This window comes from Oncorhynchus masou, chromosome 8, assembly GCF_036934945.1.
Source record: "Oncorhynchus masou masou isolate Uvic2021 chromosome 8, UVic_Omas_1.1, whole genome shotgun sequence".
Lineage (NCBI taxonomy): Eukaryota > Metazoa > Chordata > Actinopteri > Salmoniformes > Salmonidae > Oncorhynchus > Oncorhynchus masou.
In genome coordinates, this window is record NC_088219.1 from 12,401,824 (window position 1) to 12,546,002 (window position 144,179).

General features: G+C 43.9%; 6 protein-coding genes and 1 pseudogene across 7 annotated transcripts in view; 3 read left to right on the forward strand and 4 right to left on the reverse strand.

The window, feature by feature from the left end:
- LOC135544101 (amyloid-beta A4 precursor protein-binding family B member 3-like) overlaps window positions 1-5,272 on the forward strand; it is a 26,187-nt gene extending 20,915 nt beyond the window's left edge. The window contains exons 6-12 of the mRNA XM_064971482.1: window positions 187-314; window positions 2,965-3,079; window positions 3,196-3,283; window positions 3,420-3,503; window positions 4,252-4,367; window positions 4,573-4,752; window positions 5,017-5,272. Of these exons, the coding sequence (XP_064827554.1) occupies window positions 187-314; window positions 2,965-3,079; window positions 3,196-3,283; window positions 3,420-3,503; window positions 4,252-4,367; window positions 4,573-4,752; window positions 5,017-5,244 (939 nt within the window). The 3' untranslated portion in view covers window positions 5,245-5,272. The remainder of the gene's footprint in view (window positions 1-186; window positions 315-2,964; window positions 3,080-3,195; window positions 3,284-3,419; window positions 3,504-4,251; window positions 4,368-4,572; window positions 4,753-5,016) is intronic.
- Window positions 5,273-10,711: 5,439 nt separating this feature from the next.
- LOC135544102 (steroid receptor RNA activator 1-like) lies at window positions 10,712-14,757 on the forward strand. Of its 2 annotated transcripts, none has more exons than XM_064971484.1 (5): window positions 10,712-10,933; window positions 11,380-11,508; window positions 13,683-13,948; window positions 14,123-14,231; window positions 14,382-14,757. In XM_064971484.1, exons 1-5 carry the CDS (start codon window positions 10,903-10,905, stop codon window positions 14,576-14,578), a joined length of 732 nt encoding a protein of 243 aa, XP_064827556.1. In that variant the 5' UTR covers window positions 10,712-10,902; the 3' UTR covers window positions 14,579-14,757. The 2 variants fall into 2 exon arrangements, with proteins under 2 accessions (XP_064827556.1, XP_064827555.1); XM_064971483.1 differs by having other exon boundaries at window positions 10,714-10,933; window positions 13,671-13,948.
- A 17,669-nt stretch (window positions 14,758-32,426) lies between these two features.
- On the reverse strand, window positions 32,427-65,357 carry LOC135544103 (vascular endothelial growth factor C-like). Its single transcript, XM_064971485.1, has 7 exons — window positions 64,791-65,357; window positions 56,511-56,727; window positions 40,764-40,954; window positions 40,409-40,539; window positions 39,541-39,644; window positions 39,011-39,347; window positions 32,427-34,189 (listed from the first exon to the last, which is right to left on the reverse strand). The coding sequence occupies exons 1-7, from the start codon at window positions 64,887-64,889 to the stop codon at window positions 34,075-34,077; spliced, it is 1,194 nt and encodes a 397-aa protein (XP_064827557.1). The 5' UTR covers window positions 64,890-65,357; the 3' UTR covers window positions 32,427-34,074.
- An 8,643-nt stretch (window positions 65,358-74,000) lies between these two features.
- Window positions 74,001-86,204, reverse strand: LOC135544104 (macrophage colony-stimulating factor 1 receptor 1-like). Its single transcript, XM_064971486.1, has 21 exons — window positions 86,045-86,204; window positions 82,885-83,145; window positions 82,423-82,701; window positions 82,181-82,317; window positions 81,892-82,051; window positions 81,124-81,334; window positions 80,889-81,004; window positions 80,632-80,743; window positions 80,259-80,446; window positions 79,928-80,055; window positions 79,710-79,836; window positions 79,528-79,635; window positions 79,222-79,332; window positions 78,936-79,107; window positions 77,999-78,078; window positions 77,725-77,834; window positions 77,516-77,638; window positions 77,311-77,422; window positions 77,008-77,107; window positions 76,816-76,921; window positions 74,001-76,598 (listed from the first exon to the last, which is right to left on the reverse strand). The coding sequence occupies exons 1-21, from the start codon at window positions 86,091-86,093 to the stop codon at window positions 76,446-76,448; spliced, it is 2,943 nt and encodes a 980-aa protein (XP_064827558.1). The 5' UTR covers window positions 86,094-86,204; the 3' UTR covers window positions 74,001-76,445.
- Window positions 86,205-89,524: 3,320 nt separating this feature from the next.
- Window positions 89,525-109,783, reverse strand: LOC135543749 (platelet-derived growth factor receptor beta-like; annotated as a pseudogene).
- Window positions 109,784-124,986: 15,203 nt separating this feature from the next.
- LOC135544106 (homeobox protein CDX-1-like) lies at window positions 124,987-131,474 on the forward strand. The gene is made up of 3 exons (XM_064971487.1): window positions 124,987-125,525; window positions 130,336-130,484; window positions 130,733-131,474. Exons 1-3 carry the CDS (start codon window positions 125,108-125,110, stop codon window positions 130,913-130,915), a joined length of 750 nt encoding a protein of 249 aa, XP_064827559.1. The 5' UTR covers window positions 124,987-125,107; the 3' UTR covers window positions 130,916-131,474.
- Window positions 131,475-133,260: 1,786 nt separating this feature from the next.
- Window positions 133,261-142,583, reverse strand: LOC135543750 (formin-2-like). The gene is made up of 3 exons (XM_064971105.1): window positions 142,531-142,583; window positions 134,734-135,429; window positions 133,261-134,650 (listed from the first exon to the last, which is right to left on the reverse strand). The coding sequence occupies exons 1-3, from the start codon at window positions 142,581-142,583 to the stop codon at window positions 133,261-133,263; spliced, it is 2,139 nt and encodes a 712-aa protein (XP_064827177.1).
- Window positions 142,584-144,179: the final 1,596 nt, after the last annotated feature.

Genomic DNA, 144,179 nt, shown 5'->3' on the forward strand with positions numbered 1-144,179 from the left:
CCCTGTCCTCCCTGTCTTCTATGTCCTCTCTGTCTTCTATGCCCTCTCTGTTCTCCCTGTCTTCCCTGTCCTCTCTGTTCTCCCTGTCTTCTCTCATCTCTCCCTGTCTTCCCTGTCCTTTCTGTTCTCCCTGTCTTCTCTCATCTCTCCCTGTCCCCTCTGCCCTCTCTCCCTGTCCTCTCCCAGGGCCAGGACATGATGATGGTTCTGAAGAAGGATACCCTCAGCCTGATGGACCCAGTGGACCGCAGCCTTCTCCACTGCCAGCCTATCACTGACATCCGCGTGTGGGGCGTGGGCTGCAACAATGGCAGGTGGGCCAACCTGGGAAACGTATTGGGAGATACTCCCCAGTCCTCTCACCTTCTCTTTTTGTTATGGTCAGTGTTGATACCTGAAGTTACATGTTGAAATACGGTACAATATGGTGAACCAACTAAGCACAATGATCTTGGGTTGATGGTCAGGGAAGACTGTTTAAAGTTTTTGTTATTGTTTATACTTGATGACATGGAAATATTCCATTGAAGAAAGTAAATCATTTATAAATGAGTGTTTTTATATGGGCTACACAGCCTTGGGTTTGGTTGGTAATTCAGCGTAGCAGACATGTCAGGTCTATTGTAGTACACTGGGAGTTGAGTGCATCTGAGGGCAGTTCTATTTGGCTCTGTTCTTGCTGGAGAACATTCATGCATTGACGTATTGTCAGTGTCAGTGGTACTCTATGTCTCAGACACCGACTAGTGGAATAGACGAGCCCTGAGGAAGAGACATGCAAGGGCAGAGAATTAGAATTACTTATTCTTTTCTATTTTTTAATTGACCTTTATTTAACTAAGCAAGTCAGTTAAGAACAAATTCATATTTACAATGGACGGCCTACCCCGGCCAAGCCCAGACCACGCTGGGCCAATTGTGCGCCGCCCTATGGGACTCCCGATCACGGCCGGATGTGATACAGCCTGGACACAGAAGGACTGAAACTAGTGAAAATAAGTCAGGACAGCAGTGCCCAATTGTTACTGACAGTAGGCTATATTGTATGAGGATCATAGTTGTGAAGCAATACAACCGTTTTGTCTCCTAGTTAAGGTAGTTGTAATAATGAACTTTCTTTCTTTTTTAAATGCCACTCATGAAAACAGAGACAGGTAATCACTCTTTTCTTGGTCAACTAATTTTCTGTTGACATCCCATGTGTGACTTTGCCAGCTTGCATCAGGGTCTCAAGAAGAAAAGCCCAGTGCTCCAGTAAGGTCCGGCGTACTTTCTATAGTCATGCTCTGTATTATTGCCTCATCAATAATGTAACATGCGTCTGCCGACATGTTTCTCATGCACGTTCAAAGAAACACGTCTATTTCTTTCTCCATTTCTATCGACCGTTATGTCTTATGCAGTATATGTACCAAGCAGTTCTGTCCTTGTCTCAGAACAAATGCCCACCCAGCCTTATTTCAGACTGTTGTCTTGCACTTTTCCCAATTGAATACAGCTGATGATTGAGCTATAATGTGAGAATCATAATAGACCATCTTCCTGGGGTCAATTCTGCTCAAACTCCATAATGATTCCTCTGAGAGCTGAATGGAGGATGCATCAATGTGTAAATTCATGTAACAGACTTTTCTACAACAGTTGGATGGGCCTTTGTGAAGATAAATGGACAAGGAGAGCTTGCTGGGTCATGTCCAAATGATCAGCTCCCCCCCCCCCCCGTGCCTTAGCCAAGTCTCCTTCCTTTCTGCTGTGCCAACCAGGGACGAGCTGCAAGGTCGCATCTGCCACTGTGACAAATGATCTCCATTTACACCTGGCTTCACTGTATCACACCCCAACAAAAGACATGGATTATTGTCATAAAACACTCCCGTTCCACTGTGGATGGAATACAGAATATTGCACGCACACACTCACGCACACACGCACACACGCACACACGCACGCACGCACGCACACACACACACACACACACACACACACACACACACACACACACACACACACACACACACACACACACACACACACACAAACATCTTACCGTTAGTTGACACACAGCTGATGCCAAAGGGAAGCTCATCTGTTATTCCCTCTGACTCCAGTGTTTTCCCTCAATATTTGAGTTCCTTTCCCAGGCATCAGCACATTCTGTTGTGCCAGAGCCGTGGCCTACATAACAGCACTGTTGCTCCTGATCCCTTTAAGTGGGGAAACCCACTGAGGATGTTACAGGGACAATGAGAGAGAATTACACCTCGGCAACACTCACCGAGCCATTTCCCATTTCGCAGCTGCACATTGAACACAGAACAGTTCTTCATTTACTAACTATGTGCCAGAGAGTTTACAGTACAATGTCAGTTGGGTGCTTTTGCTCTGATATGTGATTACAGGACCATGTCCCTTTCTGATATGAGAACTTTGTGACAGAGCAATACATTCCCTGTCCATGGTGCTTAACGTGCTGAGAATAATGTCTGTCCATATGGATCCCTGGTATTTATAGACCTCTGATATCTGACACTGCCTGGCCCTGTCAGCTCCTGAGGGACGATGCATGAGGTCACCCCCTCCCATCTCTTCTAAAATATGAGCCAGAGTAACTGATAGTATCAATGTTAAAAATAGTCTGTGTTGTCTGTCTTCAGTGCTCAGTTGCTTAGTAGTCGTTTGATGATTGTGCGCTTGATCAAACAAACTGATGATACTGGCTGGTGCACCGTTGGCTTTAGTTCAGTGTGCTAACGCAGTGATGTAGGACTAGTGCAGAAGATGTGTATTCAATATGGCTTTCAATTCCTTTCCATTCTCAGTCATACTAATGGAATTATATTGTATACATACAGTACCAGTTCGCCAGGTGAAGCAGGAAGTCAGCAATGCCCTCCACAATCCAGACCTATAGATAGTGCCTCTACTCTGTGTTAATCTATGCTGTTGTGTTCTGTTCCTTTCCAGAGACTTTGCCTTCGTGGCCAGTGACAAAGACACCTGTATGCTGAAGTGCCACGTGTTTCGCTGTAAAGCCCCAGCAAAAACCATTGCCACGGCTTTGCACAAAATGTGCTCAAAGGTAACCACAAAGTGAAGCATAGGAGGTGGTTTAACACCCCTTTAGTCCACCGTAGTAGTTTAGGTTCATTCTAGAGTGAGCCAGTGTGAATGCTGTGTCTGTGTGTATGTGTCCAGATCATGGCAGAGAAGACCACAAGAAGCCCATCTATGGCCCGCTCCCTCACCATGGCGACCATCTCCCCTGAGGACCTGCCACACCAAGGTACAGTAGGTCACAGAGACCTTCAGTTACAGTCTGTAGGCGTTTTCTCAATGGAGCAATGTCCAGTTTATACAAGTTATCAACTCCATCATATGGTAAATCATATGACTCTTTGATTCTTATGTTTTTACTGCAGTGGACTTCCTGGATGCAATGAGGCAGAGGGTGCAGAAGTTTGAGGTGCAGTACATCGGAAACCTGCCCGTCTCCAGGGCAATGGGTACTGTATTCTAATCTAGTCTATTATTAAACTGGCAAAATACCATTCACATTTTTCATCTGTTTATTTATTAAACTAGCTCAAAGAAGAAAGACAATCTTCTCCTTCTTATATCAACCTTGAGACTCAACAGGGGAACACAAGATCTGTGATATCTCATCAACAGATATGGAGGATTAGACAGCAGCCAAGACTCACAGGCATGTTTGAAATTGGGTTTGGATCATTTAAGAGACAGAGGACATCGTCTCATTATTATCAGCAAATGCGTCGAGTCACGTTGTGATTGTGAAGCTAGCGCTCAGGGTCACTCTGTCACTTGGCAGTCCCTAGGCGAGGCGCTGTATTCACTACAGGCTCCAAAACGGTAGCATCCATCAAGGTGCCCTGCCTGCCTGCTGTTAGCTGGACCTGCTGACTGACCAACATAGAGCTTGTCCCAGATGCTTTATGTCTGGGGTATTATAGTCCACTGAGGTGTTCTTAATAGTGATAACAAGCCATTTGTCCTCATTTGAGATCACACACCTTTGCTATATTTTAACAATCACTGGAAGTTAGGCAAGGAAATCAGTTTGGTACAACACAAAAGTCCTTGAAACTCTGAGCATGTTCTCTCACAACAGAAAAGAGCAGAGAATACCACTAGAAGCACATCTATGGTTTTACCTCACTTTTGGAGGTCACTGTGGCTGTGTTGTTGCTGAAGCAGCTGTATTAAGGTCCTCTATGTGGGATCCTCTGGCAGGTATGGAGGTGCTGAACCGGGCCATAGAGAGCATCATGAACACCTCAGACAGTGACGATTGGGAGCCCATTGTCATCCACATCTCTGACAGTGTCATGTCACTCTGGAAAGGAGAGGTGAGGAGGAGAAATCAGGAAACCTGTAAACACTGGTGGTCAGACCAACCAATGAAATTACTACATTTCTCTGGCTACCTGTTGTTTCTCTCTCTCACTTTAAAAAAAACGTTTGTCTCTCTCTCTATTTCCCTCTCTCTCTCACTTTCTCTTTCTCTCTCCCTCTCTCTTTCTTTCTTTACCTTCTCTATGATTTCTCTTTCAGGATGGAGATGATCCATTTTGGGAATGTCAAGTGCGTTTGTTGACTTTTCTGGGTGTGGGGCATGATACACACACCTTTGCAGTGATAGTGGACGGCGGGACACAGCGGTTTGAGTGTCATGTTTTCTGGTGTGAGCCAGACGCAGGGATCATCTCTGAGGCTGTGCAGGCTGCGTGCATGGTGAGTCACTTAGTTAAGGGTCCCCCTGAAGGATGAAACACAGTAATGGAGAACCAGTGGACAAAATGGCTTCTGTAGACAAGCTGGCATGATAAATACTTGAATTTATACATGCTATCATGGCTGAATGATTAATATTTGAAAGGGAATTGGCAGAGAATGGTAGAGAATGTCATGGAGTCATGACTCATTTACGGTATCTTTCTAACATGAAGAGGGACATTATGGTCACTGCTTAACATGACTCCATTGTGTCCCCTGCAGGTCCAGTACCAGAAGTGCTTGGTAGCCCAGACTCCACCTCCCAGGTCCAAAATGTGGCGGGCGGGTTCCAAGGTGAAGCGGGCCAACTCCATGGACGGCTTCAGTTTTCCAGCTCCCCGTCACCAAGGACTGTCCCCTCCCAAGGCTGGCTCCTCCACCACCAAAAAGGGCATGCTGGCATTTTTTGAGACTTTCAGAAATAAACAGTCAGCCGTTTCCACACCATAGCAACCAGAGAGGGTGAGACGGGATGGATGGATGGAGGGAGGGAGGGAGGAATGAGGGGAGGGAGCACGCAATGGGGGGAGCGAGCGAGGGAGGGAGGGAGGGAGTAAGAGACAGAAGGGGAGTCGAGTTGAGTAAAGGGGGTGGGGAGGGAGGGAAGGAAGGAAGGAAGGAAGGAAGGAAGGAAGGAAGGAAGGAAGGAAGGAAGGGGAGTTGAGTAAAGGGAGGGAGCGAAGTGGTTGAGCGAAGGGGGTAGGGATGGAGTTAGTTGAGTAAAGGGTTTCATATCAGATTTAGGGGAATAGTAGAATGAGTAGTTAGAGGGAGGACCATACAGATGTAACCAGTCATTTGAATGTGAAGTTTGAAGGCTAGCTGAGTTTCTATTTTACCAGGCAGGGATGGCCATTATCTTAAACAAAACAAACTGGCAGCATTTCTGCTTCTACTGTGTTTTTGTGAGTATACAACATATCTTATTTAGGCTGGTTTGTGGTACAGTAACATGGCGGTGCTGTACTCTCACATTCCATACCTTGTTTAAGTCACTAGGATCTAAACTTGTACTTTTATGACAAACTACAACCAAATACACAACAACAACCCCTTGCTTCTAAGTGAAACATACAGTATCAAAAAAATATGGTGCAATAATGGACAACTCTTTAATATAGTTTTCTGGTATTGAACATCAACTAAATGTAACAGTGACTTGATTATTGTACAATTAATGTAGTTAGATAGGTTATAATAACTACATATACTGTTCTTTCTAGTAAATGTAAAGTGATCTTTAACTTCAAATATATACATCACAGTGTGTCAACCTTATAGCTTTATAGTCCTTCTGGCAGTTGACAAAAAAAGTCCTCTAATGTGAAATTAGTCGTCATAAAGATGGGACATAAGATATCACACTATATATTCCTCCATTATTGTAATTAGACATCATGACAAAATTGAGAATTAGACCGTTGAACATCCTAGGCACCAGTATGTCAACAGAAAATGAAGACCAACCGGATCTGGGCTATGGTCCAACTCTCTATTTTGATGCAACATACTCAGACAGAATCCCTTTAGCTAAAAGTGGTGCCAGTCCTACAGTGGCCTTCCCATTAAAGAGAAAGAGTTTCAGTTCTGAAAAAAAGTTTGTGTTACGACATACAACACAAAAAGCTTTGAAAGTGTTAAACAAAGGCTTAGATTTTTTTATAAATGGGGAGAGTGTTATTTCAATCCAACAGTTTGCTTGAAATCCCTTAAAGCTTTACTGCATGCTTTCGGACATGCTTGGGAATGAAATGCTTTGCTCAGGTACTTTCCATGCTATTGGCGATAAAACAAAAATATATATATTGGCTCTCACAATTAAAAGTGAAAACACTTAGAAATCAGGTCAATGACTAAACTCTAAATGCAGCCAGTCACCACCACTGAAAGCTTGTTCCTAATGGAGGACATACTAAACAGCATTTTCACGAGAGGAAACACCAACAACAAAAAACACAGAATTTATATCACTGTTCACCCCAAAATAAAAACTTATTTGCACTTCATTGAATGAAATATGTTAGGGGTTATCAACAGTTTGTGGGGTGAAAGGCACTTGGCTTAATGCATGCTGATTTTCTAAGTAATTTGCAATAGTTGGCCCACATTATGCTGTGAAACACTTGGACACAAAGAGAATGGCACTTCAGAGAGGTCATGCTATATGTTACTGATATGCAACTGCACCTTGCTCATTCTAAATATATATTATATAACAAAACAACTCAGGTCTCCTTATTAAGGATCATGTCAAAGTTGGGGAAATTAAAAGGCAGAGCTTTGGCATATAAGAACATGAATGGAGAAGTGATATCCTTATTATCCAGGAGAATTAGTTGGTTAGAGGTAGTGTCATAGGTCATGTAGCATTAGTTAGAGGTAGTGTCATAGGTCATGCAGCATTGGTTAGAGGTAATGTCATAGGTCATGTAGCATTGGTTAGAGGTAATGTCATAGGTCATGTAGCATTGGTTAGAGGTAATGTCATAGGTCATGTAGCATTGGTTAGAGGTAATGTCATAGGTCATGTAGCATTGGTTAGAGTTAATGTCATAGGTCATGTAGCACCTTGAGAAAATGTTGTTTTGTAAATAAACTAGTAAATAAATATGTCTCTCTCTATATAGTTGCAGTACTTTAGCACAGAAGAAAATAGGATGTCATGTAAATGCTATTTTTTTTAATTGTGATTATTTCGCACAGTTGTATCTAACTAGGTCCACATTGTGGTGGTCTATGCTGGAATAATAAATTGCTCGTAAATCCTGTTCTTTTCTGTTTCCTGTGTGTGGCATTAATCAAAGTTTAACTTCAACTCCTCTTACATGATTCCATATGTGTTATTTCATAGTTTTGATGTCTTCAATATTAGTCTACAATGTAGAAAATAGTACAAATAAAGAAAAACCCTTGAATGAGTAGGGGTGTCCAAACTTTTGACTGGTACTGTATATTTTTAGACTGCAAATTGACCGCAAGAAGCCCAAACAGCTATAATATTTGACTAAAACCTTGATTACATTTGGGTACATTGCACTGTGTAGGGTGCTGCTTTTTTGGACGTTAAAACGGGTGCTCATTCAAAATCCCATGACACTTATTGTAAGAGTAGGGGTGTTCATCCCAGTGTCATGGCTAAATTCACAACCTGGCCACATTCCATCATGGCCACCTAATAATCCTCCTCATTCCTATTTGGCATACAGTGCATTCAGAAGGTATTCAGACCCCTTGACTTTTTGTCCGTAGAGCTCCGAGACAGGATTGTGTCGAGGCTCAAATCTGGGGAAGGGTACCAAAAAATTGCCAAACTGAGCAATTGGTGAGAAGGGCCTTGGTCAGGGATGTGACCAAGAACCTGATGGTCACTCTGAAAGATGTCCAGAGTTCCTCTGTGGAGATGGGAGAGGCTTCCAGAAGGACAACCATCTCTGCAGCACTCCACCAATCAGGCCTTCATGGTAGAGTGGCCAGACGGAAGCCATTCCTCAGTAAAAGGCACATGACAGCCCACTTGGAGTTTGCCAAAAGGCACCTAAAGGACTCTCAGACCATGAGAAACAAGATTTCTCTGGCCTGAATGCCAAGTGTCACATCTGGTGGAAACCTGGCACCATCCTTTTGGTAAAGCATGGTGGTGGCAGCATCATGCTATGGGGATGTGTTTCAGCAGCAGGGACTGGGAGACAAGTCAGAAATGAGGGAAAGATGAATGGAGCATAGTACAGAGAGATCCTTGATGAAAACCTGCTCCAGAGCTCTCAGGACCTCAGACTGGGCGAAGGTTCACCTTCCAACAGGACAACGACCCTAAGCACACAGCCAAGACAGTGCAGGAGTGGCTTCGGGACAAGTCTCTGAATGTCCTTGAGTGGCCCAGCCAGAGCCTGGACTCGAACCCGATTGAACATCTCTGGAGAGGCGCTCCCCATCCATCCTGACAGAGCTTGAGAGGATCTGCAGAGAGGAATGGGAGAAACTCCCCACATACAGGTGTGCCCAGCTTGTAGCGCCATATATGTATTTTTTTATATAAATGTGCATAAAAAACTTTTTTTGCTTTGTCATTATGGGGTATTGTGTGTAGATTGAGGGGATTTAAAAAAAAAAAAAAAAACACTTTAGAATAAGGCTGTAACATAACACAATGTGGGAAAAGTCATGGGGTGTGAATACTTTCCGAATGCACTCTATCACTCTTCACCTCTCCACCTGACGGCTGTGTGTGGTGAGCGTTCTGACACAAAAAGGGTTGCCGTGCATCACTGAGGTGGATGCTACATATTGATGGCGAATGAGGTGAATTTCTCTCTCCTATATAAAGCATTTTGAGTACCTCAGTTGGTAGAAAGGAGCAAAATAAATCCAATCAATATATCATTTGTATACGATCACATACACTGCCATTCAAAAGTTTGGGGTCACTTAGAAATGTCCTTGTTTTTGAAAGAAAATCATTTCTTTTATCCATTAAAATAACATCAAATTGATCATAAATACAGTCTAGACAAAAATGACTATTGTAGCTGGAAACAGCTGATTTTTAATAGAATATCTACAAAGGCGTACAGAGGCCCATTATCAGCAACCATCACTCGTGTCTTCCAATGGCACGTTGTGTTAGCTAATCCAAGTTTATAATTTTAAAAGGCTAATTGATCATTAGAAAACCATTTTGCAATTATGTTAGCACAGCTGAAAACTGTTGTTCAGATTTAAAGCAATAAAACTGTCCTTCGTTAGACTAGTTGAGTATCTGGAGCATCAGCATTTGTGGGTTTGATTACAGGCTCAAAATGGCCAGAAACAATGTCCTTTCTTCTGAAACTCATCAGTCTATTCTTATTCTGAGAAATGAAGACGAGAAATTGCCAAGAAACTGAAACTCTCGTACACCAAATACATTAGTGTCTAGTTTGAGAAACCAACGCCTCACAAGTCCTCAACTGGCAGCTTTATTAAATAGTACCAGAAAAACACCAGTCTCGTGAAGAGGCGTCTCCGGGATGCTGGCCTTCTAGGCAGAGCTACTCTCCAGTGTCTATGTTCTTCTGCCCATCTTAATCTTTTATTTTTATTGGCAAGTCTGAGATATGGCTTTTTCTTTGCAACTCTGCCTAGAAGGCCAGCATTCCGGAGTCGCTTCTTCCATGTTGATGTTGAGACTAGTGATTTGCGGGTAGTATTTAATGAAGCTGCCATTTGAGGACTTGTGAGGTGTCTATTTCTCAAACTAGACACTAATGTACTTGTCCTCTTGCTCAGTTGTGCACCGGTGTGTCCCACTCCTATTTCTATTCTGTTTAGAGACAGTTTGCGCTGTTCTGTGAAAGGAGTAGTACACAGAGTTGTACGAGATCTTCAGTTTCTTGGCAATTTCTCGTATTTTCTTTAAAAAACAAGGACATTTAAAATCTTCCCCAAACTTTGGAACGGTAGTGTGTCTTTCTATTATGCGTGCGAATACTTGGGAACAGATTTCTGAAATTAAAACATCTTGGAGCTGATTTCCTGGTGTTTTTACAGTCTTATGTCAACAATGAAAATATCTCCCCCACTCAAATCTCTGAAAACTTGGACAAAATTCAAACCGCTGACCACTAGTTGCTGAAAGTTTTCCCACCATCTAATATTGTAGCGTGAGGAAATCTAATTATGGGTTGGGCAGAATTATGCTAATTTTCTCAATAAATGTTTCTGTTCCCAAAACTAGAATATGTTACAAACACAGTGCATTGCGTTTTATAGACTTGACGTTTTGCCAAAATTGTAAAAAAAAAAATGGCGTTGTTTAGATGGAATGCAAGGTGGAATTGAGTTTGTGTACACGCGCACTTCACATAAGAGGCGTTCCCTAACGGAAATATGCAAATAAATGATACAACGCACCAATAGCCGTTGCCAAAATCATTGCTTGTTCTGCTCACTATGCTTAATTTGCTCCCACTGTAACACACACAGACACAGATTAACTACCTTGGGTTAGTTCTAAATATATTGTATTATGTTCGACTCACCAACCGGACATGAGTTATGTCAATGTTTAACATCCTGTCCACGTGTCCGGGAAAACGAGTGGAGAGTTTATTTTATTTTGTGAAATAAGCAATGGAGGCTGAGGACCTTTACATCAAACCAGGTATTTTCTGTCAAATTGAATGCTTCTACTGTGTTAATTTATCTAGAATATGTAATTACATACATGTTGGTGGTATTAGTTTACTGCAACTCTACTATGGTGAGAACTTAGTTTTAAGACATACTAGCAGAAGCAAGCTAGTTTGATAGTTAGTTAGCTAGCTAGCTAACAAAGTTCTAAACTTTTTGAATATGCTTTTGCCTTTATTTAATGTACTTAATGCTCTTCACCTTAGTTGTCTCCCCAGTGCTTTATGGCATCTAGTTTAGTATCTAGTATGACTACTGGTACATCACATTATGTTGGTAACGATTATAAGCAGTTTTGATCACGTGTATGACTGAATGTGTACTACAAGCTAACTGGTTAATGGTTGTTTCATCCATCTGTTCTCATATTCTGATAGGTCTTTTGAAATAAAACTCTCACTGGCTTTATTACCCAAGGTAACCAGGAGCGGGGCTGGAATGACCCTCCACAGTTTTCCTACTGTTTGCAGACAGCAGCACAAGGTGCACCCAAGAGGACCCCTCTCAACAAGAGAGTGCCCCCACCTCAACTCACTGGATCCCCCAGTACGTTCTCTAGACTGTCAGAAAGAAAAGTATACATTCACACCTTGAACATGTTTAGAAATCCATTAATCTTTGGGAGTATCATGGTACTTTGATGTCTACTCAGGGGCTGTGTGATTGTCTTTCTGATGTCTGGACTTTCCCTAGAATGTCAGAGGAGATGATGAATCATCCTGGTTTTATTTATCCACAGTAGTGGTGCGGGGTCTGCTGTTTGTTCACCTGCCCTCAATTGCCAACAACCCATCCGCAACCGCCTGACTATATGTGATAAAGTGAAAATCCCAACCTTAACTCTAGAATGGGCGCTATAGGCTACAGTCAGACTGCAGAACAATTTTTTGACATGGGGTGCAGTTTTGTTTTGCCTGATTTTAGATAACGTTTCTGGTTATAATTTCAGACATTTTGGTAGCTATTTGTTAGTCAATTTTTCTATGATTAGATGCATGTAGCTCCTCTTTTGTCATAATATGTTGCCCAAGAAGAGTAAATAAAGCCTTGCTCAACAGAATGTCATAGATCGATAGAATGAATGCTTCAATATAGTTGACATTGGTTCAATTCTGTCATCTTTCACGGAGCAAAGATGTTTAGGGACTGGGTAGAAAATACAATAAAGCAAAAACAAACATGATTTTCTGTGCAAAATGTCCAAATGACATCAGTTTGACTGGTTGCAAGGAAAAAGAAAGCTGAAAACCACCCAACGTGTTTCTGATAAGATTTCAGAATATTGCATGTTTTATGTGGTTGAAATGCTATCAGCTATTACTATGCTTTGATGATGAAGACAGCACCTCTACAGTTCGTATCTCTGAGAATTGCATTCTCTCAAGATGCAGAAATAAATATTTCTCCACTCTTGTTCCCAGGTCCCAATTTTGCCTACATTTGGTGTATTATTTTACACCAATTAATGCATAATTCTGCAGGAGTTATCATTAAGGCTGTAGCCCTACTCACATGGGACTAGTATTACTACAGAATGTTGGTTATGTATTTATTTCCCAGAATGTCTGTTATTTCAGAGGATGATTTGGATGGGATATGTTTTTTTTTTTTTTTCAAACTGCCCTCTAAATATACTTTTTTTTTTTTTTTTTTTTTAAATGACAGTTGACGGAAGACAGTTTTTAAAATATTTTTTTATAGTTGTGATGCTATTTGAACAAGTCCAGGCAATAACAGGCTACACTGATAACTCAAGCTTTGTTTCTAAACCATACCAAACCATCATTGGTATAGTGCCGCAATAATATTTGAATCGAGGAAGTGTGATCGTAGTCATGATATTTTAGGCTATGGAGGAGAAAGTGAACTTGTTCCAAACGTTTAGCTCAGTTGTATGCTGCTTTGCCATCTATTAACAGCAAGGGTAGCATCGTTGTTTTACGATGCATTTGGCAATGTTCAATTCATTCGAACAAAACACATAGGGGTGGCAGGGTAGCCTTGTAGTTAGAGTGTTGGACTAGTAACTGGAAGGTTGGAAGTTCAAATCCCCGAGCTGACAAGGTACAAATCTGTCATTTTTCCCCTGAACAGGCAGTTAACCCACTGTTCCTAGTCCGTCATTGAAAATAAGAATTTGTTCTTAACTGACTTGCCTAGTTAAATAAAGGTGAAAGAAAAATAATTCCCTCTGAAAGTTGATACATGTAGGCCCTTCATATGGCTATGCGCAGCACTTCGTTCAATTTATCCAATCAGTTATTGTTTTCTTGCTTAAACTGTGAGCAACACCTGTAAAACCCAGACATTTCTCTTAAAACACAGGGATGTCGATTCGCACAGGACTAGTATTATCAGAGGTCTTTGGAGTTTGCCAAAAAACAGACGGTTATTCTGGTTAGTCAATGTACAAATGTCCATTTAACCCATCTAAACAGTAGGCGACAGTTTCCTTGACATGCCATATGCCTATTTGAAGTCCTGTCTTGTAACTGTCGAATTTGTATAGTGCCTCACAATCATCACACATAACAGCCGTCACTACTATCATCCGCTTTCCTCCCTTCACCAAATCTTTCCCAAACATTACTTTTCTGTCCCTCCCTTCTCTTTATTTTCAACTCTCCTTTCGCAACTTTTGTCTTATTGAATTAAACCGCAGATATAACTGTGGCTTATGAGTCATACCACGCATCACTAATCCACAGGTCCGGTTCCAGGAACTTCTCCAACCTCAACAGTTCCAATGACTCCTCCTACCAACCCACTGGCCCCTCCTCCATGTAGTATGAACACGCCCCCTCGGCCATGTCAGGTTGCAGCCCCTCCTGTTGGTGGGGTGATGATGATGGCCACATCTCCACCACCTTGCCATGTGGTAGCGCGCACAGTGTCTGCCAGTGACCAATCAGAAAGTGAGCCAGATGTCGACGACATAGTTACTCTTCTCAACTGGGCCCTGACAGCTTGTCGACACACAGTCAAAGTAAGAAGGATTTCTCTAGCTCTAGAATTCCCAGCCACAGTTGACACACCATTTACAAATAGCATTGTGTATGTAGTTCTGTCAATTTGTAGCTCTGTTATTGTGTACAGGGTGAAATGACACTCACTGCTTTACCAACCAAAATGCTGAATGTTTGACATGTGCCCCTTGCAGAAACAGGTGTGTGATGATGTGGCAAAGCGCTTGAAGCTCTTTGAGGATATGTGGAGGTCTGGGAAGTTGTCACTTCCTGTTAGACGAAGAATGAATGGACTGGTGCAAGGTAGGAGAACTTGTTCACTTTGATAGATGTCATATTTCTGCTGAGGAAAAATACATGGGTCAATAAGCGGCTCACCCATTTAAATTAAAGAAATTCTTTGAAATGAGCCAAAACGCATCTGTGCTGCTCCTGTATTTATGCTCCTGTCAGAGTTGAAGAGCTGGAACTGGGACGGTGCTGATGAAGTCCATCGGGCTCTGATGGTTGACCACGTTAACGAGGTCAGTCAGTGGATGGTGGGGGTCAAACGTCTCATCGCTGAAACGCGCAACTTGAACTCAGATCTTCTGCACAGACTGGAGGTAGACCGGAGTCTAGACACGAGCAGCACCGTTAACTCCAACTAGATCAATAATTACACTTGTGGAACTTTTTTATTAGGTTGTGGCATCCTGAAGCCTCTCGGTCGTCCTTGTGAAAGCCGTTGAAATTCTTAACTTTTAGTCTAACTCTGTCTTTTGATTTTGCAAATATTTTGACATGGGTTTCCTGTAGTTATGCAATACACATATATATATATATATATATATATATATATATATATATATATATATATATATATATATATATATATATATATAACATTCTATGAATTGCATTTGATCGCAGTGTCAATTGCTATCACCGAGATCCACCAATTCAGACAATACAAAGAGAGCTTTTATCTAAAAGTCTTTCCTTGTCTTGTTTGATTTAAGGTGCTTATTTCAAAGATGGCAGTAAAAAGTATTTTTCTGGAGCTGGGACAAAGATCTCTTTATTCATTCAATTGTACACGGTACTATGTATTATTCCTGATGCATGAGAAAGCTTGACAGTTTTCAATGACCTGTCATCCCCCTGTGTGCTGTACATAATCATAAGAGCAATAACTACAATAACAATGTAAAAGCCATCATCTGCTTATGTTGGCAGTGGCATTGCACTTTAAGATGGACCATACATGAGAATACAAAATAAATCACATTTGTGGTGAAAGCAATCCTTGTTTTGTTTTTATACATTTAGTTATGTATCAGGTAAGTTAATGAATTTGATCGCAGACTGTTATTTCTGTCTGTTCTGTAGTTAGACAATGAGGATGTTCCAGCTTTTCATACTGGTTGGTCTTCCTCCATAGAGACAGATGCCAGGAGAAGCCATAAACTCTCACCAATAGGTGGCGTTTTAGGCCTATTTATCACTGGTGACCGTGTTGAATGGAGCTAGGATTTCTAGAGAAACTTGGGCACTTTATGAGATGGGTGGAAACAAGATTTTCAGTTTTCATTTTATAGGCATGAGGTGTGGTTTCGTTTTGACCATGTGATAACTGTGACGACAACAACAACGTTGTTTATTGTTACTATGTGAGACTGTTTTGTTGCTAAGTGAGAGTAATTCATGTGAACTCATTACAAATAATGTCATACATCTGAAAATTGCCCCAGTCGACATATGAAAGATTGGCGCATGTTTGTGAAAAGAATATGTTGGAGTAAGGTCTGAATGTTTTAATCAAGTGGTAATTGAGCTTAAAGGAGGAGAGATTGCTGATTCAGATCTCCTGTGCTTTATCCGAGAGAGTGCGATTGCATGTTGGCAGGGTTGAGGTTTTGTTCAGTACAATCTGTGTTTACTGATTCCCAATACTGTATATATGTGGTCTTGAAGAACCTGATGTCTGGGTTGGGGTTAATACAGTATATCTCTGTGGTCTTGAAGAACCTGATGTCTGGGTTGGGGTTAATACAGTATCTCTCTGTGGTCTTGAAGAACCTGATGTCTGGGTTGGGACTAATACTGTATCTCTCTGTGGTCTTGAAGAACCTGATGTCTGGGTTGGGGTTAATACAGTATCTCTCTGTGGTACTGAATAAATAACCTGTTGTCTGGGTTGGGACTAATAATGTATCTCTCTGTGGTCCTGAATAACCTGATGCCTGGGTTGGGGTTAATACAGTATCTTTGTGCTATTGAAGCAGGGATCGTGTTAACGCATGATTCTGCTAAAATAAAGAAACTATCTGCGTTTTGTAAATGCAGATACTAAAAATAAAACATCTTATTGTAAATTCTGCTGGGCTACAAATTATGAATGTAATAGGGCTAATGTTGTGCTTCAGTTGCACTTCTCCACTCGGATCCACTCGGATCTTTGCTCTCCTCATTGGATCACTAGTGATGGGCATTCTGAGTCTTTTCAGTGAACCAGCTCATTCGGGTACGTTCACTTAAAAAAAAAAATGGCTTATTTGTTTCAGAATCCTTACAAAATTACTGAGAACCATGTTTTGCAGAACCACCTAGAACCCATCTCCAATACAAAGCCCCAGAAGTAGGCTCCCATTGTGTCCAATGAAATCCATTTTTACCTGGGCAAATTATTAGATCACCTGCTTTTTGTTATACCTTTGAGCGTGAACCCACATTGTTGTTCCTGCAGTGCGGATTCACCCTCTTAGAGAATCATTTTGTAACGTGCCTGCAGATAGTCGTTGTTTTGATCTTTAAAAAGCAGTAGTAGCAATATGCAAATCAGGGAGCCAAATGAACGGATCTTTCACTGATGCGTTTCGGTTCCCGACGTTCACCAAAAAGATCTGTCCAAAAAGAGCCATTCGTTCGCGAACGCCCCATCAGCCAGCATTTTGACTGATGTGTAGGCTACTTTTCTACGTTCTGCGTTCCTCCTGGGTAGCTTTTCTTCTGTAGCAAATTAAAATGTAGGATTATCTTCAACCAAAACATTATGAAATTTAGCTAGCTACATTCTTTTTATTTTTATGGTAAACATTTGAAATATGATAGCCAAGCATCGTTTTAGAAAAACACATCTTGCTTTTAACATTGTAAGCTAATTTACTTGTGGTTGCCAGCCAAATAGCGTTGCACTTCTGTTGTCATTGATGAAAACATTTTCTGCCAAATATGTTGCACTAATGTATTTATTTTGTGTGAAGAAAAGGTATAGTTGCACTCCCCTACCTGCTCCCCCTCTTCCCCTCCTGCTCCCACCCCCCAATGGACATTTATCATTGTTACAGGTGTAAATATATACACCTCAACACAGTCGTGAAGAGGGTACGACAACTCCTCTTCCCCCTCAGGAGACTGAAGAGATTTGGCATGCACCCTAAGATCCCGAAAAAGCACCATCAAGAGTAGCTGCATCACTGCTTGGTATGGCAACTGCTCGGCATCTGACCACAAGGTGATACAGAGGGTAGTGCGCACGGCGCAACACTGGGGCCGAACTCCCTGCCATCTAGGACCTCTATATCAGGCAGTGTTAGAGGAAGGCCCTAAAAATTGTCAAAGTCTCCAGCCACCCAAGTCAAAGACTGTTCTCAATTTCAATTCAATTTAAGGGGCTTTATTGGCATGGGAAACATGTGTTAACATTGCCAAAGCAAATAAGGTAAACAATAAAAATTAACAGTAGACATCACACATACAGAAGTTTCAAAACAATAAAGACATTACAAATGTCATATATTATTTATATATATATATATATATATATATATATATATACACACAGTGTTTTTACAATGTTCAATGTACAATGTTTTACAATGTTCTCTCTGCTACCACACGGCAAGTGGTACGGAGTCAGGGACCAAAAGGCACCTGAAAAGTTTTTGACCTCAAGACTGCTGAACAGTTGATCAAATGGCCACCCGGACAATTTACATTGACCCCCTTGATTATTTATTAAATAATCTTAATTGTTTGTTGTGTTTTTTGTGTGTTTGTTTTTTTAATTTAGTAAATATTTGTCTTTTTAACTTTGCGTTGTTGGGAATGGACTCGTAAGCATTTCACTGTACAGTCTACACCTGTTGTGTTCAATGCATGTGACCAATGCATTTTATTTTATTTTGATCTATTATAATTCATATTGTATTTTTTATTATTGCTTCAATCACTTCGCTTTTTGACCTGCACTGTTGGAGCTCGGAGTTTAAGAATTTCACTGTATCCTGCTATTAAATCTGCGTCCCTGTTCGTGTGATGACTAAACTCATCTAGTCTAATAAACATTGGTTTCTGGTGTACTGTAGTAAACTCTGTTGTAGGCTAATCATGGAAGGTTGGACATACAACAGCTCTGCCAGCCACTGTCGTCACAAGGCCTTGTGTCAAAACCACTCCCCTGTCATTATTTCTTTGGTGAGAACATTGACATAAAGTATTGGGAAGCAAACGTAAATTTAATGAAAGGACTGTGCATTTATAGTGTTGATTTCAACACCTACTGCATAGTCTACAGTGCAAGCAGGACACGCTGTGTGGAGGTTGAGAAATGATCTTGTGTTATTACACACATCACACCATGCTAGGGCATCAGCACTCCTTAAATCCTGGTGGCTGGCTGTTGTATCGGATGTTTTCTCATCCAAGCAATGGTGTATTGAATTGTGAAATGCCTTTCATGGATTAGTTCTTACATTTCCTGATTCATCTCCAGATTACTGGTAGGTGGTTGTTTTCATGCCACAAAGTCAACATTCCAAAATCCTGGTCAAAGTGAAAGCATTAACATTATCTGACGCAGTTACACCTATAAAAACAGTTTCATGCTAGAGTTAACTGATGCTATTTCTTTGTATCTTGCTCAGATCTTAGTTTGGTCTCCATGGTTTGTGTGTGGAGGAGTCTAGTTTACCTCCACATACAGTACACAATCAACTGTTGTAAGGTATCCCCGTTAGCTCCTGAGAAAAGGCTCATCTTTTTTTTGTTAAATTTGTTTATCAACCATTTTGTTTGCACCGTTACTTGTAGAGGAAGGTCCAGTAGGTCATACAGTGCATTCTGAAAGTATTCAGACCCCTTGAATTTCCCCACATTTGTTATGTTACAGCCTTATTCGCAAAAAATCCTGAGCAATCTACACACACTACCCCATAATGACAACACAATACCCCATAATGACATTACAATACCCCATAATGACAAAGCGAAAACACCCCTTCTTAGAAAGTTTTTCTAATTTATTAGAAATGTAAAACAGTATTCAGACCCTTTTGCTATGAGACTCAAAATTGAGCTCCGGTGCATCCTGTTTCCATTGATGTTTCTACAACTTGATTGGAGTCCACCTGTGATAAATTCAATTGATTGGACATGATTTGGAAAGGTACACACCTGTATATATAAGGTCCCACTTGACAGTGTATGTCAGAGCAAAAACCAAGCCATGAGATTGAAGGAATTGTCTGTAGAGTGCCGAGACAAGATTCTGATCTGGGGAAGGGTACCAAAACATTTGAAGGTCTTCAAGAACACAGTCATTCTTAAATGGAAGAAGTTTGGAACCACCAAAATTCTTCCTAGAGCTGGTCGCCCTGCCAAACTGAGAAATCGGGAGAAGGGTCTTGGTAAGGGAGGTGACCAAGAACCCAATGGGCACACTAACAGAGCTCCTGAGTTCCTCTGTGAAGAAACTTCCAGATGGACAACTATCTCTGCAGCACTCCACCAATCAGGCCTTAATGGTAGAGTGGCCAGACGGAGGCTACTCCTCAGTAAAAGGCACATGACAGCTTGCTTGGAGTTTGCCAAAAGGCACCTAAAGACTCTCAGGCCATGAGAAGCAAGATTCTCTGGTCTGATGAAACCAAGACCGAACTCTTTTGCCTGAATGCCAAGCGTCACATCTGGAGAAAACCTGGCACCATCCCTATGGTGAAGTATGGTGGTGGCAGCATCATGCTGTGGGGATGATTTTTAGCGGCAGGGACTGGGAGACTAGTCAGGATCGAGGGAAAGATGAACGGAGCAAAGTACAGAAGTCCTTAATGAAACATGCTCAGGACCTCAGACTAGGGCAAAGGTTCACCTTCCAACAGGACAATGACCCTAAGCACGCAGCCAAGCCAATGCAGGAGTGGCTCCGGGACAAGTCTCTGAATGTCCTTGAGTGGCCCAGCCAGAGCCTGGACTTGAACCCGATCAAACATCTCTGGAGAGACCTGAAAATACCTGTGCTGCAACGCTACCCATGCGACCTGACAGAGCTTGAGAGGTTCTGCAGAGAGGAATGGGAGAAACTCCCCAAATACAGATGTGCCAAGCTTGTAGCGTCATACCCAAGAAGACTCAAGGCTGTAATCGCTGCCAAATGTGCTTCAACAAAGTACTGAGGAAAGGGTCTGAATACTTACACTACCATTCAAAAGTTTGGGGTCGCTTAGAAATGTCCTTGTTTTTGACAGAAAAGCATTAATGTCCATTAAAATAACATCAAATTGATCAGAAATACAGTCAACGTCAACAGTGAAGAGGCGACTCTGGGATGCTGGCCTTCTAGGCGACGTTAATCTGTCCGCTGTCTGTGTTCTTTTGCCCATCTTTAATCTTTTATTTTTATTGGTCAGTCTAAATATAGCTTTTTCTTTGCAACTCTTTTTCTTTGCAACTCTACCTAGAAGGCCAGCATCCCGGAGTCTCCTCTTTACTGTTGACGTTGAGACTGGTGTTTTGCGGGTAATATTTAAGGAAGCTGCCAGTTAAGGACTTGTGAAGCGTCTGTTTCTCAAACTAGACACTTTAATGTACTTGTCCTCTTACTTTTCACCGGGGCCTCCCACTCCTTTCTATTCTGGTTAGAGACAGTTTGGTCTGTTCTGTGAAGGGAGTAGTACACAGCGGTGTACGAGATCTTCAGTTTCTTGACAATTTCTTGCATGGAATAGCCTTCATTTTTCAGAACAAGAATAGACTGATGCGTTTCAGAAGAAAGTACTTTGTTTCTGGACATTTTGAGCCTGTAATCAAACCTACAAATGCTGATGGTCCAGATACTCAACTAGTCTAAAGAAGGCCAGTTTTATTGCTTCTTTAATCAGACAACAGTTTTCAGCTGTGCTAACATAATTGCAAAAGGGTTTTCTAATGATCAATTAGACTTTTTAAAATGATCAAGTTGAATTAGCTAACACAACGTGCCATTGGAACACAGGAGTGATGGTTGCTGATAATGGGCCTCTGTACGCCTTTGTAGATATTCCATTAACAATCAGCCGTTTCCATCTACAATAGTCATTTACAACATTAACAATGTCTAGACTGTAATTCTGATCAATTTGATGTTATTTTAATGGACAGAAAATGTGGTTTTCTTTGAAAAAGAAGGACATTTCTAAGTGACCCCAAACTTTTGAACGGCAGTGTATGTAAATGTGATATTTTAGTTAAATGTTTTCGTCATTATGGGGTAATGACAAAAGTTTAAAATAAGGCTATAACCTAACAAAATGTAGAAAAAATCAAAGGGTCTGAATACTTTCCGAAGGCACGTCATTCATAACACAGCCTCACAGTCGCAGCCAGTATATGGTCTTCTTCTCTGACAAATAGCTTTAAGCAGAAGGGATGGGAACTAAACACTTCCTTTAGACCAGGCCTGGGCAGTTCCAGCCCTCGGGGGGCTGATTGGTGTCACTGTTTTCCCCCATCCATAAACACTACCTTTAGACAGAGCTCCAGAGGCTAGTTTGACAGAAATCTGTTATTTCTTAAAATGTAGCCCACTGGGCAAAAACTAGTTAAATCAACATTGTTTCCACGTCATTTCAACAAAATAATTCAATGTGATGACTTTAAATCAATGTGGAAAACTGATTGGATTTGCAAAAAGTAATTCATATTTTTTTCCACCCAACTTTTAACCTAAATCAAATGACATGGTGCCATTTAAAAAAATGATTTCACATTGAATTCATGTCAGTTGACAACTCAACCAAATGTAAATCAAAACGAGATGTTGATGTCTGTGGGGAGTGTCTGTCTCAGGAGACCTCTATGTTTGAACAGGTGATGCAGGAAAGGAAATTGACAGGATATCCATACTTATATTTGGTTGTATATGTGAAGATACTGTGAGACTGAGTTGTCCATGCTGTTGCCGCTGTAAAGAACTAACACCCAATTACAGTATTCCTGCTGGGTTGTTAACCTCCCTCTCTCCAGATGAGGGGCAAAGCAAGTCAATCATTTTCTCCTGCTGTACTGGTGATTGCTGAGACCATAGGCACTCATACACCCCTAGCAATAGGCACTCATACACCCCTAGCAATAGGCACTCATACATCCCTAGCAGCATTCATACACCCCGAGCAACACTCATACACCCCTAGCAGCATCATACACCCCTAGCAGCACTCATACACCCCTAGCAGCATCATACACCCCTAGCAGCACTCATACATCCCTGGCAGCACTCATACATCCCTAGCAGCATTCATACACCCCTAGCAACACTCATACACCCCTAGCAGCACTCATACCTCCCTAGCAGCACTCATACATCCCTAGCAGCACTCATACATCCCTAGCAGCATTCATACACCCCTAGCAGCATTCATACACCCCTAGCAGTATTCATACATCCATAGCAACACTCATACATCCCTAGCAGCACTCATACACCCCTAGCAGCACTAATACACCCCTAGCAGCATCATACACCCCTAGCAGCACTCATACACCCCTAGCAGCACTCATACACCCCTAGCAGCATTCATACACCCCTAGCAGCACGAATACACCCCTAGCAGCATTCATACACCCCTAGCAGCACTCATACACCCCTAGCAGCACTCATACACCCCTAGCAGCACTCATACACCCCTAGCAGCACTCATACACCCCTAGCAGCACTCATACACCCCTAGCAGCATTCATACATCCATAGCAGCACTCATACACCCCTAGCAGCACTCATACACCCCCAGCAGCACTCATACGCCCCTAACGATAGGCACTCATACGCTCCTAGCAGCAGGCACTCATACGCCCCTAGCAGCAGGCACTCATACACCCCTAGCAGCACTCATACACCCCTAGCAGCACTCATACACCCCTAGCAGCAGGCACTCACACGCCCCTAGCAATAGGCACTCATACACCCCTAGCAGCAGGCACTCATACGCCCCTAGCGATAGGCACTCATACGCCCCTAGTGATAGGCACTCATACGCCCCTAGCAGCAGGCACTCACACGCCCCTAGCAATAGGCACTCATACACCCCTAGCAGCAGGCACTCATACGCCCCTAGCGATAGGCACTCATACTCCCCTAGTGATAGGCACTCATACGCCCCTAGCAGCACTCATACACCCCGAGCAGCAGGCACTCACACGCCCCTAGCAATAGGCACTCATACGCCCCTAGCGATAGGCACTCATATTCCCCTAGCGATAGGCACTCATACGCCCCTAGCAGCACTCATACACCCCTAGCAGCAGGCATTCACATGCCCCTAGCAATAGGCACTCATACGCCCCTAGCAGCAGGCACTCATACGCACCTAGCAGCAGGCACTCATACGCCCCTAGCGATAGGCACTCATACACCCCTAGCAGCATTCATACACCCCTAGCAGTATTCATACATCCATAGCAGCACTCATACATCCCTAGCAGCACTCATACACCCCTAGCAGCATTCATACACCCCTAGCAGCACTAATACACCCCTAGCAGCACTCATACACCCCTAGCAGCACTCATACATCCATAGCAGCACTCATACATCCATAGCAGCACTCATACACCCCTAGCAGCACTCATACACCCCTAGCAGCACTCATACGCCCCTAACGATAGGCACTCATACGCCCCTAGGGATAGGCACTCATACGCCCCTAACGATAGGCACTCATACACCCCTAGCAGCACTCATACACCCCTAGCAGCAGGCATTCACACGCCCCTAGCAATAGGCACTCATACGCCCCTAGCAGCAGGCACTCATACGCCCCTAGCGATAGGCACTCATACACCCCTAGCAGCATTCATACACCCCTAGCAGTATTCATACATCCATAGCAGCACTCATACATCCCTAGCAGCACTCATACACCCCTAGCAGCACTCATACACCCCTAGCAGCACTCATACACCCCTAGCAGCACTCATACACCCCTAGCAGCATTCATACACCCCTAGCAGTATTCATACATCCATAGCAGCACTCATACATCCCTAGCAGCACTCATACACCCCTAGCAACACTCATACATCCCTAGCAGCACTCATACACCCCTAGCAGCACTAATACACCGCTAGCAGCATCATACACCCCTAGCAGCACTCATACATCCCTAGCAGCACTCATACACCCCTAGCAGCATTTATACATCCATAGCAGCACTCATACACCCCTAGCAGCACTCATACACCCCTAGCAGCACTCATACACCCCTAGCAGCATTCATACATCCATAACAGCACTCATACACCCCTAGCAGCACTCATACACCCCCAGCAGCACTCATACGCCCTTAACGATAGGCACTCATACACCCCTAGCAGCAGGCACTCATACACCCCTAGCAGCACTCTTACACCCCTAGCAGCACTAGTACAACCCTAGCAGCAGGCACTCACACGCCCCTAGCAATAGGCACTCATACACCCCTAGCAGCAGGCACTCATACGCCCCTAGCGATAGGCACTCATACGCCCCTAGTGATAGGCACTCATACGCCCCTAGCAGCAGGCACTCACACGCCCCTAGCAATAGGCACTCATACACCCCTAGCAGCAGGCACTCATACGCCCCTAGCGATAGGCACTCATACGCCCCTAGTGATAGGCACTCATACGCCCCTAGCAGCACTCATACACCCCGAGCAGCAGGCACTCACACGCCCCTAGCAATAGGCACTCATACGCCCCTAGCGATAGGCACTAATATGCCCCTAGCGATAGGCACTCATACGCCCCTAGCAGCACTCATACACCCCTAGCAGCAGGCATTCACACGCCCCTAGCAATAGGCACTCATACGCCCCTAGCAGCAGGCACTCATACGCACCTAGCAGCAGGCACTCATACGCCCCTAGCGATAGGCACTCATACACCCCTAGCAGCATTCATACACCCCTAGCAGTATTCATACATCCATATCAGCACTCATACATCCCTAGCAGCACTCATACACCCCTAGCAGCATTCATACACCCCTAGCAGCACTAATACACCCCTAGCAGCACTAATACACCCCTAGCAGCACTCATACACCCCTAGCAGCACTCATACATCCATAGCAGCACTCATACATCCATAGCAGCACTCATACACCCCTAGCAGCACTCATACACCCCTAGCAGCACTCATACGCCCCTAACGATAGGCACTCATACGCCCCTAGGGATAGGCACTCATACGCCCCTAGCAGCAGGCACTCATACGCCCCTAGCGATAGGCACTCATACACCCCTAGCAGCATTCATACACCCCTAGCAGTATTCATACATCCATAGCAGCACTCATACATCCCTAGCAGCACTCATACACCCCTAGCAGCACTCATACACCCCTAGCAGCACTCATACACCCCTAGCAGCACTCATACACCCCTAGCAGCACTCATACATCCCTAGCAGCACTCATACACCCCTAGCAGCACTCATACACCCCTAGCAGCACTCATACACCCCTAGCAGCACTCATACACCCCTAGCAGCACTCATACACCCCTAGCAGCACTCATACACCCCTAGCAGCACTCATACACCCCTAGCAGCACTCATACACCCCTAGCAGTATTCATACATCCATAGCAGCACTCATACATCCCTAGCAGCACTCATACACCCCTAGCAGCATTCATACACCCCTAGCAGCACTAATACACCCCTATCAGCACTAATACACCCCTAGCAGCACTCATACACCCCTAGCCGCACTCATACATCCATAGCAGCACTCATACATCCATAGCAGCACTCATACACCCCTAGCAGCACTCATACACCCCTAGCAGCACTCATACGCCCCTAACGATAGGCACTCATACTCCCCTAGGGATAGGCACTCATACGCCCCTAGCAGCAGGCACTCATACGCCCCTAACGATAGGCACTCATACACCCCTAGCAGCACTCATACACCCCTAGCAGCAGGCATTCACACGCCCCTAGCAATAGGCACTCATACGCCCCTAGCAGCAGGCACTCATACGCCCCTAGCGATAGGCACTCATACACCCCTAGCAGCATTCATACACCCCTAGCAGTATTCATACATCCATAGCAGCACTCATACATCCCTAGCAGCACTCATACACCCCTAGCAGCACTCATACACCCCTAGCAGCACTCATACACCCCTAGCAGCACTCATACACCCCTAGCAGCATTCATACACCCCTAGCAGTATTCATACATCCATAGCAGCACTCATACATCCCTAGCAGCACTCATACACCCCTAGCAGCACTAATACACCCCTAGCAGCATCATACACCCCTAGCAGCACTCATACATCCCTAGCAGCACTCATACACCCCTAGCAGCACTCATACATCCATAGCAGCACTCATACACCCCTAGCAGCACTCATACACCCCTAGCAGCACTCATACACCCCTAGCAGCACTCATACACCCCTAGCAGCATTCATACATCCATAGCAGCACTCATACACCCCTAGCAGCACTCATACACCCCCAGCAGCACTCATACGCCCCTAACGATAGGCACTCATACACCCCTAGTGATAGGCACTCATACGCCCCTAGCAGCACTCATACACCCCGAGCAGCAGGCACTCACACGCCCCTAGCAATAGGCACTCATACGCCCCTAGCGATAGGCACTAATACGCCCCTAGCGATAGGCACTCATACGCCCCTAGCAGCACTCATACACCCCTAGCAGCACTCATACACCCCTAGCAGCACTCATACGCCCCTAGCGATAGGCACTAATATGCCCCTAGCGATAGGCACTCATACACCCCTAGCAGCACTCATACACCCCTAGCAGCACTCATACACCCCTAGCAGCACTCATACGCCCCTAGCAGCACTCATACACCCCTAGCAGCACTCATACGCCCCTAGCAGCACTCATACGCCCCTAGCAGCACTCATACACCCCTAGCAGCACTCATACACCCCTAGCAGCACTCATACACCCCTAGCAGCACTCATACACCCCTAGCAGCACTCATACGCCCCTAGCAGCACTCATACGCCCCTAGCAGCACTCATACGCCCCTAGCAGCACTCATACGCCCCTAGCAGCACTCATACACCCCTAGCTGCACTCATACACCCCTAGCAGCACTCATACACCCCTAGCAGCACTCATACACCCCTAGCAGCACTCATACGCCCCTAGCAGCACTCATACGCCCCTAGCAGCACTCATACGCCCCTAGCAGCACTCATACGCCCCTAGCAGCACTCATACACCCCTAGCAGCACTCATACACCCCTAGCAGCACTCATACACCCCTAGCAGCACTCATACACCCCTAGCAGCACTCATACACCCCTAGCAGCACTCATACACCCCTAGCAGCACTCATACACCCCTAGCAGCACTCATACACCCCTAGCAGCACTCATACACCCCTAGCAGCACTCATACACCCCTAGCAGCACTCATACACCCCTAGCAGCACTCATACACCCCTAGCAGCACTCATACACCCCTAGCAGCACTCATACACCCCTAGCAGCACTCATACACCCCTAGCAGCACTCATACGCCCCTAGCATATCAGTGGCAGACATATCAGTGTGGATGACGGATCACCACCTCAAGCTGAACCTCGGCAAGACGGAGCTGCTCTTCCTCCCGGGGAAGGACTGCCCGTTCCATGATCTCGCCATCACGGTTGACAACTCTATTGTGTCCTCCTCCCAGAGCGCTAAGAACCTTGGCGTGATCCTGGACAACACCCTGTCGTTCTCAACCAACATCATGGCGGTGGCCCGTTCCTGTAGGTTCATGCTCTACAACATCCGCAGAGTACGACCCTGCCTCACACAGGAAGCGGCGCAGGTCCTAATCCAGGCACTTGTCATCTCCCGTCTGGATTACTGCAACTCGCTGTTGGCTGGGCTCCCTGCCTGTGCCATTAAACCCCTACAACTCATCCAGAACGCCGCAGCCCGTCTGGTGTTCAACCTTCCCAAGTTCTCTCACGTCACCCCGCTCCTCCGCTCTCTCCACTGGCTTCCAGTTGAAGCTCGCATCCGCTACAAGACCATGGTGCTTGCCTACGGAGCTGTGAGGGGAACGGCACCGCAGTACCTCCAGGCTCTGATCAGGCCCTACACCCAAGCAAGGGCACTGCGTTCATCCACCTCTGGCCTGCTCGCCTCCCTACCATTGAGGAAGTACAGTTCCCGCTCAGCCCAGTCAAAACTGTTCGCTGCTCTGGCCCCCCAATGGTGGAACAAACTCCCTCACGACGCCAGGACAGCGGAGTCAATCACCACCTTCCGGAGACACCTGAAACCCCACCTCTTCAAGGAATACCTAGGATAGGGTAAGTAATCCTTCTCACCCCCCCTTAATGATTTAGATGCACTATTGTAAAGTGGCTGTTCCACTGGATGTCAGAAGGTGAATTCACCAATTTGTAAGTCGCTCTGGATAAGAGCGTCTGCTAAATGACTTAAATGTAAATGTAAATGTAACGATAGGCACTCATACGCCCCTAACGATAGGCACTCATACGCCCCTAGGGATAGGCACTCATACGCCCCTAGCAGCAGGCACTCATACGCCCCTAACGATAGGCACTCATACACCCCTAGCAGCACTCATACACCCCTAGCAGCAGGCACTCATACACCCCTAGCAGCACTCATACACCCCTAGCAGCAGGCACTCATACACCCATAGCAGCACTCATACACCCCTAGCAGCAGGCACTCATACACCTCTAGCAATAGGCACTCATACGCCCCTAGCAGCACTCATACACCCCAAGCAGCACTCATACACCCCTAGCAATAGGCACTCACACGCCCCTAGCAATAGGCACTCATACACCCCAAGCAGCGATAGCCACTCATACGCCCCTAGCGATAGGCACTCACACGCCCCTAGCAATAGGCACTCATATGCCCCAAGCAGCAGGCACTCATACGCCCCTAGCAGCAGGCACTCATACGCCCCTAGCGATAGGCACTCATACGCCCCTAGCAGCACTCATACACCCCTAGCAGCAGGCACTCACACGCCCCTAGCAGCAGGCACTCACACGCCCCTAGCAATAGGCACTCATACGCTCCTAGCGATAGGCACTCATACGCCCCAAGCGATAGGCACTCATACGCCCCTAGAGATAGGCACTCATACGCCCCTAGCAGCACTCATACGCCCCTAGCAGCACTCATACGCCCCTAGCAGCACTCATACACCCCTAGCAGCACTCATACACCCCTAGCAGCAGGCACTCACACGCCCCTAGCAGCACTCATACGCCCCTAGCAGCAGACACTCATACGCCCCTAGCAGCAGACACTCATACGCCCCTAGCAGCAGGCACTCATACGCCCCTAGCGATATGCACTCATACGCCCCTAGCAGCACTCATACACCCCTAGCAGCAGGCACTCACACGCCCCTAGCAATAGGCACTCATACGCCCCTAGCGATAGGCACTCATACGCCACTAGCAATAGGCACTCATACGCACCAAGCGATAGGCACTCATACGCCCCTAGCAGCACTCATACACCCCTAGCAGCACTCATACACCCCTAGCAGCAGGCACTCACACGCCCCTAGCAATAGGCACTCATAACACCCCTAGCAGCAGGCACTCATACGCCCCTAGCGATAGGCACTCATACGCCCCTAGCAGCACTCATACACCCCGAGCAGCAGGCACTCACACGCCCCTAGCAATAGGCACTCATACGCCCCTAGCGATAGGCACTCATACGCCCCTAGCGATAGGCACTCGTACGCCCCTAGCAGCACTCATACACCCCTAGCAGCAGGCACTCACACGCCCCTAGCAATGGGCACTCATACGCCCCTAGCGATAGGCACTCATACACCCCTAGCGATAGGCACTCATACCTCCCAAGCAACAGGCACTCATACACCCCTAGCAGCAGGCACTCATACACCCCTAGCAGCAGGCACTCATACGCCCCTAGCAGCAGGCACTCATACGCCCCTAGCAGCAGGCACTCATACGCCCCTAGCGATAGGCACTCATACGCCCCTAGCAGCACTCATACACCCCTAGCAGCAGGCACTTACACGCCCCTAGCAATAGGCACTCATACGCCCCTAGCAGCAGGCACTCATACGCCCCTAGCAGCAGTCACTCATACGCCCCTAGTGATAGGCACTCATACACCCCTAGCGATAGGCACTCATACGCCCCAAGCAACAGGCACTCATACACCCCTAGCGATAGGCACTCATACGCCCCTAGCAGCACTCATAAACCCCAATCAGCACTCATACACCCCTAGCAATAGGCACTCATACGCCCCTAGCAATAGGCACTCATACACCCCAAGCAGCGATAGCCACTTATACGCCCCTAGCGATAGGCACTCACACGCCCCTAGCAATAGGCACTCATATGCCCCTAGCAGCAGGCACTCATACGCCCCTAGCAATAGGCACTCATACACCCCTAGCAGCAGGCACTCATACACCCCTAGCAGCAGGCACTCATACGCCCCTAGCAGCAGGCACTCATACGCCCCTAGCAGCAGGCACTCATACGCCCCTAGCAGCACTCATACGCCCCTAGCGATAGGCACTCATACGCCCCTAGCAGCACTCATACGCCCCTAGCGATAGGCACTCATACACCCCTAGCAGCAGGCACTCATTCGCCCCAAGCAACAGGCACTCATACACCCCTAGCAATAGGCACTCATACACCCCTAGCAGCACTCATACACCCCTAGCAATAGGCACTCATACACCCCTAGCAGCACTCATACACCCCTAGCAATAGGCACTCATACACCCCTAGCAGCACTCATACACCCCTAGCAATAGGCACTCATACACCTCAAGCAGCACTCAAAAAACCCCAGCAATAGGCACTCATACACCCCTAGCAGCACTCATACACCCCTAGCAGCACTCATACACCCCTAGCAATAGGCACTCATACACCCCTAGCAGCACTCATACACCCCTAGCAGCACTCATACACCCCTAGCAATAGGCACTCATACACCCCTAGCAGCACTCATACACCCCTAGCAATAGGCACTCATACACCCCTAGCAGCACTCATACACCCCTAGCAGCACCAATACACTTACAACAGTTTTATTGCTACCTCTCCATTTGGATGTAGACAGCTGGTTTCAATCTTATTCTGCCACTCTGTACTTCTCTCTGTCAGTTGTTTTTTTTCAGAGGTGAGAACTAGTAAATGAACTTGTCCAGCGTCTCATAATGTGTGCCAAATCTACAGGTTGCTGCAATGAGTTGTTTATTCAGAATAATTCATGATGGTTATTAAGACTTCACAGGGCAGATTCAGACTTGACTGTCCTGGCCACAGGCATAACATAGTATGTTTTCCATCATTTATACCAGGAAGATTTAGGAAGAGCATCAATGAGAACTGTGTGTCTTCCCATTCCTTCCTCTCAATCATAGTAACTGTTGATTGAAAGTAAGAGTTGTTGCTCCAGGTTTAGGAACAACACAAAGCTGTAAGAGACTCTTCACAGGGCAGATTCAGACTTGACTATTCTGGCCATAGACATAACATAGTATCTTTTCCACAATTTATACTAACAGGATTTAGGAAGAGCATCAAAGAGAACTGTGTGTCTTCCCATTCCTCCCCTTCAATCATAGTAACTGAGAAAAATACATTTCATGAGATGAATTGACACTTTAATTGACACTTTGAGACGGTGGTGTAGCCTTGAAATTGAGATTCACAATATTGAACTTTGTAAAAACAAAACAAGTGACCTTTCCGCTAACAAAACATATATCACCCTTGACAAAAAGTCAACCGTCTAAAAGTACTGTCTCGACTCTGTAGGCCTACTTATAAACCAAACTATTTGGATTATCACAAACAAAAGCTACTATCACTGAGTTTAGCTTTGCAGTCCTGTTTCTGTACAGAGGGCTGCGCTAGTTTAGAGTACCAACTGTGGATGGCAGTTTCTAAAGACACAAGCCAGACGGGAATTAGATCCCTCTGCAATTGACCTCGAGATAGTGTTTATTGTTCCAAACACATACGGCTGGTATGAGGAATTTGAGACAAAGGTCTTGGATCCATTTTCACTGCAGGAGTGTGTGTTTTTCAATGCCTTTGTTTTGTGATTGGAGACATCACATCACACTCTCCATGGTGCCAGTCTGGTCTGGTTCCCATAGTCTGTTGCTAAACTTCTTGTCACAAAACTCTTATCAAACACACACTGTACACATTTACCAAAGCCAATCAAGTTTGTATTTTATTTTATCAATAGCGTGTATTTTAAATACAATACAAATAGGATATGACATTAAAAACACACTTTTCATTCACAGCCACCACTGACTACAGTCACACGTTTTGTACAATACAGTATATGCATGGGCTTTACATTTCAGTCTTTTGTCTTCCTTCTCATGTCAGGGCGTTTCTTCCCAGTTACGTCATCGTCATCTCGGAGAGCTGCAGGGTCACTTGCAATAAATATCAATGTCAGATAATCTAAAAATTATTTCATTTTATGGAATGAATATTTTTTTTTCATTTTAACAGCCACACATAATGAATCTGAGGCAATGTCAATAATGTCCATGATTCAGACCATGACCTGCAGTATCTAGACGACTGCATCGTTGTGTGCTTCATTGTATGTTCCCTGGTCTGACGATGGAGAGCCTCGCGGCCTATCAGGAGAATTCATTGAAAAATATTCCCCTATTCTAGCATTCCATCTACCGGCTCTACATATTCCCCTATTCTAGCATTCCATCTACCGGCTCTACATATTCCCCTATTCTAGCATTCCATCTACCGGCTCTACATATTCCCCTATTCTAGCATTCCATCTACCGGCTCTACATATTCCCCTATTCTAGCATTCCATCTACCGGCTCTACATATTCCCCTATTCTAGCATTCCATCTACCGGCTCTACATATTCCCCTATTCTAGCATTCCATCTACCGGCTCTACATATTCCCCTATTCTAGCATTCCATCTACCGGCTCTACATATTCCCCTATTCTAGCATTCCATCTACCGGCTCTACATATTCCCCCATTCTAGCATTCCATCTACCGGCTCTACATATTCCCCTATTCTAGCATTCCATCTACCGGCTCTACATATTCCCCTATTCTAGCATTCCATCTACCGGCTCTACATATTCCCCTATTCTAGCATTCCATCTACCGGCTCTACATATTCCCCTATTCTAGCATTCCATCTACCGGCTCTACATATTCCCCTATTCTAGCATTCCATCTACCGGCTCTACATATTCCCCTATTCTAGCATTCCATCTACCGGCTCTACATATTCCCCTATTCTAGCATTCCATCTACCGGCTCTACATATTCCCCTATTCTAGCATTCCATCTACCGGCTCTACATATTCCCCTATTCTAGCATTCCATCTACCGGCTCTACATATTCCCCTATTCTAGCATTCCATCTACCGGCTCTACATATTCCCCTATTCTAGCATTCCATCTACCGGCTCTACATATTCCCCTATTCTAGCATTCCATCTACCGGCTCTACATATTCCCCTATTCTAGCATTCCATCTACCGGCTCTACATATTCCCCTATTCTAGCATTCCATCTACCGGCTCTACATATTCCCCTATTCTAGCATTCCATCTACCGGCTCTACATATTCCCCTATTCTAGCATTCCATCTACCGGCTCTACATATTCCCCTATTCTAGCATTCCATCTACCGGCTCTACATTGCAAACACACCGCCTCGTTTCCACCATACAGTTACAGTACATTGACCCTAGAGTTTGTCACCAGTGCTGGTAACGCCAGTGCCGGTAACACCAGTGCTGGTAACGCCAGTGCCGGTAACACCAGTGCCGGTAACACCAGTGCTGGTAACGCCAGCTTTGTCAGTTCCACTTCCCTGACCTCATGTGGTTGGGTATGCACTGGCAGACGTAGTGGCTGTAGTAGAAGCCCGTTGGACAGCTGCTGTGTGGCTTTCTGCAGGGCAGCCGGTAACAGCTTGGTGTAGGGGAAGAGAAACAGACAGAACTGTTGGTTTTACACAATGTAACGTAGTTTCAATATAACTGTGGGCTGCGTGCATGACCCTGCGTGTGTAGGCTACTTATGCGTGTGTGTGTAATCTGGGACCAATCCCCATAGCCTTAATGATTCTTTCCAGTGTTCAAAAAAAATCTCTTGCTGGAGAGGGGAATTCTGTGTTTACTGGAAAATCTTGTTTCTCCATTCCAAAGAAATGGGTCAGGTGCCTTGCCTCAGCTTCATGTTAAGGGAAGTAAGCAGGATATGAATTCTCACGCTAAAGTTGGACTTCTTATGTAAGTCTTGTTACTATCGGGAAGTGTTTTGTAATATTTCTGTAGTTATCGTTACGTTTAACAGATGTGTAGAACTGTGAACTATGTGGATTTGACGTTCCACTGAAATGTGTATTGCTCATTATACCCATTCAGTATTTAACATTAAACCCATACAGTTTTAACATTATACCATACAGTATTTAACATTATAGCATACAGTAGTTAACATTATAGCATACAGTATTTAACATTATAGCATACAGTATTTAACATTATAATAGCATACAGAGTATTTAACATGATAACATTCACTATTTAAGATTATAACAGGGATGGTTCGAGCCCTCACTGCTGATTGGCTGAAAGACGTGGTATATCAGACCGCATACTGTGGGTGTGACAAAAAAATACTTTTTACTGTTCTAATTACATTGGTAACCAGTTTATAATAGCGTTGCGTCGTGCCTAAGAACAGCCCTTAGCCGTGGTATATTGGCCATATACCACACCACCTCAGGTCTTATTGCTTAATTATACCATACATTATAAACAATTATACCATACAGTATTTAACATCATACCATACAGCATTTAACATCATACCATTCAGTATTTAACATCATACCATTCAATATTTAAAGCTGCAATATGTAACTTTCTGGGCAACCTGACCAAATTTACATAGAAATGTGAGTTATAGATCTGTAATTCTTATTGAAAGCAAGTCTAAGAAGCAGTAGATATGTTCTATGTGCTCTATTGCTATGCACCCCATTATTAAGTTGAGTTTTTGTGTCTTTTACTTTCGGTTTTGTACACCAGCTTCAAATAGCTAAAAATACTATATTTTTGGTTATTCAAAATACACTGTCCTCGGTTGCAACACTCACTACGAGTTCCAAACTGCCTTTGGAAGCAACGTCAGCACAATAACTGTCCGTCGGGAGCTTCATGAAATGGGTTTCCATGGCCGAGCAGCTGCAGACAAGCCTAAGATCACCATGTGCAATGCTAAGTGTTGGCTGGAATGGTGTAAAGCTCGCCGCCATTGGACTCTGGAGCAATTGGAAGCGCGTTCTCTGGAGTGATGAATCACGCTGCACCATCTGGCAGATGCCAGGAGAACGCTATCTGCCCGAATGCATAGTGTCAACTGTAAAGTTTGGCGGAAGAGGAATAATGGTCTGTGGCTGTTTTTCATGGTTCAGGCCCCTTAATTCCAGTGAAGGGATATCTTAACGCTACAGCATAAAAGGACATTCTTGACGATTCTGTCCTTCCAACTTTGTGACAACAGTTTGGGGAAGACCCTTTCCTGTTTCAGCATTACAATGCAATGTGAACGAGGTGAGGTCCATACAGAAATTATTTGTTTAGATCGGTGTGGAAGAACTTGACTGGCCTGCACAGAGCCCTGACCTCAACACCATCGAACACCTTTGGAATGAATTAGAATGCCAACCTCGAGCCAGGCCTAATCACTCAACATCAGAGCCCTGACCTCAACACCATCGAACACCTTTGGAATGTATTAGAATACCAAACTCGAGCCAGGCCTAATCACTCAACATCAGAGCCCTGACCTCACTAATTTTCTTGTGGCTGAATGGAAGTCCCCGCAGCAATGTTCCAACATCTAGTGGAAAGCCTTCCCAGAAGAGTGGAGGCTGTTATAGCAGCAATGTTCCAACATCTAGTGGAAAGCCTTCCCAGAAGAGTGGAGGCTGTTATAGCAGCAATTTTCCAACATCTAGTGGAAAGCCTTCCCAGAAGAGTGGAGGCTGTAATAGCAGCAAACCAACCCCATATTAATGCCCATGATTTTGGAATGAGATATTCGACGAGCAGGTGTCCATATACTATTAGCCCAGGTCGCAATTGTAAATGAGAACTTGTTCTCAACTGGCCTACCTGGTTAAATAAAGGTTAAATAAATAAAAAAAATGTGGTGTATATTTCACAGCGGTTTAGATGTTGTGTTTTGCTCTTTTCAAATAAAAATAACTGTACCTATAACAGTAATAGCTTTTTATTCCCAAGCTGTCCGATCCAACTTAGGTCAAACAACACGTATTATTATCTTGGCCACCGTGACAGCATCATAGTTCTGGGAATAGTACTCTGGGGGGTTCTATAAAGGTCTATGGGGACATCCAGCATCATAGTTCTGGGAATAGTACTCTGGGGGGTTCTATAAAGGTCTATGGGGACATCCAGCATCATAGTTCTGGAAATAGTACTCTGGGGGGTTCTATAAAGGTCTATGGGGACATCCAGCATCATAGTTCTGGGAATAGTACTCTGGGGGGTTCTATAAAGGTCTATGGGGACATCCAGCATCATAGTTCTGGGAATAGTACTCTGGGGGGGTTCTATAAAGGTCTATGGGGACATCCAGCATCATTGTTCTGGGAATAGTACTCTGGGTGGTTCTATAAAGGTCTTTGGGGACATCCAGCATCATAGTTCTGGGAATAGTACTCTGGGGGTTCTATAAAGGTCTATGGGGACATCCAGCATCATAGTTCTGGGAATAGTACTCTGGGGGGCTTCTATAAAGGTCTATGGGGACATCCAGCATCATTGTTCTGGGAATAGTACTCTGGGGGGTTCTATAAAGGTCTATGGGGACATCCAGCATCATTGTTCTGGGAATAGTACTCTGGGGGTTCTATAAAGGTCTATGGGGACATCCAGCATCATAGTTCTGGGAATAGTACTCTGGGGGTTCTATAAAGGTCTATGGGGACATCCAGCATCATAGTTCTGGGAATAGTACTCTGGGGGTTCTATAAAGGTCTATGGGGACATCCAGCATCATAGTTCTGGAAATAGTACTCTGGGGGTTCTATAAAGGTCTATGGGGACATCCAGCATCATAGTTCTGGGAATAGTACTCTGGGGGGTTCTATAAAGGTCTATGGGGACATCCAGCATCATAGTTCTGGGAATAGTACTCTGGGGGTTCTATAAAGGTCTATGGGGACATCCAGCATCATAGTTCTGGGAATAGTACTCTGGGGGTTCTATAAAGGTCTATGGGGACATCCAGCATCATAGTTCTGGGAATAGTACTCTGGGGGTTCTATAAAGGTCTATGGGGACATCCAGCATCATAGTTCTGGGAATAGTACTCTGGGGGGTTCTATAAAGGTCTATGGGGACATCCAGCATCATAGTTCTGGGAATAGTACTCTGGGGGGTTCTATAAAGGTCTATGGGGACATCCAGCATCATAGTTCTGGGAATAGTACTCTGGGGGGTTCTATAAAGGTCTATGGGGACATCCAGCATCATTGTTCTGGGAATAGTACTCTGGGGGGTTCTATAAAGGTCTATGGGGACATCCAGCATCATAGTTCTGGGAATAGTACTCTGGGGGTTCTATAAAGGTCTATGGGGACATCCAGCATCATAGTTCTGGGAATAGTACTCTGGGGGGTTCTATAAAGGTCTATGGGGACATCCAGCATCATTGTTCTGGGAATAGTACTCTGGGGGGTTCTATAAAGGTCTATGGGGACATCCAGCATCATTGTTCTGGGAATAGTACTCTGGGGGGTTCTATAAAGGTCTATGGGGACATCCAGCATCATAGTTCTGGGAATAGTACTCTGGGGGTTCTATAAAGGTCTATGGGGACATCCAGCATCATAGTTCTGGGAATAGTACTCTGGGGGTTCTATAAAGGTCTATGGGGACATCCAGCATCATAGTTCTGGAAATAGTACTCTGGGGGTTCTATAAAGGTCTATGGGGACATCCAGCATCATAGTTCTGGGAATAGTACTCTGGGGGTTCTATAAAGGTCTATGGGGACATCCAGCATCATAGTTCTGGGAATAGTACTCTGGGGGTTCTATAAAGGTCTATGGGGACATCCAGCATCATAGTTCTGGGAATAGTACTCTGGGGGGTTCTATAAAGGTCTATGGGGACATCCAGCATCATAGTTCTGGGAATAGTACTCTGGGGGTTCTATAAAGGTCTATGGGGACATCCAGCATCATAGTTCTGGGAATAGTACTCTGGGGGTTCTATAAAGGTCTATGGGGACATCCAGCATCATAGTTCTGGGAATAGTACTCTGGGGGTTCTATAAAGGTCTATGGGGACATCCAGCATCATAGTTCTGGGAATAGTACTCTGGGGGTTTTATAAAGGTCTATGGGGACATCCAGCATCATAGTTCTGGGAATAGTACTCTGGGGGGTTCTATAAAGGTCTATGGGGACATCCAGCATCATAGTTCTGGGAATAGTACTCTGGGGGGTTCTATAAAGGTCTATGGGGACATCCAGCATCATAGTTCTGGGAATAGTACTCTGGGGGTTCTATAAAGGTCTATGGGGACATCCAGCATCATAGTTCTGGGAATAGTACTCTGGGGGTTCTATAAAGGTCTATGGGGACATCCAGCATCATAGTTCTGGGAATAGTACTCGGGGGGGTTCTATAAAGGTCTATGGGGACATCCAGCATCATATGAAATGCCTCTGTGTTAGATTCTATTTCTTACCTGCAGTTGTGTGCGTTGAACCTCTTGCCCTCTAGCAGGCAGGTCTGAGGACTCTCCCTGCACTGGCACAGGCACGTCTCTGGGTTGAGAGGCTGGCTACGGGGGCACTCTGCCCGGCACACACAGCCACACAGCTCTGGGTCCCAGCGTTGGTTGGGAGGGCAGGTCCCCGGGGCTGGCTGGTCCTCACAGAGACACTCACAGGACGCCTGGTCTAGACGCCAGCCCGGCCCACAGCTGGCCTCTGTCAGACCGTTCTCACACACACACTCACAGCTGTCCTCGTCCAGGACTTTGTTGGGGCCACACAGCGCCAGCAAGGCCGACTCCAGGGGTTCTGCACCAGATGGTGGAGAGGAGAGATGCTATTGAGTGTCCCTTATTGACAGACCTCATGTGGTTTAGTACATGTCACTTCAATGTATATCGTCCTAATTTGCCAACTCTCTGACCTATGAGGTATCTCTGGGTGTTGGCGAACAGAAACGACTGTACTGGGGTTGTATGGGTATGGAGTTAGTTTAACTTACCCAGCTCTCTCTCGGAGAAGAAGCTTGTGTCCATGGGAACACACAAGCAGCTGGTGGGGTCCCAGACCAATCCTGTACTGCAGGGAACATCTGGCGGAGAACACCTGCAGAGGGAAGCAGGGACACACAGGCCAGGATCAGATCGGAGGTCTTTTCTTGGCTTAGGGGGACTGCTTGGCTACTCTCTCAAAGCATTCCTGTGAAGGGGCTGGACACCATGGGCGGCATGTGGCTCCTCCCTGTGAGAGGGAACTGAATCTGGCTCTCCTCCCTGCTGGCCTTGGCCTGGCAGATAGCCTACACACAGCAGTCGAGAGCAGTTAGGCTGGACACAGGGAGAGGAGAGCAGGGGGAAACATGGCCTCTTCCACATGGCTTCAGTTCAAAGGCAAATGCACACTCAAAGCACTTTTGACCAAATATCTGATGATCTAGCTCATTCCCTTGCATCGTCACACCCTTGTTGTTGTCCACATCAGATAGGATCAGATGGAATGTTTCAGTATCCTTGTCTAAAGTCAGACAGCTAAATTGTTACATTGTACCTTCTCACATTTTTAATTTTTTTTTTTGTAATTTAGCGGACGCTCTTATTCAGAGCATAGAGAGTTAAGTGCCTTGCTCAAGGGCATATGGACAGAATTTTCACCTAGATTGCTTGGGGATTCTAACCAGCGACCTTTTGGTTACTGGCCCAAAGCACTTAGCCACTAGGTTACCTACCTAAAAGATGTTGTTCAACATGAACCAAACGGTATTGCTATTGAAAATGGTATTGCTTAATAATAATTGTGTGTCCACATTGTATCTCGATCTGCAGGGGCAGATGTTGCGTCTCGAAGGTGACTACTCCTCACTACTCACTCACACGGTGAGGTGGGCTGCAGCAGCCCTCCTGATGACGGAGTGCTGGGGCCTCTTGGACAGACACTCACAGGATGTGTGGTTGACGAACGCCACCATCACCACAGAGTGTTCACGGTGAGTCATCTCCAGCAGCTGAGTCCATAGGAGAAACAACACCGTGTCAATGACTGGCGTTCAGATTACCTTATATCCTTTCTTACTGTATACTATGAAACGACAACTCACTTAAATAGATATGTTGAAACGTGTTACTAGAATGTCCTTACTAATGTTATTACAGTTTAAGAGCAACTTTACTTGAGTGTCAGCATTGTTGAACATTTTGAATGATATCTAGTTTGTCCTCTGTTGCTCACCGTCTTGTTGCTGTAAGTATGGCTGGTGTTGGTGCAGTACAGACCCTCGTGGGTACAGCAGCCCCCACAGCGGTGCACAGACACACAGCGAGGCATGTAGAAGTGACGGGTGCTCTCTGGGTACTCTTTAGACACCTCCAGACACACCTCCCGAGGACTGCACATGGTACGCTGGATCTCTTCCAGAATAACTGAATGGAGGAACAGCAACAGACAGGTTATCAGGGATGAATGGAGGAACAGCAACAGACAGGTTATCAGGGATGAATGGAGGAACAGCAACAGACAGGTTATCAGGGATGAATGGAGGAACATCAACAGACAGGTTATCAGGGATGAATGGAGGAACAGCAACAGACAGGTTATAAGGGATGAATGGAGGAACAGCAACAGACAGGTTATCAGGAATGAATGGAGGAACAGCAACAGACAGGTTATCAGGGATGAATGGAGGAACATCAACAGACAGGACAGGTAATCAGGGATGAATGGAGGAACAGCAACAGACAGGTAATCAGGGATGAATGGAGGAACAACAACAGAGGTTATCAGGGATGAATGGAGGAACAGCAACAGACAGGTTATCAGGGATGAATGGAGGAACATCAACAGAGGTTATCAGGGATGAATGGAGGAACAGCAACAGACAGGTTATCAGGGATGAATGGAGGAACAGCAACAGACAGGTTATCAGGGATGAATGGAGGAACAGCAACAGACAGGTTATCAGGGATGAATGGAGGAACATCAACAGACAGGACAGGTAATCAGGGATGAATGGAGGAACAGCAACAGACAGGTAATCAGGGATGAATGGAGGAACAGCAACAGACAGGTTATCAGGGATGAATGGAGGAACAGCAACAGACAGGTTATCAGGGATGAATGGAGGAACATCAACAGAGGTTATCAGGGATGAATGGAGGAACAGCAACAGACAGGACAGGTAATCAGGGATGAATGGAGGAACAGCAACAGACAGGTTATCAGGGATGAATGGAGGAACATCAACAGAGGTGATCAGGGATGAATGGAGGAACAGCAACAGACAGGTTATCAGGGATGAATGGAGGAACAGCAACAGACAGGTTATCAGGGATGAATGGAGGAACATCAACAGACAGGTTATCAGGGATGAATGGAGGAACAGCAACAGACAGGTTATAAGGGATGAATGGAGGAACAGCAACAGACAGGTTATCAGGAATGAATGGAGGAACAGCAACAGACAGGTTATCAGGGATGAATGGAGGAACAGCAACAGACAGGTTATCAGGGATGAATGGAGGAACAACAACAGACAGGTTATCAGGGATGAATGGAGGAACAGCAACAGACAGGTTATCAGGGATGAATGGAGGAACATCAACAGACAGGACAGGTAATCAGGGATGAATGGAGGAACAGCAACAGACAGGTAATCAGGGATGAATGGAGGAACAACAACAGACAGGTTATCAGGGATGAATGGAGGAACAACAACAGACAGGTTATCAGGGATGAATGGAGGAACAGCAACAGACAGGTTATCAGGGATGAATGGAGGAACATCAACAGAGGTTATCAGGGATGAATGGAGGAACAGCAACAGACAGGTTATCAGGGATGAATGGAGGAACAGCAACAGACAGGTTATCAGGGATGAATGGAGGAACAGCAACAGACAGGTTATCAGGGATGAATGGAGGAACATCAACAGACAGGACAGGTAATCAGGGATGAATGGAGGAACAGCAACAGACAGGTAATCAGGGATGAATGGAGGAACAGCAACAGACAGGTTATCAGGGATGAATGGAGGAACAGCAACAGACAGGTTATCAGGGATGAATGGAGGAACATCAACAGAGGTTATCAGGGATGAATGGAGGAACAGCAACAGACAGGACAGGTAATCAGGGATGAATGGAGGAACAGCAACAGACAGGTTATCAGGGATGAATGGAGGAACATCAACAGAGGTGATCAGGGATGAATGGAGGAACAGCAACAGACAGGTTATCAGGGATGAATGGAGGAACATCAACAGACAGGTTATCAGGGATGAATGGAGGAACAGCAACAGACAGGTTATCAGGGATGAATGGAGGAACATCAACAGACAGGACAGGTAATCAGGGATGAATGGAGGAACAGCAACAGACAGGTAATCAGGGATGAATGGAGGAACAACAACAGAGGTTATCAGGGATGAATGGAGGAACAGCAACAGACAGGTTATCAGGGATGAATGGAGGAACATCAACAGAGGTTATCAGGGATGAATGGAGGAACAGCAACAGACAGGTTATCAGGGATGAATGGAGGAACAGCAACAGACAGGTTATCAGGGATGAATGGAGGAACAGCAACAGACAGGTTATCAGGGATGAATGGAGGAACATCAACAGACAGGACAGGTAATCAGGGATGAATGGAGGAACAGCAACAGACAGGTAATCAGGGATGAATGGAGGAACAGCAACAGACAGGTTATCAGGGATGAATGGAGGAACAGCAACAGACAGGTTATCAGGGATGAATGGAGGAACATCAACAGAGGTTATCAGGGATGAATGGAGGAACAGCAACAGACAGGACAGGTAATCAGGGATGAATGGAGGAACATCAACAGACAGGTTATCAGGGATGAATGGAGGAACAGCAACAGACAGGTTATAAGGGATGAATGGAGGAACAGCAACAGACAGGTTATCAGGAATGAATGGAGGAACAGCAACAGACAGGTTATCAGGGATGAATGGAGGAACAGCAACAGACAGGTTATCAGGGATGAATGGAGGAACAACAACAGACAGGTTATCAGGGATGAATGGAGGAACAGCAACAGACAGGTTATCAGGGATGAATGGAGGAACATCAACAGACAGGACAGGTAATCAGGGATGAATGGAGGAACAGCAACAGACAGGTAATCAGGGATGAATGGAGGAACAACAACAGACAGGTTATCAGGGATGAATGGAGGAACAACAACAGACAGGTTATCAGGGATGAATGGAGGAACAGCAACAGACAGGTTATCAGGGATGAATGGAGGAACATCAACAGAGGTTATCAGGGATGAATGGAGGAACAGCAACAGACAGGTTATCAGGGATGAATGGAGGAACAGCAACAGACAGGTTATCAGGGATGAATGGAGGAACAGCAACAGACAGGTTATCAGGGATGAATGGAGGAACATCAACAGACAGGACAGGTAATCAGGGATGAATGGAGGAACAGCAACAGACAGGTAATCAGGGATGAATGGAGGAACAGCAACAGACAGGTTATCAGGGATGAATGGAGGAACAGCAACAGACAGGTTATCAGGGATGAATGGAGGAACATCAACAGAGGTTATCAGGGATGAATGGAGGAACAGCAACAGACAGGACAGGTAATCAGGGATGAATGGAGGAACAGCAACAGACAGGTTATCAGGGATGAATGGAGGAACATCAACAGAGGTGATCAGGGATGAATGGAGGAACAGCAACAGACAGGTTATCAGGGATGAATGGAGGAACATCAACAGACAGGTTATCAGGAATGAATGGAGGAACAGCAACAGACAGGTTATCAGGGATGAATGGAGGAACATCAACAGACAGGACAGGTAATCAGGGATGAATGGAGGAACAGCAACAGACAGGTAATCAGGGATGAATGGAGGAACAACAACAGAGGTTATCAGGGATGAATGGAGGAACAGCAACAGACAGGTTATCAGGGATGAATGGAGGAACATCAACAGAGGTTATCAGGGATGAATGGAGGAACAGCAACAGACAGGTTATCAGGGATGAATGGAGGAACAGCAACAGACAGGTTATCAGGGATGAATGGAGGAACAGCAACAGACAGGTTATCAGGGATGAATGGAGGAACATCAACAGACAGGACAGGTAATCAGGGATGAATGGAGGAACAGCAACAGACAGGTAATCAGGGATGAATGGAGGAACAGCAACAGACAGGTTATCAGGGATGAATGGAGGAACAGCAACAGACAGGTTATCAGGGATGAATGGAGGAACATCAACAGAGGTTATCAGGGATGAATGGAGGAACAGCAACAGACAGGACAGGTAATCAGGGATGAATGGAGGAACAGCAACAGACAGGTTATCAGGGATGAATGGAGGAACATCAACAGAGGTGATCAGGGATGAATGGAGGAACAGCAACAGACAGGTTATCAGGGATGAATGGAGGAACATCAACAGACAGGTTATCAGGGATGAATGGAGGAACATCAACAGACAGGTTATCAGGGATGAATGGAGGAACAGCAACAGACAGGTTATCAGGGATGAATGGAGGAACATCAACAGAGGTTATCAGGGATGAATGGAGGAACAGCAACAGACAGGACAGGTAATCAGGGATGAATGGAGGAACAGCAACAGACAGGTTATCAGGGATGAATGGAGGAACATCAACAGAGGTTATCAGGGATGAATGGAGGAACAGCAACAGACAGGTTATCGGGGATGAATGGAGGAACATCAACAGACAGGTTATAAGGGATGAATGGAGGAACAGCAACAGACAGGTTATCAGGGATGAATGGAGGAACATCAACAGAGGTTATCAGGGATGAATGGAGGAACAGCAACAGACAGGACAGGTAATCAGGGATGAATGGAGGAACAGCAACAGACAGGTTATCAGGGATGAATGGAGGAACATCAACAGACAGGTTATAAGGGATGAATGGAGGAACAGCAACAGACAGGTTATCAGGGATGAATGGAGGAACAGCAACAGACAGGTTATCAGGGATGAATGGAGGAACAGCAACAGACAGGTTATCAGGGATGAATGGAGGAACATCAACAGACAGGTTATCAGGGATGAATGGAGGAACAGCAACAGACAGGTTATAAGGGATGAATGGAGGAACAGCAACAGACAGGTTATCAGGAATGAATGGAGGAACAGCAACAGACAGGTTATCAGGGATGAATGGAGGAACAGCAACAGACAGGTTATCAGGGATGAATGGAGGAACAACAACAGACAGGTTATCAGGGATGAATGGAGGAACAGCAACAGACAGGTTATCAGGGATGAATGGAGGAACATCAACAGACAGGACAGGTAATCAGGGATGAATGGAGGAACAGCAACAGACAGGTAATCAGGGATGAATGGAGGAACAACAACAGACAGGTTATCAGGGATGAATGGAGGAACAACAACAGACAGGTTATCAGGGATGAATGGAGGAACAGCAACAGACAGGTTATCAGGGATGAATGGAGGAACATCAACAGAGGTTATCAGGGATGAATGGAGGAACAGCAACAGACAGGTTATCAGGGATGAATGGAGGAACATCAACAGACAGGTTATAAGGGATGAATGGAGGAACAGCAACAGACAGGTTATCAGGGATGAATGGAGGAACAGCAACAGACAGGTTATCAGGGATGAATGGAGGAACATCAACAGAGGTTATCAGGGATGAATGGAGGAACAGCAACAGACAGGACAGGTAATCAGGGATGAATGGAGGAACAGCAACAGACAGGTTATCAGGGATGAATGGAGGAACATCAACAGAGGTTATCAGGGATGAATGGAGGAACAGCAACAGACAGGTTATCAGGGATGAATGGAGGAACATCAACAGACAGGTTATAAGGGATGAATGGAGGAACAGCAACAGACAGGTTATCAGGGATGAATGGAGGAACATCAACAGACAGGTTATCAGGGATGAATGGAGGAACATCAACAGACAGGTTATCAGGGATGAATGGAGGAACAGCAACAGACAGGTTATCAGGGATGAATGGAGGAACATCAACAGAGGTTATCAGGGATGAATGGAGGAACAGCAACAGACAGGACAGGTAATCAGGGATGAATGGAGGAACAGCAACAGACAGGTTATCAGGGATGAATGGAGGAACATCAACAGAGGTTATCAGGGATGAATGGAGGAACATCAACAGACAGGTTATCGGGGATGAATGGAGGAACATCAACAGACAGGTTATAAGGGATGAATGGAGGAACAGCAACAGACAGGTTATCAGGGATGAATGGAGGAACATCAACAGAGGTTATCAGGGATGAATGGAGGAACAGCAACAGACAGGACAGGTAATCAGGGATGAATGGAGGAACAGCAACAGACAGGTTATCAGGGATGAATGGAGGAACATCAACAGACAGGTTATAAGGGATGAATGGAGGAACAGCAACAGACAGGTTATCAGGGATGAATGGAGGAACATCAACAGACAGGTTATCAGGGATGAATGGAGGAACATCAACAGACAGGTTATCAGGAATGAATGGAGGAACAGCAACAGACAGGTTATCAGGGATGAATGGAGGAACAGCAACAGACAGGTTATCAGGGATGAATGGAGGAACAGCAACAGACAGGTTATCAGGGATGAATGGAGGAACATCAACAGACAGGACAGGTAATCAGGGATGAATGGAGGAACAGCAACAGACAGGTAATCAGGGATGAATGGAGGAACAACAACAGACAGGTTATCAGGGATGAATGGAGGAACAACAACAGACAGGTTATCAGGGATGAATGGAGGAACAGCAACAGACAGGTTATCAGGGATGAATGGAGGAACATCAACAGCGGTTATCAGGGATGAATGGAGGAACAGCAACAGACAGGTTATCAGGGATGAATGGAGGAACATCAACAGACAGGTTATAAGGGATGAATGGAGGAACAGCAACAGACAGGTTATCAGGGATGAATGGAGGAACATCAACAGACAGGTTATCAGGGATGAATGGAGGAACAGCAACAGACAGGTTATCAGGGATGAATGGAGGAACAGCAACAGACAGGTTATCAGGGATGAATGGAGGAACATCAACAGAGGTTATCAGGGATGAATGGAGGAACAGCAACAGACAGGACAGGTAATCAGGGATGAATGGAGGAACAGCAACAGACAGGTTATCAGGGATGAATGGAGGAACATCAACAGAGGTTATCAGGGATGAATGGAGGAACAGCAACAGACAGGTTATCAGGGATGAATGGAGGAACATCAACAGACAGGTTATAAGGGATGAATGGAGGAACAGCAACAGACAGGTTATCAGGGATGAATGGAGGAACATCAACAGACAGGTTATCAGGGATGAATGGAGGAACATCAACAGACAGGTTATCAGGGATGAATGGAGGAACAGCAACAGACAGGTTATCAGGGATGAATGGAGGAACATCAACAGAGGTTATCAGGGATGAATGGAGGAACAGCAACAGACAGGACAGGTAATCAGGGATGAATGGAGGAACAGCAACAGACAGGTTATCAGGGATGAATGGAGGAACATCAACAGACAGGTTATCAGGGATGAATGGAGGAACATCAACAGACAGGTTATCAGGAATGAATGGAGGAACAGCAACAGACAGGTTATCAGGGATGAATGGAGGAACAGCAACAGACAGGTTATCAGGGATGAATGGAGGAACAGCAACAGACAGGTTATCAGGGATGAATGGAGGAACATCAACAGACAGGACAGGTAATCAGGGATGAATGGAGGAACAGCAACAGACAGGTAATCAGGGATGAATGGAGGAACAACAACAGACAGGTTATCAGGGATGAATGGAGGAACAACAACAGACAGGTTATCAGGGATGAATGGAGGAACAGCAACAGACAGGTTATCAGGGATGAATGGAGGAACATCAACAGAGGTTATCAGGGATGAATGGAGGAACAGCAACAGACAGGTTATCAGGGATGAATGGAGGAACATCAACAGACAGGTTATAAGGGATGAATGGAGGAACAGCAACAGACAGGTTATCAGGGATGAATGGAGGAACAGCAACAGACAGGTTATCAGGGATGAATGGAGGAACATCAACAGAGGTTATCAGGGATGAATGGAGGAACAGCAACAGACAGGACAGGTAATCAGGGATGAATGGAGGAACAGCAACAGACAGGTTATCAGGGATGAATGGAGGAACATCAACAGAGGTTATCAGGGATGAATGGAGGAACAGCAACAGACAGGTTATCAGGGATGAATGGAGGAACATCAACAGACAGGTTATAAGGGATGAATGGAGGAACAGCAACAGACAGGTTATCAGGGATGAATGGAGGAACATCAACAGACAGGTTATCAGGGATGAATGGAGGAACATCAACAGACAGGTTATCAGGGATGAATGGAGGAACAGCAACAGACAGGTTATCAGGGATGAATGGAGGAACATCAACAGAGGTTATCAGGGATGAACGGAGGAACAGCAACAGACAGGACAGGTAATCAGGGATGAATGGAGGAACAGCAACAGACAGGTTATCAGGGATGAATGGAGGAACATCAACAGACAGGTTATCAGGGATGAATGGAGGAACAACAACAGACAGGTTATCAGGGATGAATGGAGGAACAGCAACAGACAGGTTATCAGGGATGAATGGAGGAACATCAACAGAGGTTATCAGGGATGAATGGAGGAACAGCAACAGACAGGTTATCAGGGATGAATGGAGGAACATCAACAGACAGGTTATAAGGGATGAATGGAGGAACAGCAACAGACAGGTTATCAGGGATGAATGGAGGAACATCAACAGAGGTTATCAGGGATGAATGGAGGAACAGCAACAGACAGGACAGGTAATCAGGGATGAATGGAGGAACAGCAACAGACAGGTTATCAGGGATGAATGGAGGAACATCAACAGAGGTTATCAGGGATGAATGGAGGAACAGCAACAGACAGGTTATCATGGATGAATGGAGGAACATCAACAGACAGGTTATAAGCGATGAATGGAGGAACAGCAACAGACAGGTAATCAGGGATGAATGGAGGAACAACAACAGACAGGTTATCAGGGATGAATGGAGGAACAACAACAGACAGGTTATCAGGGATGAATGGAGGAACAGCAACAGACAGGTTATCAGGGATGAATGGAGGAACATCAACAGAGGTTATCAGGGATGAATGGAGGAACAGCAACAGACAGGTTATCAGGGATGAATGGAGGAACATCAACAGACAGGTTATAAGGGATGAATGGAGGAACAGCAACAGACAGGTTATCAGGGATGAATGGAGGAACAGCAACAGACAGGTTATCAGGGATGAATGGAGGAACATCAACAGAGGTTATCAGGGATGAATGGAGGAACAGCAACAGACAGGACAGGTAATCAGGGATGAATGGAGGAACAGCAACAGACAGGTTATCAGGGATGAATGGAGGAACATCAACAGAGGTTATCAGGGATGAATGGAGGAACAGCAACAGACAGGTTATCAGGGATGAATGGAGGAACATCAACAGACAGGTTATAAGGGATGAATGGAGGAACAGCAACAGACAGGTTATCAGGGATGAATGGAGGAACATCAACAGACAGGTTATCAGGGATGAATGGAGGAACATCAACAGACAGGTTATCAGGGATGAATGGAGGAACAGCAACAGACAGGTTATCAGGGATGAATGGAGGAACATCAACAGAGGTTATCAGGGATGAACGGAGGAACAGCAACAGACAGGACAGGTAATCAGGGATGAATGGAGGAACAGCAACAGACAGGTTATCAGGGATGAATGGAGGAACATCAACAGACAGGTTATCAGGGATGAATGGAGGAACAACAACAGACAGGTTATCAGGGATGAATGGAGGAACAGCAACAGACAGGTTATCAGGGATGAATGGAGGAACATCAACAGAGGTTATCAGGGATGAATGGAGGAACAGCAACAGACAGGTTATCAGGGATGAATGGAGGAACATCAACAGACAGGTTATAAGGGATGAATGGAGGAACAGCAACAGACAGGTTATCAGGGATGAATGGAGGAACATCAACAGAGGTTATCAGGGATGAATGGAGGAACAGCAACAGACAGGACAGGTAATCAGGGATGAATGGAGGAACAGCAACAGACAGGTTATCAGGGATGAATGGAGGAACATCAACAGAGGTTATCAGGGATGAATGGAGGAACAGCAACAGACAGGTTATCATGGATGAATGGAGGAACATCAACAGACAGGTTATAAGCGATGAATGGAGGAACAGCAACAGACAGGTTATCAGGGATGAATGGAGGAACATCAACAGAGGTTATCAGGGATGAATGGAGGAACAGCAACAGACAGGACAGGTAATCAGGGATGAATGGAGGAACAGCAACAGACAGGTTATCAGGGATGAATGGAGGAACATCAACAGAGGTTATCAGGGATGAATGGAGGAACAGCAACAGACAGGTTATCAGGGATGAATGGAGGAACATCAACAGACAGGTTATAAGGGATGAATGGAGGAACAGCAACAGACAGGTTATCAGGGATGAATGGAGGAACAGCAACAGACAGGACAGGTAATCAGGGATGAATGGAGGAACATCAACAGAGGTTATCAGGGATGAATGGAGGAACAGCAACAGACAGGACAGGTAATCAGGGATGAATGGAGGAACAGCAACAGACAGGTTATCAGGGATGAATGGAGGAACATCAACAGAGGTTATCAGGGATGAATGGAGGAACAGCAACAGACAGGTTATCAGGGATGAATGGAGGAACATCAACAGACAGGTTATAAGGGATGAATGGAGGAACAGCAACAGACAGGTTATCAGGGATGAATGGAGGAACATCAACAGAGGTTATCAGGGATGAATGGAGGAACAGCAACAGACAGGACAGGTAATCAGGGATGAATGGAGGAACAGCAACAGACAGGTTATCAGGGATGAATGGAGGAACATCAACAGACAGGTTATAAGGGATGAATGGAGGAACAGCAACAGACAGGTTATCAGGGATGAATGGAGGAACATCAACAGACAGGTTATCAGGGATGAATGGAGGAACATCAACAGACAGGTTATCAGGAATGAATGGAGGAACAGCAACAGACAGGTTATCAGGGATGAATGGAGGAACAGCAACAGACAGGTTATAAGGGATGAATGGAGGAACAGCAACAGACAGGTTATCAGGGATGAATGGAGGAACATCAACAGACAGGTTATCAGGGATGAATGGAGGAACATCAACAGACAGGTTATCAGGGATGAATGGAGGAACAGCAACAGACAGGTTATCAGGGATGAATGGAGGAACATCAACAGACAGGTTATCAGGGATGAATGGAGGAACATCAACAGACAGGTTATCAGGGATGAATGGAGGAACAGCAACAGACAGGTTATCAGGGATGAATGGAGGAACATCAACAGACAGGTTATAAGGGATGAATGGAGGAACAGCAACAGACAGGTTATCAGGGATGAATGGAGGAACAGCAACAGACAGGTTATCAGGGATGAATGGAGGAACATCAACAGACAGGTTATCAGGGATGAATGGAGGAACAGCAACAGACAGGTTATCAGGGATGAATGGAGGAACATCAACAGAGGTTATCAGGGATGAATGGAGGAACAGCAACAGACAGGACAGGTAATCAGGGATGAATGGAGGAACAGCAACAGACAGGTTATCAGGGATGAATGGAGGAACATCACCAGACAGGTTATCAGGGATGAATGGAGGAACAACAACAGACAGGTTATCAGGGATGAATGGAGGAACAGCAACAGACAGGTTATCAGGGATGAATGGAGGAACATCAACAGAGGTTATCAGGGATGAATGGAGGAACAGCAACAGACAGGTTATCAGGGATGAATGGAGGAACATCAACAGACAGGTTATAAGGGATGAATGGAGGAACAGCAACAGACAGGTTATCAGGGATGAATGGAGGAACATCAACAGAGGTTATCAGGGATGAATGGAGGAACAGCAACAGACAGGACAGGTAATCAGGGATGAATGGAGGAACAGCAACAGACAGGTTATCAGGGATGAATGGAGGAACATCAACAGAGGTTATCAGGGATGAATGGAGGAACAGCAACAGACAGGTTATCAGGGATGAATGGAGGAACATCAACAGACAGGTTATAAGGGATGAATGGAGGAACAGCAACAGACAGGTTATCAGGGATGAATGGAGGAACATCAACAGACAGGTTATCAGGGATGAATGGAGGAACATCAACAGACAGGTTATCAGGGATGAATGGAGGAACAGCAACAGACAGGTTATCAGGGATGAATGGAGGAACATCAACAGAGGTTATCAGGGATGAATGGAGGAACAGCAACAGACAGGACAGGTAATCAGGGATGAATGGAGGAACAGCAACAGACAGGTTATCAGGGATGAATGGAGGAACATCAACAGAGGTTATCAGGGATGAATGGAGGAACAGCAACAGACAGGTTATCAGGGATGAATGGAGGAACATCAACAGACAGGTTATAAGGGATGAATGGAGGAACAGCAACAGACAGGTTATCAGGGATGAATGGAGGAACATCAACAGAGGTTATCAGGGATGAATGGAGGAACAGCAACAGACAGGACAGGTAATCAGGGATGAATGGAGGAACAGCAACAGACAGGTTATCAGGGATGAATGGAGGAACATCAACAGACAGGTTATAAGGGATGAATGGAGGAACAGCAACAGACAGGTTATCAGGGATGAATGGAGGAACATCAACAGACAGGTTATCAGGGATGAATGGAGGAACATCAACAGACAGGTTATAAGGGATGAATGGAGGAACAGCAACAGACAGGTTATCAGGGATGAATGGAGGAACATCAACAGACAGGTTATAAGGGATGAATGGAGGAACAGCAACAGACAGGTTATCAGGGATGAATGGAGGAACATCAACAGACAGGTTATCAGGGATGAATGGAGGAACATCAACAGACAGGTTATCAGGAATGAATGGAGGAACAGCAACAGACAGGTTATCAGGGATGAATGGAGGAACAGCAACAGACAGGTTATCAGGGATGAATGGAGGAACAGCAACAGACAGGTTATCAGGGATGAATGGAGGAACATCAACAGACAGGACAGGTAATCAGGGATGAATGGAGGAACAGCAACAGACAGGTAATCAGGGATGAATGGAGGAACAACAACAGACAGGTTATAAGGGATGAATGGAGGAACAGCAACAGACAGGTTATCAGGGATGAATGGAGGAACATCAACAGACAGGTTATCAGGGATGAATGGAGGAACATCAACAGACAGGTTATCAGGAATGAATGGAGGAACAGCAACAGACAGGTTATCAGGGATGAATGGAGGAACAGCAACAGACAGGTTATCAGGGATGAATGGAGGAACAGCAACAGACAGGTTATCAGGGATGAATGGAGGAACATCAACAGACAGGACAGGTAATCAGGGATGAATGGAGGAACAGCAACAGACAGGTAATCAGGGATGAATGGAGGAACAACAACAGACAGGTTATCAGGGATGAATGGAGGAACAACAACAGACAGGTTATCAGGGATGAATGGAGGAACAGCAACAGACAGGTTATCAGGGATGAATGGAGGAACATCAACAGAGGTTATCAGGGATGAATGGAGGAACAGCAACAGACAGGTTATCAGGGATGAATGGAGGAACATCAACAGACAGGTTATAAGGGATGAATGGAGGAACAGCAACAGACAGGTTATCAGGGATGAATGGAGGAACATCAACAGACAGGTTATCAGGGATGAATGGAGGAACATCAACAGACAGGTTATCAGGGATGAATGGAGGAACAGCAACAGACAGGTTATCAGGGATGAATGGAGGAACATCAACAGAGGTTATCAGGGATGAATGGAGGAACAGCAACAGACCGGACAGGTAATCAGGGATGAATGGAGGAACAGCAACAGACAGGTTATCAGGGATAAATGGAGGAACATCAACAGACAGGTTATAAGGGATGAATGGAGGAACAGCAACAGGCAGGTTATAAGGGATGAATGGAGGAACATCAACAGACAGGTTATAAGGGATGAATGGAGGAACAGCAACAGACAGGTTATCAGGGATGAATGGAGGAACAGCAACAGAGGTTATCAGGGATGAATGGAGGAACAGCAACAGACAGGTTATAAGGGATGAATGGAGGAACAACAACAGACAGGTTATAAGGGATGAATGGAGGAACAGCAACAGACAGGTAATCAGGGATAAATGGAGGAACATCAACAGACAGGTTATAAGGGATGAATGGAGGAACATCAACAGACAGGACAGGTAATCAGGGATGAATGGAGGAACAGCAACAGACAGGTTATCAGGGATAAATGGAGGAACATCAACAGACAGGTTATAAGGGATGAATGGAGGAACAGCAACAGACAGGTAATCAGGGATGAATGGAGGAACAGCAACAGACAGGTTATCAGGGATGAATGGAGGAACATCAACAGACAGGTTAGGTTATCAGGGATGAATGGAGGAACAGCAACAGAGGTTATCAGGGATGAATGGAGGAACAGCAACAGACAGGTTATCAGGGATGAATGGAGGAACATCAACAGACAGGTTATCAGGGATGAATGGAGGAACAGCAACAGACAGGTTATCAGGGATGAATGGAGGAACAGCAACAGACAGGTTATCAGGGATGAATGGAGGAACAACAACAGACAGGTTATCAGGGATGAATGGAGGAACAACAACAGACAGGTTATCAGGGATGAATGGAGGAACAGCAACAGACAGGTTATCAGGGATGAATGGAGGAACATCAACAGAGGTTATCAGGGATGAATGGAGGAACAGCAACAGACAGGACAGGTAATCAGGGATGAATGGAGGAACAGCAACAGACAGGTTATCAGGGATGAATGGAGGAACATCAACAGAGGTTATCAGGGATGAATGGAGGAACAGCAACAGACAGGACAGGTAATCAGGGATGAATGGAGGAACAGCAACAGACAGGTTATCAGGGATGAATGGAGGAACATCAACAGAGGTTATCAGGGATGAATGGAGGAACAGCAACAGACAGGACAGGTAATCAGGGATGAATGGAGGAACAGCAACAGACAGGACAGGTAATCAGGGATGAATGGAGGAACATCAACAGACAGGACAGGTAATCAGGGATGAATGGAGGAACAGCAACAGACAGGTTATCAGGGATGAATGGAGGAACAGCAACAGACAGGTTATCAGGGATGAATGGAGGAACATCAACAGACAGGTTATCAGGGATGAATGGAGGAACATCAACAGACAGGTTATAAGGGATGAATGGAGGAACAGCAACAGACAGGTTATCAGGGATGAATGGAGGAACATCAACAGAGGTTATCAGGGATATAAAGAATATCCTGACTGATATGGAATACAATAGAACATCTGGAACATTCTGTTCTTGACCATCTTAAGTCACCCTGCAAATAATGCTGCTGCATTAGGATTAGGCTACGTTGCTTGGTTGGTTCCAACATCCAACAACATTGTACCCACACCTACAGTTAGATTTTTGTAATGGTTCATTTCCTTTTGGAAAGCCCATTCCAATAATCACAGAGCCACACTGCCACAAACTACGCCACATTATGAGAGATGTCATTTGATGAAGGTTTGAATTCAACAAATCATTTCCTTTTTAGTGCAATCTCTGTTGTCATATGACCACCATAATTATGTGCAAGAGGGGCCTCTTTAACTGTTAGGAAAATGAACAAAGTCCTTTCTTTCTTCTTTTAACAAAGACACCCATTTGTGGGTTTGGGGAAAGAGAAATGGGGTTATCACACAAAATTCTGCACCCTGTGGGATGGGAAGACAACTTTCTTTCTCTATCGGTGTAGGCTGTTATTAGGGCCAATTAACTGAAGAGCTTTACCGTCAAAGGTGCCGTCGTCAGACTTGTACAGTGCCCCCTCCCTTGGCTTGCCCCAGGCCCAGACGTCGTCTTCAGGATGGAGAGGAGTGGAGGTGCGCTGGGTTTTCCTACGTAGACAATGCTGCACCAGACTGTACTCTGGGTACAACAGCTCCACCAGCTCGTCCACACTGGACACTGTGTCTAAATCCCTGAGTCCCCCCCCAACCAGCGGGGCCTATCGAACAAAATGAACAGATTTATATATTTGATCTAACAAAATTCAATCAAAATCAGTTGATTATGCATCTCAAGAGAGTTTATTTCGTGTCTCAACAGAGTTTATTGAGTGTCTCAAGAGAGTTTATTGAGTGTCTCAAGAGAGTTTATTGAGTGTCTCAAGAGAGTTTATTTAGTGTCTCAACAGAGTTTATTTAGTGTCTCAACAGAGTTTATTGAGTGTCTTAACAGTTTATTGAGTGTCTCAACAGAGTTTATTGAGTGTCTCAACAGAGTTTATTGAGTGTCTCAACAGAGTTTATTGAGTGTCTCAACAGAGTTTATTGAGTGTCTCAATACAGTTTATTGAGTGTCTCAATACAGTTTATTGAGTGTCTCAATACAGTTTATTGAGTGTCTCAACAGAGTTTATTGAGTGTCTCAACAGAGTTTATTGAGTGTCTCAACAGAGTTTATTGAGTGTCTCAACAGAGTTTATTGAGTGTCTCAACAGAGTTTATTGAGTGTCTCAACAGAGTTTATTGAGTGTCTCAACAGAGTTTATTGAGTGTCTCAACAGAGTTTGAGTGTCTCAACAGAGTTTATTGAGTGTCTCAACAGAGTTTATTGAGTGTCTCAACAGAGTTTGAGTGTCTCAACAGAGTTTATTGAGTGTCTCAACAGAGTTTGAGTGTCTCAACAGAGTTTATTGAGTGTCTCAACAGAGTTTATTGAGTGTCTCAACAGAGTTTATTGAGTGTCTCAACAGAGTTTGAGTGTCTTAACAGTTTATTGAGTGTCTCAACAGAGTTTATTGAGTGTCTCAAGAGAGTTTATTGAGTGTCTCAACAGAGTTTATTGAGTGTCTCAAGAGAGTTTATTGAGTGTCTCAACAGAGTTTATTGAGTGTCTCAACAGAGTTTATTGAGTGTCTCAACAGAGTTTATTGAGTGTCTCAACAGAGTTTATTGAGTGTCTCAACAGAGTTTATTGAGTGTCTCAACAGAGTTTATTGAGTGTCTCAACAGAGTTTATTGAGTGTCTCAACAGAGTTTATTGAGTGTCTCAACAGAGTTTGAGTGTCTCAACAGAGTTTATTGAGTGTCTCAACAGAGTTTATTGAGTGTCTCAACAGAGTTTGAGTGTCTCAACAGAGTTTATTGAGTGTCTCAACAGAGTTTGAGTGTCTCAACAGAGTTTATTGAGTGTCTCAACAGAGTTTATTGAGTGTCTCAACAGAGTTTATTGAGTGTCTCAACAGAGTTTGAGTGTCTTAACAGTTTATTGAGTGTCTCAACAGAGTTTATTGAGTGTCTCAAGAGAGTTTATTGAGTGTCTCAACAGAGTTTATTGAGTGTCTCAAGAGAGTTTATTGAGTGTCTCAACAGAGTTTATTGAGTGTCTCAACAGAGTTTATTGAGTGTCTCAACAGAGTTTATTGAGTGTCTCAACAGAGTTTATTGAGTGTCTCAACAGAGTTTATTGAGTGTCTCAACAGAATTCATTGAGTGTCTCAACAGAGTGTATTGAGTATCTCAACAGAGTTTATCGGGGCAGCAGGTAGCCTAGTGGTTAGAGCGTTGGGCCAGGAATTGAAAAGATGCTAGATTTTAATCCCCGAGCTAACAAGATAAAAATATGTCATTCTGCCCCTGAACAAGGTAGTTAACCCACTGTTCCCTGGTAGGCCATCATTGTAAATAAGAATTTGTTTTTAACTGGCTTGCCTAGTTAAATAAAGGTTACATACAGTGCCTTGCAAAAGTATTCGGCTCCCTTGAACTTTGCGACCTTTTGCCACATTTCAGGCTTCAAACATAAAGATATAAAACTGTATTTTTTTGTGAAGAATCAACAACAAGTGGGACACAATCATGAAGTGGAACGACATTTATTGGATATTTTAAACGTTTTTAACAAATCAAAAACTGAAAAATTGGGCGTGCAAAATTATTCAGCCCCCTTAAGTTAATACATTGTAGCGCCACCTTTTGCTGCGATTACAGCTGTAAGTCGCTTGGGGTATGTCTCTATCAGTTTTGCACATCGAGAGACTGAATTTTTTTCCCATTCCTCCTTGCAAAACAGCTCGAGCTCAGTGAGGCTGGATGGAGAGCATTTGTGAACAGCAGTTTTCAGTTCTTTCCACAGATTCTCGGTTGGATTCAGGTCTGGACTTTGACTTGGCCATTCTAACACCTGGATATGTTTATTTTTGAACCATTCCATTGTAGATTTTGCTTTATGTTTTGGATCATTGTCTTGTTGGAAGACAAATCTCCGTCCCAGTCTCAGGTCTTTTGCAGACTCCATCAGGTTTTCTTCCAGAATGGTCCTGTATTTGGCTCCATCCATATTCACATCAATTTTAACCATCTTCCCTGTCCCTGCTGAAGAAAAGCAGGCCAAAACCATGATGCTGCCACCACCATGTTTGACAGTGGGGATGGTGTGGTCAGGGTGATGAGCTGTGTTGCTTTTACGCCAAACATAACGTTTTGCATTGTTGCCAAAAAGTTAAATTTTGGTTTCATCTGACCAGAGCACCTTCTTCCACATGTTTGGTGTGTCTCCCAGGTGGCTTGTGGCAAACTTTAAACAACACTTTTTATGGATATCTTTAAGAAATGGCTTTCTTCTTGCCACTCTTCCATAAAGGCCAGATTTGTGCAATATACGACTTATTGTTGTCCTATGGACAGAGTCTCCCACCTCAGCTGTAGATCTCTGCAGTTCATCCAGAGTGATCATGGGCCTCTTGGCTGCATCTCTGATCAGTCTTCTCCTTGTATGAGCTGAAAGTTTAGAGGGACGGCCAGGTCTTGGTAGATTTGCAGTGGTCTGGTACTCCTTCCATTTCAATATTATCGCTTGCACAGTGCTCCTTGGGATGTTTAGAGCTTGGGAAATCTTTTTGTATCCAAATCCGGCTTTAAACTTCTTCACAACAGTATCTCGGACCTGCCTGGTGTGTTCCTTGTTCTTCATGATGCTCTCTGCGCTTTTAACGGACCTCTGAGTCTATCACAGTGCAGGTGCATTTATACGGAGACTTGATTACACACAGGTGGATTGTATTTATCATCATTAGTCATTTAGGTCAACATTGGATCATTCAGAGATCCTCACTGAACTTCTGGAGAGAGTTTGCTGCACTGAAAGTAAAGGGGCTGAATAATTTTGCACGCCCAATTTTTCAGTTTTTGATTTGTTAAAAAAGTTTGAAATATCCAATAAATGTCGTTCCACTTCATGATTGTGTCCCACTTGTTGTTGATTCTTCACAAAAAAATACAGTTTTATATCTTTATGTTTGAAGCCTGAAATGTGGCAAAAGATCGCAAAGTTCAAGGGGGCCGAATACTTTCGCAAGGCACTGTATATATGTATATGTATATATAATCACTAAATATACACTGCTCAAAAAAATAAAGGGAACACTAAAATAACACATCCTAGATCTGAATGAATTAAATATTCTTATTAAATACTTTTTTCTTTACATAGTTGAATGTGCTGACAACAAAATCACACAAAAATTATCAATGGAAATCAAATGTATCAACCCATGGAGGTCTGGATTTGGAGTCACATTCAAAATTAAAGTGGAAAACCACACTACAGGCTGATCCAACTTTGATGTAATGTCCTTAAAACAAGTCAAAATGAGGCTCAGTAGTGTGTGTGGCCTCCACGTGCCTGTATGACCTCCCTACAACGCTTGGGCATGCTCCTGATGAGGTGGCGGATGGTCTCCTGAGGGATCTCCTCCCAGATCTGGACTAAAGCATTTGCCAACTCCTGGACAGTCTGTGGTGCAACGTGGCGTTGGTGGATGGAGTGAGACATGATGTCCCAGATGTGCTCAATTGGATTCAGGTCTGGGGAACGGGCGGGCCAGTCCATAGCATTAATGCCTTCCTCTTGCAGGAACTGCTGACACACAGCCACATGAGGTCGAGCATTGTCTTGCATTAGGAGGAACCCAGGGCCAACCGCACCAGCATATGGTCTCACAAGGGGTCTGAGGATCTCATCTCGGTACCTAATGGCAGTTAGGCTACCTCTGGCGAGCACATGGAGGGTTGTGCGGCCCCCAAAGAAATGACACCCCACACCATGACTGACCCACCGCCAACCGGTCATGCTGGAGGATGTTGCAGGCAGCAGAACGTTCTCCATGGCGTATCCAGACTCTGTCACGTCTGTCACGTGCTCAGTGTGAACCTGCTTTCATCTGTGTAGAGCACAGGGCGCCAGTGGCGAATTTGCCAATCTTGGTGTTCTCTGGCAAATGCCAAACGTCCTGCACGGTGTTGGGCTGTAAGCACAACCCCCACCTGTGGACGTCGGGCCCTCATACCACCCTCATGGAGTCTGTTTCTGACCGTTTGAGCAGACACGTGCACATTTGTGGCCTGCTGGAGGTCATTTTGCAGGGCTCTGGCAGTGCTCCTCCTTGCACAAAGGCGGAGGTAGTGGTCCTGCTGCTGGGTTGTTGCCCTCCTACGACCTCCTCCATGTCTCCTGATGTACTGGCCTGTCTCCTGGTAGCGCCTCCATGCTCTGGACACTACGCTGACAGACACAGCAAACCTTCTTGCCACAGCTCGCATTGATGTGCCATCCTGGATGAGCTGCACTACCTGAGCCACTTGTGTGGGTTGTAGACTCCGTCTCATGCTACCACTAGAGTGAAAACACCGTCAGCATTCAAAAGTGACCAAAACATCAGCCAGGAAGCATAGGAACTGAGAAGTGGTTTGTGGTCCCCACCTGCAGAACCACTCCTTTATTTGGGGTGTCTTGCTAATTGCCTATAATTTCCACCTGTTGTCTATTCCATTTGCACAACAGAATGTGAAATTTATTGTCAATCAGTGTTGCTGCTAAGTGGACAGTTTGATTTCACAGAAGTGTGATTGACTTGGAGTTACATTGTGTTGTTTAAGTGTTCCCTTTATTTTTTTGAGCAGTGTATATATTTATATATTTAATCTCAACAGAGTTTGAGTATCTCAACAGAGTTTGAGTATCTTAATAGAGTGTATTGAGTATCACAACATACACTACCGTTCAAAAAATTTGGGGTCACTTAGAAATGTCCTTCGTTTTGAATGAAAAGCAAAAAAAAATGTCCATTAAAATAACATCAAATTGATAAGAAATACAGTGTAGACATTGTTAATGTTGTAAATGACTATTGTAGCTGGATACGTCTAATTTTTAATGGAATCTCTACATAGGCGTACAGAGGCCCATTATGAGCAACCATCACTCCTGTGTTCCAATGACATGTTGTGTTAGCTAATCCAAGTTTATCATTTTAACAGGCTAATTGATCATTAGACCACACTTTTGTAATTATGTTAGCACAGCTGAAAACTGTTGTTCTGATTAAAGAAGAACTCAAACTGGCAGCTTCATTTAATAGTACCCGCAAAACACCAGTCTCAACGTCAACAGTGATGCTAGCTTTCAAGGCAGAGTTGCGAAGAAAAAGCCATATCTCAGACTGGCCAATAAAAAGAAAAGATTAAGATGGGCAAAACAACACAGACACTGGACAGAGGAACTCTTCCTAGAAGGCCAGCATCCCGGAGTCGTCTCTTCACTGTTGACGTTGAGACTGGTGTTTTGTGGGTACTATTTAATGAAGCTGCCAGTTGAGGACTTGTGAGGTGTCTATTTCTCAAACTAGACACTCTAATGTACTTTTAGAGTGTCCTCTTGCTCAGTTGTGCCCCGGGTCCTCCCACTCCTCTTTCTATTCTGGTTAGAGCCAGTTTGCTCTGTTCTGTGAAGGGAGTAGTACACAGCGTTGTATGAGATCTTCAGTTTCTTGGCAACTTGGCTTCAGATACTCACCTAGTCTAAAGAAGGCCAGTTTTATTGCTTCTTTAAATCAGCACAACAGTTTTCAGCTGTGCTAACATAATTGCAAAAGGGTTTTCTAATGATAAATTAGCCTTTTAAAATTATTAACTTGGATTCGCTAACACAACGTGCCATTGGAACACAGGAGTGATGGTGGCTGATAATGGGCCTCCAGCTACAATAGTCATTTACAACATTAGCAATGTCTAGACTGCGGATCAATTTGATGTTATTTTAATGGACAAAAAAAATGGCTTTTCTTTCAAAAACAAGGACATTTCTAAGTGACCCCAAACTTTTGAACGGTAGTGTACACATGAGTTTGATTAGGAGAATACAATTTATTAAGTCAGAATCAGAAATGTCTATATTGCAATCCATCCCTAGGGCATCACTGTAACATTATCACTGTCTGCCTCAGAGATCAACACCCACCAAGCAGCCTGGGTGCTACCTTGTCATTCTGGAAACAAATGATGTTGTTGTATCTATCCGAGTTGGTAAAGCTAGACTGGCACTTTGGCAGCGACACCATGGATACTGAGCCAGTATGGGGAAACTAAGCAATGCAAGATCATATTTTTTCCAATGAGATTAGCCAAGTTCTTTCTTAGAGATAAGGAACAAGGTTATTATGTCTGTTATAATCAAAGTTCTGCGTATTCCGATGGATGCCTTGAGTTCACTATTGGTAAAACATTTGGACACACCTACTCATTCCAGGGTTTTTCTTTATTGTTACTATTTTCTACATTGTAGAATAAGAGTGAAGACATCAAAACTATAAAATAACACATATGGAATCATGTAGTAACCAAAAAAGTGTTTATATAAAAGTATTTTATATTTGAGATTCTTCAAACAGCCACCCTTTGCCTTGATGACAGCTTTACACACTCTTGGCATTCTCTCAACCAACTTCATAAGGAATGCTTTTCCAACAGTCTTGAAGGAGTTCCCACATATGCTGAGCACTTGTTGGCTGCTTTTCCTTTACTCTGCGGTCTAACTCATCTCAAACCATCTCAATTGGGTTGAGGTTGGGTGATTGTGGAGGCCAGGTCATCTGATGCAGCACTCCATCACTCTTATTTTTGGTCAAACAGCCCTTACACAGCCTGGAGGTGTGTTTTGGGTCATTGTCTTGTTGGAAAATAAATGATAGTACCACTAAGCGCAAACCAGATGGGATGGCGTATCGCAGCAGAATGCTGTGGTAGCCATGCTGGTTAAGTGTGCCTTGAATTCTAAATAAATCACAGACATTGTCACCAGCAAAGCACCATCACACCTCCTCCTCCATGCTTTACGATGGGAAATACACATGCGGAGATCATCCGTTCACCCACACCGCATCTCACAAAGACACACAAGGCACTGCAACCTACATGATCTGACATAGTCTTCAGAGTGAATGTTTATCATCACACCCAACCTATTGTCAGTTTACCTCACTATTGTTATAACGTAGCCACAGCTCTGAATGGCTCTTGAGTGAAATTTAACCATCAAAAGTCACTTTGCTTGTGTTTCAAACAAATCCTCACTGGACTCTATTATCCAAATTGACAATCCCTCAATCCCTCTCTCCATCCAACCTTTTCAATGGTAGACATGTCTGTCTAAAGGTGTGGCCTACCACCCTCAACAGGGGAACTAGACATGCACATTAAGATTCACTCATTCATTCACCTTCAATGACACACAATGTAGCCACAGAGGAGGGGATTGTATTGCCAAATAAAGACACACCCACTGTAGTGAAACCAACAACTACGCCCTGAGTAACGAGTGTGGGAAACTGCCTGTCTTGCCTGTTTATTGAACGATAGAGATTGCTTTAGTCAACAAACTGACTGTTAACAAACAGATTTAGTCAACAAATGGATTTAGTCAACAAACAGATTTAGTCAACAAACTGATGTAGTCAACAAACTGAATTAGTCAACAAACTGATGTGGTCAACAAACTGATGTAGTCAACAAACTGAATTAGTTAACAAACTGATGTGGTCAACAAAGTGATGTAGTCAACAACACTAGTCTAATACTTTCACAGGTCTATTTCTGAACTGAAATCAGAGTTCTGTGCATAATAAAGGTTCACCATGCAGAAAAAGCATTCATCTGGGGAATTGTTATCTGTCCCGTTAACGTACAATATGACACATAATCCAAGAGCAGAAACCTGTTGTTAGTTACTCACCGTGGTTTCCTCCTCGCCTGGGTAATTCTCATCATAGTCATATCCATGAGTGAGATTTGTGACGTTGAGAATCCATACGGCTAAAGATAACATCCACATAGTGGTGTCGATGATGAAAGGGGGAGCAGGTGGAGGGGGAGATGATGAAGGATCAGCTAATGCACCACAGTTGAACTCTCATCCCACAGAGCACAAGGATTTCCTCTTTCCTTAGCCAGGAACTGACCTTGAGTGTGGATACGATGAGCCCCGTAGAGTGCCTTTCAAACACACCATTTCCCCCCCAGGAAGGATATTCATTCACTTCATACAGCATGTATCATTGTGTTCTTTCCAAGTGTTTCCACAACCTCCGCCATCGAGTGTCCCTCGGAAGGCTTTGTATTTGGATCAGATTCTTTGTAGATTAGGTTAATCAGAAAAGAGGTGTAGAGATTGAGAGGCCAGATCTCATAGACGTCCTGTAGGTCCAGATGTGGTGAGTGCAGTATGTCTTCTGTGAAGCTAGAGTACAGAGGAGGTGAGGGCAGACACGTGTGACAGCAGACAGGCTCCCTCAGCAGTGTACTCTCTCTCTCTTTCTCTCTCTCTCTCTCTCTCTCTCCCACTCTCTCTATTTTGGGAGGAGCTGCCACCGCCTCTCCAGACTGGGAGTTAGTGTTTGTGTGTTCGTGCGTGTGTGGGTGTGTGCCTTGAGTACGCTTTTTAAGGTGCTATATTTTCCATATCTGTAATCTCTATATGTTTGAACACCCACTCTGTATATTTCCCTATAACATGCTGAGGCAATGTCGTCCTCTCTTATCACCTGGCCTCCTGCCTCTCAGGCGGGTCTACTGTACTGCTCTGTATAGATCACCTAGCCTCCTGCCTCTCAGGCCAGTCTACTGTATAGAGCACCTGGCCTCCTGCCTCTCAGGCCGGTCTACTGTACTGCTCTGTATAGATCACCTAGCCTCCTGCCTCTCAGGCCAGTCTACTGTAATGCTCTGTATAGATCACCTAGCCTCCTGCCTCTCAGGCTGGTCTACTGTATAGAGCACCTGGCCTCCTGCCTCTCAGGCCGGTCTACTGTACTGCTCTGTATAGATCACCTAGCCTCCTGCCTCTCAGGCGGGTCTACTGTACTGCTCTGTATAGATCACCTAGCCTCCTGCCTCTCAGGCGGGTCTACTGTAATGCTCTGTATAGATCACCTAGCCTCCTGCCTCTCAGGCTGGTCTACTGTATAGAGCACCTGGCCTCCTGCCTCTCAGGCCGGTCTACTGTACTGCTCTGTATAGAGCACCTGGCCTCCTGCCTCTCAGGCCGGTCTACTGTACTGCTCTGTATAGATCACCTAGCCTCCTGCCTCTCAGGCTGGTCTACTGTATAGAGCACCTGGCCTCCTGCCTCTCAGGCGGGTCTACTGTACTGCTCTGTATAGAGGGGAGAAGCAGAAGCACTCATTCTATGATTCAATGCTATAAAAAAACAACACATACTTAACTGCATGATGTCCCTATGGCTATAAGCTGTATGATTGTCTGCTATCCTCCTCGACGCTCCCATCGCCAACAGGCCACAGTAAACTTTAGATATGTCTTGCCTGTCTTCGTAAATCACTGATGTTTCGACATCACCCTATTAGGTTTTACCCTTGATCTGTACCTTTCACTCTATTTCAGCATTTCCTTGGGTGTCAGTGTTGTCATGGTGATCTGTGGAGTGAATATTCCTACAACAACGTCTCTTTTGGATGATTGAGCTACAGAAATAGTTGAACAGTAATAGGGCTGTTTATGAGTTAGTATGCTGTATGAAACGATTTTCAACATTTTTGGTCCTCTGGTATTAACGCAATGCTCTTTAATCAATTTCTCAATGCAATGTAAGAGTTGATGCAATCTCACATTTTACTTGTTGAACGCTTGAGTCCCCCTAGTGTACAACTGCTGTACATCCGTCATCATGCGTCATGCTGCTGGCGCAGGGACAGCCAGTCAGGCTGCCAGCCACCAAGGCAGCGAGCACAGCTCAGCTCTGACCAGCCAGTTAAATAAAGGTAAAAAATAAAATAAAGTCAGCAGCTGGTCATTGTATACTGTAAGCTCAGCAGCTCTATTGGGACAATGAAGATTTGTCCAGTTTGTAGAATTGACAATATGGCAAATAGTGATGATGTGCTCTTCCCTCAGCCACCTACCTCTCTTTTCTCCACATGTTGAACACCACATGGTATGGTGAATGTAAAATTAGATGAATACAAATCCTGTTTTTAATGTGGCGCAGAGTGCTGTCGGTGGATTTTCCAGTGCACAGTAGCAGGTCTTGTCAGTGCATATCTTAGATATCTGTGTGCAGTAAATCTCAATCGGGGACGTGTTGGAGCTTGCACCTAACGCAACGCAGAAATGTGAACTCTCCTATGAGACAAAGACTAAGGTGTGAAGGAAGGGGAATTCCAATATGGCTGACATGGTAGACAATAACCATAAAATAGGTAATAAAATCTACACGGCTAACGTTAGAGTCTGAGAACGAACAAGAGATTTCAAATGGAGAGATGGATGAATCCATTTTAGAGGATGTGCCAAAGCATAATGTCAATGTACCTGTTTTATAAACTACACATTGATAGATGCAACATATCTTTGTAGATTCTCTTAACAGATGTGATCTGATGACAACAAAGTGTTGACAGTCAACAGATGGAGAAGCACCAGTTTTATTCTGCCAAATAGAAGATAAAGATAACTAAGTGTCATCTCAGTTCGTACAGACCAACATGGACTCAGAGGTAGATGTAACATTGTAAATGTAAATACAGCCACTCCGATTAGTATGATATGTTACATTTCGTATAATATGTATTCATTTGTGGATGTCCATCATCTATTTCGTATGATATGTTACAAATTACAATTTGTATAATATGTTAAGAATTTGCAAAATGTATGATATGTTACAAATCCCAATTTGTTGTGGCTAATGTCAGCTAGGTCACTATACATTTACTATGTCATGTCTAGTTTATGAGACCAGGCTGTGTAGACAGACAAAGGCTGCAGGTGAGACATGAGAACAAGGCGGAAGGAAGCTATTCAGATCTATGCTAAGATCCAGTAAATCTCTGTGATGAGACAGGCAGACAGCTCCCAGGAACCTCCTCCGGCTCTGGATTTACTGGCAGGAAACTCAGTGGAATGTTGTGTTTCTTCCACATACACTGTAGACCATGGCCTGGGGCCCTCAACGTGTTCATAGAAAAACATTAACGTAAACCCACACACCACCAATGCAATAGGACCTAGAGTAGTACGGATCCATGTTCCCGTATGTACTCATTAGAGATGGATGATTCAGATTTCAGATGGAAATTCTGAAAGGGAAGCCATTATTTGGCTTTATTTTTAAATGTGACCCGTCGCAGGAAGCTAGGCGTATGTCGCACGTCACTTCTTCACAGAAGAGGTATTTTAATATATATTTTGTAAATTATTTAAATATTTTTTTTTTTTTGGCAGAAATGCCTTCTGGAACATATGAACTTTCATGTGCCTTAAAAATAGTTGTATTCCATCTGTAAATATGAAATAAAAATAGTTAAATTATGAGCCTAGTTGGTTTAGCCATGGAAAAATACAGGAACCTTCCAGGTAGCCCTGAGTTAATGGATGGGCTGGACATGCTGCGAGATGAGTTTGTATTGGTCTGCCATATAGCATGCCTCTGTCTATAACATGAGCTGTTCAGTACTGTATGTGTTGATATTCCTTTCTGACACAGCGTTTATGAAAGGGAAGCCATTATTTGGCTTTATTTTAGCCATCAATAACTACAAAAGTGTTTCTACTTTGGTCAACAACATTGATGCCCTGAATTTAGCAGGCGTTATCGACAGATCATTTGGAAAAAGTTGTTGGGTTACTTTCTGCACAAGCCACAGTCAGTGTTAACTGGAGTGACTTGACACAACGCTGGCCAAACAAGACGTAGCTACAAACAAAACGGAGTTAAATGGTTCCAGTCTGCTGTGAAGCGTTCATCCATGTAGAGTGCATTCGGAAAGTATTCAGACCACTTGACTTTTTCCACATTTTGTTAAGTTACAGCCTTACAGTGGGGCAAAAAAGTATTTAGTCGGCCAACCAATTGTGCAAGTTCTCCCATTTAAAAAGATGAGAGAGGCCTGTAATTTTCATCATAAGTACACTTCAACTATGACAGACAAAATTAGGGAAAAAATCCAGAAAATCACATTGTAGGATTTTTTATGAATTCATTTGCAAATTATGGTGGAAAATAAGTATTTGGTCAATAACAAAAGTTTATCTCAATACTTTGTTATATACCCTTTGTTGGCAATGACAGAGGTCAAACATTTTCTGTAAGTCTTCACAAGGTTTTCACTCACTGTTGCTGGTATTTTGGCCCATTCCTCAATGCAGATATCCTCTAGAGCAGGGATGTTTTGTTTTTGACTTTCAACTCCCTCCAAAGATTTTCCATGGAGTTGAGATCTGGAGACGGGCTAGGCCACTCCAGGACCTTGAAATGTTTCTTACGAAGCCACTCCTTCGTTGCCCGGGCGGTGTGTTTGGGATCATTGTCATGCTGAAAGACCCAGCCACGTTTCATCTTCAATGCCCTTGCTAATGGAAGGAGGTTTTCACTCAAAATCTCATGATACATGGCCCCATTCATTCTTTCCTTTACACGGATCAGTCGTCCTGGTCCCTTTGCAGAAAAACTGCCCCAAAGCATGATGTATCCACCCCCATGCTTCACAGTAGGTATGGTGGAACTCAGCATTCTTTGGATGCAACTCAGCATTCTATGTCCTCCAAACACGACGAGTTGAGTTTTTACCAAAAAGTTCTATTTGGTTTCATCTGAACATATGACATTCTCCCAATCTTCTTCTGGATCATCCAAATGCTCTCTAGCAAACTTCAGATGGGCCTGGACATGTACTGGCTAAGCAGGGGGACACATCTGGCACTGCAGGATTTGAGTCCCTGGCGGCGTAGTGTGTTACTGATGGTAGGCTTTGTTACTTTGGTCCCAGCTCTATGCAGGTCATTCACTAGGTCCCCCCGTGTGGTTCTGGGATTTTTGCTCACCGTTCTTGTGATCATTTTGACCCCACAGGGTGAGATCTTGCGTGGAGCCCCAGATCGAGGGAGATTATCAGTGGTCTTGTGTGTCTTCCATTTCCTAATAATTGCTCCCACAGTTGATTTCTTCAAACCAAGCTGCTTACCTATTGCAGATTCAGTCTTCCCAGCCTGGTGCAGGTCTACAATTTTGTTTCTGGTGTCCTTTGACAGCTCTTTTGTCTTGACCCTAGTGGAGTTTGGAGTGTGACTGTTTGAGGTTGTGGACAGGTGTCTTTTATACTGATAACAAGTTCAAACAGGTGCCATTAATACAGGTAACAAGTGGAGGACAGAGGAGCCTCTTAAAGAAGAAGTTACAGGTCTGTGAGAGCCAGAAATCTTGCTTGTTTGTAGGTGACCAAATACTTATTTTCCACCATAATTTGCAAATAAGTTCATTGAAAATCCTAAAATGTGACTGGATTTTTTTTCTCATTTTGTCTCTCATAGCTGAAGTGTACCTATGATGAAAATGACAGGCCTCTCTCATCTTTTTAAATGGGAGAACGTGCACAATTGGTGGCTGACTAAATACTTTTTTGCCCCGCTGTATCTGATATTGTCCGAAAGATTCAATTCTTGTTAATCTAACTGCACTTTCCAATTTACAGTAGCTATTGCAGTGAAATAATACCATGCTATTGTTTGAGGAGAGTGCACAGTTTTGAACACGAAAAGTTATTAATAAAAACATTAAGCACTTTTGGGCAGTCTTGGTACAAAATTCTGAACAGAATGCAATGTTTCATAGGATCAGTCTAAAACTTTGCACATACATTGCTGTCATCGAGTGTCTAAAATCTAAATTGTACATGGGCTGGAATTATACATTATGTGTTATATTCTCCTACATTCCTTTCACATTTCACAAACTTCGAAGTGTTTCAAATGGTACCAAGAATTATGAATATCCTTGCTTCAGGGCCTGAGGTACAGACAGTTAGATTTGGATATGTCATTTTAGGCAAAAATTGGAAAAAAGGGGCCAATCATAAAGAAATTATTTTTAAAGTTTGGATTTCCGCAGGTAGTGTAATCGGACCAAATTTAGAATTTCATGTCAAAGGTTATTCCAGCAAGAGCTACAACAGTTGGGTGTAACCCATTGCCCCTATTGTACCTACCACCCAGTCTCAAGGTGCTCTTGAGAGATTTCATCAGACTTTGAAGTCCATGTTAAGAGCTTACTGCTTTGAGTTGGAGAAGTACTGGGATGAAGGGGTCCCTCTTGTGCTGTTTGCATCAGAAGGCTGATCAAGAATCTCTCGGTTTTCTTTCAAATTATTTCGTGTTTGGACCTCATGCCAGAGGTCCTTTGAGCTTTCTGAGATAAAGGTTGTTGCAGGGCGACACAAACACAAAAACAAACCTGTTGGAGCATGTTAGCGCTTTTCAATAAAGATTGCAATGTGCCTGTGAAGGCGCAAACTAAAGTTTGGTAGGATCAAATGGCCTGAAAACGCACTTTCGGTGTGGTTGACCCTGTCCTGGTTTTGTTGCCCGTTCTGGGGTCACCGTCGCAATCTCGCTTTTCAGGCCCTTACCCCATAGTGAAATAAAATGGTAATCTGGATTACATCATCGCCACACTGGAGCAGAGGAAGAAACTAATGGCTGTGTTATGTCAACATGTTGCAACCGTACTTCACCCGGTACGATTGGACAGAGAAGTTGGTGGAAACCGGTAATGATGTTCTGCCTGTAGCCACTGCTGTTCAGGCTGTGTAAGGGTTGTTTGACCAAGAAGGAGAGTGATGGAGTGCTCCATCAGATGACCTGGCCTCCACAATAACCCGACCTCAACCCAATTGAGATGGTTTGGGATGAGTTGGACCGCAGAGAGAAGGAAAATCAGCCAACAAGTGCTCAGCATATGTGGGAACTCCTTCAAGACTGTTGGAAAATAATTCCAGGTGAAGCTGGTTGAAAGAATGGCAAGAGTGTGCAAAGCTGTCATCAAGGCAAAGGGTGGCTTTGAAGTACTTTGAAGAATCTCAAATATATTTATATTTGTTTAACACTTTTTTGGTTATTACATGATTCCATATGTGTTATTGCATAGATTTGATATCTTCACTACTTTTCTACAATGTAGAAAATAGTACAAATAAAGAAAAACCCTTGAATGAGTAGGTGTGTCCAAAATTTTGACTGGTACTATTTATATATATAAATACAAATGTGGCTGTTTGTCTGGTATTTAAGTGTTGACAGACAGTAGACACCATGTTTATGCTGGAAATGGCGACACATTTAAATTGAGAATATTCTGAAATGGAAGTTGTTGTAGGTGGAAGTTGTGGAAGTTTCTGTTGGTTGTGGGTCGCACCAATTGCTGTCACCTCTTTAGTCAGTATGGGTTACACCTGTGCTGGCTTGTCATCTATTTAGTCAGAATGTGTTTCACCTTTAGTTTGCTCTCCCTATTTGATTTCTAGACAAACAATCCTTATTCTATTTTCGATTTTGCCCCACTATTTCTTTTACTTCCTGTCTTTAAGTTTGGTGTGGGTTTTAATTTTGTTTGCCTGTTCTTGGGCAAATTTTGTGGGTGCTCATGGTGGGTGTATTATAGGCCCTAGTTGCTTTTGCTAGTCAACTTTTTGTGGACACTCCTACGAGTGTCTTCCAGAACCCCTCCTAAAACCCCATCTGTTTTGTTTTGGTTGTGGTCACTGACTCTTTGTTAGTTCCCCCTTCTCTTCGAGTGACATTACTTGGTTTTCTTGCTGGGGAACAAAACATTAGTCTAAAGTTATTAGTCAGTTAGGTTAGTCTAAAGGTAGTCTCAGGTTAGTCTGAAGTTAGTTTTAAGCTATTATCATGTTAGTCTCGTGTTAGTCTCGTGTTAGTAAAAAGTTAGCCTAACGTTAGTCTCAGGTTAGTCTCAAGTCATTATTAGGTCAGTCTCAGATTAATCTAAAGTTATTATCAGGGTAGTCTCAGTTTAGTCTAATTTTAGTCTCAAGTTAGTCCCAGGGTAGTCTCATGTTAGACCCAGGTTAGTCTCAATTTAGTCCAACGTCAATCTAAGGTTAGTCTCAGGTTAGTCTAAAGTTATTATTATTATAGTTATTATCAGGTTAGTCTAAAGTTAGTCTAAAGGTGTTATCAGGTTAGTCTCATGTTCGTCTCAAGTTAGTCTAAAGTTGTTATCAGGTTAGTCTCATGTTTGTCTCAAGTTAGTCTAAAGTTGTTATCAGGTTAGTCTCATGTTCGTCTCAAGTTAGTCTAAAGTTGTTATCAGGTTAGTCTCATGTTCGTCTCAAGTTAGTCTAAAGTTGTTATCAGGTTAGTCTCATGTTCATCTCAAGTTAGTCTAAAGTTGTTATCAGGTTAGTCTCATGTTCATCTCAAGTTAGTCTAAAGTTGTTATCAGGTTAGTCTCATGTTCGTCTAAAGTCTAAATCTAAGTCTAAAGTTAGTCTAATGTTCGCTGAATGGATAACGGGAATCCGTCTGGTAATTATGAGGCTACTTCACCTTAGGCAACATATTGAGATGTAGCTGGGTGGCTCGTTTCTTAGAACTTTGTTAAATTGTGTGCAATGGTGCTGCTCCCTAGTGGTATAAACAGTCACATACCGTTAATGGTTATAGTAGGGCAACTGTTCATAAAAGATCAGCATAAATTTGTTATTCGTCTGTGGTTTGTCATCAATCATTTGTACTCTTTTTATATCCAATCTCTCTTGTGCATTTTTACTTTTTATGGTTAGTTTTTGTGGTTATGAAGGGGTATGTGTCATCTACCAGAATTGCAAAATAGTTTAGCAGGAGAAGTAACTTGAATGTTTATGCAATGTCTAGGTTCTTGTTTTTCAAGAAATGAGGGCAAACTCAGCACTTCCTGATAGTAACAAGAAATGGGTTTGCTTCTCCGAAATTGTCTATATATGTAAGAATATTTGGGGTAGGTGTGCATGGAAAACATAGCCACTCATGGTAAAGGGTATGGGGTCAAAGAAATGTATAGTAGCCTACCTGATAGAATAACTTTGCAGGGAATATGATACTCCAACAACTAAGTATTATGACCTGGTATCAGGAATTCATAGAAGGTAGGAAATTAATTTGAGCTTATTGCTCTTTGAAAACCTTTTTATTTGATTACATACTTACAGTACATTTCCATGTATTGGTAAAATGTTCTTACACTCAAGGCAAGACCAATAATGCAGTAATTGTTGTTACATTGTTACAAGCACTTTTAATAGGGAAAATATGTTGCTACAATTCATTATAATATACGTACAATACCGGTCAAAAGTTTGGGCACACCTACTCATTCAAGGTTTTTTCTTTATTTCTACTGTTTTCTACATTGTAGAATAATAGTGTAGACATCAAAACTATGAAATAACACATATATAATCATATAGTAACCAAAAAAGTGTTAAACAAATCAAGTTCTTGAAATGTTCTGGATTGACTGATCTTCATGTCTTAAAGCAATGATGGACTGTCGTTTCTCTTGGATTATTTGAGCTGTTCTTGCCATAATATGGACTTGGTCTTTTGCAAAATAGGGCTATCTTCTGTGTAATACCTTTTCACAACACAACTGATTGGCTCAAACAAATTAAGAAGGAAAGAAATTCCACAAATGAACTTTTAACAAGGCACACTTGTTAATTGAAATGCATTCCAGGTGACTACCTCATGAAGCTGGTAGAGAGAATGCCAAGATTGTGCAAAGCTGTCACCAAGGCAAAGATTGGCTACTTTAAAGAATCTGAAATATGAAACACTTTTTTTGGTTACTACATGATTCCATATGTGTTATTTCATAGTTATGTCTTCACTATTATTCTACAATGTAGAAAATAGTACAAATAAAGAAAAACCCTTGAATGAGTAGGTGTGTCCAAACTTTTGACTGGTACTGTACATTTCTTTAACTCTCATCCATTTGGAACGAGCCAAAACAAAACAAAACAAATCTCCAAAACAGCAAAACGTGTTCAAAATTAATTGTGAGCCAAGGCTACACACTGGCTAAACACAAAACTTTGACTGCCCACCGTAATATAAAAACGTTTTCGCAGTAACTATGTCTTGTGTTACTTAGGCATGTTGAAACGTTGATCTCAGTTCAGTAGACCTGGTGTTGAGAACTTTGAGTATTGGAAACAAATGAAACTGCATATGTAAGTGCCTCCATTCTCCAATCATTTTTAAAGAGATGCATTAAGCAGTGGCTCACTAAGCAGTATTCATGGCAGGCTTCACCCCAAAAAAACGTACCAAGAAAAAAACATAAAACAATTTCCTTTCATCTGTCTGTGTTTCATCATTTTCTTCCCAGTCGCAAGAGGCTGAATGTGTCCCACCAGAGAAAGCATCCGAGCGAGCCAAACAGCGCCCCTCTGTCTCTGTAGCTCATCTATCTGATGCTGTCTGGTGGAAAACAGTATGTCACTGTTGCCTCCCATATCATTGAATGCAAGGGAATACAGCAAGCATTTGACCTCTCTTGATAAAAATTCAATAATAACCAATCAGCGGTGAGCTAAACTGAGTGAGCTCAATTGTGAATGGTCCTGGCACACACAAAAAAAGCATCAAGGGAAGCCAGCTTGGATTTGCTTTACACAAATAACATCACATCAAAAGCAAAACGTCATTGACCGAAACAACTTGAATTGTTGCATCACATTGTCATTGTTAGACTAGCGAGCAAATATTTTAGCCAGGTAGCCTAGGACAACTAAAAGCGTGTACTGTATGACTGAGTTATAGACCGTTTCCTCAACATGGAAATGAGGAGGATGGCATTGGTGTTTCTCTACAAGTAGGGTGAGTCAACATGTTTTTTTCTAGTTGCACAAACAGAGGTTTTGTGATGAAACAAAGGTGTGGTTGAATTTATTCTGCCACTGTATCTTCTTATTGTCTCGGCCTCAGACCTATATATCACTGTGTCTTCTTATTGTCTCGGCCTCAGACCTTTATATCACTGTGTCTTCTTATTGTCTCGGCCTCAGACCTATATATCACTGTGTTTTCTTATTGTCTCGGCTTCAGACCTATATATCACGGTGTCAAGGCATATGAACTAACAGGTTATAGAGCAAATCATGCAATTATCACAACACACAGGTTGTAATATGTTGTTTTTTCTCCCTGACTTGGGTTCCACTAGGGATTTTTTTACCCATGCATAGCTACCTGGCATTAAGTTGTCACAGTCCGATCAGAGTTTGTAAAATATCTTGATCTGTGTAAATATAAAAGTTAAATGGGTAGAATAATGTCTGGGGTTATGGTCATTTTCTGTACATAAAATGTTCAAGGCATACATGCTTAGTTCCTTTTAAAACGGTTGTTGCTTACTGGATCTTGACTTTGCACTTCGTAAAAAAAGGTACTGTATGACACTAAAACCATGTTCTGTACAGTGAGAGTCAAGACATTTGGATAATTTGGTGTGTCTAGTCCATCCAACTCTTGGCTATGACCGGCAGACAGTCATCTATGAACGTATAGTAATGGAGGATGGCCTGATGTGCTCTCAGCAGAACTGGTAGTTGTTATTCCTCATCATCAGGGGCTGTTCCTCTTCTTCGTGGTTCAGTGTCTGATCACAATCCTCACTAATCTTAGCTTGGTCACTCTGCTCTCCTGACTCCCGCTGTGCTGTCTTATCCTGCACATTCCTGTAGGTCTGGCAGAAGAAAGGATACTTTGTGTCAAATTAAAAGTGTTGATGTCCCCAAACCATTTTACCCATAAAAGTACATTATTCTTACTTCTAAATACATTTTAGGAGTACAGAAAATCCTGCTTTAGGAAATAATACGAAGTTAGCGGAATGCTAAGTGAAAGAATGTAAATGTAAAATGTAAAAAGACTCTACAGTGGGTCACTTAAGTCCATCTGACCTGGTCTGGCTGGTCAGGCAGTAGACTCTGGATAAGCTGACCAATGGTACTGAAGGTTGGACGCACTGTTGGTTCCATGTTCCAACACATCTTCATGATGGTGTATCTGAGGAGAACTCTCAGTTTCAGATACTGCAACAGGGTGTCAGGTTACATCATCTCTTTTCGCCGATCTTGAGGTAAAATACTCACATCTCTGGAGGGGCAAAGTCCGGCTGTGACATGTGGCATCCAGCTTTGATCATCTTGTAAAACCGGGTGTCCACCACAATATTAGGGTATGGGCTCTTACCTAGAAATAACAACAAAACATTTATGAAAAAAAATAATATTTTTTTCTAAAAGACTTTGATTCAACATAAGACATCATTTTTGTCATCATGTGCCAGAGTGACCTAGCCTGATCCTAGATCTGTTTGTGCTTTTGCCGACTTCATTTTCATTGGCAAGCGAACAGATAGACTGGCACCCATGCTAAGTGCCAGAAAGACCCACCCAGAGAGAAGACCTCCCACAGCAGTATCCCATAGGACCAGACATCACTCTGCACTGTGTACACACAGTCAAAGATGCTCTCGGGGGCCATCCACTTCACTGGCAGACGGGCCTGGGAAGAAACATAGTTCACAATCATTGGAGAATCGGAGATTCCTAATCTAAAGTGATTTCTTTATTTCTTTATATTGTTTTATTAACTCACATTTCCTTTCACCACATAGTTGGAGTCATTCTCGATGTCTCGAGCGAGCCCAAAGTCGCAGATCTTAGCCACGTGGCCATCGGTCAAAAGGACGTTCCTAGCGGCCACGTCCCTGTGAATGCACTGCAAAGACAACATTGGTTTCACTCATATAGTCATGTGTTAATCTGCATGTTACACTACATGAGTTGACTTTAAATTACAATTACATTTTTGGATGCAAGGAAGTCCATTCCCTGAGCCACCTGATAGGAAACCCTCAACAAGTCTTCTATGTCCAGCGACCAGGTGTCTGTCTCTGGATCTTCACATAAAGAACCTATGACGGAGAGAGAGAGAGAGGAAGAGAGAGACTATATGACACTTAACAGTGTATATTACCACCTTCACTCCATAACCTAGCAGAGAGACAGAGAGAAAGATCGCCCTTCCACTCCACAACCCTCTCTGTGTTACTGCAGTGTGTAGATGGATGTTAATTACCCATAGGGCAGTATTTGGGCCTCTGCGCTGGATGCATGTCCTGGTAGTTGTCTGAGCTGGAGCAGGAGATCCCACTGTCACTGTAGACACAAAGGACTGAGAGGTTACTCTACGGTCTACATTGGACAGTTACACTGAGTGGACAAAACATTAAGAACACCTGCTCTTACCATGACATAGACTGACCAAGTGAACGATATGATCCCTTAGTGATGTCACTTCTTAAATATACTTACATCAGTGTAGATGAAGGGGAGGAGACAGGTTAAAGAAGGATTTTTAAGCCTTGAGACATGGATTGTGTATGTTGCCATTCAGGCGATGAAGCGCCTTTGAACAGGGTGTGGTAGTAGGTGCCAGGTGCACCGGTATGTCAAGAACTGCAACGCTGCTGTGTTTTTCAAGCTCAACAGTTTCCCGTGTGAATCAAGAATGGTCCATCACCAAAAGGACATCCAGCCAACTTGACACAGCTGTGGGAAGCATTGGAGTCAACATGGGCCAGCATCCCTTTGGAACGCTTTCAACACTTTGTACCCCGACCAATTGAGGCTGTTCTGGTGTTTCTAATGTTTTGTACACTCAGTGTATTCTGTGTAGAAATTAAAATGTACGGTCAGTGATAACGTAGAGACCATGACGTGCGTCAAGAGGCATGAATGCCTTGTTAGTATAGAATGTAGATTTTGATACGGCACCACAGAGAGCAATGCATAAATGAGGGCAGGAGAGGTCACTGGCTAGATGAATACAAAGCGTTGTCACCTGGTTGACGGTATATAAAACATGTGTGGAGACGGAAACTTGTGCCTCACATCTATTTCTCATTTCTCGTTTTGGTGCACTTTCACTAACCCAGAAACCATGTCTCTGGTGGGAGAATGGAGAAAGGAGAGTGAGTTGAGGCTAGAGGCATGTTAGTGATCGTTCAGCCCACCTCCTGACACGAGACTCCTGGCTACATGTGTTCTTGTAGTGATCACTATCCCCTGGAACCTCTGGAACCCCTGGTCCACTCAGGATGGAGTCCAGGAATAGCTTGGCCTTGCCACGCAGGACGTTCAGCAGGTCGCCATGGCCACAGTACTCTGTGATCATCAGCATTGGGCCTGTGGTCGAACACAACAATGAGATGACCTATTTAGTTAACTAATGAAACTCACCCAACAAGTCATGTTACCTTCTTCTATGGAAATGCAAGTACAGAAAAGAGTTTGTCGCACCTCCTTGAGTACACGCCCCCAACAGGTTAACAATGTTGTCATGACATCCCAGGTGACTGAGGATCTTCAGTTCTGACATCAGAGCTTCTCTCTCCTCTGAGTGGGCGCTTGCTGAAGAGGAGTAGCAGCTCTTTAATTATTGCATTTACTGAGATACTGCTTCATCTATGATGGGAACTACTTTCATGCCAGCATGTATCCAATAGCAGTTATATATTGTACAATCATTTTGACTTCCTTCTGTAAATTAAAAGTAATGCTGCAGGGTTAAAGATGTTTACGAACAGTATGAGGAGGCTAACTCACGCTTGAGCATCTTTACTGCCACACGGGTGGTCATGTTGTCATCGGTCCCCAGACCATAGGCAGTGGCCTCCACAACTTTCCCAAAAGCCCCTGCTCCCAGAATCTGGCCTAGAAGAGTCAGGCATTACTGTTTCATGTACTGATGTCTGTTTCAACCCCCTAAAAACGACAATAAAACATACCAAGCCTCAGCTTATCACGAGGGAACTCCCATTTCTTGTTATAAGGAAGTTGAGTAGGATCAATAAAGGTGTAGTTATTCCCATCATTGGCCTCGATGATCTTCCACCGGACTTCATATTTGGGTTTCTATGAGAGAAAACATATGTTGTGTAATGGTCTAACTGCACATGTCTTTGGGCAGTGAAAGCCAATGAACGAGTCAGTAAATGCAGCTCACCTGCTTGTACTTGTACAGAACGATGACAAGCAGAAGGAACAGAAGGGCTGATGTGCTGGTGGCTCCAATGAGAGTGGGGGTGAACAGCTCGGACATTACAAATGTTTTTGAAGGGGCAGCAACAACATCTAAAACATAGCAAACAACACAGTACATTTGAATGCCCTTGAAGTCAGCTCATGACATTATTCAATACTGAACAGGGAAATGAGAAATAACACTACTGGTGGCTGTTTCAGTACTAGTCATAGTAAGAGACCACCGGCGCCATGTGAGAATCTCACAACTTTTGTTTGTGCAGTATACTATATAGCTGTAATGGCCGTCTTACGCGATATGAAGATGTCCTGATTTTTGCCAGCAAAGTTAAAGGTGACACACTCCACTGTGAACTCCTCAGTTGAGGGACTGAGGGTCAGCTCACTCTGCACCTCCATGGTGCTGGTGAAGAGAGGCTGCACCTCCATGGTGCTGGTGAAGTGAGGCTGCACCTCCACGGTGTCATTGTCCGCATCACACCTGAACACAGAGGAACGTCAAGATGAGCAGAGACAATAGGCCTATTTCATTTAAAAGTGAAACAGCTCTTTCTGCATATTTTACTGTGCAAAACTCTTGGCTTATTGTTATCCAGTTAGAGAACCTACAATCAATCAAATTGAGTATATAGAGCGCTTTTTTACATCAGCAGTTTTTACACCTACGTGCTTTGTATTCCTGGGCACTGGTACCAGAGGATTGTGGGAGCTGGGTATCCAGAGGAGGTGCAGATCAGGCTGGTAGAATTCTTCAGGCTGAGCATCGCATTGGGTTTCTCTAATCAGTCAGAGAGGACAGACAGCATCGCACTGTGTAAGTCATCATCACGTCACTCTCACAATACACGGAACAGTTTTGCTCCATATTTTCTCTCTAGTTTGATAGTCGGTGTGACCGGTCACATTGGAATAAGATATCTTACGGTAGACTTGGATATTGAAAGTGATGGAGCTGTTGAGGCGCGTGCTCCTGGTGTGGAGGGTGTACTGGCCCCTCTCCTCAGACCTGACTCTGTGTAGCAGCAGGCTGCTCTCGTACCTACAGGATGACAGGACAGGATCAAGTAACAGCACCGGCTCCTGTATTTATTCAGCATCTTTTAGAAATGATGTGGTATACACATTCAGAAGCAGGGTAATTATTGGGAAAATAATGACCTGTTATTGCCTTGGGCGGTCCATTTGTCGCCATGAGTGGAGATGTTGTGACTGTGAGACATGGGCACGTCCCACCAATGCTTCTTGATTTGGGGATAGGCCTCGATCAGAATGTTTATCTCAAGGTTCTCCCCTTCTTTCACATTGACTAAGGAGCCATTTTGGTATAGATTGGGTGACAGGCGGGGTATGAACCTAATGTAAGGCTCATCTGAAGGAAGGAGAAAGACAAACAGAGAGAACTTTAAAGAACATTATTTTGATCACAAACTTCAACAAAACTTTTAAATTTTAAATTAATTAATTAATTTTAAATTATCACACCACAATTTCCTTTGAGGATGCTGAGCTGAGTTTCACTTTTAAAACAGGTTTCCATGTTTGGTGTTTGTGGAGATCAACACTAGCCTTTTACTACCATCCTGATCTCGCGGGCTTACATAAATATGTTCCCATGTAGCGAAACATATTAGATGCTAGCCAGACATATTAGATGCTAGCCAAACATATTAGATGCTAGCTAAACACATTAGATGCTAGCCAAACACATTAGATGCTAGCCAAACACATTAGATGCTAGCCAAACACATTAGATGCTTGCCAAACATATTAGATGCTAACCAAACATATTAGATGCTAGCCAAACATATTAGATGCTAGCCAAACATATTAGATGCTAGCCAAACACATTAGATGCTAGCCAAACATATTAGATGCTAGCCAAACATATTAGATGGTAGATCAACACCCCCTTTCCCTAATGCTTACCTACGACCTCCAGGTAGGTAGTAGACCTGTTGGCCCCAGCCTCATTGATGGCTGTACAGGTGAAGTTTCCTGTGTCAGACATGGTCACAGCCGGGATAGTCACAGTACTGGTGATGTGGACCTGCTTGTCCTGTATTACTTTTTGAAAGAAGTTCAATGTCTGCATATATAAAAAATATATAAAAAACAACATATCAGTTCAGATCTTCAGACATATACTGTATCATACAAGCTAATGGGAAACATATATGATTTCATGATAGAAATTGAGGACAGGTTACTGTTTTACTTTGAGGGAGGAGTGTTTCCAGGTGACGTTGTAGAAGTGGTTAGGGTTACTGGTGATGCAGGGGATGAGGAGCTCCTCTCCAACAATACTAACATACCCATCTACCTCAATTAACACAGACGGTGGCCAACGCAACCCTGGAACAGACACATAGAAGTAGATGTGTTTAGATGCTTTGGGACTAATAACCTCAATGCAATGTCCAAAAAATACAAAATGCACAGACATCTACTTCATCTTACTTTGAACGACATTGATAGTGATGTCTTTGGAGCGTGTTGTGACCCCATTGAGCTTTGCGCTGCATATGTAGTTTGCACTGTGGCTGGTCAGAAGGTGTCTGATGAGGATCCCTCTCCTGGGATTGACAGTGTAGTTCATGTCGGGGGGTGTTGGGTCTCCGTTGGCCATATGGAGGGACATGTCTGTGGCACTGGGGTCTGTCAGCTGACAAAGGAGAAGATCCCCGCCCTCCTCAACATCTCTCAAGTTGCGGGGGGTTACCAGGACGTTATTGGGATCTATAAGGAACATAACAGGTTGAGCAATGTTGACTTAATTTGTGACATATTAGCTGATAAACATACAATGTTGTGTGTGGCTTTGGCATCTGGACAGATAATAATAATGATAATTTATCATTTCTAGAGCGCGTTTCCCACTCTCAACGTCCATAAAAGATGTCATGTCATGAAAACACTTACCTTTCACATAGATGTGGACCTCTGAGAACAGGTTTGGTTGGTTGTCATACACACACTTGTATGTGCCAGTGTAGTCTGCTGTAAGGTACTTGGTGGTAATCATACTCCCCTGTTTAGAGTTCCTCCTTTTGAACGCTGTGGTAGACAAGGTGGTTGTGCTGTCCCCCTCACAGGTCAAGGTGAATGACGTTCCTAAAAGCAAAGTCCTCTCAGCCTCCCTCAGCAACACAGAGTTCAGCCTGATTACTGGACGACTTCGCTCTGTCAACAAACCAAAGACAGAACCAGGAATAAACAATCAATATTAACAATCCCTCACATGTACATCACATGTTTCCTCACATGTTCCTCACATGTTTCATGGAATATAGACAGACTACGGTAATAACAGATTTCAATGAATTATCACATTTGTAACTCTAAAACGGAGACCCAACACCCCCCGACATGAACTACACTGTAACTCTAAAACCTATCTTCTCAGGGATGAACATATCCAAGTGGATGCCTCACTGATTTGTATGTATTCAGTTTATATATTTCATCTTCAACTTCAATCATTACATTTTTTCTAAATATGTGAACAGTTTATTGTACAGATCGCTGTTTTTCAGGGTGGGGGTTGAAAATGTTTTGAACATTTTAAAGACCTCCACTGAAAAATATAACACTGATCCATCCTTGCATAAGGAGGGTCGAGTAATAGGCAGACGGAATTGAGTCATCAGCAGTAAATGCAGAGCCGGACAGATAGATAGAACAGGATCTACCTTGGACAGAAGAGCAAGAATAATTTAAAGCTACAATATGTAACTTTTTTGGGGCGACCCCACCAAACTCACAAAGAAATGTGAGTTATAGATCTGTAATTCCCATTGAAAGCAAGTCTAAGAAGCAGTATATCTGTTCTATGTGCTCTATTTCTATGCCTCCCATTCTTAAGTTTAGTTTTTGCGTCTTTTACTTTCTAGTTTGTACACCATCTTCAAACAGCTGAAATTACAATATTGTTGGTTATTGAAAAGATATTTCACTGCAGTTTGGATTGTACCATGATTCTCTACATTGTTTGTTTTGCCACATTAACTGAAATTAGGTAAAGTATTAGAATTTTAGCAACCAGGAAATGGCGGCGCATCACAAAGAAGACTTGTAAAATAACTGTTATTTTGAATCTGTTTATTTGGTTTTTAGGCGATTCAGAGAGTGATACTATACATTGGTAATCAATCATGAATGTTATAATCTAAAACAGTAAAAAATTAACAAATCAGATAATGTGATTTAGCATTGGGATATCAGACTGTGATTGGTTCATCAGTTTATTGTTAAATCCATACAAGCAAATTGACTTGATCAATGCATTATCTATTGTATGCCTTATTGACCAAATTTGGTTTAGTAGCATGTTATTGCCCACAATCTGAAACTGGATTGAACTGCTGCTTAGTTTGTTATGAAGCTTATTCCTCCTGATTGGACAGCCAGCCTGTCAGGTTAAGATTTTAGCATCTCATTGGCTGGCAGCGTTGGGTTTCTTGGCCAGGTCCTGGAGGTGGGTGGAGATGCGAGACACCTGCAGCAGCAGGGCCTGGTGGTTCTCCACCAGGAGACTCTGGTGTCTGCCCAGGTTCTGCAGGTTATTCAGGTGCTGAGCTCCCTGGTCCTTCATGGCTTTCAGCAGGTTGATGACCTCCCTCTGGCCGCTGGACACCTCTCTGTGCTCCTGGACCAGCTGAGACAGCGCCTTGACCACCTCTCCTTTCCAGGTAGCAGCTTCTCGCTGGTCCTGGGTATGTTGGGAGAGTATCTGTTTCAGCTCATCCACTCCACAGCATAGAGACGTAGGGGCTACCACCGGGTCTGGGAGAGCCTGACTGAACTCTGGGTTGGCTGGGAGGAAGACTGGTTTAAGGTCCCCCATGGTCATGCCAACTGGTTCACTGGCAGGGTGTTCTTTGTCACCTGAAAGAGGGTGAAAACACATTGTCTCATTGTTGAGTGAAGACTTCCCATTTTAATACAAAGCAACAAACCTGCAAGAAAAAATACATTTTATTTGACTGTACAACACAGTATTTCACTTGTATTGTATAAAATACTAAAATGGACATCAAACAATCCACTTACTTTGAATCAGTGAAGCGCATCGTCTTGAATTTCTCCTCTGTCAGGCATGATGCCAACACTTCAGTACCAGAGTTATGTAATTTGCTGTTACTGACATATAATTTTATCATATGGTGAATTATGAGTTATTTCAATTTCAATGCCTTAGGTATCATCCATAGAAAGGTGGTAGTAAAAATAATTCTCTTGGTATACATCAACGTCACCAGAGATAATTATTTTTGCAATAAAGGGTTTTCTGTCTATTTCATATTTGAGTGTTTTTTTTCAGGGAAAAAAGGGGAAATGAGAGTGTTCCTAAGAAGGGTTGAAGCTTGTCTTTTTGTGTGTGGAAGTATTTTTAACGGAACCCCTGATAGCGTCTAGCTCCAGGAAACACATTGTGCTCGGGACTTGCTGGACGGATCCAGGTCATCGGGGTGCCTGTTTCCCAATCCCACTCTCACTTCTGCTTTTTCTGGGGAGGTGGCGGAGTGGGGGAACCACCAGGAGCTGGACATGTTCTGTTAGCTCTGTGTCTACCCCCCACCCCCTGTGACCCCCCTGTCCCCCCTGCTCTCAGATGCCAGAACCCACAAAGCTAAACACCTGCTCTCACTGTAACAGTCTTCACTATGACATTTTATCCGTTTGAGTCCAAATTCTGTTACATCCATGGTTACATTTTGGGGGGAAAAAAAGATGAATTGTCATAAAAATGTAATTAAGATTAAATCGCATGTATCTATTCTGTTAAATATTTTAAACAAATGTATTTGACTGTTTTGATGGCAATTTTATCAATGCAAAATACAAAAAAAGTTGGTATTTAAAAAAAATATCAAAACAACTCATGAACATATGATACATTTGTGTGAATGTACATTTGTGTGAATGATACATTTGTGTGAATATTGACAGCACCATGAGATTTAAATGAGGTCTCGTTGGTTAAAAAAAATCATGACACATCCTTGGAAACAATATTCAGAGAACAAAGGAGCTGATTTTAAAACACTTCCTACAGTCTCACATTGATTAATGTGCTTACCTTGTGCTGTGCAGAGCATGATGCCCAGGAAAAGAGCTCGGAAGAGCATATTCTGTCCCTCTCACTGTCTCTGTTGGTCTCTGTCTATATGTCTGTCCTCTGGGTAGTCTGTCCGCTCTACTCAAGGGTTGTTAAGGAACTGGTTGACTGGGATGGCTTGTCAGTCTTGATATCATTACAACTTCCCCTAACTCACCTCCCACAGTGCTTACAGCCAGTACACATTAAAGTCGTTTGTGTGTTCGGAATTCTTTTGATGGATGAGTCTTTGTCTTTTAGTAAAGTATAACAACGTCTATACAACGTACAACGTATTTAGTAAAGTATAACAATGTCTATACAACGTCTATACAACGTACAACGTATTTAGTAAAGTATAACAACGTCTATACAACGTCTATACAACGTACAACGTATTTAGTAAAGTATAACAACGTCTATACAACGTATTTAGTAAAGTATAACAATGTCTATACAACGTACAACGTATTTAGTAAAGTATAACAACGTCTATACAACGTATTTAGTAAAGTATAACAATGTCTATACAACGTCTATACAACGTACAACGTATTTAGTAAAGTATAACAATGTCTATACAACGTCTATACAACGTACAACGTATTTAGTAAAGTATAACAATGTCTATACAACGTCTATACAACGTACAACGTATTTAGTAAAGTATAACAACGTCTATACAACGTCTATACAACGTACAACGTATTTAGTTAAGTATAACAATGTCTATACAATGTCTATACAACGTACAACGTATTTAGTAAAGTATAACAACGTCTATACAATGTCTATACAACGTACAACGTATTTAGTTAAGTATAACAATGTCTATACAATGTCTATACAACGTACAACGTATTTAGTAAAGTATAACAACGTCTATACAACGTACAACGTATTTAGTAAAGTATAACAATGTCTATACAACGTATTTAGTAAAGTATAACAATGTCTATACAATGTCTATACAACGTACAACGTATTTAGTAAAGTATAACAATGTCTATACAACGTCTATACAACGTATTTAGTAAAGTATAACAATGTCTATACAACGTCTATACAACGTACAACGTATTTAGTAAAGTATAACAACGTCTATACAACGTATTTAGTAAAGTATAACAATGTCTATACAACGTCTATACAACGTATTTAGTAAAGTATAACAACGTCTATACAACGTATTTAGTAAAGTATAACAACGTCTATGCAACGTATTTAGTAAAGTATAACAACGTCTATACAACGTATTTAGTAAAGTATAACAACGTCTATACAACGTATTTAGTAAAGTACAACAACGTCTATACAACGTATTTAGTAAAGTATAACAAGTCTATACAACGTATTTAGTAAAGTATAACAAGTCTATACAACGTATTTAGTAAAGTATAACAACGTCTATACAACGCATATAGTAAAGTATAACAACGTCTATACAACGTATTTAGTAAAGTATAACAACGTCTATACAACGTATTTAGTAAAGTATATCAACGTCTATACAACTTATTTAGTAAAGTATAACAACGTCTATACAACGTATTTAGTAAAGTATAACAACGTCTATACAACGTATTTAGTAAAGTATAACAACGTCTATACAACGTATTTACAGATGGCCAGTTAACTAAGACATGAGTGGAAATAAGAGTAAACATTTTTATGACATGTATTTGAAATAGAAATAAGTCAAATTCCACTGAAACACCTTGCAGTACATTTGCTGTGTAGCAATGTAGGCATGTCAATTAATATAGGGAGTTAATTAAAAATAGATATGTGTACTTTTCTTCCCATCTAAGACGCTTAGATAGCGACAGCATTCTTCAGCTTATTCAGAATGGTCCCTCACCGTGTTATTCCATCTTACTATTACGTAGGATACCGAACAGAACAGGGAAAACAACGGTTACAGTATTGCAAAGTGCATATATACACACCTTTCATTGCTTTGTTATATAGGTACAGTACAAACACATATATACATATATACACGTACATACATACACACACACACACACACACACACACACACACATACATACATACATACAATACAGAGAGCACAAATTGAAATTTTGAATTTTTCAAAATGACTGATGCCTTGAGATGTTGCTTCAATATATCCACATAACTTTTCTGCCTCATGATGCCATCTATTTTGTGAAATGCACCAGTCTCTCCTGCAGCAAAGCACCCCCACAACATGATGCTGCCACCCCCGTGCTTCACGGTTGGGATGGTGTTCTGCGGCTTGCAAACCTCCCCCTTTTTCCTCCAAACATAACGATGGTCATAATGGCCAAACAGTTCTACTTTTGTTTCATCAGACCAGAGGAAAGTTCTCCAAAAAGTATGATCTTTGTTCCTATGTGCAGGTGCAAACCTTAGTCTGGCTTTTTTATGGCGGTTTTGGAGCAGTGGCTTCTTCCTTGCTGAGCTGCCTTTCAGGTTAGGTCGATATAGGACTCGTTTTACTGTGGATATAGATACTTTTGTACCTGTTTCCTCATGCATCTTCACAAGGTCCTTTGATGTTGTTCTTGGACTGATTTGCACTTTTCGCACCAAAGGACATACATCTCTGGGAGACAGAACGCATCTCCTTCCTGAGCGGTATGACGGCTCCGTGGTCTCATGATGTTTATACTTGCGTACTATTGTTTGTACGTGGTACCTTCAGGCGTTTGGAAACTGCTCCCAAGGATGAACCAGACTTGTGGAGGTCTACAATTTTTTTCTGAGGTCTTGGCTGACTTCTTTTGATTTTCCCATGATGTCAAGCAAAGAGGCACTGAGTTTGAAAGTCGGCCTCCAATTGACTCAAATTATGTCAATTAGCCTATTAGAAGCTTCTAAAGCCATGACATCATTTTCTGGAATTTTCCAAGCTGTTTAAAGTCAGTCAACTTAGTATATGTAAACGTCTGACCCAATGGGTAACGGGGTTCAGTGAATTATAGGTGAAATAATCTGTCTGTAAACATTATTGGAAAAAATACTTGTGTCATGCACAAAGTAGATGTCCTACCCGACTTGTCAAAACTCTAGTTTGATAACAAGTAATTTGTGGTGTGGTTGAAAAACGAGTTTTAATGACTCCAACCTAAGTGTATGTAAACTTCCGACTTCAACTGTACCTCTTCCTCTGTGCTGTCTACTAGCTCTTCTAGGAAGGTTTCTGGCTCAACTAGGGAGGCTGTAATCAGTATTATAATGGTCAGTCATGCTATTAATGGAAGGTAGAAAAAAAATGGTGGTTTTACTTTATTACGGCTTTATTACTCTCAGAGGAAAATCAATAAACGGTGTTATCGTAAGCCAGAGTGTCACTGACCAATTATTGATAACAATAAGCAAGAAACAAAAACCCAACATCCAAAAAGCTTTGAAGGAAAGCTGCCATGACATGAGGCAGTGCAGAATTGGGCAATCGTCAAATGCTGCCCCTGACTCACACAGACACAGTTCCTGTGGCAAACTGGCAGCCACAGGGTTTACAGATTAGACACACACTCTGCGGAGAGAACGTCCTACGTTACCTTGATGTACTCTGTGTGGCGGTGTTCAGCACCTCACCACCTCCTGCCTCTATGACTGCATGGATATCTGGGATGTTGATAATGGATTCAGTCTGGGAGGGGCCAGCTTCCTCCCAGGTCTCTCCTGTCTTCTGCCCTCCTAGATCCCCCGAGGAGACTGGTTCCCTGCTGGTCTAGGTTTGGTTTTGACTACAGCGTGGTCGCTCTTTGGGAAAGCTCTTATTCACCTGGGTGTATTTCTTGGACGGGTTTGGAAATTATATGTATCTACTAATTGTAGATATACATGAGAAATCAACATATTAAATCGCCATAGTGTTGAGGATGATCTATCATGGTTGTCTTTACCTTTCTGTAAGTCTTAGTCAGCAGGTTTCCCATCGAATAAGCTCGAGAGGAGAACTGTGGCCTCTTCTCCAATTTCTCATCAACACGTACACATGACATCATAGCTCATAGCTCACATCATCAAACTCAGAGTTAATGTCACCTCGTCCTATGTTTTACTTGCAACCACAAACATTCCTACAGACAAAGAGAGACGGATGAGGCCTCAGATCTTGTCTGTAGCATGAGTGGGTTTGGGCATCCTATAGCCTCTTTTCAATGCAGCGTAGAACTGTTGATTCATGGGAATGTCAGGATAGGGCGTTCGTCCTGAAGTTAGGCAAAAACAGAGCACATACCTAATATCAAGACATGTATTCATAAATGATCTCTAGTTGCAATAAATTAAAATACATCTGTAATATGCAGAGAATATTCTATTTACCTAGGGTAAAGAGGGTCGCCCCCAGGTGATAAGGGTAGGGTAACAACACATCCACCACGCTGATCCTCAACACAGGGGCCCCTCAGGGGTGCCTGCTCAGTCCCCTCCTGTACTCCCTGTTCACTCATGACTGCACGCCAGGTACAACTCCAACACCATCATTAAGTTTGCCAATGACACAACAGTGGTAGGCCTGTCAACGACAACGGCAAGACAGCCTGTAGGGAGGAGGTCCGAGACCTGGCCGTGTGGTGCCAGGACAACAACCTCTCCCTCAATGTGATCAAGACAAAGGAGATGATTGTGGACTACAGGAAAGAGGACAGAGCACGCCCCCATTCTCATCGACGGGGCTGTAGTGGAGCAGGTTGAGAACTTCAAGTTCTTTGGTGTCCACATCACCAACAAACTAACATGGTCCAAGCATACCAAGACAGTCGTGAAGAGGGCACATCAAAACCTATTCCCCTCAGGAGACTGCAAAGATTTGGCATGGGTCCTCAGATCCTCAAAAGGTTCTACAGCTGCACCATCGAGAGCATCCTGAATGGTTGCATCACTGCCTGGTATGGCAACTGCTCGGGCCTCCGACCGCAAGGCACTACAGAGAGTAGTGCATACGACCCAGTACATCACTGGGGCAAAGCTTCCTGCCATCTAGGACCTCTATACCAGGCGGTGTCAGAGGAAGGCCCTAAAAATGGTCAAAGACTGCAGCCACCCTAGTCATAGACTGTTCTCTCTGCTACCGCATGGGAAGCGGTACCAGAGTGCCAAGTCTAGGTCCAAGAGGCTTCTAAACAGTTTCTACCCCCAAGCTATAAGACTCCTGAAGATCTAATCAAATGGCTCCCCAGACTATTTGCATTCCCCCCTCCTTCACACATCTGCTACTCTATGTTGTTATCATCCATGCATAGTCACTTTAACAACTCTACCTATATGTACATATTACCTCAATTACCTCGACTAACCGGTGCCCCCACACATTGAGTCTGTATCGGTACCCCCCTGTATTTAGTCTTGCTATTGTTATTTTACTGCTGCTCTTTAATTACTTGTTACTTTTATTTCACTGTAAGGTCTAAACCTGTTGTATTTTGCGCATGTGACTAATAACATTTGATTTGATCTCCCAAAGCAGAATGCCAAAAGACCAAACATCACTCAAGGTTCTGTAGAGTGTCACGCCCTGGCCTTAGTATTTTGTGTTTTCTTTATTATTGTGGTCAGGCCAGGGTGTGACATGGGTGATTATGGGTTTGTCTTGTCTAGGGGTTTTGTAGATTAATGGCGTTGTGTTTAGTATAGTATTCTAGGTAAGTCTATGGTTGCCTAGAGTGGTTCTCAATCAAGAGGCAGGTGTTTATCGTTGTCTCTGATTGGGAACCATATTTAGGCAGCCATATTCTTTGAGTATTTCGTGGGTGATTGTTCCTGTCTCTGTGTTTGTTGCACCAGATAGGGCTGGTTTGATTTTTCACGTTTCTTGTTTTGTAAATTGTTTGTATTTTTCATCTTTCATTAAAGATGTATAAAGATAACCACGCTGCATTTTGGTCCTCCTCTCTTTCACCAGAAGGAAACCGTAACAGAGGTTCTGGAAGATACTCTCTGGAGCCATCCACTTCAGTGGCAGGAATGTGTACAATATCAGAGACATACATTAATATATGCCATTTAGCAGATGCTTTTATCCAAAGCGACGTACAGTCATGCGCGCTAATCCACAGAGCTGCAGCAGACATTAGGTTAACTATTGAGCTACAGAGGACATTAGGTAACCTATTGAGCTACAGACAGCATTAGGTAACTCATTGAGCTACAGAGGAAATTGGGTAACATATTGAGCTATAGAGGACATTAGGTAACCTATTGAGCTATAGAGGACATTAGGTAACCCAATTTAGGTCAAGACAGGTGTAATATAGAATTACAGATGTATTTGTGGCAAATGACCTTCTGTTTGTGGTACAGTGACGCAAATTGACATTATTTTGGTAGTCTGACCAAAGTATTGTACCGTCTACACCATAAAGACTCTGGGAAAGCTGTTTCACATCCTCTCCTGATCTACCGCCAAATAAAAAGCCAAGAAAAAAAACCTCAGTTGAAAAGAGTCCGCAGCCCAGATTTCCCATAACTCAAACATATTCTGGCAACAACAACAACTTCAATCCAGTGAGAAGTTTTAGTGTTTAAAAACCTTCAGAACATTTTCGACGCCAGCTTTTTTACCTAAAACATATTTTACATTCAGGATGTACAGCACCAACAAGACAAAAAAAAAATACTTTGTGAAAAGTATGTGACATTAACCCACTTCTGGAAGTTCCTTATAAAAACAGTGTTTCAGTTTCAATCACTTTCACCTTAAAACATGATGGCTGTTTGATGGTTTCTTCCCCTCCAGACTGGGTGGGACGACAACATAATATATACACTACAAGTCAAACGTTTGGACAGACATACTCATTCAAGGGTTTTTCTTAATTTTTACAAAGTGCCAAGGATGTGCAAAGCTATCAAAGGCAAAGGGTGGTTACCTTGAATAATATCAAATATATTTTGATTTGTTTAACACTTTTTTTGGTTACTCCATGATTCCATATGTGTTATTTCATAGTTTTGATGTCTTCGCTATTATTCTACAATGTAGAAAATTGTAATAAATAAAGAAAAACCCTGTAATGAGTAGGTGTGTCCAAACTTTTGACTGGTACTGTATTTTTTTAATCCAGTCGGATAAACACTCCAAACAGTCAATCCGACCCCTCGGAGGCATCCGCATGGTCCTAAAGCACACCGTTTCCTTGTTTTGTATCACATTCCCCAGTCAAAGTTGTGCCCCTGCTACACACACTATACTTCTTTAAATGGCCTGTACACAAATACACTACAATAAAAGCTAAACAAATGAAGTTAACCTACCTTGTAGGCTACGGTAGCTGGTCTGGCGGGATTTCGGCAGCCTCCGACACACGTCTACACTGTTGGCATAGGTTCAAATCCAGCCTACTTGTCACGCCCTGACCGTATAGAGCGTTTTATGTCTCTATTTTGGTTTGGTCAGGGTGTGATTTGGGTGGGCTGTCTATGTTCTATGTTCTATGATTTTCTATTTCCAGGTGGTTGGCCGGGTGTGGTTCTCAATCAGAGGCAGCTGTCTATCGTTGTCTCTGATTGAAAACCATACCTGGGTACCCTTTTCCCCCACCTGTTTTATGAGAAGTTAACTTTGTAGTAATTCAGGGCTCATAGCCCAAAGCTTCACTGTTTGTTTTTTTGTTCTTCGTTTTGTCTGCGTCATTTTTAAATAAAGTTCAAATGTACGCTTACCATGCTGCACCTTGGTCCAGTCCTTCAGCCAGCCGTGACACAACCTCTTTCCTCACTCTCATCCTCTCTATCTCTGTTCAATAAAGTAAAATACCTTATATATATAAAAGAACTCATTCTGCGTTTGGCTATGTAGTTGGAGTTGTTCATGATGTCATGGGCCAAGCCAAAGTCACAGATCTTAACCAGCTTTTCCTCACAGACGAGAGCGTGAGGACAGGGACAACAGTTCAGACAAGCTGTTATTGAAGTGTCTTGTGGGTTCACTAAGATTATTTCCACGCGGCATCAGTAATGAATGAATGTTTGATGTGACATGGCATGAAATGTCATTGCATGATCCGGTATTAATGAGATCGGATTGTGAATCAATCTGTTAAAGCGGATATAAGCCAGCTGTAATGAGTCATATGTTCTTGGATGACAGGAAGTCCATGCCCTTAGCCACCTGGTAGCTCAACCCCACGAGATCAGTGTATCTCAGAATAGGGGAGTCACTGATAACGCCATGTCTGCTCTCTCTTGGCCTGAGCAACATAACAGAGAACAAACCTTAATCACAAACTCTGAGACAGGCTGATGGTTTTGATCAAAGTACTGTTTAAAAGGCAATATCTGGTTACACAAGAGGTTGAAACATTAACAATCCTATTATGGAAACCGCTTGCATGTCAAACATCAAGGTGGAGTGAGAGGCTTCCCTATTTTGGTCTCTTCAGCAGCATTTCAACATCAGAGACAATGTCTACCCACCATCTGTCTGACAGGGAAGTTTAAATGTTTCAGGGTGAGGGTTTGTCTGTTTCCACTATATCAGGCTGAAGGTTAGTATGGATCACACTATAACAGGGTGAGGGTTCGTCTGTTTCCATTATATCAGGCTGAAGGTTAGTCTGTTTCCACTATAACAGGTTGAAGGTTAGTCTGTTTCCATTATAACAGGGTGAGGGTTAGTCTGTTTCCATTATAACAGGGTGAGGGTTCGTCTGTTTCCATTATAACAGGGTGAGGGTTCGTCTGTTTCCATTATAACAGGTTGAGGGTTAGTCTGTTTCCACTATAACAGGTTGAAGGTTAGTATGGATCACACTATAACAGGGTGAGGGTTAGTCTGTTTCCACTATAACAGGTTGAAGGTTAGTCTGTTTCCATTATAACAGGGTGAGGGTTAGTTTGTTTCCATTATAATAGGGTGAGGGTTAGTCTGTTTCCATTATAACAGGGTGAGGGTTCGTCTGTTTACATTATAACAGGTTGAGGGTTAGTATGGATCACACTATAACAGGGTGAGGGTTAGTATGGATCACACTATAACAGGGTGAGGGTTAGTATGGATCACACTATAACAGGGTGAGGGTTAGTATGGATCACACTATAACAGGGTGAGGGTTAGTATGGATCACACTATAACAGGTTGAGGGTTAGTATGGATCACACTATAACAGGGTGAGGGTTAGTATGGATCACACTATAACAGGGTGAGGGTTAGTCTGTTTCCACTATAACAGGTTGAAGGTTAGTATGGATCACACTATAACAGGGTGAGGGTTCATCTGTTTCCATTATATCAGGCTGAAGGTTAGTCTGTTTCCACTATAACAGGCTGAAGGTTAGTATGGATCACACTATAACAGGGTGAGGGTTCGTCTGTTTCCATTATATCAGGGTGAGGGTTTGTCTGTTTCCATTATAACAGGGTGAGGGTTTGTCTGTTTCCATTATAACAGGGTGAGGGTTAGTTTGTTTCCACTATATCAGGGTGAGGGTTAGTCTGTTTCCACTATATCAGGGTGAGGCTTAGTTTGTTTCCACTATATCAGGGTGAGGGTTAGTCTGTTTCCACTATATCAGGGTGAGGGTTAGTCTGTTTCCACTATATCAGGGTGAGGGTTAGTTTGTTTCCATAATACAGGGTGAGGGTTAGTATGGATCACACTATAACAGGTTGAGGGTTAGTATGGATCACACTATAACATGGTGAGGGTTAGTATGGATCACACTATAACAGGGTGAGGGTTAGTCTGTTTCCATTATAACAGGTTGAGGGTTTGTCTGTTTCCATTATAACAGGGTGAGGGTTAGTATGCATCACACTATAACAGGGTGAGGGTTCATCTGTTTCCATTATATCAGGCTGAAGGTTAGTCTGTTTCCACTATATCAGGGTGAGGGTTAGTTTGTTTCCATAATACAGGGTGAGGGTTAGTATGGATCACACTATAACAGGTTGAGGGTTAGTATGGATCACACTATAACAGGGTGAGGGTTAGTATGGATCACACTATAACAGGGTGAGGGTTAGTATGGATCACACTATAACAGGGTGAGGGTTAGTATGGATCACACTATAACAGGGTGAGGGTTAGTATGGATCACACTATAACAGGTTGAGGGTTAGTATGGATCACACTATAACATGGTGAGGGTACGTCTGTTTCCACTATATCAGGGTAAGGGTTAGTCTGTTTCCATTATAACAGGGTGAGGGTTCGTCTGTTTCCACTATAACAGGGTGAGGGTTCGTCTGTTTCCATTATAACAGGGTGAGGGTTAGTCTGTTTCCATTATAACAGGCTGAAGGTTAGTCTGTTTCCATTATAACAGGTTGAGGGTTAGTCTGTTTCCATTATAACAGGGTGAGGGTTAGTCTGTTTCCATTATAACAGGCTGAAGGTTAGTCTGTTTCCATTATAACAGGGTGAGGGTTAGTGTGGTTTCCACTATATCAGGGTGAGGGTTAGTCTGTTTCCATTATAACAGGTTGAGGGTTAGTCTGTTTCCACTATATCAGGGTGAGGGTTAGTCTGTTTCCATTATATCAGGTTGAGGGTTAGTCTGTTTCCACTATATCAGGGTGAGGGTACGTCTGTTTCCACTATATCAGGGTGAGGGTTAGTCTGTTTCCACTATAACAGGGTGAGGGTTAGTCTGTTTCCATTATAACAGGGTGAGGGTTAGTCTGTTTCCATTATAACAGGCTGAAGGTTAGTCTGTTTCCATTATAACAGGTTGAGGGTTAGTGTGGTTTCCACTATAAAAGGCTGAGGGTTAGTTTGGTTCAATCTATATAAGGCTGAGGGTAAGTGTGAGGACTGTTGGTAACATGGAAAAATGCAGAGTCAGGCGCAGAACACAGTTCTGAGTAATCATCCAAAATGTTCTCCAAAATAAGTGAGATTCCAACAGGGAACAAATTCAATAATCCCAAGCACGAACAACGAGAACCCGCATGACAAACAATAACGCACAAAACAGAGAGGGAAATCAAAGGGTTAAATAAGGAACATAATTGATGGAATAGAAACCAGGTGTGTATGATCAAGACAAAAAAAATGAAAATGAAACATTGATTGGTGGTGTCTAGAAAGCCGGTGACATCTACCATCGAACACAGGCCGAAGAAGGAGAGGGACCAACACCTGTCGAAGTCGTGACAGTACCCCCCCCCCCCTTGACGCGCGTCTCCAGCAGCGCGCCGACACCGGCCTCGGGGACGACCCGGAGGACGAGGCGCAGTAATGATGGATCCAGGATTTCCTCCAGCATCTCTCCTCTGGACCGTACCCCTCCCACTCCACGAGGTACTGAAGGCCTCTCGCCCGACCTCTGAGTCCATGATGGCTCGCACAGTATACGCCAGGGCTCCCTCTGGTCCGCTTCAGACTGCTGGAGCGGACCAGCCACTACCGGCCCGAGGAGAGACATATGGAATGAGGGGTTAATACAGTAATCAGGGGGAATTTGTAACCGGGTCTGACCTGAAACCTGCCCCTTCTCCTGCCCTGCCGGAAGCTGGGTTCGCGGTTTGTGGGGCCATTTAAAGTCCTGAGGAGATTGAATGAGGTTTGTTATAGGTTACAACTTCCTGCGGTGTCGGTCGGCACTCGTCTTCTGCCGCCTGATGGCCCGTTGTAAACGCACATGACCAGCGTCCCATGTCGCCTCCGAGTGCCGAAACCATTCATCCACCGCAGGAGCCTCGATCTGGCTCTGATGCCAAGGTTCCAGGACTGGGTGATAACCTAGCACACACTGGAAAGGGGATAGGTTAGTGGAAGAGTGGCGAAGGGAGTTTTGGGCCATCTCCACCCAGGGGATGAAAACCAACCACTCCCCTGGCCGGTCCTGGCAATAGGACCGCAGAAACCTACCCACATCCTGGTTTACTCTCTCCACCTGCCCGTTACTCTCAGGGTGAAAACCTGAGGTGAGGCTAACCAAGACCCCCAGGCGTTCCATAAACGCCCTCCAGACTTTAGACGTGAATTGGGTGACCAGTACTTCCCAGCAAGACAGCGCACTGTCCGACCGATGCCAGGATGACCCGAGGAGGGTGACGTGTGGGCCCAACAGATCAAACAATCGCGGACATCAAACGGAACGTACAGACACCCAACTGGACACTGTGGGGGAGTGGGCTCTGCACGTGACGCCCGCTCGATGTCCGCATCCACCTGCCATACCACTGGTGCCACCAGGCAAGAAGCTGGAATTATGTGAGTAGGCTCTGCGTACTGCTCCTTCGTGTCATACATCCTGGACAGTGCGTCTGCCTTAACATTCTGGGAACCTGGTCTGTAGGAGTGAAAACAAAGCTGGTGAAAAAACATGGCCCACCTCGCCTGGTGGGGGTTCAGTCTCCTAGCTGCCCAAATGTACTCCAGATTGCGGTGGTCAGTCCAAATGAGGAACGGGTGTTTAGCCCCCTCAAGCCAATGTCTCCACGCTTTCAGAGCCCTGACAACAGCCAACAGCTCCCCCGCATCATATTTTCGCTCTGCTGGGCTGAGCCTCTTCGAGAAGAAAGCGCAGTGGTGGAGCTTTAGGGACGTACCCGAGCGCTGAGACATTACAGCCCCTATCCCAGCCTCGGACACATCCACCACAACTATGAACACTAAGGAGGGATCAGGATGAGCCAGCACGGGAGCCGAGGTAAACAGAGCCTTCAGTTGACAAAAAGCCCTGTCCGCCTCCGCTGACCACTGCAGTCACGCCAGTCCCCCCTTCAGCAATGAGGTAATGGGAGCCGCAACCTGACCAAAACCCCAGATAAATCTCAGGTAGTAGTTGGCAAACCCTAAGAACCGCTGCACCTCCTTTACTGTGGTTGGAGTCGGCCAATTACACAAGGCTAAAATAAGGTCATTCTCCATCTCTACTCCTGACGTGGAAAAGCGGTACCGTAGGAAGGAGACGGACTGTTGGAAGAACAGACATTTCTCAGCCTTGACATACAGGTCATGTTCCAACAGTCGACCAAGCACCTTGTGCACCAGAGACACATGCTCGGCGCGTGTAGCAGAGAATATTAGAATGTCATCTATATACCCCACTACACCCTGCCTGTGCAGGTCCCTGAAAATCTCATCTACAAAGCATTGGAAAACTGATGGAGCATTCATCAACCCGTACGGCATGACTAGATATTCATAGTGCCCAGATGTAGTGCTAAATGCCGTCTTCCACTCATCCCCTCCCGTGATACGCACCAGGTTTTAAGCGCTCCTGAGGTCCAATTTTGTGAAGAAGCGTGCCCGTGCAATGACTCTGTCATACTGGCTATGAGAGGTAGTGGGTAACTGTATTTTATCGTGATCTGATTCAAACCCCGATAGTCAATACACGGGTGCAAACCTCCATCCTTCACAAAAAAGAAACTCGAGGAGACCGGTGAAATGGAAGGCCGAATGTATCCCTGTCCCAGAGATTCGGTGACATATGTTTCCATAGCCACCGTCTCCTCCTGTGACAGAGGATACACGTGACTCCTGGGAAGTAAAGCATCTACCAGAAGATTTATCGCACAATCCCCCGGGTGATGGGGTGGTAATTGAGTCGCCCTCTTTTTACAGAAGGCGGGTGCCAAATCGGCATATTCGGGGGGAATGTGCATGGTGGATACCTGGATTGGACTCCCCACCATAGTGGCACCTAAGGAAACACCTACACACCTCCCTGAACACTGACGAGACCATCCCTTGAGAGCCCTCTGTTGTCACGAAATAATAGGATCATGAGAGGCCAACCAGTGAAGGCCCAACACAACAGGAAACGCAGGAGAGTTGATCAGAAAGAGACTAATTCTCTCCTCATGATTCTCCTGCGTTATCATACGGAGTGGAGCTGTGACCTCCCTGATTAGTCCTGACCCCAATGGACGACTATCTAAGGCATGTAGAGGGAAGGGGACAATCAACAGGAACAATAGGAATCCCTAAACTAAGTGCAAATGTACGGTCAATAAAGTTCCCAGCTGCACCTGAATCTACTATCACATTATGCTGGGAATGTGGGGAGAACTCAGGAAAGGCTACCCACAACCACATGTGTGCAACGGGGAGCTCTGGGTGAGGTGTGTGCCTACTCACCTGAGATGATCCACCGGTGCTCTGCCTGCCACCTCGATTACCTGGGAAACCTCCCCAGCACCGACCAGCAGTGTGTCCTCTGCGGCCACAGTTGGTGCAGGGAAAGGTCCACCCTCCGGTCCCCCTCATAGCAGTACCTCCCAGCTCCATCGGGGTAGGATCAGAGGTGCTGGGGGATGGAACTGACGGACCCCGATCTGGACGTCCGTGGGATGCCAACAGGTTATCCAGCCGGATGGATAGGTCCACCAGCTGGTCCAGATTAACGGCGGTGTCCCTGCAGGCTAACTCCCTACAAACGTCCTTGCGTAAACTACACCTGTAGCGGTTGATCAGGGCCCGCTCATTCCATCCTGCGCCGGCGGCCAGAGTTCTAAAATCCAGAGCGAACTCTTGAGCGCTCTTCATCCCCTGTCTTAAATGGAACAAACGTTCCCCCGCTGCTCTCCCCTCAGGAGGATGATCGAAAACTGCCTGGAAGCGGCGGGTGAAATCTTTGTAATTGTCCAACTTTGGGCCTTCTTCTCCCCAGATGGCGTTGGCCCAGACCAATGCTTTTCCAGTCAGACAAGAGATGAGGGCGCTCACTCTCTCGCGTCCCGAGGGAGCTGCCTGAACAGCTCCCAGGTAGAGCTCCAGCTGGAGTAGGAACCCATGGCACCCGGCAGCCATGCCATCATATGCTCCCGGGAGCGAGAGTTGAATCCCACTGGATTCTGATGAAGGAAGTGTGGATCTCTGGATTGGTTGTTGTGGGAGCTGGGAAGGTGCTGATGGGTGAACCGGAAAACCACCTCTCTCCAATTGGTCCATGGTTTGCAGCACGCGATCCGTGGCTGTACCGAGACTCTGTAACATGGTCGCGTGCTGCTGAACAGGCTCCTCATCTCTTCCACCATTGGGAGAGGAGGGCTGGCTGTACCTGCTGACTCCATTTGTTGGTGCGTTATTCTGTGAGCAGGTTGGTAACATGGAAAAATGCAGAGTCAAGCGCAGGACACAGTTCTGAGTAATCATCCAAAATTGACTCCAAAATAAGTACGATTCCAACAAGGAACAAATACAATAATCCCAAGCACGAACAACGAGAACCCACATGACAAACAATAACACACAAACAGAGGGGGAAATCAGAGGGTTAAATAAGGAACATAATTAATGGAATAGAAACCAGGTGTGCATGATCAAGACAAAACAAAACGAAAATGAAACATAGATCGATGGTGTCTTGAAAGTCGACCGCCGAACACTGCCCAAACGAGGAGAGGGACCAACTTCGGCAGAAGTCGTGACAGTAAGTATTGTTTCCACTATAACAGGCTGAGGGTTAGTCTGGTTTGCACTATATCAGGCTGATGCTTAGTTTGGCTCACTCTATATCAGGCTACGGGTTGGTATTGTTTCCACTATATCAGGCTGATCGTTAGTATTGTTTCAACTATATCAGGCTGCGGGTAGATATGGTTTCCACTATATCAGGCTGCGGGTAGATATGGTTTCCACTATATCAGGCTGCGGGTAGATATGGTTTCCACTATATCAGGCTGCGGGTAGATATGGTTTCCACTATATCAGGCTGCGGGTAGATATGGTTTCCACTATATCAGGCTGCGGGTAGATATGGTTTCCACTATATCAGGCTGAGGGTTAGTATGGTTTCCACTATATCAGGCTGCGGGTAGATATGGTTTCCACTATAACAGGCTGAGGGTTAGTGTTGTTTCCACTATAACAGGCTGAGGGTTAGTATGGTTTCCACTATATCAGGCTGCGGGTAGATATGGTTTCCACTATATCAGGCTGAGGGTTAGTATGGTTTCCACTATATCAGGCTGCGGGTAGATATGGTTTCCACTATATCAGGCTGAGGGTTAGTGTTGTTTCCACTATATCAGGCTGAGGGTTAGTATGGTTTCCACTATATCAGGCTGAGGGTTAGTGTTGTTTCCACTATATCAGGCTGAGGGTTAGTATGGTTTCCACTATATCAGGCTGCGGGTAGATATGGTTTCCATTATATCAGGCTGAGGGTTAGTGTTGTTTCCACTATATCAGGCTGAGGGTTAGTGTTGTTTCCACTATAACAGGCTGAGGGTTAGTATGGTTTCCACTATATCAGGCTGAGGGTTAGTATGGTTTCCACTATATCAGGCTGAGGGTTAGTATGGTTTCCACTATATCAGGCTGAGGGTTAGTGTTGTTTCCACTATAGCAGGCTGAGGGTTAGTGTTGTTTCCACTATAGCAGGCTGAGGGTTAGTGTTGTTTCCACTATAACAGGCTGAGGGTTAGTGTTGTTTCCACTATAACAGGCTGAGGGTTAGTGTTGTTTCCACTATAACAGGCTGAGGGTTAGTGTTGTTTCCACTATAACAGGCTGAGGGTTAGTGTTGTTTCCACTATAACAGGCTGAGGGTTAGTGTTGTTTCCACTATAACAGGCTGAGGGTTAGTGTTGTTTCCACTATAACAGGCTGAGGGTTAGTATGGTTTCCACTATAACAGGCTGAGGGTTAGTGTTGTTTCCACTATAACAGGCTGAGGGTTAGTGTTGTTTCCACTATAACAGGCTGAGGGTTAGTGTTGTTTCCACTATAACAGGCTGAGGGTTAGTGTTGTTTCCACTATAACAGGCTGAGGGTTAGTGTTGTTTCCACTACATCAGGCTGAGGGTTAGTATGGTTTCCACTATAACAGGCTGAGGGTTAGTGTTGTTTCCACTATAACAGGCTGAGGGTTAGTGTTGTTTCCACTATAACAGGCTGAGGGTTAGTATGGTTTCCACTATAACAGGCTGAGGGTTAGTGTTGTTTCCACTATAACAGGCTGAGGGTTAGTGTTGTTTCCACTATAACAGGCTGAGGGTTAGTGTTGTTTCCACTATAACAGGCTGAGGGTTAGTGTGGTTTCCACTATAACAGGCTGAGGGTTAGTATGGTTTCCACTATAACAGGCTGAGGGTTAGTGTTGTTTCCACTATAACAGGGTGAGGGTTAGTGTGGTTTCCACTATAACAGGCTGAGGGTTAGTGTTGTTTCCACTATATCAGGGTGAGGGTTAGTGTGGTTTCCACTATAACAGGCTGAGGGTTAGTGTTGTTTCCACTATAACAGGCTGAGGGTTAGTGTTGTTTCCACTATATCAGGGTGAGGGTTAGTATGGTTTCCACTATAACAGGCTGAGGGTTAGTGTTGTTTCCACTATATCAGGCTGAGGGTTAGTGTGGTTTCCACTATTTCAGGCTGAGGGTTGGTATTGTTTCCACTATCTCTACCTTGTCCTTGGTTGCTGTCCTGACGGTAGGTTGTCTCATAGGCCGACAGCTCAATGCCTGCATACTTGACGTTATCGCTCAGCTCTTGCACGGGGACATAATTTAAAGAATCATCCTTAGTCATGTCCATGTAACCCCCATTTCTCTCTCTGCAAAACACGAAGGGGCACAACAGTAAGTGCCAGTATGTCTTTGATTGTGAAGTGCTGCACATATCAGCATCCCTGCATTTTTAAAAAATCTGTGTAGTACTGCAAGAAGGTGTGCCTTTTGCGGTGAAGGTAGTCAACCAAGTCGCCGTAGCAACAGTACTCAGTTATTAGGTATATAGGACAGATGATAATACACACACTTTGACTGACGTGGTGATTATGTTAAGGCCAAGATTCAAACCTGAACTGTGGAAGATCTGCATTGATTGACATTTAAATAACATTTCCATTTGAGCCAACATATGCAGCGCTTATCATGAATATGGTCTCCAACAACACAAAAACATTGCCTGTAAAAGGTGCACAGACGAATAAAGGGAATTGGATGGAATCTAACCCGAAGTCGTTAAAGTAGTTGTATGCTTCCCAGTTCCCACCTCATTTGGTACAGGTCCCAAGTAGCTTGACAATGTTTACATGGGGCCCAAGGGGACTCATTATTTTCAGCTCAGATATCAGAGGCTGAGTCTCACTTCTTCTTGCTGTGGTTGTCCATCAAATGCAATAGGAGAACACACAGCATTGCAATATTATTCCGTGGTAGAGAAAGAGGACATAGGTCTGTGGTTTGCGTGTACATTTTAGGATTTCGTTTTGTTTTGAAGTTGTTGGTGACGCATAAAGCACTTACACTTGAGCATCTTCACAGCCACTTTAATGGTGGACTGGGTGTGACCAAATCTGTATGCAGTGGCCTCCACGACCCTCCTGAACGTGTGACCAAGTGTGACCGAAAATGAGGTGCACTGTTAGCTTAGCCAACGCCAAATCTATCAATAAAGTATGATTTATACAGTATATAGGCTACGCTATTCACATAATTATGCTAAAACATATTCACTGACTTACTAAGTTGTAATATTCCCTCACTCAGGACCATGCTATCTCGGGACTCCTCCCACTCACAGTCATAGGGCGGATGCATAGGGTCGATGTAGGTGCACTCATGGCTGTCTGAGCTTACTGAAGGCAGAGAACAAAAGCCTGTCAGAGTTTTATAAATTATATATATATATATATATATATGAGTTACTTAACTGTTCCCGACGGGAGATATGTCTTGGACAATTAAAGAGTGCTGTTGATTCCACGTAAATACATAGAATCAGATTGATTCAACGTACCTAGAATAACTAGGCCATCCTACACCCACACATATGTTTGTTATGACATCAAGGCTGTGACTTAGGTGGCAGTTCATTTCCACATGAAGGCTCTTTAGACCTGCTAGCCAGGCTCCAGTCCGTTATTGTCATCATCCCTAATGTTACAGTGTCATCTTCAACAGTAGCATCACTATCAACACAAATGTGATGGGTCCTTGAAAAGCACTATATACGGTAGGGCCCATATGTTAGTATTAGGAGATGGAGATAGGTTTCTGTGTGCGTGTCACCTTTCTCCAGAGGGCAATGAGGAAGATGACAGTGATGACTACGAGGACTAACACTGCAGCCAGCACAGCCACCTGGGAGAACAGAGCTGCAGACACACACACAGAGATAGGAGCTCATACAACAGGTGGTCCTCTGTAGCTCAGTTGGTAGAACATGGCTCTTGCAATACCAGGGTAGTGGGTCTTGATTCTCAGCACCACCGATATGTAAAATATGTATTTGGATAAAAGCATCTGCTAAATGGCATGTTATGTACTCTTTTAGTCACAGAGTATTTTCATCAGTTAATCAAAAATGATTTTACATCAGTTGTTGGTTGTTACTGTAAATACTTATTTTCATTGTGTCATATAGTCCTCGACTTCAATCCATGCTGAGTCAGTGCTTACAGTTGGAGACGAGTTTGATGTCCCAGGCCCTGTGACCTCTGTCGTTGTGGGCTTCACAGCGTACTGACATAACACTGTTCATGGCCTGAAAGGTCAACAGGCTGCGGACCTGGTAGGCTCCTGAGGTCTCAATGTATCTCACGCTCATCTGGATGCTGCCGTTGTCTGGGTCAGCCAGAAGAGTGCTTCCATGCTGTGGTCTTACGACTGCATCTTGGTGATGAGGTCATGATTGTGGATTCTCTTGGTGATGATAGAAAAATATCAGAGTTGGGGTCAATTCCATTTAAATTCCAGTCAATTCAGAAAGCAGACCAAATTCCAATTCCCCTTCCAAGTTTTCTTCATTGAAAATCATTGAAGAGAATTGGAATTCTACTTCTTGAATCAACTGGAACTGAAATGTAATTGACCCCAACCCTGGAAAATATTCTTGTTCAGTTTATGAGACTTTCTATCTCAGTGAAATATTGGGTGACTGAAAAAACAACTATAGACTATTGAGTGTCTAAAATAAGCAACAGGTCTAACAATTATGACTAATATTTACGAATGTGGCCCTAGCGCTGCACTACCCTCTACAGTTTGAGAGGAGAAAGTCGCAACACAACTGAAGAGGCTGAATATGCTTCATTGTGTTGGTCAGTATTTATTTCCAGGGTTTTTCCCTCTTACGTTCCCATGGTTTCACAGCTGTACTAGTGAACAGTGGGTGTGGGGGCCCCATCTGTGACACAGAGCACACCGTGGCCCTGGTCCATGTGCTGGTTAGACAGATCTTCTATCTTCGGGGGAGCTGCAGGGAAAGGAAATATCCCATGAGAATGTGAAAAGTAAGTATGGAAACATAAGTAGGCCATTGTTTTATCACTAGAAAGAAACTATTCACCATTCTTTATATTCCAATGTGATAACTCAATAAAGGAAAATGTACGACTGAATAGTGACCCCGTCTGTATGCTCCAGAGCGGATAATTATATCTCAGCTGTGTATTTATGTATCTTACCCTTGACCTGCAGGTCAAAGGTGATCTCTTTGACGTCATCTCCATCGGTCACCAGGAGGGTGTAGAGACCCATCTGTCCATCCTGACCCTTACCAAGATAAGAGTACTGAGGTAACTGGAAGTCAAAGGTCAAAAGGAAAAGAACACAATCAATATCAATACAACTTTATTGTCCATGTTAGTGAACAACAGAAATGTGTCTGCTTCTAGGTATTTATCATGGGGCTTATGCATTGATTGTCATCATAATCAAATATTTTATTCTGTTGCGATGTCAATGACATGTATGATGGGTACCTGGTCTTATGCACGTGTTTGGTGTCAAAGATACCGTGTCCCCAGCGAGGGTGGTGTTGTCTCTGGTCCATAACACCTGAGGTTTGGGATATGCTTCGATCTGCACTTGCGAGTTCAATGCTCTCATTCCTTCGTCGCTGAAACATTGGTGCTGACGGAAGGTTCCAAATTCACTAAGCATTGTTCTGTAACATGGCATTGGAATAGAAGAATATTGCCTTATAGGTGAAAGGCAAGAACCTGAATCAGTTCGTGACTTTCCAAAGCGGAAGCACACAAAGCCCATTTAGCCCCCATTGCAATGTGCTTAGTATTTCCACTTTTTCAGTTGATGAATTAAAAAGTGTTACTAGGCCAATGTGAGTTTGGAAAAGCTTTGAGGGCGTTTGCTCACCCAGAACAGTGACAGTGAGATTAATCATGGCTGACTGTCCTGACAAAGTGTCCTGCCCCCAGCAGGTGTACTGACCCGAGTCCTCCAAAGTAGCTCTGGAGATGTTCAAGAAGGAGGGGATTCTGAGCTCCCGGTTCCCTGGTAGAAAGTCTGTCAATGCCTCAAATATCTTCAGATGGAAACACAATATAACAGAAGTAACAACAGCCTTTAACAACAGCATGATTGTCCCAAAAAAGGAGTTGATTATGCTTGGTAATATGTGTCACATATGATCAGGGGCACAACGTTGGTTTTAGAATTAGTTTGTTATCCAGTCGGATTAACACTCTTAACAGCCGACCGCTTGGAGGCGTCCATTCCAATGATAAAATTGCGGGGGACAAAAATGCAATTTCAGAATGTGAGGGGGGGGAGTCCACAGTGAAAGTTGCGCCTCTGCATATAATCCTTCACCCATAAGTTCACTCATCTCTTTACGAGGAAACTCCCATGTGAAGTAAACTATCTCTGCTTTTCTACAGTACAATTAAGCATCAAGGCCTTGCCTTGTTTCAGCACCGTCTTTAAGAGAGTCATAAAGGTGTTCATGGACTTCTGGACTGTTAAGAATAAAGCGCAAAGACAGAGGACATCATAACAGGCCCAACGTTCATGCGGGCTGGTCTTCAAAAGCATTTTACAGCTAGCTTTTTAAAGACCATTTTAAGACATCTGTTGAGACACTCTTCCTTTTGGTTGAAGTTTTACTTTGTGGGTTGTGTTGACACAGAGCCTTACCCACAATGCTGTAGACGTAATACACCTGGGACGCCTTCTCCTCTCCGTTCATGGCACCTCGGCAGATGTAGGAGCTGTCTTTCAGGATGGCGGTGATCCCTTTACTGGGATGATATGTTCCTTCCACATGGGCCCGGCTGCCCAGCTCATACAGGGTCACGTTAACGCCGGGGTCAAACACCACGCAGGAAATGGTACCTTCCTCTCCCTCCTTCATCATTACTCCTGGCCCCAGGGGAGCAAACCATTCGTCCAGGTCTGAGGGGGAGGACAGAGATTAGGTACATGTCCACCACATGTTAGACTTTGAAGAAGGGAAGTCAATTCTGAAACCAGCACTGATTTGTATTAACTTTGAAATGTCACAGTTTGTCCCTCCATAGTCCTCCTATAATAGAAGAGATTGATGGCCTAGGATGGTATAGGATGGTATAGGATGGTCTAGGATGGTATAGGATGGCCTAGTATGGTCTAGTATGGTATAGGATGGTCTATGATGGCCTAGGATGGTCTAGGATGGCCTAGGATGGCCTAGGATGGCCTAGTATGGTCTAGTATGGTCTATGATGGCCTAGGATGGTCTATGATGGCCTAGTATGGTCTAGTAGGGTCTAGTAGGGTCTAGTAGGGTCTAGTATGGTCTAGTAGGGTCTAGTAGGGTCTAGGAGGGTCTAGTAGGGTCTAGTAGGGTCTAGTATGGCCTAGTAGGGTCTAGTATGGTCTAGGATGGTCTAGGATGGCCTAGGATGGTCTAGGATGGCCTAGTAGGGTCTATTATGATCTAGGATGGTCTAGTAGGGTCTAGTAGGGTCTAGGATGGCCTAGGATGGTCTAGTAGGGTCTAGTAGGGTCTAGTAGGGTCTAGTAGGGTCTAGGATGGTCTAGTATGATCTAGGATGGTCTAGGATGGTCTAGTAGGGTCTAGTAGGGCCTAGGATGGTCTAGTAGGGTCTAGTAGGGTCTAGTAGGGTCTAGTAGGGTCTAGGATGGTCTAGGATGGCCTAGGATGGTCTAGAAATGGTCTAGGATGGTCTAGAAATGGTCTAGGATGGTCTAGGATGGTCTAGAAATGGTCTAGGATGGTCTAGCAGTCTGAGCCGCTGCAACCAGAACAGACCACCTTGCTCCAACCAGAACAGACCACTGTGAAGGAGGAGTTGGTGCTCAGTGTGACCTCCTTTTCACTTGAGCTGAAGCTCCAGACTGAGACTCTCTGTACAAAACTGCAGGAGCACTTGGAAATAATGAGAATAACAACACAGACACAGTCTTGATCGTTTACAATGTAACTGTTTACCACACTTGAAACATTGAAACTCAGGGCAGTCTTTGACTATGTGCCCAGGCTGGATACACAGTCGACAAACCCTGACCTGCTTATCATGTATTACTCTAAAATACTCTCCTCCCTCCAGTGTCTCAAATTTTGTCGAATATGGCAATGATTATACTGTTTCAGTGAATTTTACCTTACAAAATCTTGTCCAGTCCACTATCTCCATACCTGGCCAAACTATCCTCCTTATTTCTGAGACAGCAGTTACACCCCAGCTACTCAGCTTATCCAGTATAACTCTGTCTTTGACGTATACGGGAAGATTCATGAAAGATACGACTAGCTCGTTTGCAATCATATCTCTCGCCATGAACCTTGTGTCTTTTATCATTAAACCATCCATTAAACGATCCTTTCCTTTTCCATTTCGCATTGTAATTTCGTACTTGCTTTCTCCTTTCATTCTACATCCCACCACCTCCCCACACACCTCTTTAATCGGACGTAGTATCTCCATCTTTGTAACTTTATCTTCTCCCATCAACTCCACTGCCACCGTAAATTCTTTGCCATTTTTCAGTCCTCCTTCATCTCCATGTTTCTTCCGTTGAGCATTTTCTTTGTCCTTGTCCATTCCGTTAGTCATTGCCATGTTGTCCGTCATAGTAAACAAAAATTAGACCCAAAAACTCTCCCCCAAGCAGTAAAACTGCAAAGGGGGAAAAAAACAAACCAAACTTAAACTTGTTCAAATGCAAACAAACACTCACGACTTAATCACCAACACCTGTCTCACTTTCTAAACAGGAAGTGCTCACTCAGGCCGGTATCTCTTCTTCCCGCTCAGCCCAGTCAAAACTGTTCGCTGCTCTGGCCCCCCAATGGTGGAACAAACTCCCTCACGACGCCAGGACAGCGGAGTCAATCACCACCTTCCGGAGACACCTGAAACCCCACCTCTTCAAGGAATAACCAGGATAGGATAAGTAATCCTTCTCACCCCCCCCTCCCCCTTAATGATTTAGATGCACTATTGTAAAGTGGCTGTTCCACTGGATGTCAGAAGGTGAATTCACCAATTTGTAAGTCGCTCTGGATAAGAGCGTCTGCTAAATGACTTAAATGTAATGTAAATGTAACTACAGTATAAAAACACAAAGATGGCCACCAAAGATAGAGCCTTTGCCAAGCCCACCTCTTTACAAATGTGAAAGAGTCATGTTAAATAAAATACAAAAATGTGATGGAATCATGTTAAATAAAATACAAAAATGTGATGGAATCATGTTAAATAAAATACAAAAATGTGATGGAATGATGTTAAATCAAATACAAACGTGATGGAGTCAGTAAAATTGTGTAGAGAGAGGACTTTGAAGTTGAGTGCACGTGCTCAGCGTCATATCCAGAGGTTGTCTTTGGGAAATAGACGTATGAGTGCTGCCAGCATTGCTGCAGAGGTTGAAGGGGTGGGGGGTCAGCCTGTCTGTGCTCAGACCATACGCCGTACACTGCATCAAATTGGTCTGCATGGCTGTCGTCCCAGAAGGAAGCCTCTTCAAAAGATGATGCACAAGAAAGCCCGCAAACAGTTTGCTGAAGACAAGCAGACTAAGGACATGGATTACTGGAACCATGTCTTGTGGTCTGATGAGATAAACTTATTTGGTTCAGATGGTGTCAAGCGTGTGTGGCGGCAACCAGGTGAGGAGTACAAAGACAAGTGTGTCTTGCCTACAGTCAAGCATGGTGGTGAGAGTGTCATGGTCTGGGGCTGCATTGCTAAAGAAGCTGAGGGTAAAGATGATGGACTGGCCAAGCATGTCTCCAGACCTAAACCCTATTGAGCATCTGTGGGGCATCCTCAAACGGAAGGTGGAGGAGTGCAAGTTCTCTAACATCCACCAGCTCCGTGATGTTGTCATGGAGGAGTGAAAGAGGACTCCAGTGGCAACCTGTGAAGCTCTGGTGAACTCCATGCCCAGGAGGGTTAAGGCAGTCCTGGAAAATGGTGGCCACACAAAATATTGACACTTTGGGCCCAATTTGGACATTTTCACTTAGGGGTGTACTCATTTTTGTTGCCAGCGGTTTAGACATTAATGGCTGTGTGTTGAGTTATTTTGAGGGGACAGCAAATTTATACTGTTATACAAGCTGCACACTCACTACTTTACATTGTAGCAACGTGTCATTTCTTCAGTGTTGTCACATTAAAAGATATACTCAAATATTTACAAAAATATGAGGGTTGTACTCACTTTGTGATATACTGTACATATCTACCTCAATGACCTCATACCCCTGCACATGGAGTCTGTACTGGTACCCCGTGTATATAGACAAGTTATCCTTACTCATTGTGTATTTATTTTTATTTTTTTTCTCTCTGGATTGTTGGAAAGGACCCGTAAGTAAGCGTTTCACTGTTAGTCTACACCTGTTCTTTATGAAGCATGTGACAAATAACATTTGATTTGATTTTGATTGTAACTGTAGAGGCCTTGCAGTGGTCTGGTAACAATAAGGCGTAACGACGGCTTGGAAACAGGGCCAGGAATGAGTGGGTTCACAGGGAGTGTCTGTGAAATGGAAGCTCACAGAGAAGTAACAGCTGGACGTTCCCATACTGCTTCTAAGAATTCACTCCCACAAACAACAAGTCTTACCTCTTGCTTCATCAAAATGTTTTTGAAGGTATGTATGGGTTGTCTCAGGCCAATGCGGCTGCAGAACAAAAGAGCAGCAGGACACTGCTCTGCTGTCTGTCTGGTACCATGAATTCCTCTCTGCTACAAGACCATCCAGACAGAGAAGTTCATGTCCTTCCCAGCTACAGTATGTCTTCAAAGTGAGTACAGATGGGGCATCGGTGGAGTGTCACAGGAAGGCGGTGCAGACAGAATCTCACTGAGATGTGACTGGCGCATGAAACTGCCTTGGGAGTCTCTCTCTCTCTGCCCCCCCCCCCCCAAAATAAATCTGATAATATTAATAGAACAAAAGAATCTAGTGCCATATGATGAAGGCTGTTTCCATGACCACACACACACTACCAAGGGAGGAAGCCACATAGAGGGAGATGTTGAAGAGACCCAAAGAGAGAGAGAAGGGGGGGGGGTTTCACAGATAGCCAGGCAGCCAATGAGATCAACATACCCCCTGTTGGGATAGGAAGCTCTTTTCTAATCAAGCATCATCTCAGGACTCATTCTCTTAGAGGAATTCAAACAAATATAGATTATTTGCCAGAAACCATAATCTAACTTTGCAAAAGTTTTGCAAGTGTAAAAGCATCAATAGCTTGTTAGCCTATTGGCTCAGGTCCTATACTGTTAGTTGCTAACTGCCTAGAGGTGCTGGCTGGGAGTCAACATTTCTAATAAAACAAAAGAATCTGGCACCTTATGACATCATAGATCAAATAAAAGCTGTTTCCATGAAAACACACACACGACCTCCCTCACCAGGGTGGTACCACTGAGTACGTGTGTAGGATCTTAATTTGATCACTCTTTTGTTCCTGATAAATTTCCTGCACCACAGGAAATGAAGATGAACTTCTTGATTTACATAAATTCACTGAAAACCCACACTACCATACGGTTCTACTAACAGTATTGCACTTTGTATGTAGCCTACTTTTAGCCAGCTAATAGTCTAACCACAGATTAAGCAACATTATGGACTAAATGTAAAAAATCCTGTTGCTACATGATTATTTTGTTGTGACAATATAGGTCAAATTAAGATCCTACATCTGTAAACGAGAGATACTTTATCTATGGAAAGTCGGCATGAGAGTGAATTCCTAACAGGCCTGATCTGGGCATCGCCTCATCTGTTCCATCAGTAATGCTCTGGACCATGGTTGAATTTATGAAACTCTCTGGGCTGAGCTAAAAGCCTCCTAGCTGTTTTCTTAAAATTGTGAGGGAGGCAGAGCTCGAGCCGGGCTATCACATGCTCTCTGTGATGAGGAACACTGGCCTCCCTTGTGTGGCGGTGAGTGATTGACACACCAGACGTAACCAGCCAACAGACGCTGAGCCTGTGGCAACCTACCCACTAATGTTATTCCTATTGGAGAGGCAGCAAAAGAAACTGAACCTCTGTTTCATAATGGCTTTTACACTCACGTATCCGATCGAGCACTGCAATGACTGGGACATTACTGGGACATTTCCAGTCCATGTACATTTTGCTTTGCTGAGGTTAGGGATATGCTGTTTCAATAGCAGTCTGCAAACCTTCTCATGGGGTATGGCACATTTCCCACAGGCTAAATAGAAGTGAAGAAGGCTATTTACGGGACAACATTCCATGGCTCACATTTACTGGGAGTTTCATCAGCATAGAGTCCTCACAACATTTCCATGAATACTTCAGAACAGTATATATACATGGGGTATGGCACATTTCCATGAATACTTCAGAAAAGTATATATACATGGGGTATGGCACATTTCCATGAATACTTCAGAACAGTATATATACATGGGGTATGGCACATTTGTAGTTTTCAGTGTTGACCATGTGTTAATCTGTGACCCAAACAAGGCCTTAATTAATTTGACACATTTTTCATGCGGTGTCTGGATTGAAGGAAGGTGTAGATGGTGCTTTTACAGTAATGGTTTGACAGTGTATAATGCAGTATACCCAGTTCTGGGGGAGAATAGTATTTTAAGCCATTGTTTTTAGTTGAGTGAAGTCTTGTCCCCCCCCCCTCCCATTGAGGTTACTTCCTGTGAAGGAAAGTAAGTAGCTAGTAAAGATAGAAGGGTGTACAGAATAATTAAATGTTGGTCAGTTATGCAATTGAAATCGCAGTTGAATAGTCAATCAGTGGTGGTCAGTGCGGTTTAAGATGAGGGAGGAGCATGGCCTTATTTATATTACAGCATATTGGATGACTGTCAGTCATACTCCATTCACCCAGTTCAACGTAACATCGATAGGTTTAGGCTACTACACGGCACTCAAATTTTCCCAATTCCCATCATGAGGTTGCTACAACGTAGCCTATGAATGAATGAACGTTTACAGGTGCACACAGGTCGAGAGATGAATCTGAGGGGACAGGCAGTGACATTCAATATCGGCTTTCACACTCTTGTCTGGGTCTAGCTGATATAGGGTGTAATCATTAGTCCAACAGTTGCAAACAAAGTTTCTATTGGACAAATTTAGGCATGTTTAACCCCGTTTTGTTCCATTTTCCTGCCGTTTAAGAACATTTTTTCAACAGAATCAGCGGAATGAATACACCACTGATCACGGGTAAACACAGTTCACGTTCATAGCAGCCACGTTGTATTCCTTCTTGCATTTATGCGCTCACCTTTTCCCTTCGCGTGTGGACTTCAATGCACAACACATCAGCTGAATGTGACAAGGCGAAAAAACCTTTCCAAGCCAAACCGCTACACACAGCCTACACCATTGTCACCATATTAGCTAAAGTAACATCCTAGTCCGCATAGCTAATAGAACTAATGCGTTAGTAAACCGCTACAATCATGCAGTAACGTTACAGTGTACAGTCAGTTAGCAGTTACACGGCGGGCCCCGGTGGCAATAACGTAGTTAAATCAAAAGCTTACCTTGACTTGGAAGACTTCCAGTGTTGTGTTGGATCGTCATAGCCTGCTAGCTAACATAGCATCCCTCTGTTTGAGCCAGCTAGCTAACATAGCATCCCTCTGTTTGAGCCGGGTGTTTGCGTAACTGAACTAGCTAGCTAAATAAGTGACAGTGAAAGTGAAAAAAATGTCAAAATCTATTTCTCTCTTGCCTAGGAGCATTTCTCTCTTTAATTTTAGAAGAAATTAATTTGTTCTTACTCATTTTATGCACTGCAGTGCTAGCTAGCTGTAGCTTGTGCTTTCGGTACTAGATGGATTCTCTGTTCATTTGATTGGGTGGACAACATGTCAGTTGCTGCAAGAGCTCTGATAGTTTGGAGGATGTCCTCCATCATAATTACTGTGTAAGTTTATGGAAGGGGGTGAGAACCATGAGCCTCCTAGGTTTTGTATTGAAGTCAATGTACCCAGAGGAGGACAGAAGCTAGCTGTCCTCCGGCTACACCATGGTGCTACCCCACAGAGTACTGTTGAGGCTACTGTAGACCTTTTTTGCAAAATAGTTTTTGAATTATGTGTTTCAATTATTTTGTGACATGTTATTATATTTAGTATAGTTCTATCTAAAAAGGATAACTTTTTAAATGTTTTACAATTGAATTTTTATGAAATTCACAGAGGAGGATGGTCCTCCCCTCCCTCCTCGGAGGAGCCTCCACTGTAGTCAATATATATAATGAGCTCTGTGTGACTTATGGTGAATTGTGCAACAGTAGGGTAACATACTGTATCTACGTTTTCTTTGACCATTGTGGCGTTGAAATTAAATCCAAGCATGTGTTATTGACCAGCCCCCATTGCAGAAGGGGAGTGATATGCATAGTGGGTCAGTAACTCTTCAACAGACATTTGTGGTTGTCGTGGTTCTCAACCCACTTTATGCTGTTTCCCTTCATCCATCTTGGGAAAAAAGTTTGACCACCTGTCAATGTAACTTAAATAGTTTTGAGTATTTTTACTCATGTCTGGAAAAAAAACACTTGTCAAAATCCTCCTGTTATCATTTAGCTGCCTTGCCTGAGGCATAGAAATGCACAGCAGAGGATACGTATCCCAGCTGCACTGAGAGACAAGTTATTAGAAGAAAAAAAATCAGAGTGTGACAATACCACAAGAGAGACGGATCAGGATGTGGATAGCATGTCACCCATCACCGGGTTGGGGATTTTGTAATGCCGAAAGCAGAGAAACCAGTACTGTCTCACAGACAAATGTGTGGGTTGGCAGTTGCAAACTAGTCTGGGCTGGTTGCAGACAGAGAGAAGCAGCCGTGAACCCCCCTTGTTGTGTCATGTGTTAGAACAAGAGAGAGAACAAGAAATATGATAAGGACAATATGGGCGTCTTTCAACACTTTGTCTTGTCTGTTGACCAGTAGGATAGCTATCTGTGCTCCTGTATCCTTTCTGAGTTGGAGAGAAATGCTTGATGTTGATGTTGAGTGAACTCCTTCAATCTGCAGTGAGATACGGGTAGAAACCTTCAGTCAGGAGTGTGCCTCAGGAGAGTGTATGGGAAGTAATCTCTTATGCGTTCATAAAAACTCCCGCAGTATCCAACAATCTTCTTGAAGCCAAGTGGGTCAACAGTTTCTCCTCATCCTTGAATAGTACGGCGGTTCTGGCTAGACTGCTGTGTCCATTCTAACAAATAGAAGACAAGAAATACATCGATATAAAAAGGCAAAGCTTATCTATTGGCAGAAGTCTGATGTCGCTTTGATAGTCCATACTATTCCATTCCCATAGAGTGTGGGAGAAGAGAAGGGCGCCTGCTTTTCTTTGAGGGTCCAAGCTCTACTGGAAGGTGCTCTCTGCATCTGTTTTCAATCTTGGCTTTTCTCCCCTTCTTTTTACTCTCCCTTGTCAGGATGTGAGCAGATGCCTAGAGGATGAATGGCTCTCGCCAGCACAGCTGAGCTTTCTTTTTTATATGTGGGATTTTTTTTGAAGTGGGCGAAGGGGAGGTAGGGTCAGTGAAGGCATTTAACTGGTCTCTGTAAAGTCGGCCTTGGACAGACAACGTCTAAATGTTCAGTGTGTGTATGTCTTTGTGTATGTGTGTGTGTGTGTGTGTGTGTGTGTGTGTGTGTGTGTGTGTGTGTGTGTGTGTGTGTGTGTGTGTGTGTGTGTGTGTGTGTGTGTGTGTGTGTGTGTGTGTGTGTGTGTGTGTGTGTGTGTGTGTGTGTGTGCGTGCGTGCGTGCGTGAGTGTGAGTGTGAGAGAGAGAGAATTAGGTTTAGGGTTAGGAGCCAGGGTTAGTTTTAGGGTAAGGGTTAAGGTTAGGTTTTTGGGTTAAGGTTAGGAAAAATAGGATTTTGAATTGGACTAAATTGTATGTCCCCACAAGGTTAGCTGTACAAGACTGTGTGTGTGTGTGTGTGTGTGTGTGTGTGTGTGTGTGTGTGTGTGTGTGTGTGTGTGTGTGTGTGTGTGTGTGTGTGTGTGTGTGTGTGTGTGTGTGTGTGTGTGTGTGTGTGTGTGTGCGTGAGTGTGAGTGTGAGAGAGAGAGAATTAGGTTTAGGGTTAGGAGCCAGGGTTAGTTTTAGGGTAAGGGTTAAGGTTAGGTTTTTGGGTTAAGGTTAGGAAAAATAGGATTTTGAGTTGGACTAAATTGTATGTCCCCACAAGGTTAGCTGTACAAGACTGTGTGTGTGTGTGTGTGTGCGTGCGTGCGTGTGCGTGTGTGTGTGTGTGTGTGAATATGTATGTGTGTGCAGTACGTGTGTGTGTGTGTGTGTGTGTGTGTGTGTGTGTGTGTGTGTGTGTGTGTGTGTGTGTGTGTGTGTGTGTGTGTGTGTGTGTGTGTGTGTGTGTGTGTGTGTGTGTGTGTGTGTGTGTGTGTGGCGTGTGAATATGTATGTGTGTGCAGTACGTGTGTGTCTTTTCCCTCCCCCGTTAGTTACTAAATTCACTAAATTCAGTACTTCAATACTTATGACTTTTTGGAGCTCCCACTTCAAACTAATTTACCTGTACTGTGTATTGGATCATATTCATGTGGAATTTCCCCCATAGCACTGCTGTCTGGAGATGTTAGTAATGGTTAGTATGTTAGCATGTTCCTGCTGTCTCTGACAGAGCAGTGTTTGTCATGGCTCTGCTCTGTGGAGGACACACAGACAGGAAATGAGGCAGACCCCGATTGCTGACCTGACCAGTTTTAGACCCGTGTGTGGGGGGTAACGGTCACCTCCCTAGACAGCATGCAGACAGACTGCTGCCTTTATGGTGGGTATGTTACATGTCATCCAAAGGTCCAAAGCAGACATTTTTATCTCAAGATCAGATCATTGCTAGGTAACAATTAAGTACCTTACTGTGTTTTCTTTGGGGGAAAAATAAACAAAAAATTTCTAAATCATTCTTAGCTAAATGCAATTTGTTAAGCAATAATTTAGTTAGGACTGTCGGGAAGTCGGCTGAGGGACCTAATTGGAAGAGCCTAATGGGAGGCATGTGTAACCTGTAAACTAGCTGTTATTGGCAGAGATGAGGGCAAATTCTCTGTTATTGGTGATGTCACCAGGCGGTCCACAAACCCCACCCAAAAACCCTCAAACAGCTCTTAATAAACAAAAGTTGCATTATCATAATTTTCCAAATTTCACAGTGTTATTCCAATCTCATAGTGTGGGAATATATATAAAACACAGGATAATCACACTTATGACTGTACTGCACCTTTAAATGATAGTGGTGACATTAGTCTTACTTTTGTCCCCCCCCCAGTTTAACCAGAGAGTAATGTATGACTTTAATAAGGAGTGGTAGAGATACATGTCATTTGGATGGCTCAAAGCCTGAAAAGACATTGGAAGCCATTTGATGTGTCTAGTACCAGAGCATGTTGTAGTAACATACAAATCAAAGTGAAGCAACACAAACATAGAGGCAGACACATGCATACACACACCATGATAACATATGCACTATACACACACGTACACATGGGCTTTGTGTTGTAAATACAGTATGTGGTAATGGAGTACGGGCCTGAGGGCACACACTTAGTGCGTTCCAAAGGGAATCTAACAGAATCAAACGAAACAAATTTGGGAGTTAACTACCTACATTTGTGCAATCCACTGCATTTGTTGCTACAGTGCAAAACATTTTGCTACGGCGTGTGTGTAATAAATACACCCCATTTAATGTGCACAATTGAATGGCGTGCTCCTCATTGATGCCACTGGGGGGAGACAGAGGGCAGTTCACATGATAAAGCCTTCACATAGGGTCATAATGACCGCAGACTATTTTTATGACCACAACAATAAAATACTCCATCTACAACTGTGTGGATATAGTTATAAATTAAAAGATTAGTAAGTGTGATGACATTATCATTTAAAATTGAGGGACCAAGCAATAGTTGATAAAATATTAACGTAAAACTTACAGCAGAATGTTTGAAGTGTGGATAAAATAAATCACAATTGCCCTTGTTTGGAGAACACTGCTCTGAAAACAATTCTCACATAATTGATTTAAATTAATAAATTGATGTCCAAGATTTAGTTATAAGCATAAGCAACAAATGAAGCTTAATAATAAAGTTGTCCTCTGATCGTGTGTCTTGAGTGAAAATAAATAATATGCTATAAAATGTACCGTGAGAAAATGGAGTTTATCCCTCTTTATTGTATCCAAAGTATAGAAAATAGCACAACTACATGTCTGAAAATCTGGACATTAAATCTCGTGGAAATGAAATAGTCACATGCCAAACTAAACCAATACCATTGTACAAAACCCTTTTGCACACAATTGAAAAATACAAATCTGAGTGATTATTGTAATTATAAACTGATACTGGTCCCTAATAACAGTCTTGGACTCAAATTCATATTTTAAAACCATTTAATGTCTCTCTCTCTCTCTCGCTCTCTCTCTCTCTCTCTCTCTCTCTCTCTCTCTCTCTCTCTCTCTCTCTCGCGTTACATTTTATTTGGAATAGTCATGGAGTATGCCATTCAGAATGAATTAAATGTGGAAAAAGGCCCAAATTATGAATTACAAACATGATGCAATGTGAATTATCCCACTGCTGGTGTTCTATTGAATTACATGTATGTATTGGCTCTACACTCATTCCTCCACCTGTTCCATTGAACTGAATCAGCAGCCAGTCAGCAAGCCAGTCAGTCAGCCAGCCAGCCAGTCACCCAGTCAGTCAGTGTGTCAGTGAGTCAGTCAGCCAGTCAACCACCCAGCCAGTCAGCCTGTCAGTCTCCCAGTCAGCCAGTCAACTACCCAGTCAGTCGGCCAGTCGGCCACCCAGTCAGCCAGGCAGTCACCCAAACAGTCAGCCAGTCAGTCAGTCAGCCAGGACTTCACTGTCTCCATGACACACAGGTCATTTCTGGCTTCATGACACTGTGATGTTGACCAGGAAGTGACACCTAGTTGTGAAGTGTGACCGAACACTTTCAAGTCCTACTTTGAACTTAATGTTTTACTTTGACTTACCTCTTCCAATTTTCATGATTCTTATTCATTTCTAATACCATAAAAAATTACATCTAAATTCACAATAAAAACATTTCAGAGCAAGAAAAGGTATGAAACATACATCTAAATCAATACCATGTTTTTAAATCAGTAATGTATTTCAGAAACACAGAGGGAGGCAGGCAGACTGCTAGTTTGTGAGAAGCAGTGGGAGAGGGAGGCAAAGAGGGATGCATGTTTACCATGAGGGGCGGGAGGGAGGGGGGCATCTTCCTCAGGTCATTGTGCCCAACAAACACTGTGCCAGACAGACAAGGGTGCCTTGGGGCCCTGAGCCTGGTTGAGGAACCCCCTCAGGTTCCTGGCCAGACAGAGGTCACCTCACAGCATAGCACAATCCTCCTTCTCACACAGCTCAGGTGAACACAGCACCAGTCCACACAGAACACAGTGCTCCCAGATGGCTACTCAGGTGAACACAGCACCAGTCCACACAGAACACAGTGCTCCCAGACGGCTACTCAGGTGAACACAGCTCCAGTCCACACAGAACACAGTCCTCCCAGACGGCTACTCAGGTGAACACAGCACCAGTCCACACAGAACACAGTGCTCCCAGACGGCTACTCAGGTGAACACAGCTCCAGTCCACACAGAACACAGTGCTCCCAGACGGCTACTCAGGTGAACACAGCACCAGTCCACACAGAACACAGTGCTCCCAGATGGCTACTCAGGTGAACACAGCACCAGTCCACACAGAACACAGTGCTCCCAGATGGCTACTCAGGTGAACACAGCACCAGTCCACACAGAATACAGTGCTCCCAGACGGCTACTCAGGTGAACACAGCACCAGTCCACACAGAACACAGTGCTCCCAGACGGCTACTCAGGTGAACACAGCACCAGTCCACACAGAACACAGTGCTCCCAGATGGCTACTCAGGTGAACACAGCACCAGTCCACACAGAATACAGTGCTCCCAGACGGCTACTCAGGTGAACACAGCACCAGTCCACACAGAACACAGTGCTCCCAGACGGCTACTCAGGTGAACACAGCACCAGTCCACACAGAACACAGTGCTCCCAGATGGCTACTCAGGTGAACACAGCACCAGTCCACACAGAACACAGTGCTCCCAGATGGCTACTCAGGTGAACACAGCACCAGTCCACACAGAATACAGTGCTCCCAGACGGCTACTCAGGTGAACACAGCACCAGTCCACACAGAACACAGTGCTCCCAGATGGCTACTCAGGTGGAAAAGAGCAGAGAGAGAGAGAAGGGAACAGTAGACTGCTGCTGTGAGATACAGGGGAGCTCAACGTCTCTGTAGCACTATACTATATATAATATACTGTAATATACTACACTATAATATACTACATTATGAAATACTACACTATAATATCCTGTACAATATATATATAATATACTATACTACACTACACTATAATTTAACATGCTATAATATTCTATGCTATAATACACTACACTATACTATAATTTAACATACAATACTATAATATAATATACTATAATATACTACACTACACTATACAATACGATACAATACGATACTATACTATACTATACTATACTATACTATACTATACTACACTACACTATACTATACAATACGATACAATACGATACTATACTATACTATACTATACTATACTATACTATACTATACTATACTATACTATACTCTGCCCTACCAATGCTTCATCAGAGTGCACAGTAGGCTCCCACTGTTCATATACAGATTATTGTCAGATTATTATCAGACCATTAACTGGTCCAAACTGGTGAAACAAATGACTAGTGCTGAATGTGAAACTGTTTCAAAATGACTAGTGCTGAATGTGAAACTGTTTCAAAATGACTAGTGCTGAATGTTAAACTGTTTCAAAATGACTAGTGCTGAATGTGAAACTGTTTCAAAATGACTAGTGCTGAATGTTAAACTGTTTCAAAATGACTAGTGCTGAATGTTAAACTGTTTCAAAATGACTAGTGCTGAATGTTAAACTGTTTCAAAATGACTAGTACTGAATGTTAAACTGTTTCAAAATGACTAGTGCTGAATGTGAAACTGTTTCAAAATGACTAGTGCTGAACGTTAAACTGTTTCAAAATGACTAGTGCTTAATGTTAAACTGTTTCAAAATGACTAGTGTTGGATGTTAATTAAACTGTTTCAAAATGACTAGTGTTGGGTGTTAAACTGTTTCAAAATGACTAGTGTTGGATGTTCTTCAAGGAATACCTAGGATAGGATAAGTTATCCTTCTCACCCCCCCCCCCCCCCCTTAAATGATTTAGATGCACTATTGTAAAGTGGCTGTTCCACTGAATGTCAGAAGGTGAATTCACCAATTTGTAAGTTGCTCTGGATAAGAGCGTCTGCTAAATGACTTAAATGTAAATGTAAATGTTAAACTGTTTCAAAATGACTAGTGTTGGATGTTAATTAAACTGTTTCAAAATGACTAGTGTTGGATGTTAAACTGTTTCAAAATGACTAGTGTTGGATGTTAAACTGTTTCAAAATGACTAGTGTTGGATGTTAATTAAACTGTTTCAAAATGACTAGTGCTGAATGTTAAACTGTTTCAAAATGACTAGTGTTGGATGTTAATTAAACTGTTTCAAAACGACTAGTGCTAAATGTTGAACTGTTTCAAAATGACTAGTGTTGGATGTTAATTAAACTGTTTCAAAATGACTAGTGCTGGATGTTAAACTGTTTCAAAATGACTAGTGTTGGATGTTAATTAAACTGTTTCAAAATGACTAGTGTTGGATGTTAATTAAACTGTTTCAAAATGACTAGTGCTTAATGTTAAACTGTTTCAAAATTACTAGTGTTGGATGTTAATTAAACTGTTTCAAAATGACTAGTGTTGGATGTTAAACTGTTTCAAAATGACTAGTGTTGGATGTTAAACTGTTTCAAAATGACTAGTGTTGGATGTTAATTAAACTGTTTCAAAATGACGAGTGCTGAATGTTAAACTGCCATAAAGTGTGATATAAATAGCCTACATTATATTATATTAAATTAAAGGTATGTAGGCCTACTTTTCGGTTGATACTGACAGAATGATAAAAACTGTCACCTGAACTGAAATACATTGAATTAATTAATTATGACTATATTGTTATCATTCTAATTATTTGATGACATAATTATTCTGGTTTGTAGTATTTATACCTGTTGAAGCTGTTTTTATACACATCTGTTTTATGGTAGGATATAAATTAAAGTTACATATGACATAATACTTGGAATCTCCTTCATAAATGATGTTTTTTAATAAATAGCTATTTTCTAAATCCCTTTAGTTATTTACATTTTTTGAATAATTTACCTAAAAACGTTATTATTTAAATACTTTATCTAAATATATATATATTTTTATATTATATGTTGTAATATCAGATAACTCAATGAAATGGCCCATACAAACTTAATTCTAGATATAAATAAATAATAGAAAATGTAAAGAAAACTTGAAATATTATGTTCTATTTCGTTACTAATTATTTTAACAACATGAACAGCAAGCAAGGTCTGAATCAATTACAATGACCTTTTAATGTTCTCTTTAATTATTCGAAGTTTAGGCTACAAAATCAGCTGTATGATTTGACTGTGGGAGTTGGCTATGAAGTCTTTTTTCGTTTTAAATTCAATGTATTTCAATGGTATCGAAATTTAGACACAAAGTCTATGTTAATTGTGTGACCCTCATTAAACCTGGCTAAAAACTTGCAATGTTTCTTCATCCGACGAGTTCAATTCCGTTTCTAAAGCACAAGAGAAAGATGACTAACAGCGGAGAGGCATAAACTGGGGGCATCGAGAGGGCAATGAGTTATATTAACATTCGAAATATCCCACGAGCCACTTCCTCCTGGTTTAGAACCCCCAGCCAACACCCTCTCAGATTGGGGCCTTACAGAGAATGTCGTGAAAAGGTGGGCACGATACAAGACCGACATATCACCTCGGAGATCTGTTTGAAATACCCGTCAATACAGCGGTGGAGCCGCGCTGTCTGTTTCAGCCCAGCACGGAGAAAACAGGCCTAGATTACTTAACCACCAAAGAAGCAGGCCAATTTCATGTTTTATATAATCCTACAAGTACATTTGAATTTAAGGTCACCTGAAATATTTCTAACTGCAGTGGGAGAGAAAAATATAGGTCAACTCTTGAAATAAAGATACATATATATGCCTAATACTATAAAGATTATATCACACAAAACAAGTAAAGGCATGAGGAATTTTGAAGAGGACAAAGACATGATGTATCTAAGGAAATATAGGTATTTTAAAGAGGGCAGTATTACATTTAATAGGGATTTATTGGGGCACATGTAAATGCACAACATGATTTGATGCTATCTGTTCATTTGAAAGGCCATGGCCACTCCAGGGCTCTCTACCACGTTCCTCGACCCTTCCCCATTTTATTCCACAAGTTATGCGGACACGGCAGTAGCAGGTTCTCCCGTTGAGAAAATCAACATGAACTCATGTTAGTTTCTCCTGTGCGATTTGTAGCATTCTTCTCGACGCCCAGGACGGCTTTGATGCTGGTGCTCGGCTCCCTTTGAAATGCAGGGCCTTCTCTAATGCAAATCCACCCTGATGGGATAAGGCGAGGGAGGGAGATGAGGGCTATAAAATGTTGACGTCAGCGCGACAACTCCTAACCGGCAGCGTGTCTAGCAAACAATAAGTTAAAGAGTATAGGTGGAACAGCCAGGTGGAGGAGGCCTTTGGTTAAACAGAAACCCGGGGAAGAGGAGGCAAGAGTAACGCACTGGACGCACACTATGCGCATGAGTTACCATTCGGAAATATGTACGTGAGTTATCTATTGGAGAAGGACACCAGCATGTACCCAAATTCAGTGCGACATCCCAGCCTAAACTTGAACCATCAGAACTTTGTTCCCGCACCTCCGCAGTATTCGGATTTCAGCGGATACCATCAAGTTCCTGGGATTAACAATGACCCCCACCACAGCCAGACTGGGGCCTGGAACCCCGTTTACGCACCGCCGACCCGGGAAGACTGGTCGCCCTATGGGCCAGGTACAGGACCGTCCACATCTAATCCGGGAGCAATTGGCTATAGCCCCCCAGAGTTCTCTCCAGTCCCACAACCCGGGCTTCTCCCGCCGTCTATCAACTCATCTGTAGGTCAGCTCTCTCCCATTTCTCAGCGCAGAAACCCTTATGATTGGATGAGGCGGAGCGCGCCACCGGCAAATTTAGGTAGGTTATTTTATACATCTTTGTAATCAAGGAGTGTATAATGTTGTTGTCCATAAGACCATAGAAAATAAAGCGTAAATCATAAAATATGTATTACATTAAACGTACCTGTAGCAAAGCACACACGTATATGAAATAATGTGTCAATTTCAGTGTCTTTGGTCCATTTTTTTCTGAAACCACAGACACTGAAATACTGTAGGCTATACGCAGTCTTGAGAGGAAAAAGCTCAACCAGAACAACTGCGCTTCCAAATGCGTGCACCTGTTCACTGAATTCAGAGACGAATTCATGATTCAACTCAGAAAGAAGGAATACCAGGTTACCTGGCTGTCGCTTGGTTGTTCATAGCTGATTCATTCGTTAGTATTTGTTCAATCCCATCAAGGTATTTGACATTGCATATTGTTTACTGACATAAACGTTATCTTGCGCGGCCATCAGCCTAGTTGGTCCTCTCATGCTCACTATTATTTTGTGAACTCATGAATCACACCTCATATGCCGTCATAAATTAGTGGTATTATCTCGTGAGTTTTATGGTTATAATATGGCCTATGTAATGTATTTACAAGTTGAGGGTAAACCAGGGTATGCAATTTAATTGCATTACATTAAAGTGTTCAATGATTATGCTTATGATTATAATTGCCTATCATCGTGCAGTAAAAAGTAATAGGCTAGTATAGCTTATAACAGTCATAATATAGTCTAGGCTATATAAATGACTTTATTACCATATTTATGATCATCTTCGAATTCATCTTTTGATTTTGTCTGGTGTAGCTTATAGACTTCACAATTATGTTATTATGTTCCTCCTATTATGTGAGAAATCCCTCGTCCCGCGATACATGTTACAGGATTCTTTCAGAATAAACAATAAGAATTCTCTAGCCAGTTGAGACGGCTTAACCTGGAAGTGATCACATGAAAGAAACCCTCTGGGGTTTTGAAGATCTTGTTATGCAAATTAGGCCGTTGGTTGTCGTCTTGTATGTCGTAGGGCTCTAGAATGGTTTGCTATGTTGTAATTCTTTGTTAGCCATTATGTCTCTTGGCAGGAGTTCTTGTTGTCGATTTACTTTGATGTTGCTGCTTTGTTCATGCTTGTGCTCCACTAGACCTTCCTTATGCGTCATAATGGCCTGCTGATATAATACGTCAGGCATTGACATCATATGACATGACATTTATGAAAAATACATATTTTACTGAACTCAATTGAATGGGCATGGAAGCACATTGGTGTACTGTTCCTACAGATTTATTAACTCACTTGCTGTATATGCCTGTATTTAAGTTTGATCCTCTACGCCCTCATACTCAACTCCGGGTCTCCAACTCAGTTCCACTGCTCTAAGGCAGGGATGTCAAACTCATTCCACTGAGGGCCTAGTGTCAGCTGTTTTTTTTCTCCCTTTCAATTAAGACCTAGACAACCAGGTGTGGGGAGTTCCTTACTAATCAGTGACCTTATTTCATCAATCAAGTACAAGGGAGGAGGGAAAACCCGCAGACACTTGGCCCTCCGTGGAATGAGTTTGGCACATGCTCTAAGGCCTCTATCTGAGATCCTCAAAAGGCCTACACATGTCCCAACATCTTGGTTTTATTGACATTTTGGACATAAGTATGTCATCAGTTCAAGCAAGCAGGCCTATTTCACAGGAGCCTACACACCAGCTCCTCCAGGTCTCACCAATGATCTCTAAATAACTGGTACTGAATTTGCAAGCATGCAGTTTGAAGGCATGTGAATCCTAGACCAAACTGGCCACCCTAGTGCCAAAGAGTGAGATGGCTATACGGTCCAATCGAAAAGTATTCAGACCCCTTGACTTTTTCCACATTTTGTTACATTACAGCCTTATTCTAAAATGTATTAAATTTTCTGCTATTTTCTGGTCTGGCTGGGCCACTCAAGGACATTCAGAGACCTGTCCGGAAGCCACTCCTGCAGTGTCTTGACTGTGATGAGGGTCAGGGGTGGCAGGGTAGCCTAGTGGTTAGAGTATTGGACTGGCAACTGGAAGGTTGCAAGTTCAAATCCCCCTGCTGATAAGGTACAAATCTGTAGTTCTGCCCCTGAACAGGCCCACTGTTCCTAGGCTTAACCCACTGTTCCTAGGCTGTCAATGAAAATAAGAAATGGTTCTTAACTGACTTGCCTAGTCAAATAAAGGTTAAAAAATATGTTTAAAAAATTGTCCTGTTGGATGGTAAACTTCTGCCCCAATCTTAGGGCTTGAGTGCTTTGGAGCAGGTTTTCATCAAGGATCTCTCTGTACTTTGCTCAGCTAATCTTTTTCTCGATCCTGACTTGTCGCCCAGTCCCTGCCGCTAAAAAACATTCCCACAGCATGAGGCTGCCACCACCGTGTTTCACTGTAGGGATGGTGCCAGGTTTCCTCCAGACGTGACACTTGGCATTCAGGCCATAGAGTTCAATCGTGGTTTCATCCGACCAGAGAATCTTGTTTCTCATGGTCTGAGAGTCCTTTAGGTGCCTTTTGGCAAACTCCAAGCGGGCTGTCATGTGTCTTTTACTGATGTGTAGCTTCCGTCTGGCCACTCTATCGTAAAGGCCTGATAGGTGGAGTGCTGCAGAGATGGTTGTCCTTCTGCAAGGTTCTCCCATCTACACAGAGGAACTCTGGAGCCCTGTCAGAGCGACCATCGGGTTCTTGGTCACCTCCCTGACCAAGGCCCTTCTCCCCTGATTGCTCAGTTTGGCCGGTTGGCCAGCTCTAGGCAGAGTCTTGGTGGTTCCAAACTTCTTCCATTTAATAATGATGGAGGCCACTGTGTTCTTGGGGACCTTCAATGCTGCAGAAATGTTATGGTTCCTTTCCCCAGATCTGTGCCTCGACACAACCCTGTCTCTGAGCTCTATGGACAATCCCTTTGACCTCATGGCTTGGTTTTTGCTCTGACATGCACTGTCAACTGTTGGACCTTTATATAGACAGGTGTGTTTCCAAATCGTGTCCAATCAATTGAAGTTACCAATCAAATTGTAGAAACATCTCAAGGATGATTAATGGAAACAGGATGCACCTGAGCAAAGGGTCTCATAGCAAAGGGTCTGAATACTTATGAAAATAAGATATCTTTTTACATTTTTTATAAATTTACTGAAAATTCAAAAAAGTTTTTTGTTTTGTCATCATGTGATATTGTGTTAGATTGACAAGGAAAACAAATAGTGAATATATTTTTCAAATAAGGCTGTAACGTAACAAAATGTGATAAAAGTCAAGGGGTCTTAATACTTTCCCGAATGCCACTGTAAAAAGCTTTTCTCTTTGCATAGAAAACCTACCAGAAATCAAGTAGTTGTCAGTGCCTGGGACCACTTATGATTAACAGAGGCAGCAGGAGCACAGACTTGTGGCTGCCATAAATGTCCATTTCACTGCACCTAATGGGCCCGGGCCGGTTCAAAAATACATGTTTAACCCACATGTATCCTTCCAGTTCATGCGGTTATCTGGTTGTCCCAGACGAAGAGTTTTATGGCCCATGTTAGCGATTAACTCTAGACAAGAGCCATGTCATTTTATCATATCAGCCAGCTGACCATTCATTCTCATGAACGTCTCATTAACCTCCACCGCTAAACCATTTTATCTTAGCAGCCATCAGTGACATCGGTACACAAGTGCAGTGCTGCAGATTGTGTGTCAACTGCATTCTCTACTTATATAAAGTAAACATTTCCACTTCTTAAAACTTTTCACGTTTGGATTCATGTCATGGGTTCTTGAATACTCTGGTATTTTCGTTGATGGTTCCAGCAAGGGAGACTATCGTTGAATATTTCCGGGTCGACTACATTAATTATTATATATTATTTTGGGATGCTTTGACACCTGCCATTCAGATTAAATGCTTATGTACAGTCTCAGTTTGCCCCTTGGAAGCCTCGTGACGCAAACCCTGTTGCCGCTAGTGATGGGAGCCACTCCAATCAGTACAGTGTTTCATTAACGCAGTATGGAGATTGTATGGGTCAATACCCCCGTAGACATGCACCATGCACCTCAGACGCCGTCCGCTTGGGAGTGGTCTGTCTGTGTCAACATGGTAATTAGAAAACAACGGTCATCAGAGAAGAGGTAGTTATTATGAATCAGGAGGTGAAGAGAATCAATTAGGGGTCGATGGGAGCAGGAGGGTGTGTTCTGTGTTTCAACAGCCTAATGGTCTGGATAACTCTCTGGTCATCAGGCCGGGCCTGGCGCCTTTACAGGCAGGCCCCTCCCCCTCTCAGCTCACACATTTTAATCTTTAACTTGGTTGCTGCTGCTGCACTTAGGTCCCTCGTTCACTATGGACAGAATGAAGTGACTTTTGATTTACGGTACCTAATTAAAAAGACAAGCTGATCTCAGAGCTTTGCTAGTTCATCTGTGTGTGTTTTAGTGAGAGGTTTCATGTATGAAATGAAGCAGAAACCACATTTTCACAGATGTCTGTCTCATCTTTATTTACTCATCTAATATCGGTTATTTACGGCATGTAAGTTAATGTGAAATCTGATTGTAGCATTAACCCAGTCGTCCTCCCATTATGACCGATGCAGGTGAAGCCCTACTGAGAATCACATCTCAATCTTATGCAAATGTCTGTTCAGCTAGTTTGTGCTACACATTTGAATGGCAAACAATATGGACAGGGTAGACATTCTATTAACATAACGTCTGTTAAAGTTCAAATAAACATAGAAGTCGTTTTTTTAATAATCTCTACGTTACACACACAATATGAAGGTTGAATGATGACCATACTATAACTCTGTTGCAGGTGGTAAGACACGAACGAAAGACAAGTACCGGGTGGTGTACACAGATCACCAGCGCTTGGAGCTGGAGAAGGAGTTTCACTATAGCCGCTACATTACCATCAGGAGGAAAGCAGAATTGGCCACCTCTCTCTGCCTCTCGGAACGACAGGTCAGACAACACCACAGCAGGCAGTCCCTCTCTCTCCCCCTCTCTCCCCCCCTCTCTCTCTCTCGCTCACTCTCTCTCTCTCTCTCCCTCCCTCTCTCTCTCTCTCTCCCTCTCTCTCTCTCTCTCTCTCCCTCTCTCTCTCTCTCTCTCTCTCTCTCTCTCTCTCCCTCTCTCTCTCTCTCTCTCTCTTTCCCTTTTAGTAGACTATCCACAGAGCACTTATCTCCAATCTTTTGTTTATTCCACAGGTGAAAATCTGGTTTCAGAATCGGCGTGCCAAAGAGAGGAAAGTGAACAAGAAGAAGATGCAACAGCCTCAGGCAGCGTCCACAACAACACCTACTCCACCCAGCAATGTTGCCATGGTGACCAGCAGCAGTGGCGGCCTAGTGTCTTCATCCCTACAAATGACTATCAAAGAAGAATACTGAGGACGGAGGTCTGACGTGAAGAAAAAAGAAGACTTTGTGTCTAACCTGCAGTAGAGACCCCAGTCAACAGCTTGAGTAACATGGGGACAAGGCACATGCAGGGGTCAACACCTACAGAGAAAAAATATTTGTAAAAGACTGGCTGCTGTTTCCTGCGCTTTTCTTTTTGGAAAAGGACAAGACAGACCAACACGAACGTTGGCTGTGCGCAATAGATTACGTGCTGGGGGTTTCGGCGAACGGTGGTGATTCCACGTCAAATCATCGGGAAATGGATAGAAAATGAAGGCCCATGTTCTGTGGTCAGAGGCGGTAGGACGGCCACCCGCTGTGCACATGTTCATGTTGGTCCGTCTTGTGAAAGAGAGACAAAGAACTGAGAAAGAGAAAAGCTATAAATATATATAAATATTAAACTGTTGTCTTTTACTGTTATCATGGCTTCTATTGTTTCTTCTGCTGATACTGGAAATACCTGGAAATGGTTCTAATCCCACGCAATAATAATTATAATAAGTGTATATTTTCAAAGTAATTTGTATTAAAAGCTTTATTGTAACATCTTGTGCTCATTCTTTATAGTAGGGAAATGGAAGATTGTTGGAGCGCATCTTAAAACTATATATATTTTCCTAAAAAGTTTTACAACATGACCATCTGTCACACATTTAGGATTTTACATAATTTTAAAATCATCTACATGGTGAAATCATACTTTAATGTTTCACAAGGCTAAGTAAGTTTGACCATAAGCTAACTGCTCAATACATATGCTTTTTAGAGGCGCTAAAGTGACAACTGTGAACATACAGGAATTGCTGGGATTAACATCATTGAAGAAATATGATTTCAGATGGCCCTTCATCTCGGAATCAATATAATTTGAGAACGTTAAAGAAAAGTATGTACGTAATCATTGTGTTTGGTCTTGTATGTATTATTTTGTATCATCGTGGTGTGGAGCTTTGAAAATCATCAGGTTAGAGGAGACATTAAAAAGTGGTGCAGTGGATGAAAGTGACAATGAGACAGACAGGGCCAGAGACAATGAGACAGACAGGGCTAGAGACAATGAGACAGACAGGGCCAGAGACAATGAGACAGACAGGGCCAGAGACAATGAGACAGACAGGGCCAGAGACAATGAGACAGACAGGGCTAGAGACAATGAGACAGACAGGGCTAGAGACAATGAGATAGACAGGGCCAAAGAAAATGAGACAGACAGGGTTAGAGACAATGAGACAGACAGGACCAGAGACAATGAGACAGACAGGGCCAGAGACAATGAGACAGACAGGGCCAGAGACAATGAGACAGACAGGGCCAGAGACAATGAGACAGACAGGGCCAGAGACAATGAGACAGACAGGGCCAGAGACAATGAGACAGACAGGGCAAGAGACACCTCACCTAGAAGCCATGACTGTTTGCACAGTAAAAGTGAGTGGCGGGTTAAGGAGCGATAAGGAGTGTCTTCAGGAGAATTGAGCAGTTTTAATATCATGTCTATCCTTCTACCTGTTATAACAGCCCTGTGACAGAATGTTCACCTCTCTACCAGTTATAACAGCCCCGTGATATCATGTCTACCTCTCTAGCTGTTATAACAATCCCCGTGACATCATGTCTAACTATCTACCTGTTATAACAGCCCCGTGACATCATGTCTACCTATCTAGCTGTTATAACAACCCCTGTGACATCATGTCTACCTATCTACCAGTTATAACAGCCCCGTGACATCATGTCTACCTCTCTACCTGTTATAACAGCCCCGTGACATCATGTCTACCTCTCCAGCTGTTATAACGACCCCCGTGACATCATGTCTACCTATCTACCTGTTATAACAGCCCTGTGACATCATGTCCACCTTTCTACCTGTTATAACAGCCCCGTGACATCATGTCTACCTCTCTACCTGTTATAACAGCCCCGTGACATCATCTCTACCTCTCCAGCTGTTATAACGACCCCGTGACATCATGTCTACCTATCTACCTGCTATAACAGCCCTGTGACATCATGTCCACCCTTCTACCTGTTATAACAGCCATGTGACATCAAGTCTACCTCTCTACTGCCCTGTGACATCATGTCTACCTCTCTACCTCATCATGTCTACCTCTCTACTTGTTATAACAGCCCTGTGACATCATACCCACCCTCTACCTGTTACAATGGCCTGCGGAGCAAAGGCACGCTGAGGATGTCTGTGGCATCTACCCTGCTGCATCACACACAGTACTTAGTTATTTGCTAATCTCGTAACCAAAGACAGGGTGCGGCGTCCAAAGTGCAAGGTGAGAGAGGCGGTGAGTAAACAGAGTAGGAGGATACATCTACTGGGGAACATCTCCTGACCCCAGGCCAGGGAGGAGCACAGCCCTGGGATGAGACTCTGACCCCAGGGAGGAGCACGGTGGGGTGTGTGATTCTGACCCCAGGCCAGGGAGGAGCACAGCCCTGGGATGAGACTCTGACCCCAGGGAGGAGCATGGTGGGGGGTGTGATTCTGACCCCAGGCCAGGGAGGAGCACAGCCCTGGGATGAGACTCTGACCCCAGGGAGGAGCACGGTGGGGGGTGTGATTCTGACCCCAGGCCAGGGAGGAGCACAGCCCTGGGATGAGACTCTGACCCTAGGGAGGAGCATGGTGGGGGGTGTGATTCTGACCCCAGGCCAGGGAGGAGCACAGCCCTGGGATGAGACTCTGACCCCAGGGAGGAGCACGGTGGGGGGTGTGATTCTGACCCCAGGCCAGGGAGGAGCACAGCCCTGGGATGAGACTCTGACCCCAGGGAGGAGCATGGTGGGGGGTGTGATTCTGACCCCAGGCCAGGGAGGAGCACAGCCCTGGGATGAGACTCTGACCCCAGGGAGGAGCACGGTGGGGGGTGTGATTCTGACCCCAGGCCAGGGAGGAGCACAGCCCTGGGATGAGACTCTGACCCTAGGGAGGAGCACGGTGGGGGGTGTGATTCTGACCCCAGGCCAGGGAGGAGCACAGCCCTGGGATGAGACTCTGACCCTAGGGAGGAGCACGGTGGGGGTGTGATTCTGACCCCAGGCCAGGGAGGAGCACAGCCCTGGGATGAGGCTCTGACCCTAGGGAGGAGCACGGTGGGGGGTGTGATTCTGACCCCAGGCCAGATAGGAGCACAGCCCTGGGATGAGACTCTGACCCTAGGGAGGAGCACGGTGGGGGGTGTGATTCTGACCCCAGGGAGGAGCACGGTGGGGGGTGTGATTCTGACCCCAGGGAGGAGCACGGTGGGGGGTGTGATTCTGACCCCAGGGAGGAGCACGGTGGGGGGTGTGATTCTGACCCCAGGGAGGAGCATGGTGGGGGTGTGATTCTGACCCCAGGGAGGAGCACGGTGGGGGGTGTGATTCTGATCCCAGGGAGGAGCACGGTGGGGGGTGTGGGGGGGTGATTCTGATCCCAGGGAGGAGCACAGTGGGGGTGTGATTCTGATCCCAGGGAGGAGCACGGTGGGGGGTGGGGGGGTGATTCTGACCCCAGGGAGGAGCACGGTGGGGGGTGTGATTCTGACCCCAGGGAGGAGCACGGTGGGGGGTGTGATTCTGACCCCAGGGAGGAGCACGGTGGTGGGTGTGATTCTGATCCCAGGGAGGAGCACGGTGGTGGGTGTGATTCTGATCCCAGGGAGGAGCACGGTGGGGGGTGTGATTCTGACCCCAGGGAGGAGCACGGTGGTGGGTGTGATTCTGATCCCAGGGAGGAGCACGGTGGGGGGTGTGATTCTGACCCCAGGCCAGGTAGGAGCACAGCCCTGGGATGAGACTCTGACCCTAGGGAGGAGCACGGTGGGGGGTGTGATTCTGACCCCAGGCCAGGGAGGAGCACAGCCCTGGGATGAGACTCTGACCCTAGGGAGGAGCACGGTGGGGGTGTGATTCTGACCCCAGGCCAGATAGGAGCACAGCCCTGGGATGAGACTCTGACCCTAGGGAGGAGCACGGTGGGGGTGTGATTCTGACCCCAGGGAGGAGCACGGTGGGGGTGTGATTCTGACCCCAGGGAGGAGCACGGTGGGGGGTGTGATTCTGATCCCAGGGAGGAGCACGGTGGGGGTGTGGGGGGGGGTGATTCTGATCCCAGGGAGGAGCACGGTGGGGGTGTGATTCTGACCCCAGGGAGGAGCACGGTGGGGGTGTGATTCTGACCCCAGGGAGGAGCACGGTGGGGGGTGTGATTCTGACCCCAGGGAGGAGCACGGTGGTGGGTGTGATTCTGATCCCAGGGAGGAGCACGGTGGGGGGTGTGATTCTGATCCCAGGGAGGAGCACGGTGGGGGGTGTGATTCTGACCCCCAGGGAGGAGCACGGTGGGGGGTGTGATTCTGACCCCAGGGAGGAGCACGGTGGGGGGTGTGATTCTGACCCCAGGGAGGAGCACGGTGGTGGGTGTGATTCTGATCCCAGGGAGGAGCACGGTGGGGGGTGTGATTCTGACCCCAGGGAGGAGCACGGTGGGGGGTGTGATTCTGATCCCAGGGAGGAGCACGGTGGGGGTTGTGATTATAAACTGTACAGGTAGAGTCAATACTGTCTCATTTGGAGTCCTATATTAACAAACAATGTTAGAAACTCTCTTTACAGTGTCAAACACACTAAGGTATGCTTTAGCCCTGCCTCAAAGATAAGAAATGCCTATTTGAATGATGAGGGCCAAACCAGAGTGTAGTTTGTATGTCTGACAGAGGAGGTATTCACAGTTTTAATGTAGAATATCTAACACACTCTATGAGATAAATCTAACTTATACATATTTTTACAACCATAAAAATGTATCAAGAACCTGAGTCAGCTACCTCCTCTCACTGAGGCAAGGAATTAAATTAAATACATTTAAATATCAATCATTTGTTATTTGTCTCTATACCCAGACTTGACAACCCAATGTGGAGTGACACTTGGTTAGGACAAAGCATTTCCTGTTGTGAGTCAGGTCTTGTTTGGATGCATGGACATTGTAAATGACAATGGTTGTGACCTTTGTCCCTCAGCTACATTTTGCTTCAAACACCACGGGTGGTATCAGTGAGATAGTATGTGCTTACATGGTCCTGTACTGTCTTTGATATCAGTGCCCTCCTGAACACCAGGAAGTACCTCCAAAATCTTGAACTTGAGCCTGAACCCACTGCCAGCCCGCACAAGGGTTGTACTGACAGTTATTTGTAGGTGGGGTTGTTTTTTGCTCTCCAGGAGAAAGTATCTGAGATGTATCTGCCTTCCATCTAAACACAAAAGACAAGAAGAAAGAACTAGATGATGAGTATGTTGCTGAGAGGCTGGGGTTGCCACAGAAACACTGGTCAGCACCATGAGGGGCATCGTCATAATAATGGTGCTAATGTTGGGTTTATGTAATGGTATCAGAACATGATCATCATTTGGTCCCTGGCATGAAGTAAACATGATGGCTCTCGATTTAAAGGAAGCTGCTAAAAACTATTGTTGATATATATATATATATATATATTTGAACACATTTGTAATAAGGCTTTTCTTTTTCAGTGGTGTCCACCCTCCCCCCACCACCCCAGGTAAACATAATCATTTGTATAAACAGGAGCTTGCTCTTAGTTCCATCAAGGCTGTAAATTTTACTGGTGTAATGTTGTAAAAATGTCCTCACCACAGTAACAGCGTTATGTTTGTTGAGAGAGTCTGAAGCTTTGATAGTATAGGAAATGCCGAAAAGCTGCTCATGGAGACGTGTTTAGAACACATACAAATAAATAGGCCTACGACAGCCATCGGTCATGAGTGTAGCTTTACTGTTCAAATATCAAGATGGCCGACCCACAACTCAATTATCCATTATTATTACAATGATTTAAAAATTAAATCAGTTAACTTGAAATTTATGTGCTATATATGCTCTCAACAAACTGAAAAAAAGTAGTTACTAAAGTGTCCTGCAACTAACCTTTCTCGTGGATCAATTTCAAATGTAATTGTTAAGATATTAGTGCCATCATCAGAATGGAATCTGTTTACAGCCAATCAAAGAAGGGAATGTTTCATATTTGACGTAAACAGACAATTCATTTTAGCAAATAAAAGAAACCAAACAGAGCAAAAATGTCTTGCCACCTTCAATAAAAACCAATTGCCTCTGCAGTGCTGATTCTTACTTACATAGCCACGTGTTTATGGGGCAGTTTTACCATAAACTTTCATTTACAATATACTTACTGCCTCCTAATATCCTCTATGTTGGTCAGATGCATTCTAAATAAACACAGAAGCTGTAAAGTAATAGCAGGCAGAATGGTGTCAGTGCAGTAGCTGTCTATAAATGCCAGATATGCTTAACGTGCCCTTGTAAGGTAAACCTTTCAATTGAGACTACTGGTATTCCGGAGCACATGCCTGCATGTTGAAATAACCAATGAACACAGAGACTCAGAGACTGAACAAACCTTAGATTATCCATTTTTTAAAAGGAAGATAAATGGCACAATACTTTAAGGTCGCTAATAATTTACAAAAATGATACGAATGAGGAAATAAAATATATATTTTTTACACACCCATGTTGGTGAATATATGAAAATAGAACATTTCACAGAACATTTACACAACGTATTTTTACACCAGATCGTTTAGAGCAACGTCATGACCATTCCATCAGCAAGACTGACTTGTTGAGTGTCAATTGCATGGGGCCTAATTGGGGCCAGAAGCCATATATACCGTCAGCCTCTATCAGTAAGAGATGTTTGGCAGACAGTGATAATCAAGGTCCCTAATCCTTTCCTATCAGGGTGAATAGACGTAATGCTACATTATACATTCGCAGTGGTCATTTGTTATGTTCCAGCCAATATTCAGGACTGTTATGATCTAGCTAAGCTACAGGACTGTTATGATCTAGCTAAGCTACAGGACTGTTATGATCTAGCTAAGCTACACGACTGTTATGATCTAGCTAAGCTACAGGACTGTTATGATCTAGCTAAGCTACAGGACTGTTATGATCTAGCTAAGCTACAGGACTGTTATGATCTAGCTAAGCTACACGACTGTTTTGCAAGAACAGACTGGAATATGTTCCGGGATTCTTCCGATGGCATTGAGGAGTTTATCAGATCAGTCACCAGCTTCATTAGTAAGTGCATCGATGACGTCGTTCCCGCAGTGACCAAACATACATATCCCAACCAGAAGCCATGGATTACATTACAGAACCCAATCCCAACCAAGTTCATGTTAGGCAACCCTGCCTTCATCTCAGATTTCCCTATATGGGGCTTATGAGTGACATACAAGGGCTAGTAAAAGGTGAATGTTTAACCAATGAAAAGTAAAAGGAGGTAAGTCATCAAATGTGTCCTCTAAGATCTGCATCTACGATTTCAGTTAGAGATATCAGTATTCTCACCACATTACAACAAATATCCCAATTATATGGCATATGGAAAGTTATCACCACATAAGGCAATATTAATATGCATTTTTAAATAAAGGGCAAATTGGACATGGCATTGTGCATGGTCTCTGGTTGCAATGGGGACTTGCTGGCTTTGCAGAGTGGTAAACTCAGTGACCTCAAGTGAGACAGACTTGAAAATGCCTCGTGGCACTATTGACGGACTTAGCTTTTGCCTGGGTAATTAACCTTTGTCTTGTTGATAATTTTGATTTCGACATGACATTACAGAACCCAATCCCAACCAAGTTCATGTTAAGCAACTCTGGAGATATGGGGCTTACGAGCGACATACAAGGGCTAGTAAAAGGTGAATGTTTAACCAATGAAAAGTAAAAGGAGTAAGTCATCAAAAGTGTCCTCTAAGGTCTGCACATCAGTTGGCTATTCGATTTAGTACGATTTCAGTTAGAGATATCAGTATTCTCACCACATTACAACAAATATCACAATAAAAACACAATTTGCCCATCAATGCCGTTTAAATGTTTTATTGAGCTCGGTTGACATCTTCACACAACTTATTTGAAAAGTCTCTTCTACTCAGATTTCCCAATTAACATTAACAACGAACATTCTCTTTGCCGAAATTCTCGGTCATGTTCAATTGATGACCATTGTCACCCCTTCTACACTTAATGTATAGAGTGGTTGTCTTGTTCAGGTGTGAAGGACGTCACGTCAGGCGGTAAGTGTGACAAAGACACTGAGATGTCTGAGAATCTCTCGAGCTGGATTCTAAACCTGTATTTATGCCTGACCATTTTCTAAATCAAGCTTCCCCTGATCTAGGCAGAGGATCCAGCTGTGATGAAAAGAGAGGAAGTGGAATCCTACATCTCGTCTCCATTTATACAATACATTTACCTCCTTTGTTATCTGGGATTTACAAGGAGCTCCATAAAGACTGTCTCTTCTCGTGGTTTCCCTTTGACTTCCTATCTGCAGGCATTTCTTTTGATTTGACTTACAGTATAGAAATGATTCACTTTTCTATGGTCTTATTCAGAATCATAACCTGTGTTGGCAAAGTTTAAACTGTGATGGGAAATCATGCATCGGACAACATGCATTGGAAAGAAGAACATTCCATACTCTTCCATGGGTTTAGATGCATTCTGAAGTCTGATAACTCTATAGGTAGACTATGGATCAATACATGTGAACAAGATGTTTATTTTAAACAACACACGTAATGAGGGAGCATTCTTAGCACATGGGATTATCTGTGTTTCTGTCGGCTCCATGACCTGGAGTTCCTCCGAACCTCCTATGACCTGGTGTCAAAGTTCACACTGCATCACTGAACTAGCCTGGTCAGTCACACTTCACAGCTCCCTGGATAGTGTGAGGCCCAGAGGAACAGTGGTACTACAGTTTACTGTAAGAGGCTATGGTGGGAACGGGACACTACATTCAAACATGGCGATTAGCATTGCTGATCTTGCTATGTTCTGGCTTTGTCTTTCTGCTAAAGCCTGTGAATGAAGTCTGTGATTATGGGCTGTCATTATCATGCCAGGGCTGTCAGTCTAGTGTGAAATGGCCATGGCAAGCCTGATCCCAGGGTATGTCAGAGCTTGTAGTGGTGGTTCAAACTATTTCAATTCCGGTGAAAATAGGGCAAATTAATTGGCTGAAAAAACAAACTTGTTAAAAGCAACATTTAATCATGATTCAAAAGGCGATGTGGCCTGAAACGGGCCATACGTATTTCCATGATTTTACAAAATCTTCTTTCAATAGTAAAAAATGAATAAACAAAGAATGATGTAATTTGACCCCAAAGTTCACTTTGAGTTCCAGGTGACTTTTCCACCGTCCTTTGATGCGGTGTCTGCCGGTCCTTGGACAAAGGCAAGCCTGCGATAAGTAGCTTTTTCTTTGCAGTCGTTATGTTTTACTGCCGATTGTTAATCAGTTTCTGAGACGGCAGCAATGGGCTACAGCCACGTTTGATTTGACTGAAAAGGAGTGTTTCTGTAAACTATCCGCCAATCCTGAGGAGGTCAAGGCTCTGTGAATCTCCCCTCCTCAATGCGGTGGAGGAAGATGTGCACAGAGTTGTCGTATAAAAGCAAGTGTCATATTTGAAATGTTAGGCTATACTGCATGTCAGCCACTGTCAATAAGATAGAGGGGGGTATTCTGGGAACTACACATGACCTATTTCAAGACAAACACAGATAACTAGAAAGACAGATTAATAACAAGCAAATATGATTATTGTTGGCCGCAAAAACTCCAAAGAATATTTTGAGATTTTTAATAACAAAGAACTTCTGGATATCAGAAAAATGATTACTCACCTCCAACTGGACGAATAATTTATCTTTAATGAGTCTGACGCTAAGGATATACTGTTGCTCCCGGACCGGGCACAAATCCGTCATTCACATGAAGAGGAGATGGAGATACAGAGGCCGCAGATCTGGGTGCCTTGTGAGAATTCATTGACGCCTCTACCATCCGTCCTATTGGCCAACATTCAATCATAAACTGGATGAGCTCCGTTTGAAACTATCCTACCAACAGGGCATTAAAAACTGGAATATCTTGTGTTTCACCGAGTCGTGGCTGAACGACGACATTGATAATACACAGTTGTCTGGGTTTTCCATGCATTGGCAAGACAGAACGGCTACCTCCGGTAAGACGAGGGTTAGTGGTCTGTGTCTATAACAGCTGGTGCACAATCTCTAATTTTAAGGAAGGTTTTGCTCGCCTGAGGTAGAGTACCTCATGATAAGCTGTAGACCACACTATCTACCAAAAGAGTTTTCATCTATATTTTTTGAGGCTGTCTATTTACCACCACAAACCGATGCTGGCACTAAAGCCGCACTTAACGAGCTGTATAAGGCCATAAGCAAACAAGAAAATGCTCATCCAGAAGTGGGCATCCTAGTGGCCGGGGACTTTAATGCAGGAAAACTTAAATCCGCTTTAAATAATTTCTACCAGCATGTTACATTTGAAAAAAACTATAGACCACCTTTACTCCACACACAGAGATGTATACAAAGCTCTGCCTTGGCATCCATTTGGCAAATCTGACCATAATTTTATCCTCCTGATTCCTGTCTCAAGCAAAACCTAAAGCAGGAAGTGGTCAGATTAAGAGGATGCTAAGCTACAGGACTGTTTTGCTAGCCCCGACTGGAATATGTTCCCGGGATTCATCCGATGGCATTGAGGAGTTACCAGATCAGTCACCAGCTTCATTAATGAGTCCATCGATGACATCATCCCCACAGTAAGCAAACTGTACATATCCCAACCAGAAGCCATGGATTACAGGCAACATCCGCACGGAGTTGAAGGCTAGAGTTGATGCTTTCAAGGAGGGCGGCACTAATCTGGACGTTTACAAGAAATCCCGCTATGCCCTCAGACGAACCATAAAACAGGCAGAGCGTCAATACAGGACTAAGATTTAATCTTACTATACCGTCTCCGACACTCGTCAGATGTGACAGGGCTTGCAAACTATTACGGATTACAAAGGGAAACACAGCTGTGAGCTGCACAGTGACACAAACCTACCAGACTAGCTAAATACCTTCAATGCTCGCTTCGAGGCAAGCAACACTGAAGCATGCATGAGAGCACTCAGCGCATGTGCGGAGCAACTGGCAAGTGTCTTCACTGACATTTTCAAACTCTCCCTGACTGGGTCTGTAATACCGACATGTTTCAGGCAGACCACCATAGTCCCTGTGCTCAAGAACGCCAAGGTAACCTGCCTAAACGACTGTAGCCATGAAGTGCTTTGAAAGGCTGGTCATGGCTCACATAAACACAATCATCCTGGAAACCCTAAGCCAACTTCACTTTGCATACCGCCACAATAGATCCATAAATGAAGCAATCTCACTTGCACTCCACACTGCCCTTTCCCACCTGGAAAAAAGGAACACCTATGTGAGAATGCTGTTCATTGAGTACAGCTCAGTGTTTAACACCATAGCGCCCACAAAGCTCATCACTAAGCTAAGGACCTTGGGACTAAACACCTCCCTCTGCAACTGGTTCCTGGACTTCTTGATGGGCTTCACCCCAGGTGGTAAGGGTAGGCAACAGTACAACTGCCACGCTGATCCTCAACACGGGGGCCCCTCATGGGTGTGTGTTTAGTCCCGACCTGTACTTCCTGGTCAGCCACAACTGCGTGGCCAAGCACGTCCCCAAAACCATCTTTAAGTTTGCTGACGACACAACAGTGGTAGGCCTGATAAACAATAAGACAGCCAATATGGAGGAGGTCAGAGGAGGTCAGATCTGGCAGTGTAGAGCCAAGACTACAACCTCTCCCTCAACGTGCGCATGACAAATGAGCTGATCGTGGACTACAGGAAAAGTAGGGCCGAACATGCCCCCATTCACATCGATGTAGCTGTAGTGGAGCGGGTCGAAAGCATCAAGTTCCTTGGTGTCCACATCGCCAACAAACTATCATGGTCCAAATACACCAAGACAGATGTGAAGAGGGCACAACTACGCCTATTCCCCCTCAGGAGACTGAAAAGATTTGGCATGGGCACCCAGTTCCTCAAAACGTTCTACAGCTGCACCATCGAGATCCTCCTGACTAGTTGCATCACCACCTGGTATGGCAACTGCTTGGTGTTCAACGGTAAGGTGATACAGAGGGTAGTGCATAGAGCCCAGTTGTCACGCCCTGGCCTTAGTATTCTGTGTTTTCTGTATTATTTTGGTTAGGCCAGGGTGTGACATGGGGACTTATGTGGTTTGTTTTGTCTGGGGTTGTTTGTAGCTATGGGATTGTGGTTAGAGTAGTACTCTAGGCAAGTCTATGGTTGCATAGAGTGGTTCTCAATCAGAGGCAGGTGTTTATCGTTGTCTCTGATTGGGAACCATATTTAGGCAGCCATATTCTTTAGGTCTCTTGTGGGTGATTGTTCCTGTCTCTGTGTTTGTTTGCACCAGATAGGCTGTTTAGGTTTTTTCACGGTTATTGTTTTTGTATACTGTTCGTGTTTTCATCTTTATTGAAGATGTATTCAAATAACCACGCTGCATTTTGGTCCGCCTCTCTTTCCCCAGAAGAAAACCGTTACACCAGTACATCACTGGGGCCAAGCTTCCTGCCATCCAGGACCTCTATACTAGGCCCAAAAAACTAGTTAGAGTCCAGCCACCCAAGTCAAAGACTGTTCTCTCTGCTACCGCACAGCAAGCGGTACCAGAGCACCAAGTCTATGACCAATAAGTTATTTAACAGCTTCCACCCCCAAGACATAATACTACTGAACAATTAATCAAATGTCTACCGGGGATAATTGCATTGACCCTCCATTTTTTTTACTGTTGGTGCTACGCGCTGTTTATTATCATTTTACCCCTACCTACATGTACATATTACCTCAATTACGTCAAATAATCTGTGCCCCTGCACATTGACTCGGTACTGGTACCCCCTGTATATAACCCATTTATTGTTATTGTGTTACTTTATTAAATATTTTCTTAACTCTTATTTTCTTAAAACTGCATTGTTGGTTAAGTGCTTGTAAGTAAGCATTTCACAGTAAGGTCTACGCCTGTTTTGTTTGGCGCATGTGACAAATAACGTTTGATTTGATTTGACTGGTAAATTGTTTTTGAGAAACAAGCAAGTTACTCTGAATGCTTATGTTGATATATGCATCATCTATGATGGGAGGAATCAGTTAGAAACAATGTGCGTCGAGGAAGATATGAATAATAAAACCCCATTTTGAATAATTATTCCAGTCTTCCCTGCGTGGTAACAGATGAACAGTGGAGAGC

Coding starts and splice junctions, on each gene's coding strand:
- LOC135544106 (XM_064971487.1), top strand. CDS start 125,108: ATGTACGTGAGTTATCTATTGGAGAAGGACACCAGCATGTACCCAAAT. Junction 125,526..130,335: donor CGCGCCACCGGCAAATTTAG/GTAGGTTATTTT, acceptor ACTCTGTTGCAG/GTGGTAAGACACGAACGAAA. Junction 130,485..130,732: donor TCTGCCTCTCGGAACGACAG/GTCAGACAACAC, acceptor TTTATTCCACAG/GTGAAAATCTGGTTTCAGAA.
- LOC135543750 (XM_064971105.1), bottom strand. CDS start 142,583: ATGGTTTTGGGGACGTGCTTGGCCACGCAGTTGTGGCTGACCAGGAAG. Junction 135,430..142,530: donor TGGCTGACCAGGAAGTACAG/GTCGGGACTAAA, acceptor CCCTGGGATCAG/AATCACACCCCCCACCGTGC. Junction 134,651..134,733: donor CCACCGTGCTCCTCCCTAGG/GTCAGAGTCTCA, acceptor CCCTGGGATCAG/AATCACACCCACCACCGTGC.
- LOC135544104 (XM_064971486.1), bottom strand. CDS start 86,093: ATGCTCTTCCGAGCTCTTTTCCTGGGCATCATGCTCTGCACAGCACAA. Junction 83,146..86,044: donor CATGCTCTGCACAGCACAAG/GTAAGCACATTA, acceptor GTTTGTTGACAG/AGCGAAGTCGTCCAGTAATC. Junction 80,447..80,631: donor TGCCCAGGAATACAAAGCAC/GTAGGTGTAAAA, acceptor CTCTGTGTTCAG/GTGTGATGCGGACAATGACA.
- LOC135544103 (XM_064971485.1), bottom strand. CDS start 64,889: ATGTGGATGTTATCTTTAGCCGTATGGATTCTCAACGTCACAAATCTC. Junction 40,540..40,763: donor ATACTTACAGCAACAAGACG/GTGAGCAACAGA, acceptor CTATGGACTCAG/CTGCTGGAGATGACTCACCG. Junction 34,190..39,010: donor TTCAACGCACACAACTGCAG/GTAAGAAATAGA, acceptor CCCTACACCAAG/CTGTTACCGGCTGCCCTGCA.
- LOC135544102 (XM_064971483.1), top strand. CDS start 10,903: ATGGAGGCTGAGGACCTTTACATCAAACCAG. Junction 11,509..13,670: donor TCAACTCACTGGATCCCCCA/GTACGTTCTCTA, acceptor ACTAATCCACAG/GTCCGGTTCCAGGAACTTCT. Junction 14,232..14,381: donor AATGAATGGACTGGTGCAAG/GTAGGAGAACTT, acceptor TGCTCCTGTCAG/AGTTGAAGAGCTGGAACTGG.